The sequence below is a fragment of the Phoenix dactylifera genome, chromosome 12 (genome assembly GCF_051530095.1).
Source record: "Phoenix dactylifera cultivar Ajwa chromosome 12, Ajwa_hap1_PhDact_Kaust_v1.1, whole genome shotgun sequence".
NCBI lineage: Eukaryota > Viridiplantae > Streptophyta > Magnoliopsida > Arecales > Arecaceae > Phoenix > Phoenix dactylifera.
Genome location: NC_143201.1, coordinates 10,477,452 through 10,592,386, shown reverse-complemented (window position 1 = coordinate 10,592,386; position 114,935 = coordinate 10,477,452). Strand labels below are relative to the sequence as shown.

General features: G+C 44.5%; 3 protein-coding genes across 19 annotated transcripts; all 3 read right to left on the bottom strand.

Annotated features, from left to right (window-relative positions):
- Positions 1-6,624: 6,624 nt before the first annotated feature.
- LOC103721475 (elongation factor Tu, mitochondrial-like) lies at positions 6,625-72,523 on the bottom strand. Of its 17 annotated transcripts, none has more exons than XM_088708354.1 (13): positions 72,148-72,516; positions 71,692-71,767; positions 71,425-71,517; positions 71,222-71,296; positions 16,947-17,051; positions 16,752-16,842; positions 16,453-16,658; positions 9,502-9,585; positions 8,737-8,802; positions 8,591-8,653; positions 7,909-8,149; positions 7,280-7,321; positions 6,625-6,949 (listed from the first exon to the last, which is right to left on the bottom strand). In XM_088708354.1, exons 1-12 carry the CDS (start codon positions 72,363-72,365, stop codon positions 7,311-7,313), a joined length of 1,329 nt encoding a protein of 442 aa, XP_088564480.1. In that variant the 5' UTR covers positions 72,366-72,516; the 3' UTR covers positions 6,625-6,949; positions 7,280-7,310. The 17 variants fall into 17 exon arrangements, with proteins under 17 accessions (XP_088564480.1, XP_038985810.1, XP_038985814.1 ...); XM_039129882.3 differs by lacking the exon at positions 7,280-7,321 and adding an exon at positions 21,512-22,060 and having other exon boundaries at positions 72,148-72,495; XM_039129886.3 differs by lacking the exon at positions 7,280-7,321 and having other exon boundaries at positions 72,148-72,520.
- LOC148700413 (cytochrome b) lies at positions 61,187-61,908 on the bottom strand. The gene is given in 2 exon segments (XM_088708356.1): positions 61,187-61,853; positions 61,855-61,908. Coding segments are annotated over 2 exon segments (699 nt in total). The 5' UTR covers positions 61,894-61,908; the 3' UTR covers positions 61,187-61,193.
- On the bottom strand, positions 61,187-65,075 carry LOC120111852 (photosystem II CP47 reaction center protein). Its single transcript, XM_039129889.3, has one exon. The coding sequence runs from the start codon at positions 65,073-65,075 to the stop codon at positions 63,549-63,551; it is 1,527 nt and encodes a 508-aa protein (XP_038985817.1). The 3' UTR covers positions 61,187-63,548.
- Positions 72,524-114,935: the final 42,412 nt, after the last annotated feature.

Genomic DNA, 114,935 nt, shown 5'->3' with positions numbered 1-114,935 from the left:
CTTAAGATTTATATTTTATGTTCTCCATGTGCGAGTGTCTCTGGAGCTCTTCCATCCATCTCTCATGTTTCTTTTGATCTGTGCGCGCTTACGTGCGGTCAATGCACAGCTGTGGCTTTGCATCCATTATATAGTTCAATATTAGCGATTAACATTTGCGAATCTAACCTGTTGTATGTGGTATAATCTTTAGCATTCTGTCTTTGATTTTGATGCAAAAATTGCCATCTAATGTATTGATTCACCTTGGTAGCCAAGTGGACGAAAATTGATTCTCATTTCAAACCTACATTATATTCATCCATGTGTGTATGCCCGCTAAACCTCAATGTTGCAAAGATAATTCTGTATATTGGTCCTAAGTTGTTTGGGTGCAACTGCCCGTTCTCTTACGGGTATGGGCAGCCCATGTACAGCTGTGGGTTTCACAACCACAATTAGACTCAATGTTAGCGGTTAAATCTGCAAATCTAAACTGTTGCTATATGGTATGATCTTGATTTTGGATGCCAAAGTTACCATGGTCTCAATTCACTTCGGTAGCCCGCTAGAAACAATTTTAGATTTTATCTGTAAGTTGAGCACGAATCTAAATTTAAGCGTGATTGTCATTCAAATCCGACATATGCCTCCATCCGCTCTCTACCTTTCTCCTCTTGGCCATGGCGGCGATGCAGGGGACTGGATAACCAACGGTCAATTATCGATTGAAGGTTTGTTCTCTTTGCCTCTATTTTGGTCAGCCTCTTGTACCCTCTCAGGGTCAGCCTATCAATGGCTTGTCAAGTTCATAGACCTCCTAGCAGTGCTTTCTCGAGTCATGGAACGTTTTTGCGCAAGACTTTTGCATCTCTTTCCATTGCCTGATGCTTTCTTTTCCATGTGTGCTAGGGCAGGGGGCATGGACACGCATTGGAACCTTCATTGATGCATCCAGGCTCTCCTTCCTTTCAATGTTTTCATTCTTTTGCTAATGGTTTCTAACTCCAACTTTGTATTTCCCTTACGGAGTGTCTCCATGGCATTGTTCATCGTTTTAAGTTTCATTATATATACCTTTCTTAGGTCACACACTTCCTTCAGCGACTCAACCCATCTGATTCTACCTTGGTGCTTGAAGACTATAACTTTCTTAGCAGTAAGCATAAGATACTGCGTATTAGAAGACTATAACTGTGTACTGGGTATCAATGTGTGGAGCAGATTAACATTAGCGATTTTCAGTGAAAAGATGTATGTCTTGTACTATCCATGTATGGAGTGAAGATGGGCATTAGAATACACGGGATTTGATGTCCTGCAAGTCATCCTTAGCAGCCTATAGTATCACATTTTTAATAGTTTGGTCCATTGCTGTAGCATGAGGAGGATCTGCTTGTTCACCACCTAGCCCCATGACGAATGGGGGCAGTGCCAATGAAAGATCCATGGTGCCATGCCTAGAAATAGAGGTTGCTGAAGGTAGAGGACATGCTTATAAACAGGGGTGGCGGTGCATACTGAAAGCGTGCTCCCAAAGGCTAGTTGAGGAGAGAGGTTGTAGTGAAGCCATGCTCCAACGGCTAGTTCTCACCGGCAGGTGCCCGGCGCGTTCGTCGCTGTCCACGGCGGAGGTCTCCGAAGAAGGCAATGAGAGCTCTAACGGCGAGCTGAGGAGAGGAAGCTCGGTCGCCGGCGGTTGCTCCGCGTCCTCAACGTCATTCATGGCGGTGTCTTCCGTGAAAGCAAAATCAGCTAAGAGAGAGAAGCTCGGGCAAGGCCGCACCCTAACGGCGGGTCCTCGAGAGAACTGTAACGGCTGGTTGCAGAGTCAAAGCGCGGGTCGCCGGCGGGTGGTCGGCGTGGTCGTCGTCAGCCGCGTTGGTGGTTTCGTCAAGGCAAAGATCAGCTAACAGAGGAAAGCTTGGGCGAGGCCATGCGCTAATGGCTGGTTCTCGCTGGCGGTGCTTGGCGTCTTCGTCATCGGCCACTGTAGGGAGGACGCCACTGCGGAGAGAACATCCAGCGGTGCGTCGTAATCCAAAGCTAGTGAGGAGGGGGCTTTGTTCCAATTAGCTAAGTCCTTTTCATCCCTATTGATTACTCTTACATAGTGAACTCTAACAACATGACTGAGTCGAACCAAAGGGCTACTTAGAGAGAAGCTTTGAGGAGAGAAAGCTCCGAGGAGATAGAAAGCTTTGAAGTCGTGCTCCAACGGCTAGTTCTCACCAGTCTTGTTCGGCGGTCGTATTCGGCAATGGCAACGAACCTGGGGAAGGAGAAGGAAGCGACTGGCAATGCCGCAGGGGGGAATCGAGCTCCTCCGGCTCGGGGAGCAACGTTGAGCTCCTGCCCAAGGGATGGCAGCTAGGGCGGGTGGGTGACCCAGACGGCATCAGAAGTGGAGCTAGGAAGCTTTGGCAGCTCTTCCCGATGGTCCTCGACTTGCCGGAAGAGTCACTCGAAGCTATGCGCCGGGAGTGGTCGAATCGGGCAGCGAGCATCCGTAGCTTGGGACGCCGGGTGCTGACGGATTGGGTGGCGAAGGACGTAGCCGCCCATGCCAAAAATGCGATTGAGGTGGTTGCGGTGCCCCTTGACGACGACCACCTCGTGCGCAGGTTTCACTCAACGGAGGACATGGAGAAGGCGCTCTTCGGTGGACCTTGGGTGGTGGCGGGCCAACTGCTCGCCATGGAGCCCTGGTCCTCGGACTTCGTGACAGACCATGATGTGATAAAGTCGATGGTGGTGTGGATCCGGTTGCCGCGACTATCAGTCGAATTCTGGGCAATGGAAACTGTGCTCCGGATTGTAGCAGCGGCGGGCCAGCCGATTACGGTAGATAGTTTCACGGAGTAGAGGCGAGTGATAGGCTTCGCAAGGGTCAGGGTGGCCATCGATGCCACAACCCCTCTACTGCTCGGCGCCCACCTCCCTACGTCATCGAAGGTAGTACAACAATTGTTTATGAGGATCTGCCTGGGGTCTTCCACTGATGCGGGCAGATCGGCCATGCGGAGGAGGGCTGTCCCTTCTTGCCGCAGGAGATGGATGGGGAGGGCTCAATGTTCGGGTCGTGGCTCACGGCCACCCGGATCCAGCCACCTCGTGAGGCTAAGGGTCCGCCATGATCGAGGAAGACGACCGAGTCGTCGCCTTCGAGGCCACGGTCTCCCCCCCCCACCTACCCTCCCCGCCTCTCCGTCGGACATGGTGGGGTGGGAAAAGCCAACCAAGGTGTCTCGGTGCCGGTCCCCACCCAAGGATCGTTCACTCGTTGAGGGCAAATCTGATACCGGACCAGGATCGGTGGCAGACTTCTGGGTCGGCTTGGCCTTCTACCCGCTCATGGAACCGGTTGACTCGGTAAGTGATTGGGGTGAGGTTGGGTTGTTGCTGATGCAGGCCGGCCCTAAAGCCCAACTGGCTGTCGCAGGCCAGTCCATCAAGCAGCCCAGGTCCAAAACCAGCCCACTCAATGCAAGCCTCGCATTGTCTATGGTGGGCCGGCCTGATGACGTGGACCAAGTCTTTTGTTTTGGGGTCGGGCGTGGCCTAGCCGGTAGTGGGGCCCGGGCCGGGCCTCCTCAAGGGACTGGGGCTACTCGGGGCTCTCGGGCCACCCGGGGCCCTCCTACGTGGGATGACGCGGGTTTAGTCGCGGGCGATTGTGTCCAATCGGAGGAGAAGGTGGTTGCGGCGGAGGTGCCACCTATCACCACTAGGGTCGACCGCAGGCCGTGGTGGTAAGGGCACCGATTGGGGTGGGGGTAGGGGCTGACCCGCCTGATGGGATGGCCGAGGCTCCTCCTTAACTGAGGGTGATGGCGGCGGCAGCCGAGATGACAGCCTCTGACGGCGTATCGACTGACCGTCGGCCACTCCCGAGTCCGTTTATATCATGACAGTGCATAAAACCATGGTCACAGTGATGGGGAGGGGTGTCGCCCGCGAGTAGGGGAAGGGAGAGGTTGTTGGGCCGGCCCAGCAAGAAGGCCTGGGAGCTGAGTCCCCTTGGGCCGATGATCGTGGGCCTGACACTTGGTATGAACGAATCCTAGTCGAAGCCTAGAGTATTAGAGCCAAGTAGTTTTTTTGAGGGTAGCTAGGAAAGATTGGCACATAACTGCATCAATCGCTATTTGCAGCATTATGAGAGACTTAAAGATTTCGAGATGGTCTATCAAGTGTGAGGTATCATCATAGATATCAAACTGGAGCATCTTGAGCCTCGTCGGTAGGGGCTCCTTCATAATCTTCCTAGATAAGGGAGACTCAATTGCTATTTCTATATTGTCCTTGATATCGACATTATTCCCCCTCAATACTTCAATTTTGCTATTCCTTTTCTTAATCTTACAATTGAGGTCGGCTTCCCTCTTGGAGGGCCTTTTTGACCGACATGATGACGAGTCGTTAAGGCTGGAGTTTGTCTCAGAGTGGGAGTTAGGTCAACTATATCCTCGGCCTTGCCCAAGCAATGCTTGGGGTTCTTAAGGCAATGGTTGTTGTATTACGCTCGATTGACCTAGCGGCTCAGCCGACCGACCAGTGGGTTGGCATTCTGCTGGTGTAGGTTCTATACCATCGTTGTTGGGGAATGCACTTGCTGCATGAGCAAGTTGAGCTGCTCAATTTGTTAACGGCCCTAGAGGTCGACTAAGGGGGCTAACATCTCGAGAGGCTGTGCTGGAAGCCATTGGACTCCAATTGAGCCTGGTCGGTAGTGAATTGGTGGTTATTCCTTCTTTATTTCATAACTTCATGTCTCCTTTGCTCTCGTTCCCACAAATGGGGCCAACATGACGTAACAAAGCTGGTGGAGCTAGCGCTGGTGATTGGTTGGCTCAAGTAAGATTGGTTTATGTAGTATGGAATCCGACCTGCAATCAAAAAGACAATCAGAGGTTGCTGAACTAATCCAGTTGGATACTCTCCAATGCTTCAACCAGGCAGAGTTTGGGTGGAATAGAGTTTAAGGAAGAAAATAAAGCTAAAGAATACAAGTTGCGAGCCATGAGCGAGGTAAAAGATTCCATACCTAGGATCCCCTAGCCTGAGTTATATAGAGAGTCCATTGCGATCTAGCCGCGAGATCCTTAGACGAGTTGTTATGCCCTTCCTTATTTGTTGTCCTAAGATTGTGTTGGGTTGTAACCGTCCACGCTATTCGCTCAAAGGTTTGCATGGACATCGATTATGGAGGCCACAAGACATCTAGTCATTAGTCGATCAAGCTGGCAATTTTGATTATAGTGGACATTGAATCTATACCATATCAACTACTTATCTAAAATCTATACCATATCAACTACTTATCTAAAATTTAGAAATCAAATATCATTCTTGATCCAGTAGGAATCTCATACTTGATATGGACCACTTTGACCACTATACGTCCAATTGGATAGGATCTAAGAATAAAATCCGCCACATCAGAATCTGAGTTGCAGGCTAAAACTTCCAAAAGTGATAACTTAGTCATACGACATCCAATTAAGATGATTTTTTTTTAACTCGAACAGTTTTTCGAGATCCGCCTTTTAGGAATATCTGCCCTAGCGATTGAGCCTAACTTTCATTGTTTGGGGCTTAAAATAAACCGATCAAATTGAAAGTTTCCTTTTTAAATAAGATTCTGATTGAATGTCTCTCTCTGTCTAAAAAAAGTATAAGATGAAATGATAGAATACAAAGTTGATGTATAAGTTGAAATTCATTTTCTTAAAAATTTTAGCTTTTTTGAATTTATTTCAACTAGTGATGTTTAGAAAAGAAAAAAAAAATCCAACCGAATTGTATAAAGATGAAACTTCGTAATATTTTTATCTTTTGTAATTTTATTTTGAGAGATTTGAGTTGAGCGAATGTAAAAAAAATTTTCTTTTTCCCGAACGGATCAATTCCTTTCAACATGTTAGAGATGGTTTTCCAAACTTGAAGGCAACTTAGATCCTACCACAGTCTACTTAACCGGGATGAATAAGCAAAACTCTACCGAAACCAAAGGTGATAAGCAAATCTGTGCAGCCTCGAACAGACTCAGAATATCATGTTACCATGAACCAGAGAACCAACAATATTGTCCAAACTAAAATAACAAATTTTGCTGAATTCTGAAATCAACAACTGCAAACTGAAGAAAAACTCCGTGCACTGCCATTTAAAGAATTAGATGTTTTATCAACTAATTACATCAATGCTGCCATATATCAAATCTCATGATGTTGGCTGGTATATAAGCATGCAAAGTGTAACCAATATTATTAATGAGAACATCTGACAGAGTTGCATGTGTTTGTGGACAGGCACGTGCACGGAGCTTTGACATGAGAGGCTAGTCTTGGCAGTGACTGCTCGAATACTGCGGGCACATGCGGCAAGCCAATAAGAAAACAGATTCTCAAACAAGCAGAATTAAATTCTTCATACAATTTGTAGTTTCAGCGACAGATCAAGATTATCCTAAAAAAATATAATCATAACTGATGACCAACATTTCTGAGAGCGCATATCCGTGCACAACTTAGACAAGAGAGACTGGCCAGGCTGCTTTGCACTAGGAAAAGCAATGCACACATATGCAGAATTTTATTCATCATACAATTTGGATAAGTTTCAGAAAAAGATCGAGAATCATTGACAAAATATAAGCATAACATAAAGCCTTGCCCTTGTGATCAACAAAAATTATGCTGAATTATCTGTAGCTAAAAAATCTCCAAGAAATACTAATCAAAATTGTGTTTGCAGCACTTCTGTATAATGTGTTGCAATAAAAAATAGTAACAATTAAACAATGGCTACATGCACCTGGTGCTGCATGGAATTTCATTAAGTGGTGCTTAACAAGTTTATCTTATAGGGCAAACTAAAATAATGCTGGAAAAATCTCAGCTGATGACTTTGGAGACAACCCCAGCACCAACCGTCCTCCCTCCTTCCCGCAATGCAAATCTTTGTCCTGTCAAATATATATAAATAATTAGAAAGCAAGCACACTGAATTGAATCCCATGTCATAAAGATGAATAGTTAATCTAGGATGGATGACCTCACTACCGGTTCCGCCAAGCAATTCAGGTAAGTGATTTAATTTGAGCAAAGAAGGCCAACAAAAACCACATTGCTTAAACAGAAGAGAGGAGAATACTAAATCTTTGTACTAGTGTAAATATGTATGTTCTTAGATGAAAGTAATTTGTTATATAAGCCTACCAGGCAACAAGTTGCTAAATCATGAAAATGAGCAGGCACACTGAATAAATCAACAGTAGAATCACTCAAAAACCAACCTGTTTTAAGTAATAATGCACAAGCTGAAGATCATACGGATCCTTCAATCAAGAATGTGTCAAATGTCAGTAATAGTAAATAATAGAATGAGACTTCTCAAATTTCTTTAAGTATCTTGTGCAATTATGCAAGCATAACATCTGTTGCAAGTTATTTTGTAATATGTTTCAATGCTAAATGAACTGTCATATGCATAATTTGATTTTATACTAGCAGTAGAACACATAGACAAACAAATCTCGCATACATAAATGAAGCTCTTCATACAAAGTCAACATTGAAGCATTAAAGCTGCATCCCGATCATTGCGCTATGTCAGTGAGATGACAAATTGGTTTAAAAAGGAAAAAGTGCTGTCTGTCAGAAGCGAGTAGAATTCCCACCAAAGACTAATCTACATCTGCCACTCCCAATATAAATTTTAGCTAACTTCAATTTCCTTATATGTGTTTCTGAAGAAAACTTCATTATATGTGGTTATATAAGTTCAATCATCTTGAATAAAACAGCAATCAAAATTATTGACTTCTAGAGCCACTTGCCGCTGGTGCACCTATCAGATTAAACTATTCCGAAAGTATCACTTGATTTCTAAATCTAGGTGAGATAGTATATGCCAAAACATTACCGGCTTCAAGAGGAACTGGTGATATCAATTCAAAAACTGCTGTAACATTGTCACCGGGCATAACCATCTTCACATTTTCAGGTAATTCAACTTTCCCAGTAACATCTGCAGTCCTCATGTAGAACTGAGGTCTGTAATTTGAGAAGAAAGCAGTATGGCGACCACCTTCATCCTTCGTAAGCACATAAATCTCTGCCTCAAACCTCTTGTATGTCTTCAGACTACCAGGTTTACAAACCACCTATAATCATGTCAATAACCAGTAACCACAAATAGTTCACAAGAGCTAATTGACAAGTCAAATTAAGATCGTAGAGTCAGAATTCAAGTCAATAAAGACATGGACGATAACAACAATTGAGCGATCAGTGATAGGAAGTCAGAGACGGTAACAGCGAAGGATAAGCAGCTTTCACCGAGGCAAACATATCATCCCAAAAAAACAAAAAATAAAAGGCCTATTGAGGATTTGAAATTTTTTTAGTAGCATGGGTGAATAATAACAAATAAACACATATGCATAAATTCTGTTCTCTAATTTGTAAGGTCGGCTAATTGAATTGCCTACTTGGAAGGCTTTTAAAATGAAAAGATTAGAAGTGGCCCAAATTAGAATTATCCTTTTTTTGCTAAGAATCATAATTAGTATCTATATGTGCATGTTTGTTATGGTGAAACTGACCTGTCCACGCTGTACATCTCCACGCTTCAGGCCACGTAAAAGTAAGCCCACATTATCACCAGCCTACAGAATGCACACTATTAAACAAGGGATATTTGGTATCTCAACCAGAGAATGCATTAGATGTTTCGAGACACTAGTTATACCAGTCCATGGTCCAAGACCTTCTTGAACATCTCTACGCCAGTTACTGTGGTCTTTATAGGACCACCCTGTCAGAAAAGAACAAATAGATGAGAAAATTAGCAAAATCACTTCCTTCAGTACCTATGAAAATAATTGAACTTTATCTGAATTAGATTAAAAATCTGAGACTTTATCTTCTTTTCTTCATTTTTAATTATTTTTCAATTTCATATCATCACCATGAGAAAGGCCAAATCAATTGCATGAATATTTTGACAAACTTCACTGCACCCCAGCCCAGTTTGCATAATGCATAGACATTTGCTTCATGTCCATAAATGAGAGAAATCACAAAACATAAGTATATGCAGAACCCAACTTGTGGGGTAATGTTAAAAGAGCAGCATCACTTCATTCTTACAATGTGTATGATATGCGATGGAAGCAAGTGAATTTACTAAAAAAATTTCTTTTGCTATGAGGAGCCAGATCTAGCACATTCTTGCACTCACATCAGCGCATCATGTATACAGACCAGCACATGCGCTCATGCGCAAGCATGTAGGGAGAAAAGACCATTTGGATCCAAAATAGCAAAGAACAAAAGGTGTAGTTCTAAATTCTAAGATTAAGAATTGAGTTTCAAGTGCTTTTATCGTAGAGTTACGAGTGCACTTAAACAAAGTCCAATGTGCATTTTATGCAGTAGCTGAATATGACCATGAGGAACAAGTGAAAAGAATGGTGCTCCAAAATATGGAGCAACCTTAAAAAATGCAACTTACTTGCATTATACCCAATATCTCAACATCTTCTCCAGCTTTAATAGTCCCTTGTTCGACACGTCCGGTTACAACAGTTCCACGTCCCTGTAGTACAGAAACCATCAAATTTATTAAAATAAAATTATGACATTATGAAAAACAAAAGTTATCATATTTCAGCACATAATTTTAAGGTATGCTTTGAAATTAAAAAAAAAAGAAGAAGATCAGAACTATTGTTAGCTTTTGGGTTCACGAAGCCCCAAAACAAGCTACTAAAAAATATACCCAAAGAAACTAGATCTTGATCAAAATACCACGGAAGCAATGCCAGCATACCTGAGGTCCTAACTCTCTTAACTTATAGATTGGCCAAATTATTTTTAACCATTGTTAAAAGCTTGCCTTTGTTTCAAGAATGATCGCCAACAAACGTTCTCAGAAAATAAATCATTGCTGTTAAATTTGGAACCGACGTGTGACAAGATCAATGTTTCAAATTGAGAACTAAAAGTTTTTAAATGCATAGAACATTGTTGGTAAAAGAAAACCCAGGTGTATCAAACATTAAAACAGGACAAGTGCAGAAAACACGGAGCACGGATATCTTTACATATAAGGTGGAAATAATACTCTCAAAATAATATAATTAAATAGACAACAGTAAAACTCAATCAAAGAGGAGAAACTTAGAAGTTCCAAAAAGAAAGAAGAGGGATAAGTTTCTGGTAATAAAATAGCACTACGGAAAGAACTTGGCTTACATCTTAGCAAAATAACTTGATCTATAACTGTTAGCACAATATCCTAGCAGGATACAAACTCTTGTGACCATATTCAATTGCAGGTGAGATGAAAAACTTATCAAGATCTTTAATTCATTCATACAAAATATAATTGAAATGCACACAATAAAGTCACCTCTATATATTCACCATATCATTCATAACATTTATAAAGCACAAATATCTGAGAAGCTATCTCCCGCATGATTCTCAATAGATGAACCCAACCATCATAATTCTGGTACGTACTGGCTGGTTGAGGAGGGATTTCCTTTACCTATTTTGAAGGATTGTAAAGAAAACCCCAAAAGATGAAAACAAGATAAAATACTCTGATTACTTCGAGGGAACCAGAACCTCCAATGAAAACACCAAAGTGCTGGGAAAAGATAAGCGTGCTTGTTGTTATTCTCTTCCCTTTTAAATAGGCCACAATACAACTGAAGTTCCCAACAAAATAGGAATAATCTTAACAGCTAGTTGACTAATTCAACTCAACTACAAATCAGAAAATAGTTAACATGAATATCTAGAAATCAGAAAGATTTAAACAGGAAATAACAGAAATTATTTAGAGTCCTAATGACTAGGAATTCTTGAATGTAACAGCTCCTCCCTCCTTAAATTTCGCCCTTGTCCTCAAGGGTAATGTTTGGAAATTGTTTTTTGATGAAATCCCGATCTTCCCAGGTTGCATCAGCAGGAGATAAACCTTTCCAATGAATCAGAACTTCATGCTTCTTGTTTGAGACTCGTCGATCAAGAACTGCTTGCGGTTTTGGAATAATCTTTTCTTCCTCCATGTTTACCAAAGGTAATTGAGATTGCATAGAAACTTTTTCTCCAATTTTCTTCTTGAGAAGAGAGACATGGAATACTGGGTGGATACGTGAACCTGCTGGCAAATCCAGTTTATAAGCCACTGCTCCTATTCTTTGTAAAATCTTAAATGGCCCATAATACTTAGCAGACAACTTGAAGTTCCTTCTCATGGACACAGAGAGCTGCCTATATGGTTGTAATTTCAAATACACCATATCTCCAACTGAAAATTCTCTTTCTCTATGTTTAGAGTCATAGATTTGCTTCATTCTAGACTGTGCCTTTTTTATTTTCTCTCTAAGTTCCTTGATGACGACATCTCTGTCTTTCAACTCTTTATCTACAGCTGCAACCTTGGCTGTTCCTGGAACATAACTTAAAAGAGAGGGGGGGGGGTCGTCCATAAACCACTTCAAAAGGTGTTCTGCCAATTGTTGAGTGCCAACTTGTATTATAACAGAACTCTGCCCAGGTTAACCACTTGGTCCAATTCTTAGGCTGAGAACTCGTAAAACATCTCAAGTACATCTCCAATGTGCGATTAACCACCTCACTTTGGCCATCCGTTTGGGGGTGGTAGGAAGAGCTGAAGTTGAAAGATGTACCATTTAGTTGGAATAACTCTTTCCAAAATGCACTTGTGAAAGCTGGATCCCTGTCACACACAATTGAACAAGGCATTCCATGTAAACGGAAAATGTGATCAAAGAAAATTCGAGCTATCCCAACAGCAGTGTATGGATGAACAATAGGGATGAAGTGAGCATATTTTGATAATCTGTCAACAACAACCAATATGGTAGATTTACCATTAGAGAGAGGCAAACCATCAATAAAATCCATAGCTATATCTTCCCATACTTGGTTTGGTACTGGAAGGGGCTGTAGGAGGCCGGCTGGTGCGAGATGCTCCACCTTGTGTTGCTGACACACATCACAACTTTTAATGAACTCCCTGATGCTCTTCCTCATTCCTTTCCAATAGAAGTTGGACCGAATTCGATGAAGAGTTTTAATGAACCCCTCATGTGTACTTCCATGGAATTGCCCAACTATGTCTGCAATAAGATAAGAGTCCTCTGCAAGATAAATTTTTCCTTTGAAAAATAAGATTCCATCTTGGAACCTCCAAGTTCCCAAAGCTTCACCTTCCTTAACAAGTTGCACAAGCTTCTTGAGAGCAGGATTTGATTGGGTTTCTTCTTTGATTGCCTCAATCCAATTGGGTAATGGCTGAGAAATTGCATGCAAGTCCCCACAATTACTTTCTTTTTCTTCTCTCCTTGATAAAGCATCAGCAGCAACATTTTCCTTTCCTCTCTTGTACTCAATAATAAAATCATAACCCATTAACTTGTAGAGCCACCTCTGTTGAGCCTCTGTTGTAATCCTTTGCCCCCATAAATGCTTTAGACTTTGGTGATCAGTCCGCACAATAAATTGTCTACCCAGTAAATATGGTCTCCACTTTTGTACTGCCAAAATAAGGGCCAAGATTTCCTTCTCATAGGTTGACAAAAAGAGATGCCTCCCTTGAAGTGCGTGGCTATAAAAAGCTATAGGCCGATCTTGCATCAAAATTGCACCAACTCCAGATCCAGAAGCGTCGCACTCTACAATAAATTTTTTTGAAAAATCTGGTAGAGCTAAAACCGGTGCTCGGACCATTGCTGCCTTGAGTTTTTCAAATGCCTCCTCTGCTTGTGGACTCCACTTGAAAGAATCCTTCTTCAACATCTTTGTCAGGGGACCGGCAATCTTCCCATAATTTTGAATGAATTTACGGTAATAGCCAGTTAACCCAAGGAACCCACGTAGAGCTTTAGGAGATTGGGGTTTTGGCCAAGTCAACATTACTTCAATTTTGTATGGATCCACACCCACCCCTGCACTTGAAATTACATGGCCTAGGTACTTCACTTCCCTTTGGCCAAACTGACATTTTTCTAGCTTCACATACAACTGATTAGACTTTAAAATGGAAAATACAATCTCTAAATGCCTCAAATGTTCAGCCCATGATTTGCTATAAATTAAAATATCATCAAAGAAAACTAAAATAAAATTTCTCAAATAATCTTTGAATACCTCATTCATGAGAGCCTGAAAGGAGGAAGGTGCATTGGTGAGGCCAAAAGGCATCACCAAAAATTCATAATGGCCTTGATGAGTCCGGAAAGCAGTTTTCTCTATATCATCTGGATGTACCCGTATTTGATGATAACCGGAACGTAGATCCAATTTAGAGAAGTACTGTGCACCATATAATTCATCTAAAAGCTCATCAATCACCGGAATTGGATATTCATCTCTAATTGTTATTCGATTCAAGGCTCTGTAGTCTACACACATTCGCCACGAACTGTCTTGTTTTTTCACTAGGATGACTGGAGAAGAATAAGGACTGTTGCTTGGCCGAATAAGTCCAATAAGCATGTCAGCTACCAACTTCTCTATCTCAGCTTTCTGATAATGAGGATATCGATATGGTTTGACTGAAACATGCCCTTGACCAACTTGTAGAGGGATCCTATGATCTTGTGCTCTCCTGGGAGGAAGACCCTTTGGTTTTGATAGTACTTCCTTATATTTATCCAAGAGTTGCTGCACGTTAGTGGGAAGTAGAAGTTGAAAGTATTGTGCCTGTGGGCCCCTCATGGCATATAGTTGCAACAGGACTCCATCTTTTCTTTTTCTAGCTACACGTTCCAATTGGAAGTTGTTGACCACCTTATTTTCTGGGATTGACAAGCCATGTAAGACCACTTCTTTCCCTCCCATATCAAATTTCATCTGCAACTTAGAGAAATCCCACACAATGGGTCCCAGTGTGCTCAACCACTGAGCCCCTAAAACAACATCATAGCCTTCAAGTGGTAATAAATAGAAATCAATGAATATTGTAACTCCTTGTAATTTTATCGGGACATGAGCACATTTACCTGGACTAGCTATCCTTTCTCCAGAAGCTACCATTACTGCAAGTTGGCCGCTGGAATTAGGCTGCAAACCCACTGCCTTTGCAACCCTTTCACTCACAAAATTATGAGTGCTTCCTGAATCCACAAGCATAATAACTGCCCTATGTCTGAGGCTGCCTTTAACTCGCATTGTCTCATGTGCCCGTGTTCCAGCAATGGCATGCAAGGAAATTTCTGGTGTTTCAACTGGGTGCTCATCACAGCTATCAGTTTCCATTTCTACATCTTCATCACTATCTTCCAAACATGCTTGAATCAGGAACAACTTCTTGCAGCGATGCCCGGGGCCAAACTTTTCATTGCATCTGAAACAAAGCCCTTTTCTCCTTCGCTCATTTAACTCTTCAGTAGTCATCTTCTTCATGGGAATTGAGGATGAAGGTGCCGCAACTATATTGCGAGAAAGAGAACCACCCTTCGGAACAAGTGAAGTGGCCTTTCGGCGGGAGAGATCTCTTGCTTCATATAAACGAGCCAACCCAATGGCTGAAGACAAGGTGGTGGGTCTGTTAGCCTGCACATCAGTGCGAATCGCATCACATAGGCCACTAACAAAGCAGCTCACCTGTCTATTTTGTGGCATAGGCCCAGCTTTAGCAAGCAACTTCTCAAAGCTTGTTTGATATTTTGCTATCGTACCAGTTTGCCTTAATTTAGTGAGCTCTCCAAAGAAATCAAAGAACTGATTAGGACCATACCTAGAATGAAGTCCCTCTTTGAACTGTTCCCAAGTGATAACCCCCATCTCTTGTTTAAGCAATTGGTACCAAAGTTGTGCCTCACCTTCAAGATGAAAAGATGCTAGAGAGACACGATCGGCACTTGGTATCTCATGAATTTGAAAGAATTGTTCAGCTCTACACACCCAACTCGTCGGGTCTTCTGCTCCATTGAAGTGGGGAAAGTCTAACCTCACTGTTTTGGGTAAGAACAAACTGATAGAATTCTTATGTTGAAAGCCACCACCACTATTGGAATGCTCCTCATGAATTCGCATGGAATTCTCAGCAACTTCATTTGTGGATTGACTCACCAGCTGGTCCATACGAGCACTAAGGTTGCCAAACATCTCCATCATTTGGTTGAAGATTTCCCTCTGTCCAGTTGAAAGTGACTCCAAGGACTTTTCTAGCTTCTCCACTCTTTGATCCATAGCCAGGCTCTGATACCACTTTGGTACGTACTGGCTGGTTGAGGAGGGATTTCCTTTACCTATTTTGAAGGATTGTAAAGAAAACCCCAAAAGATGAAAACAAGATAAAATACTCTGATTACTTCGAGGGAACCAGAACCTCCAATGAAAACACCAAAGTGCTGGGAAAAGATAAGCGTGCTTGTTGTTATTCTCTTCCTTTTTAAATAGGCCACAATACAACTGAAGTTCCCAACAAAATAGGAATAATCTTAACAGCTAGTTGACTAATTCAACTCAACTACAAATCAGAAAATAGTTAACATGAATATCTAGAAATCAGAAAGATTTAAACAGGAAATAACAGAAATTATTTAGAGTCCTAATGACTAGGAATTCTTGAATGTAACAAATTCTTTCTTCTCATGCACAATCTTAATTTGTCTCCACAATCAGATTGTAGACAACTACTGCACCCTCTCTTTCTCAATGTTCCCTTGGTGACAGAAAACAACCAGTCACTTGAATTCCTCCTCTCCTTTAGTGGAATCACAAGAAAAATTAAAGCCTTTGTTTATCTTATCCATCAATTCCATGACAACCCTTCCCCTTGGATCACCTGAATGTGTAGAGCACATCTTGTACCACTACTTTGTGGAAGATAAACTTATTTTGTGAAATACATTTTGGTGAGAAGGAAACTGATAATCCACTGATTTTTATAGACATACTTCTATGGCTTTGTCTATCTCAAAAATGTATTGAGAGAGAGGGAGAGAGGGAGAGAGTGGGAGGGGGGCAGGGGGAGGGGGGAGAAAGAGAGAGAGAGAGAGAGAGAGAGATTGCAGTTACTGTATCAGGGAATACATACTTTTAGTTTTACATCATCATCATCCAGTTCAATACCATTCAACCTATCATAAGCGATCAATGCATTTTGTTTTTTCCCATGACATTACAATGGTCCACTAACATTCCCAAATACATCCTCTCCCATGAGTGATCAACAGTAGATCATAATCATCATAATCATTTAGCCTTCCCAACCTTTTGGGGCCGGCTTGATTAAAAGTCCTCCATATAAATCACAATTATTCATTAAGTTCCTCTCTCTACCATCATGTATCATTGTGATCGTGAATCATTAACATAGGATTATATTTCATATACTAATAGCTAGGTACAGGCAGTTGCTTTCTCACTCAGACCAATTACTAATTCAATAAAAAAAATGGGACCAAATTGTAATGACCTGAATTGAGAAAACATCCTCAATTGGCATGAGGAATGGCTTGTCAAGCTGCCGTACAGGTTCTGGTATGTATTCATCAACTGCATCCATTAATTTTAGAATGGCCTGCCTTCCTATTTCATCATTAGTGCCTTGCAAGGCAGACAAAGCTGAACCCTGAATGATTGGAATTTCATCACCAGGAAATTTGTAGAAGCTAAGCAGCTCTGTAAAGAAAAAAGGAATAATAGAAAAAGTACAAAAAAAAGTAAATGAAGAATCATTTAACAATTAAACAGAAACAAAGAATGAAAGTAAACCACGGAGCTCCATCTCAACAAGTTCCAGTAACTCTGGATCATCAACAGCATCAACCTTATTTAGAAAGCATACAAGTGATGGTACACCAACCTGAGCAGTAGAAACAAGAAGGGGATAAGCTATTTTATGTTAATGTCATAGATGATTTTGGAATATCTTCCAAGAACTAGCTGAGGGAAAAATTAGCCATCAACCTGACGAGCAAGTAGAATATGTTCCTTAGTTTGTGGCATTGGTCCATCTGGTGCTGATACAACGAGAATGCCACCATCCATTTGAGCAGCTCCAGTAATCATGTTCTGAATTTTAACCAAATTAATATTTCACCAAGCTGTGTATTGTTAACAAGATATGTTCAAGAAATATAGATGCACTTAGCTCTATCACAGCAACAAAGGAAACGAACAGAAGTGAATAAAATCAACCAGACAGTCAAAAGACCAACTGCTCCAGAAAATATCAAAGTTCTACCTTCAAGACAAACATTTTATAATGATAATATCATATTTGTGGGGTTATATTACCTAAGCTTGTCAGACTTTTACTTGCATTAAATTCTCAGTGACACGTTAGCATGAAGAAAGGTTCATACTGCTAACAAATAGTAGAAATGACTATAGGATCTTAAGAAACCAACTCTGCATAAAGCAGCAGTCATCAATGGTACCTGATAAGCCACATATCTGAACAAAACTAGGCCAGCCTTTTCACTGGAATTGAGAACGTATTGAATACAAACTCCATGGGCCAATTTAAATTTTACTTACTACATGTTCAACAAAAACAGAAGTGAAAAGACTAGTTGCTTACTTTTCTAGTTATGCTTTAAGGCATGTACTAAATACAGTAGAGAGCAAATAGATACACTTCTCAAAATAAAGTCAAGCGAAACTTCATTTATCAGAGTATAAAGAATGAATGAACTTTTTATCTAACAAAGCTTAACCTTAACAACGAAGTTGTGAGCAGGGACTATATATTATGGTGTCTCCAAATCCATCCTGTCGGATTCCCATGCTAAGCACAAGAGATTGCTTCAGTGCAGATAGGCCTTTCTCACTATTTACTTCATATGCTTGTCATTTATACTGAAATATGTTAGCAAGCATCAATATCTTACCTAGCTCTTTTTGCAGGACCAATTGGGTAGGACCAGCCTATGTGTAGGCAGATTACAAGGTGAGGAAAATCAGACTCTGAGTTGCAAGCACCGTGCTGACTTGCTGCAATAAACAGGGCTGACAATGCATATTTTGGTAATCATACAAATTATAAGGGTCGAAAAATCTATACAAAGTTTCCTAAGACCTAAGAAACAGATACAGAGTTGAACGAATAACCAATGATGGATAGTTGTTCACTTGTAAGTGACGCACAGCTGCCATTGGTTTAGTTTTGTAAAAAAAACTCCATGACAATGAACATCTAACTTTTTCTTTTATGAGATCAACAAAGAATTATGCATAGGAATGGCTGAAGGAAAAAGAAAAACACAATTTACTGAATCAAAAAGTTATGATCTCTAGAATAAAGTCTAAAATAAAGTAGCAGCAGCAATATGGTAATATATAACAGTGAAAAGAAGAAATTAGAAAAGAGATGAAAGGACAAAAGGAGAAGAAAGAGATTTTGATATGAGGATGAAAAGGGGCCAACCTGAACAAGAGTTTTCTTTTAAACAAAATAACTCCAGTAATTGTTAAATATCACTAATTCTAAGACTCAAGCAAATGGAAACACTATTTCTTACTTTAAAAAGGACTCTCAACTTATTTATCATAACACTTTCAAAACAGTTTGAATCCCAAAATAGCTTCTAAGTGACCAGAAATTCTACTACATTTAAAACTTCCCAAATAGCAAATGAGAAAATAAAAAAGAAAATTGTTGCCCGAAGTGACAAGCCGAGAGGGGGGGGGGGGGGGTGAAATGGTTTTTCTAAATTTTTAGTTCCTTAATAAAATTGATGGATGAATGAATCGCTTAGTTAATACTAGTTGAGTGCGTGCAGTGAAAATAGAAAGATACACAAGGCAAACACACAAGAAGTATAGTGGTTCGGTGCTCTCCTAAGCACCTACATCCACTCCCCAAGCATCCCCTTGGGAATTCACTATAATTCCGCGGATTACAGTTGAATTATTTTCCGGGCTCACAATCCAAAAACCTTTACACTTTGGTTTTCCGGGATCACCAAAAACCTACATTGGTTTTGCGGGCTCACCAACAACCTACGTTGGTTTTGCGGGCTCACCAACAACCTACACCGTTGGTTTTAAGAGCTCACCAACCAACCTTATAAGAGGTTTGAAAAGAAAGAAATTTAAAGCTCCTAAATGAGCAAATATAACAAATATGAACTAAGGAAAGAGATGAGGAATAGTTATCGCTTTGAGGACGCTCTTCTCTTCTTTGCTCAGGTTACTTCACTTCACAATAAGTTGGTGGAGCTGTTGAATGCACTTTCAGATTTGCTCAACCACCTTCTTTTGTGATTTGAATGAAGTAACTTGATGAAGAACGCTAGGGCTTGCTTTAATCTTGAATACTCTTTGATTTCTTGCAAAAGAATAATTCCACTGATGAATAGTGTCTCTTAAATACTTTTCAACCTCTATTGGTTACTTTCCATTCGTTAGATTTGAAAAACTAGCCGTTACTAGCTGTTGGAAAGTCAAAAAGTACTTATGCAGAACTAGCCATTATGCCCTTGCCCGTGCTGGAGTCGACCCAAACTTTCCTGGGGTCGACTCAACTTACTGTTCATTAGACTTGGGGTCGACTCAACTTACTCTAGGGTCGACTCAAACTTCACTGGGGTCGACCCCTGCTACAGTGGGGTCGGCCTTCTTAGGAACCACAGAACCTTTTATTTTCGACTGTTTTCACTGGGGTCACTCAACCTTTCTTCGGGTCGATCCATGCTACAGTGGGATCGACTCAAGCTCCATTGGGGTCGACCCTCTCAGGGATTCCAGAGACATGGTTTTGAGCACATATTCTTGGGGTCGGCTCATGTTCAGTTGGGGTCGGCTCCATTGGGGTCGGCTCAAATATTCCTGGGGTCGGCTCAAAGAAACTTTGGGTCGGCCCTCTCAGTAAATTTGAGAGAGTTGTTTTCTTGATGCATCAAACTGGGATCGGTTCAAGGTTCTTTGGGATCTGCTCCTCTCCTGGGGTCGGCTCAAAGATATATGGGATCGGCTCCACTCACTAATCATCTGTGCCATTTTTGCAGGGGTGTGCCAGATGGTTCCAAAGTGTGCCAGGATTGACTCCACTTCCTCTGGGGTCGACTCAATTCACACTTTCCAGCATCTTAAGGTTAGACTAATTCATATAATCAATAAGACATATTTTAAGTAATTTTGAGTGTATACCCTTAATAATGAAAATTACTATTTTACCCTTAAGAGTATATTTCACTTGAAGCTTTGCTGAATTAGATTTAAAGATCCTCTTTCATATTCTTATCTCATTGTTAATAATTGGGAGTCGTCTTGATCTCATTCTTTCAACGTATCCAAGAATGTGGTGTTAATTAGTGGTGTATCAAGTTAAGTCATACTATTAATTTAATATTCCCTCAATTGTTGATGGGGGCTCACGGTCCCAAGCCCCGCACCAAACCCCTCTGTCATCGCTCCTTGGCGTCCGCCCTTGCGGTGGTGGATGGTTTGGACCGATTTATAGGTAACGTTCGTTGAATCACTCAAATACAAAGACAATCAATAAAGCAAACTTAATGGATTCAACTCTCGAATTGATGAACGAAGAACGAAGAACAAACAAAGAAAAGAAAAATCTAGTAGAGCATTCAAGGATCTCTACTAGCCCAATCTAATGAAGAATCGTAAGGATCCCTCAATTAGCCAACAATCTAGTAGGGATTGATGTATCCCATACTAGCCCAAAATTGACTTATGCTTAATAAATTATGTTTCAAACCATTAACTAATAACACATTTTCTATAAAAGTGGATGGAGTGATACGAATTTTACCCTTTCCAATGATAAGTCCTTTTCCATTGTCTCCATAGGTTACCACTCCACCCTTCTTAGATTCCAAGGTGACAAATTGTTCTATGTCACCTGTCATGTGTCTTGAACAGCCGCTATCTAGATACCATCGTCTATCCTTCTTATTGGCTGTAAGACACACCTGCAAGCAAAATCAAGGATATACTTTAGGTACCCAAACTATGTTGGATCCTTCAGGGTTAGTGTTCGATGTTCCTTTTGGAATCCAAATTTTCTTGTATTTTAGCTTGCCTTTTTCACTTAATTTGTTATAGCTAAATTTTCTAAAATTACATTCGTATGTTTTGTGTCCTACTTTATTGCAGCAATGACAAATTGTACTTTTATTTTTGCATTTAACAAATATGTTCTTTAAGTATTTTTGCTTTCTATTTGTTTTATATCCTAATCCTGTTTTATCATATACAGCTTTTTGATTATCAAGAATCATATTTAATTTAGTTGAACTAAGTGTAAATTTGTTTACTAAGGATTTATATTTTTCTGCATCCTCTTTTAGTTTGAAGTTTTCAAGAATTAGACTTTTAGTTTTATTTGTTAACTTTCTACTTAATGTTTCATAGTCATTAGACAGTTTCAGCTTTTCTTTTATAAGAAATTGATTTTCATCTTTTAGATTTTTATTTTTGTTGATTAGCTTCTTGTGTTCTTCCATAAGATCTAAAAATGCATCATGTAATTCTTCTACTGTAAAATCACACTCAAGTTCAGAATTTACCTCATCATCATTGGCCATGTAGCAGATTTGAGCCGTCTCTTGTTGATCTTCCTCTTCCAAACTTGATTCCTCACTTTCACTCCATTCAGCCATGAGGGTCTTCTTCTTAAGTTTTCTTGTCATCCATTTCAATTCCGGGCAATCTATCTTGAAGTGCCCGGGCTTGTTACATTCATAGCAAATTGGCACCTCTTTTTTCTTTTCTTTGTCTTTTTCCTTTTCCTTGCTTGAGCTGCCTTTGAGGAAAGGCTTCCTTTTGTGGAGTCTCTTCTTACCTCTCATGAATTTTCTGAATTTTCTTGCGAGCATAGCCATTCCTTCTTCATCATATTCCTCCTCATCATCAGACTCCTCTGATTCAATGTCTTGTCTTGGAGTTGTGGACTTCAAGGCAATGGGTTTCTTTTTCTTGACCTCTTCTTCTGAATTTTGCTTCATGATCAACTCATGGGTCATAAGTGACCTAGAAGCTCTTCCAATTGTAGTGTGTTGAGGTCCTTTTCTTCTTGAATTACGGTTATCTTGGCCTCCCAAGCTTTTGGTAGAGACCTGAAAATTTTTCGCACCAATTCAGAGTTAGTATAAGATTTGCCTAAACTCTTTAGTCCATTTATGAATTCCATGAATCTAGTGAACATTTCAGTTATGGACTCTGTGGACTCCATTTTAAACAATTCATACCTATATACTAACATATTTATTCTCTTTAATCTGATTAGTTCCTTCATGTGTGACCTCTAGTTCATCCCAAATTTCTTTGGCGGAGGAGCATGTAGATATTCTGTTGAATTCATTTACATCTAGTGAGCAGTAAAGTACATTAATTGCTTTAGCGTTTAATTGTGCTAGTCTTCTATCATTATCATTCCAATCTATTTCAGGTTTAGGAATGATTGTGCCCTCTATACTAATTGTGGGTGTGTATGGTCCTCCAGTTATGATACTCCACAAGTTATAATCTAGAGCTTGAATGAATATCCTCATCCTAGCTTTCCAATATGTGTAATTAGTGCCATTAAACAAATAAGGTCTATTTGTGGATTGCCCCTCGCTCATAGAACATCCCACTTGGGTTGCCATGATCTTTGACTCTTGATCGTGAGATCAACAAATACTATGAGAGCACCTTGCTCTGATACCACTTATTGCCCGAAGTAATAAGCTAAGAGGTGGGGTGAATTAGTTTTTCTAAATTTTTAGTTCCTTAATGAAATTGATGGATGAATGAATCGCTTAGTTAATACTAGTTGAGTGCGTGTAGTGAAAATAGAAAGACATACAAGGCAAACACACAAGTATAGTGGTTCGGTGCTCTCCTAAGCACCGATGTCCACTCCCCAAGCGTCCTCTTGGAAATTCACTATAATCCCGCGGATTACAATTGAATTATTTTCCGGGCTCACAATCCAAAAACCTTTACACTTTGGTTTTCCGGGATCACCAAAAACCTACGTTGGTTTTGCGGACTCACCAACCTACGTTGGTTTTGTGGGCTCACCAACAACCTACACCGTTCGTTTTACGGGCTCACCAACCAACCTTACAAGAGGTTTGAAAAGAAAGAAATTTAAAGCTCCTAAATGAGCAAATATAACAAATATGAACTAAGGAAAGAGATGAGCAATAGTTATCGCTTTGAGGATGCTCTTCTCTTCTTTGCTCAGGTTACCTCACTTCACAATGAGTTGGTGGAGCTGTTGAATGCACTTTCAGATTTGCTCAACCACCTTCTTTTGTGATTTGAATAAAGCAACTTGATGAAGAACGCTAGGGCTTGCTTTAATCTTGAATACTCTTTGATTTCTTGCAAAAGAATAATTCCACTGATGAATAGTATCTCTTAAATACTTCTCAACCTCTATTGGTTACTTTCCATTCGTTAAATTTGAAAAACTAGCCGTTACTAGCCGTTGGGAGGTCAAAAAGTACTTCTGCAGAACTAGCCGTTATGCCCTTGCCCGTGATGGGGTCGACCCAAACTTTTCTGGGGTCGACTCAACTTACTGTTCATTAGATTTGGGATCAACTCAACTTACTCTGGGGTCGACTCAAACTTCACTAGGGTCGACCCCTGCTACAGTGGGGTCGGCCTTCTCAGGAACCACAGAACCTTTTATTTTCGGCTGTTTTCACTGGGGTCGACTCAACCTTTCTTCGGGTCGATCCATACTACAGTGGGGTCGACTCAAGCTCCATTAGGGTCGACCCTCTCAGGGATTTCAGAGACATGGTTTTGAGCACATATTCTTGGGATCGGCTCATGTTCAGTTGGGGTCGGCTCCATTGGGGTCGGCTCAAGTGTTCCTAGGGTCGGCTCAAGAAAACTTGGGGTCGGCCCTCTCAGTAAATTCGAGAGAGTTGTTTTCTTGATGCTTCAAACTGGGGTCGGCTCAAGGTTCTTTGGGGTCAGCTCCACTCACTGTTCATCTGTGCCATTTTTCAACGGGTGTGCCAGATGGTTCCAAGATGTGCCAGGGTTCACTCCACTTCCTCTGGGGTCGACTCAATTCACACTTTCCTGCATCTTAACGTTAGATTAATTCATATAATCAATGAGACATATTTCAAGTAATTTTGAATGTATACCTTTAATAATGAAAATTACTATTTTACCCTTAAGAGTATATTTTACTTGAAACTTTGCTGAATTAGATTTAAAGACGCTCTTTCATATTCTTATCTCGTTGTTAATCATTGGGAGTCATCTTGATCTCATTCTTTCAACGTATCAAAGAATGTAGTGTTAATTAATGGTGTATCAAGTTAAGTCATACTATTAATTTAATATTCCCTCAATTGTTGTGTTAATCATCGAAATAACACTATCATCCCCAATCTCTCCCATTTTGATTATTACAAAATATTGAGTCTAGGCAAATTGACGCTTGTGTTAAGATTAAGAGTTTTGATTTGGAAAATGCTTAAGTTGCTGAATTTCAGCTTTTCTAAATTTGAAAGTGAAATCTTCCCCTCTTTCATCCAAATATTGCCAATTTGAACTTTTGATTTTCTCCCTCTTACTCTTATATTTTATTCAAGATGAAGCTTCAAAAGTTTGAGTTAAAGCAAGAGTTTCAGGTTATGTATCGAGGCATGAGAAGTATGTGCCAAATTCAGAATTTTGTTTTTAATTGAAGTTTAAGGTGTAGAAAATTTTTATTGTTGCACATTGCTCCCCCTTAAGTAAATATCCTATTAAATTTTTAGCTTACTTCTCTCTTTTTTTCACTTCTCCCCCTTTTTGTTATCGAAAGAATATATAACAATGAATGAGTAGTAAAAATAACTGATAAAGTCCAAATGCCATAGTTCAAAATGAAACATTGTAGTACATTGAAGCCAAAAGTACAATGTTCATCAAATAAAGTGCAAGATACATCCACAAAGCAAAATACATATCAAAACTAGATAGATCCTAGGCACTAATCGTGATATGCTCCTGTAGGAGGGTCTAAGGGCTGTGATCTAGTTCTCATTCTCCTAGCATAAGTGGCAAGAGGAGGTCTGGTTTGATGAGACTGAGTCTGTCGTGGAGCTCTGTGAAATGGATGACTCTGTGCCGAAACCTCTGACTCAGCTGCTCTGGGCACATATGGACCATGAACCTCTCTCTCTCTAATGCTGTCACTCGGTCCCTGAGGCCTGTTAGTTGAGCAGAATATTCGCTAATCTCAGTAGTCATACTATCCATTCTGCTCATCATGCCATCAGAGAGAATCCTCACCTGAGCTGACACGAGCTCAGTCATCCTACTCCAGTATTCTTCTGTACATCCCATAGGTGTGGATGAAGAAGTCCCTGCCTCTGAAGGTGCTGTAGGATGATCCGCAGGTATCTCAGGCTCAGGGATAGAGTATCCAATCTCTGGTGTGCATCACCCTCCGGTGCATGTACCCCTGCACCACGCACCCACTGATCGTCCACCTTCTCATAACCCATGCGCACTAGGGACCGTGCAATGTAGGTGTCGGTAAATAGCAAATGCCTGGATATCTCTCCCTCTACACACGTTATGATGGCTAAATATCAAGGTGAGTACCATATCATAGGGCAAGGAGACTCTCGATTTGCATATGGCCTCACGCATCTGCCTAATGATCATAGCTGGAAGATTCAGAGGAATACCCTGAATAACATGCTCCATAATGGCCAAGTCTCGCTCAGATATATGATCAAATCTCCCACTTTTTGAAAATAGAATCCTATCTATGAAATTATGCTCCATAATAGCCTCATCTCAGCTGACAAAGAACTAGCTATTACATTTTCCTAGTAATCAAAATCATCTCTCAAAAATCAGCTGTAGAGCTCTCATCTTGTTCTCTGGTTTTTCTGGTGTGGCTCTTTCACAGGGGAGATGAAGCAACTCACTTAGGCTTTCCTCTGAAACACGAACTCGTACTCCTCGGACCTCAGACACAAGCCCTTCCGAACCAACTTTTAGAAAGGCATAGAACTCACGAACTAAGCCCGGGTAGGTCACTAAATCTAGGGAGCAAAGATACTCCCATCCTTGACTTCGAATCCAATCACCCAACTGGAACCCTTCTTGATCCAAAAATTCGGAATGGATCCTTCTCCCCGTGGTTACCGATCTCCCTGCATATTTAGCAAGTTGAACTGAGGGGGAAGGAGGTGGAGGAGGCTCCGCACGTGTCTCACCTTGTGGAGAAGCTGTAGAGGACTCTCTAGGACGCCCTTCTACAACGGTTGGCCGTGAAACCCTCCCGGATCTCTTGGCAACGGCTCTCTTGGGTTCCATTTTTACCAAATACTCACTTAGATCTTGATCCAATAGCTTGGGGAGACAATCTACTACTGTTTGAAAGTGATTGGAGGGAATTTGAGAGCAAGAAATTTGATTTGGGAGAGGGTACAATGAACAGTGATGCCCTAATGTAGCTCACGGGTCCCGCCGTTGGGTCGACCCCAGATTTCGCTTGGGTCGACTCAAGGAGGGGTCGACCCCATTCTGGCTCGGGTCGGCCCCGATTAGGCTTAAAGAAAAAAAAATAATTCTTCTTTCTGATCCTTACCAAATCTTTATGGGACATTGATTTATGTGTGAGGAGTCTATAAATGAATAATTTTACTAATGTTTCATGGGATTTTCAAAATTGGAGGAGAGTGTCATGAGACAACTTGTTCCTTTCATTTATTTTTAATCAAAGGGATCACATATGCCTAATTCCCTCCTAAGCATCCAAAATCTATCTTCACTTAAAGATTTTGTAAATATACGGCTAATTGTTTCTCGGTACACACATGCTCAATACATACATTCCCATTTTGCACATAATCTCTAATGAAGTGATACCTTATTTCAATGTGCTTTGCCTTAGAGTGCTGAACAGGATTTTTGGTAAGATTAATGGCACTAGTGTTATCATATTTTATACGAATGTTGTCTAGTTTGATTCCATAATCCTCTAGCTGTTGCTTGAGCCACAGTACTTGAGCACAACAACTTCCGGCTGCTATGTATTCGGCCTCAGCCATTGACAATGCTACTGAATTTTGCTTTTTGCTAAACCATGATACTAAGTTATTTCATAAGAATTGAAATGTTCCACTAGTGCTCTTCCTATCTAATTTGCATCTAGCAAATCTGCATATGAATACGCAAGCAAATCTAGACAAGAGTCTCTAGAGTACCATAATCCTATGTTTGTGGTTCCTCTTAGATATCTAAGGATTCTTTTGACAGCACTTAGATGTGATTCCTTAGGGTCCGATTGGTATCTGGCACATATTCCCACACTAAATACTATGTCAAGTCTACTAGCAGTAAGGTAAAGCAAAGATCCAATTAAACCTCTATAAAGTTTCATATCTACACTTTTCCCTTTTTCATCTTTGTCTAGCTTACTAGTGGGGTTCATTGGAGTGCCTATTTTTTTGTGATTTTCATTACTAAACTTCTTTAGTATTTCCTTTGTATACTTAGTTTGATTAATGAAGATCCCTTCCTTAGTTTACTTGATTTGTAATCCAAGAAAGAAATTTAGTTCTTCCATCATGCTCATCTCAAATTTTCCTTGCATTAATTCAGCAAATTTTTTACAAAGATTATCATTAGTGGCACCGAATATGATATCATCTACATATATTTGTACCACTAGCAAATTTTTGTCTTTTCTCTTAAAGAAGAGTGTTTTATTTATGTGTCCTCTACTAAAATCATTATTTAACAGAAATTTGCTTAATCGATCATACCATGCCCTAGATGCTTGTTTCAATCCATATAGTGTTTTATGTAATTTAAATACATGATCAGGAAATTCATGATTCTCAAAACTAGGAGGTTGCTCTACATATACTTCTTCTATATACCCATTTAAGAAGGCACTTTTTACATCCATTTGATATAACTTGAAATCCATAAAGCATGCAAAAGCTAGAAGTAATCTAATAGCTTCTAATCTAGCCACGGGAACAAATGTCTCTTCAAAATCTATCCCTTCTTCTTGATTGCATCCCTTAGCTACAAGTCTAGCTTTATTCCTTATAACTACTCCATTTTCATCTAACTTATTTCTAAAGATCTATTTTGTTCTAATTACAGAAATATGCTTTGGTCTCTCAATTAATGTCCATACATTGCTTCTTTTAAACTGATTCAATTCTGCTTGCATAGCATTAATGCAATTTATGTCATGCTCAGCTTCTTCATAAGTTTTAGGCTCTATTTGTGAAACAAAAGCAAGATAATCATTCAAATTTCTAAGAGATGATCGAGTTCTTACCCCTTGAGATGGATCGCCAATAATTAAGTCTTTGGAGTGACCATGTGCATACCTTCATTCTTTTGGCAAGTCTTGAGATTGTGATGGCACATGATCATCTTCCTTTTCTTTTTCATCTCCCTTTTCTTGATTTGGCAAGTCATTAAGATTCAGATTTTCAAGCTCAAAAATTCCTGCATCATCATCAAGAATACTTTCCCTCTTACGAGACTCACTATCAGACTCATCAATAATAACATTAATTGACTCTTCAACTACAAGAGTTCTTTTGTTGAATACTCTGTATGCCCTGCTAGAAGTAGAGTATCCTAGAAAGATACCCTCATCTGACTTGGCATCAAATTTGCCCAGATCTTTCTTGCCATTGCTTAAGATAAAACATCTACACCCAAATACTCTAAAATATTTAGCAGTTGGTTTCTTATTCTTCCAAAGTTCATAAGGAGTTTTTCTTGTTATGGGACGTATTAAGACACGATTTAAAATATGGCAAGCAGTACTTATAGCTTCAGCCCAAAAGTACTTTGGGAGATTTGACTCACATAACATCGTACGAGCCATTTCTACCAAAGTCCTATTTTTTTTTTTCAACAACCCCATTTTGTTGAGGCGTTCTAGGTGCTGAAAATTGATGTGAAATACCGTTCTCATTACAGAATTTTTCAAAGTGTTTGATTTTCAAATTCAGTTCCATGATCACTTTGAATTGCAATTAAGGTGAAGTTCTTTTCAGTTATGATATTTCTATAATATTTCATAAATGCTGAAAATGCTTCATTCTTATGTGCAAGAAACGAAACCCATGTATATCTCGAGAAGTCATCCACTATTACTAGTCCATACTTTTTTCCTCCTAGACTTGTGGTTCTAGTGGGTCCAAATAGATCCATATGAATAAGTTCAAAAGGCCTAGTGGTTGATGACAATGTTTTTTGATTTGAAAGATGATTTTGTTTACTTTCCTAATGTGCATGGTCCACAGATTTTGTCTTTTTCAAAAATCAATTTTGGCACATCTTTTATCAAGTCTTTTTCGACTAGTTTTGATATTAAGTCCATTCTAGCATGTCCTAGTCTACGATGCCATAGCCAATTTGTTTTATTTCTCTTTTCTTCATTAGTGATTAAGCATAACCTAATTTTCTTGGCAAAGTCATTAAGATCTACCATATAAATGTTTCCATGTCTATGTCCCATAAGTACAATGCCATTATCTTCAGGATTTGTGATTATGCATACTGAAGCTTCAAATGAGACTTTAAGACCTTACCACAAAATTGACTTATGCTTAATAAATTATGTTTCAAACCATTAACTAATAACACATTTTCTATAAAAGTGGATGGAGGGATACGAATTTTACCATTTCCAATGATAAGTCCTTTTCCATTATCTCCATAGGTTACCACCCCACCCTCCTTAGATTCCAAGGTGACAAATTGTTCTATGTCACCTGTCATGTGTCTTGAACAGCCGCTATCTAGATACCATCGTCTATCCTTCTTATTGGCTGTAAGACACACCTGCAAGCAAAATCAAGGATATACTTTAGGTACCCAAACTATGTTGGGTCCTTCAGGGTTAGTGTTCGATGTTCCTTTTGGAATCCAAATTTTTTTGTATTTTAGCTTGCCTTTTTCACTTAATTTGTTATAGCTAAATTTCCTAAAATTACATTCGTATGCTTTGTGTCCTAATTTATTGCAGCAATGATAAATTGTACTTTCATTTTTGCCTTTAACAAATATGTTCTTTAAGTATTTTTGCTTTCTATTTGTTTTATATCCTAATCCTGCTTTATCATGTACAGCTTTTTGACTATCAAGAATCATATTTAATTTAGTTGAGCTAAGTGTAAATTTGTTTACTAAGGATTTATATTTTTCTGCATCCTCTTTTAGTTTGAAGTTTTCAGTAATTAGACTTTTAGTTTTATTTGTGAACTTCCTACTTAATGTTTCATAGTTATTAGATAGTTTCAGCTTTTCTTTCATAAGAGATTGATTTTCATCTTTTAGATTTTTATTTTTGTTGATTAGCTTCTTGTGTTCTTCCATAAGATCTAAAAATGCATCATGTAATTCTTCTACTGTAAAATCACACTCAAGTTCAAAATCTACTTCATCATCATTGGCCATGTAGCAGATTTGGGCCGTCTTTTGTTATTTTCCTCTTCCGAAATTGATTCCTCACTTTCACTCCATTCAGCCATGAGGGTCTTCTTAAGTTTTCTTGCCATCCATTTCAATTCCGAGCAATCTATCTTGAAGTGCCCGGGCTTGTTACACTCATAGCAAATTGGCACCTCTTTTTTCTTTTCTGTCTTTTTCCTTTTTCTTGCTTGAGCTGCTTTTGAGGAAAGGCTTCCTTTTGTGGAGTCTCTTCTTACCTCTCATGAATTTTTTGAATTTTCTTGCGAGCATAGCCATTCCTTCTTCATCATATTCCTCCTCATCATCAAACTACTCTGATTCAACGTCTTGTCTTGGAGTTGTGGACTTCAAGGCAATGGTTTTCTTTTTCTTGACCTCTTCTTCTGAATTTTGCTTCATGGTCAACTCATGGGTCATAAGTGATCCTAGAAACTCTTCCAATTGTAGTGTATTGAGGTCCTTTGCTTCTTGAATTGCGGTTACCTTGGCCTCCCAAGCTCTTGGTAAAGACCTGAGAATTTTTTGCACCAATTCAGATTAGTATAAGATTTGCCTAAACTCTTTAGTCCATTTATGATTTCCGTGAGTCTAGTGAACATTTCAGTTATGGACTCTGTGGACTCCATTTTAAACAATTCATACCTATGTACTAACATATTTATTTTTGACTCTTTAATCTGATTAGTTTCTTCATGTGTGACCTCTAGTTTATCCCAAATTTCTTTGGCGGAGGAGCATGTAGATATTCTGTTGAATTCATTTACATCTAGTGGGCAGTAAAGTACATTAATTGCTTTAGCGTTTAATTGTGCTAGTCTTCTATCACTATCATTCCAATCCATTTCAGGTTTAAGAATGATTGTGCCCTCTATACTAATTGTAGGTGTGTGTGGTCCTCTAGTTATAATACTCCACAAGTCATAATCTAGAGCTTGAATGAATATCCTCATCTTAGCTTTCCAATATGTGTAATTAGTGCCATTAAACAAGGAAGGTCTATTTGTGAATTGCCCCTCGCTCATAGAACATCCCACTTGGGTTGCCATGATCTTTGACTCTTGATCGTGAGATTAGCAAATACTATGAGTGTTAGATGTATGCCCTAGAAGCCAATCTGGCTGACACATTATTAATTCTAGGACATAAATTTGTACATGACTTTATTATTATTGAATAATAAATGGGCATCTTTTCATTCATATTGTTTATGTGTCTACGAATCGTCCAAGGAATTAATAAGATGATGATACATATTCTCAAGGGTTGAGAATTTGAGCCATGCATCATTGGTGATTAATTTCTAAATGCTCCTGATCAATGGATCATCACGAGGACGGTGATCGATCCGATCAGTGCACAGATCGCTTTCCTTATGGATGGACGAGACTCGAGTCCACAGTGTAGGGACACTGAAGTGATAGTGCAGGTGCTTGTTAGAGAACAAGGGTACTGAGCGTGACCAAGACAAGAAGTCACTTGGATGTCTATCCACTCGTCAGTGACTTGCTTGATGTTACAGTAGTGTAACTGGTCCTTTGACCTGTGGTGCTTCGGCTATTCACAGTGAGGTTATTGTAGTTTGAATGCACATTTGCATGGTCTCTAGTCATATGAGTCCTTGTAGTGTAGATTAGTTGCAGTAGGTTCACTGTAGGAGTAGAGTATGCACTTACATGGAATCTATCGATCTTGATAGAAGAGGAGTGATCCTATATGATTTATTAGACTGAGTTCTAAGACCTTGGCCAGGGCAATAATATAAAGTGGAGAAAGAGTTTTTCAGAACTCAAGTTGAATAAATCTAGACATATGACAGACGACGGAGTTTGACGAGCTATCCATGACCTCCGGTCTGTAGGAATTCACGATAGAAGGACTGTATCATACAATAACTGCACCTAGAGGTTCATCATTCTATTCTGCTGGGTAGCCACTACATACTGGTAGGTGTCACTGGTGGATGGTGACTCACAGGGATCATCTTGATGGTCGAAAATCCCTGGTGAGTTGAGTTGAAATTGTTTCAACCCATTGAAAGAAGTTTTCAATGATATTGTGATAGAGATCGCAATATATCTCACTACCAATCAGAATAGAACCTATGGGGTCACACACATTAGAAGTATTGATCGATCCGATGGTTGAATTGTGATTAAGAATCACATATGATCAATTAGATTGATAAATGAATAACCCGCTAAGAGTTAGTGGTTAGAAGAAGGAATAATTGCAATCGGATTGCAATTTAATTTAATTAATTGGATTTAATTAATTGGACTTGATCATGAGTCCTACTTGGAGTAGGATTCTTGGAGTCCTAATTGGATTAGGATTTCAAATTAAATTAGAGTCCTACTTGGAGTAGGATTCTAAAGTCCTAATTGTCTTAGGGCTGAAATTTAAACAAGTCCTGATTAGATTAGGATTTTCTTAAGTCCTAATTAATTAATCTAATTAATCAAATGACTTCTAATTGGATTAGGATTGAAGAGTTCAATTGAGTCATGGTTCAATTAAATTCTAATTGGATTTAGATTTGGAGGAATTAAATTGGGTGCACTTAATCCTATTTTGAATAGGATTGGACCTAGAACTAGTCCTAACCCAATCCCCACTTAATTTGATTAAGTGGGGCCAACCATATGGGAGAAGAGGGAGGGGCCTACGCCCCTCCCTTGGCTGGTGGCGTGAAGGAAAAAGGAGGGGCTATGCCCCTCCTATTTTGAATTCGCAAAGGGATAAAGATGAGCTCCTAAAATTTAGGAGCTCATCTTTATCCACACACCATAAAAGAGGGGTTCAAAGGGGCTCCGAATTTTTCATGATTTTTCTTGAGATTTTTGGCGGCAAGGAACCTCCTTCCATTTCTCCTTTCAGCCACAAGGAAGCAAGGGAAAAGAAGCTCTTGGCGTAGTCTACTTCATCCCCTTCCTTGGTTCCAACGCGAAGGAAAAAGAAAAGGCTGCGGGTTTTTGTTCTCCTTCCATTGAACCATCCTTCTTCTTCCTCCTCCCTTAGGCATTCAAGAGTTGATTGATAGAGAGGATATCAGCCATCAATAGCCTTCTCTGCAAGAGAGCTAGCACCCCGGGGAGATCCAAAGACTTCGATCGACTCACTACTTCGTGTGGATACCCGTAGAGGCCAGACGCGTGTGCGGCTTCCACTGAACCCTCATCAAATACAACGTTAATCAGATTTGCGGAGACCATCTACCCGCACAAGGTGAAGATCTGATCTTCTTAATCATGATTTTAAAATGATTTAATAAGAATTTAATCCTAATCTATCTATAAATGGTTTTAAAATATGTTCATGCGATGAACGGGATATGCACGTCTTTCCGCTTCATATCTGAAAATTTTTGAATTTTCAGAGGCATGTGACAGATCCTAACAATGAGAGCACCTTGCTCTGATACCATGTTGCCCGAAGTGACAAGCCAAGAGGGGGGCTGAATTGATTTTTCTAATTTTTTAGTTCCTTAATAAAATTGATGGATGAATGAATCACTTAGTTAATACTAGTTAAGTACGTCTAGTGAAAATAGAAATACACACAAGACAAACACACAAGAAGTATAGTGGTTCGGTGCTCTCCTAAGCACCTATGTCCACTCTCCGAGCGTCCCCTTGGAAATTCACTATAATCCCGCGGATTACAGTTGGATTGTTTTCCGGGATCACAATCCAAAAATCTTTACACTTTGATTTTCCGGAATCACCAAAAACCTACGTTGGTTTTGCGGGCTCACCAACAACCTACGTTGGTTTTGCGGGCTCACCAACAACCTACACCGTTGGTTTTACAGGCTCACCAACCAACCTTACAAGAGGTTTGAAAAGAAAGAAATTTAAAGCTTCTAAATGAGCAAATATAACAAATATGAACTAAGAAAAGAGATTAGGAATAGTTATCGCTTTGAGGATGCTCTTCTCTTCTTTGCTCAGGTTACTTCACTTTACAATGAGTTGGTGGAGCTGTTGAATGCACTTTCAGATTTGCTCAACCACCTTCTTTTGAGATTTGAATGAAGCAACTTAATGAAGAACGCTAGGGCTTGCTTTAATCTTGAATACTCTATGATTTCTTACAAAAGAATAATTCTACTGATGAATAGTGTCTCTTAAATACTTCTCAACCTCTATTGGTTACTTTCCATTCGTTAGATTTGAAAAACTAGCCGTTACTATCCGTTGGGAGGTCAAAAAGTACTTTGACTCTTGATCGTGAGATCAGCAAATACTATGAGAGCACCTTTCTCTGATACCACTTGTTGCCCGAAGTGACAAGCCAAGAGGGGGGCTGAATTGATTTTTCTAAATTTTTAGTTCCTTAATAAAATTGATGGATGAATGAATCACTTAGTTAATACTAGTTGAGTGCGTGTAGTGAAAATAGAAATACACACAAGGCAAACACACAAGAAGTATAGTGGTTCGGTGCTCTCTTAAGCACCTATGTCCACTCTCCGAGCGTCCCCTTGGGAATTCACTATAATTCCGCGGATTACAGTTGGATTGTTTTTCGGACTCACAATCCAAAAATCTTTACACTTTGATTTTCCGGAATCACCAAAAACCTATGTTGGTTTTGCGGGCTCACCAACAAACTACGTTAGTTTTGCGGGCTCACCAACAACCTACACCGTTGGTTTTACGGGCTCACCAACCAACCTTACAAGAGGTTTGAAAAGAAAGAAATTTAAAGCTTCTAAATAAGCAAATATAACAAATATGAACTAAGGAAAGAGATAAGGAATAGTTATCGCTTTGAGGATGCTCTTCTCTTCTTTGCTCAGGTTACTTCACTTTACAATGAGTTGGTGGAGCTGTTGAATGCACTTTCAGATTTGCTCAACCACCACCTTTTGAGATTTGAATGAAGCAACTTAATGAAGAATGCTAGGGCTTGCTTTAATCTTGAATACTCTATGATTTCTTGCAAAAGAATAATTCTACTGATGAATAATGTCTCTTAAATACTTCTCAACCTCTATTGATTACTTCTCATTCGTTAGATTTGAAAAACTAGCCGTTACTAGCCGTTGGGAGGTCAAAAAGTACTTTTGCAGAACTAGCCGTTATGCCTTTGCCCGTGCTGGGGTCGACCCAAACTTTCCTGGGTCGACTCAATTTACTGTTCATTAGACTTGGGATCGACTCAACTTACTCTGGGGAATGATGAGGTCCCATCAAATTCATGCGGCCAAAGGGGCCGATCTGGCATAGGACATTAGACACTTGCAGCCAAAAATGCCCACGCGCAGGCCCTTCCCAGCTTCTGCGTGTGGCCCCCTGCAGTAGCACACTGCAGCAGGCCCCGACCAAGAGCATAACCAAGGGACAAGTGGCAACCATCCGCGCGCAAGGCCAAACAAGGAAAGCCACGGTCAGCCCGACCGAGAGCACAGCCAAGGGACAAGTGGCAGCCATCAGCGCGCGGGAGCAAACAAGGAAGATTATCACAAGATTGCACCCAGCCAAAGCCAGCCGACCGAGACACATGGCAGGCATCCAAGCATCAGCGCCGGGCCAAACAAGGAAAGCACATGCGCAGAATCAAAGGAGCTTGCAGGCTCTTCCATAGAGATTTGGCAGGAGAAAGCACAGGCGGCCAGGATGCAGCAGGCCGCAAGATGAACGCACACGGGATGGCCACGCCAGCAATCCGTGGGAGCAAAGGGCAAAAGCGGTGCATCCCTAAAAATTAGGGAGAACATCTCGGCAAATTAGGAAGCGCAGCCAAGCCATCCAACGCAGCGACCAAATCAGGCTTCGCCCGGACAAATGGCGACATCAGCAAGGGACACACGCACAGGCCAACCAGACAGCCAATCCCGAGCGCCCAGCAATTGCAGCACATGGCCGCAAGGGGCCAAACTTGGTTAGCCCATTGGCAGCAAAATTAGGAGATCCTTATCATTTGAATTAAATCCAAAATAAGCCAAGGCAATCAGCCTATAAGAGGAGCCATTAGGGCCCTTAGTCCGGCATGGATTAGCATTGAATTTCAGCTTTGAGTCAAGGGTTGTATCCTTTTGTTCTTTCTTTCGGCCGAAAGGCTTGGGCTAAGGTGGAGAACATCACTCCCCTTAGATTGTTTAAAGCATCGCAAGGTTCCTTCCGGATCTTGCAAGGAGTCCTTTGTAATCGTTGCTTATTGGAATACAAGAGTCAATTTCGTCCAAACCATTGAGCCCCATCATTGATTCTTCCCACCGCCGGCAGCAACAAAGCTTCTGCACACGGCGTGGTTCCAAGGCAGCAAGAAGGAAGAGAGATACCCACATCAAGCCTGTCCCAACGCACGACAACATTCAAACCTTGGCGCGGGGTTTAGGACCGCAAAGCCCCGCGGGCCAACACTGGTGCTTTCCTTGAGAAACTTCAACAGAGATCGTCGGGTGGATCGTCTTCGGTCCAAATCCACGGAAGGACGATCTCAAGGGTATCCTCTAACTTTTCAGATCTATACTCTCCATTGTTCTTGTATTGAGGTCTGAAAGTCATTGTAAATCTGTAAAAAAATTCTGATTGTAAGGGGTTAGGTTCCATGGAGTCGGGTAGTGATTCATTCAGCCCGCAAAGGCTCTTTGAAACCATTGAAAACAACGCCGAAGTTAATCGGGTGTTGGAACATTTGGTAACCTCTTTGGCCGCCATAAGAAGAGAAGGAAATGACAACATAGAAAGGCTAGAGAGGATGTTTGCAGAAAAAAATAATGAGGGAGAAAGAAAAACGAGAGAAGATAGGAGAGGAGGAAGAGTTGAATGTGGTAATACTTTTGTTGATAGATGGGCCGATGGCATCCCTACGGAGGATCGGCCAAGAAGTATGGAAAGACCCATGAGTGAGCCCGTAGGTAGTCCTCATCCTTGGAGGCCTCATGGCCGACGTGCACACGAAGGAAGGAGCAAGGATCGGGTGAACCGTGAGGACGGAGTTAGGGGTTTCGGTCCAAATGAGAGGGGAGGTCCGAAAACCTAAGATTGAGTTCCCATCTTTTGGAGGAGGAGATCCTTATGAATGGCTCGATAAAGTCGAGCAATATTTCCAAGTATATGAGATCCCTAGAGAGGAAAGGGTGACCATAGCTAGCTACCATCTTGAGGGGAGAGCCAATAGGTGGAGGTGGCTAAGAAGCATCTAAGAAAAAGAGGGGAACTACTTGGGGTGGACGGCTTTTGTGCAGAAGTTCATGAACCAATGGGGGCCTTCACCAACCATCAATCACCACGGCCAATTGGCCAAGCTCAAGCAAGAAGGCAAGGTGCAAGCATACATCGACGAATTTCGCCAACTCCAAACCATGGTGGAGGGTTGGCTGGAAGAAGCACTACTTGGCACCTTCGTGGACGGGCTCAAGCCTTGGCTCGCCAAAGAAATCAAGCTCAAGCAGCCCGGCCGCCTTCAAGAAGCAATGAGGATGGCAAAGATCCTTAACCAAACCAACACCAATGACCGGCGGCCAACCAAGGAGAGCTCCAATCGCAATCATGTCAGCCTGCTGCCATCCAAGTCCCAACCGGCCGCAAGCACTTCCAAATCTCAACCTCAAGAAGTCAAAAGATTGTCCCATGAAGAACTACAAAGGTACTTCGACAAGGGCCTATGCTACAAATGCAGCGCAAAATGGAAAAGGGGCCACCGGTGCAACCATGGCCAAACTTTTGTCATAAAGCTCCTCGAGGAGCCAGAAATTTCAGATGGGACTCAATCCGAGGACCACTCATCCGACGAGGAAGCTGTACATGCCTTTGCCATCCGTGAATGCCATACTCCGGAAGGCCTAGAAGAGTCGGATGGCGACGATCCCACTGCAGCAGAAATTTCTGCAACCACCAATGCAGCCGGCTTGGAGGATGAACGACGAGGGGAGCCACGCATGCCAACCTCAGCCGACCCACTTGCAGAAATTCCAGCAGCTGAAGATGACTCTTCATGCCACGCCATTAGCAGCGCCGATTGGAGAATTTGGGACCGGATCCGAGAAGCCATCAAGCTAGACGTTCGGGCTCAAGAAATTATTGAAAAGGTTGAGGCAGCTGCAGATGGGGTAACCAATTTCAAAATCCGGGATGGCCTCATCTTCTACAAAGGGTATGCCTATGTCCCTAACACTCGAAACTTAAGACAAGACATATTAGATCATTTCCATAGTAGCAAAGAAGGGGGACATGCCGGGTGGTTTCGCACCTATGTGCGCATCAAAAACTTTTTCTTTTGGGAGGGCTTAAAGGCTGAAGTGAAGAGGGTAGTGACCCAATGTGATGTATGCCAATCAGTGAAGTATGACCCTAGGGCACCCCCAGGCCTCTTGCAGCCCCTTCCAATACCCGGGATGATTTGGGAAGACCTATCCATGGATTTCGTAGAAGGCCTTCCCAAAAGTCATGAGTTCGAAGTAATCTTGGTCGTAGTAGATCGACTTAGCAAGTATGCCCATTTTATAAACCTCAAACACCCCTACACTGCTAAGTCCGTTGCCAAGGCCTTTGTGGAAGTAGTGGTCCGATTGCATGGCATCCCAAGGACCATCATCTCCGACCGCGACCGAATCTTCCTAAGTGATTTTTGGAAGGAGGTGTTCTCACTTCAGGGCACCAAGCTCAAGGCAAGCTCTTCATACCACCCCCGGACTGATGGACAGAGGTTGTTAATCGTACCTTGGAGTAGTATCTTCGCTGTTTTGCCACAACAAACAGAACCTTTGGTCGGAGTATTTGGAGTGGGCCGAATATTGGTACAACACTTCTTATCATTCGGCCATCAAAACCAGCCCCTACCAACTTGTCTACGGTCAGCCGCCAACAACCATGACTACCTATGAACCCGGCACGGCAAGGACTCATAAAGTGGAGCAACAACTAATCACTCGAGATAGATGATCAACCATGCAAAGAAGGAACTCCACAAAGCTCAACAGCGCATGAAAAGGTACTACGACACAAAGCATAGAGAGGTAACATTTCAACCCGGACAATATGTTTATTTAAAAATCAGCCCAAAGAAGCAAAAGGCACTTAGAAAAAAATTCAGCTTCAAGCTATCAAAGAAGTACTATGGGCCATATAAAATCTTGGAGAAAATTGGAGAAGTGGCGTACCGATTGGAGTTACCTCCCAGTTCACAACTCCATCCGGTATTCCATGTTTCTATGTTGAAAGAAAGAATAGGGGACCCCTCATTGATCGAAAGAGAACTACCTACATTTGATGATGAGGGACGCTTCCTTCTACAACCAAGAGAAGCCCTCAATTACAGAATATGGAGACGGGGAAGAGGAAGAAGGCCCGTGTGGCAAGTCCTCATACATTGGCGGAACACTCCTCAAGAAGAAGCCACATGGGAAGACTACGATGAAATCGCCCAACGGTACCCAGACTTCACCCTTGAGGACAAGGGTGCTCTCCAAGACGGGGGGATGTTGCAGACCCCAAGCGGCCGCGCCGTGCAAAAGCCCTGTCAAGCCAAATTCCATTGAGCACGGCCGAGGCCAACCTCGGCCAAGACCACCGCATGGGCCAAATCCACTGGTTGGAAGTCTGCCCAAGCAATGGCCGACCATGCCAGCCACCGGCTCAGCCCCGCGCAGTCCATGCCCAGCGCCTACGCGAGGTTCGACGCCCACCGCAGCAGCGCGCGGCCGACAGCGCGCCCAGCCAGCCACAGCAACGCGCGGCCAACCGCGCGCATAGGCAGCACCAGGCACGCGCAGCCCTCTACGTGCGCCCACTGCAAACGCGCGGCCACCAGCGCGCACGCCAGCCAGAGCGCGCACACGCCAGCCCGCACGCCCGCCCGCGCGCAATCCCGCGGCCGACAACCTGCGGCGCGCGGTCCTCTGCGCGCCCGATGCCCAGTCGCGCCCCTGCGTGCGCCCGCCAAGCCGCGCGCAGGCCTCCGCACACCCGAGCAGAACCCGGGCCGGCCAACGCCCGAGCGCCAGGGCGACCCAGGGCCGCGCGCACCAGCACGCGCCCAGCGCCCGCGCCCACCTGGCGCGCCCAGCGCCATGCATCCGCGCCTGCCTGGCGCACCCGAACCTCGCCAGGCCCAGGGACGGCCAGTGCACAGCAAGGCCGCCTTCCCGTTCCTCTCCAACACTTGGCACCCACGCAACTATGGGTTGCGTGCACGCCAGACATGGGCATGGACACGGGCGGCAACCAGGGGCACCAGCCCATGCATGCGCACTTGGGCGCACACGCAAAGAAGGCACAGCAAGCACAAGGCTTGGCCAAGGCTGCATCCGGCCGAGCGCTCCCAAGCCAAACAAGCCCAAGATCAGCACACGGGTCAAGCGCAGCCAAGGACACAGCAAGACATCCGAGCCCGCACACATTGGACCCGGACCAGCCAGCGCGCGCATGGCCAAGAGCCAAACATGGAAAGCCACGGTCAGCCCGACCAAGAGCACAACCAAGGGACAAGTGGCAACCATCCGCGCGCAAGGCCAAACAAGGAAAGCCACGGTCAGCCCCACCGAGAGCACAGCCAAGGGACAAGTGGCAGCCATCAGCGCGCGGGAGCAAAAAAGAAAGATTATCACAAGATTGCGCCCAGCCAAAGCCAGCCGACCGAGACACATGGCAGGCATCCAAGCATCAGCGCCGAGCCAAACAAGAAAAGCACATGCGCAGAATCAAAGGAGCCTGTGGGCTCTTGCATAGAGATCTGGCAGGAGAAGGCACAGGCGGCCAGGATGCAGCAGGCCGCAAGATGAACGCGCATGGGATGGCTACGCCAGCAATCCGTGGGAGCAAGGGCAAAAGCGGCGCATCCCTAAAAATCAGGGAGAACATCTCGGCAAATCAGGAAGCGCAGCCAAGCCATCCAACGCAGCGACCAAATCAGGCTTCGCCCAGACAAATGGCGGCATCAGCAAGGGACACGCGCATAGGCCAACCAGACAGCCAATCCCGAGCGCCCAGCAACTGCAGCACATGGCCGCAGGGGGCCAAACTTGGTTAGCCCTTTGGCGGCAGAATTAGAAGATCCTTATCTGAATTAAGTCCAAAATAAGCCAAGGCAATCAGCCTATAAGAGGAGCCATTAGGGCCCTTAGTCCGGCATGTTAGCATTTGAATTTCAGCTTTGAGTCAAGGGTTGTATCCCTTTGTTCTTTCTTTCGGCCGAAAGGCTTGGGCTAAGGTGGAGAACATCACTCCCCTTAGATTGTTCTAAGCGTCGCCAGGTTCCTTCCAATCTTGCAAGGAGTCCTTTGTAATTGTTACTTATTGGAATACAAAAGTCAATTTCATCCAAACCATTGAGCCCCATCATTGATTCTTCCCACCGCCGGCAGCAACAAAGCTTCTGCACACGGCGTGGTTCCAAGGCAGCAAGAAGGAAGAGAGATACCCACATCAAAACGGTCCCAACGCACGACAACATTCAAACCTTGGCGCAGGGTTTAGGACCGCGAAGCCCCACAGGCCAACACTTAGTTGATGGGGGCTCACGGTCCCAAGCCCCGCACCAAGCCCCTTTGTTGTTGCTCCTTGACATCCGCCCTTGCGGTGGTGGATGGTTTGGACCGATTTATAGGTAACGTTCGTTGAATCACTCAAATACAAAGACAATCAATAAAGCAAACTTAATGGATTCAACTCTCGAATTGATGAACGAAGAACGAAGAACAAACAAAGAAAAGAAAAATCTAGTAGAGCATTCAAGGATCTCTACTAGCCCAATCTAATGAAGAATCGTAAGGATCCCTCACTTAGCCAACAATCTAGTAGTGATTGATGTATCCCATACTAGCCCAAATCTAAGGCCTAACCCCCAGACCGAAATCGGCACAAGTCCCGCCCAAGCCTTTCGGCCGTCTCTCTACAAAAAGATACAACTCAATAATGATCAAAAGGATAGATAAAAAATCCTTTGAAGGGCCCTAATGGCTCCTTTATATAGGCCTAATGCCCATGTGTTGAAATCAACTTATTGGTGGAAAGCAATTCGAAATTCAAAACTATTCCAAATCAGCCACAAGGAGATCCAATTTGAATTTGAATTCCTTTGGCCATGTGCTGAATGCTGCTGGGTACTTGGACGCTCGAGATGCGTTGCTTGGTTGGCTGGATCGGGTGTCCCGTGCGAGTGCTGCCAAGTGTCCACGGTTTGGCTGATTTGGTATCCCTTGGTTGCTGGCTGTTGGCTGCTCCCGGGCTGGCTTGGACGCGGATCCTGGTTGGCCGGGACGCGTGTCCTGGTTGGCCGGGATGCGAATCCAGCAGTCTTCCTCCCGTGGATCGCTGACTTGTCCTCTTGTCCTCCTATTCTCGCGGCCTGATGCATCTTGGCTGCCCATGCACTTGCTCGCTGGTTTGCTATGGAAGAGACCGCGGACTCCTCGCATTTTACATGTGCTCTTTCTTCCTTTGCCCCCTTGCTTAGATTTGTGCCATGTGGCTCGGCCTGCTACTTTTGGCTGTGCGCTGCCTTTGGGGGCCTTCTTTCCTTCTTCGCTGGTTGGGCGCACATGTGTTGCATGTGCTGGCTGATGTGCTGCCCATTGGTTTGTGCTTGATTTGCCAAGTGCCAATGTGGTCAGGCTTGGCCAAACATAGGCTGATTTGCATGGGTTCAGCCTGTGCACATGTTGCTGGTTTGCATAGCTGCCATATTTGGTATGTGGGGATGTTTGTGCTTGCTAGCAGTGCGCGCGCAAGGGTGCTTACTGTTGGCTAGGCGCGCGCAGGGGCGCGCGCTGCTAGGGCACGCGTGGAGGGCCACGCGTGGGCTGCCGCTGCTGCAGTGGCTCGAGCGTGCGGTTGGCCGCGCGCTCGGGCTATGGTCGTCGGTTGTGCGCAAGCGTAGAGCGCCAAGCGTGCTTCAGCAAGGGTGGGCGAGCGCTGGCGGTTTGCCATGTGCGCGTATGTTGCTGCGGTCGGGCGCGGATGCCTGGATATGGCTGTGTGTGCGCACGGAGGGCTGCGCGCTGCTGGTGCGTGCACGGTCGGGCGCGCGCGGGCTGGTGGGGCGTGCGGAGTACCGCGCGCTGCTGCGATCGGGCGCGGGCGCCCGGAGGTTGCTGAGTGCGCGCGCAGAGGGTCATGCGCTGCTGGTTGTGCGCGCAGAGGGCCGCTCGCTGCCGGTTGAGCGCGCGCGGAGGTCCACGTGCGGGCTGGTGCGCACGCGGTTGGGCGTGCGCTGGCTGATGCGTGCGCGGGCTGATGGGGTGTGCGGATGGCCGCGCGCCGCTGGTGTGCGTGCGGAGGCCCGCGCGTCGGCTGGTGCATGCGCGGTTGGCCACGCGCAGGTTGTGGCCGTGCGGGCGCGCGGTGGGCAGCGCGCTGGTGCAGTCATGGCTGATGGTCCCGAACCTCGCATGGGCGCTGTGGAGGGCCTGTGCGGGGTCGGGCCGGCTACTGCCACGCTTGGCCAAAGCTCGGCCAAGCCTCCAAGCCATGGGATTTGCCCGAGTTTTGGCTTTGGGCGAGGTTGGCCTTGCTTGTCCCGGCTGAAATTTGACTCGGCGGAGCGGGGTTTGCAACATTCCCCCTCCCTTGGAGAATACCCTTGCCCTCAAAGGTGCGGTTGGAGTGCTCGTGTGCCACCACATTGTTGTCATCCCTGTGGTCGTGGGAGTTCCTGGCCATGTTCCTGCTGAAGTTAGGAATCAAATGCACATGAACATACCGAATGTAGAATATAAGCCCGTTTTGTAGTTTGTAGGTTGCGACGCCACCCGCTGCTGCTTCAATTTTTTTGTTGATTTCTTTGGCTTGGGCTTCTAGTTTGACAGCTTTGCAGATTTTCCCATTAGCATCGTTGGTGGCAATGCAATTGGTCTCCCTGTTGGCCACTTGGAATTCTGCCTGATGCACAGTCGGGGCTTGCATGATTGCCTCAATTTGGATAGGTGTTGCAGAATTTGTGGTGGTGGCTGAAATTTCTGCTGCTGCATTATTTTCAGGTGCAACATCGGGTCCTTCACTTGAATCTGGCTCACTATGCTCATGGATCATGAAGGCACGGCCGGTTGCATCTGGAGTTTTTTGTTTCGCTGCTTTTGTGATCTGAATTTGCAGCGACACCTTTGGTCTTTAGCTCGCTGCAAACATCCAGCAAAAGGGTTTGGCCGGAGTTGCAACAATGATCCTTTTTCCACTTGGTGCCGCACTTGAAGCACAACCCCTTGTCGATGAAGTTTTGCAATTCCTCACAGGTAAGTTTCTTAACCTTCTTGGCTTGCAGTCTGCTGGTGGCTGCAGCCGCCTCCTTGCCCATGGATGATGCCTTGAATTGCAAAGGCTTGCTGCCATTGCTGCAGATTGTTTCCACTGCTGCCATGCCGGGTGATTGGTTCTCTCCTGGGCTTGCCGCTGCAGAGCTTTCAACACTACTTGATTGTTGACTTTGGCTTGAGTTTGCTGCTGGAGTTTCGGCTGCAGCCTCAAGGTCTGTGGCGGCCAAGTTCGACAAGCCGTGGCTAGTCTTAGCATTACTCACATTATTGCAGAATTTTTTAGTAGCTTCTTCCTTATTGCAAAATCTTCGTGATCTCCCAAAAACTCCTTCACCATAGTCATCACCAATCAGTCCTTTCTTCCTCCTATCCATGTGTTCTCTCCGGCCTTCAAGCCTTCGAGCATGGAAGGGCTCCTCTCCGGACTCGATACTCTCATCATAGTACCCCTTATATCTCCTTTCTACCATATCACTTCGGCCCTCTAATCTTCTTCTTTGACTCATGTTCTTCCTCTGATTTTCTCTCTTCTCTACTTCATACAAGCCTCTAGACCGATCCTCCTCCTGGATACCATCGGCCCATCTATCTCCTCTCACTATATATCTCCTTTTCAATCTCTCAATATTAGTGTTACTCTCTCTTCTTATGTCGGCCAAAGTGTTCATGATATTCTTCAACACTTGGCCGTGTTTGGCATTACTATTCTTCCAAGACTCTACCATCCTTTGGTTATCTGAGTCTCCCCCTGACTCCATGATAGATTTGAAATTTCTATCCAAACAAAAAGTCCAAATACAAACCCCAAAATCCCTGCTCAACGTTGGTTAAAACCAACTTACACCCAATGCAGAAAATTCTGTCTGCAACAACTCCCAAAATCAGCAACTATTCCCTGCCTAAGTTGCTGTCTAATCCCTTTAACATTCAACACAAATAAACAGGAGTTTTCTATAGATGCCAGAAAATCAATATACTGCCACAATATAATCAAATCGTTGCAGAAAATCTGGTGTAATCAGCAAGTATATGTTGCAGAAATTTTCCAACCAACTGTAGACGTCAGATCTGAAATTTTCTATGTTCCGAACGTTACCTCCTTGAAGAAGATTTGTCTCAACGAGGGTGAGACACTCCCAATGAAAGCACCAGTTGATGGGGGCTCATGGTCCCAAGCCCCGCACCAAGCCCCTTTGCCATCGCTCCTTGGCGTCCGCCCTTGCGGTGGTGGATGGTTTGGACCGATTTATAGGTAACGTTCGTTGAATCACTCAAACACAAAGACAATCAATAACGCAAACTTAATGGATTCAACTCTCGAATTGATGAACGAAGAACAAAGAACAAACAAAGAAAAGAAAAATCTAGTAGAGCATTCAAGGATCTCTACTAGCCCAATCTAATGAAGAATCGTAAGGATCCCTCACTTAGCCAACAATCTAGTAGGGATTGATGTATCCCATACTAGCCCAAATCTAAGGCCTAACCCCTAGACCGAAATCGGCACAAGTGCCGCCCAAGCCTTTCGGCCATCTCTCTACAAAGAGATACAACTCTATAATGATCAAAAGGATAGATAAAAATCCTTTGAAGGGCCCTAATGGCTCCTTTATATAGGCCTAATGCCCATGTGCTGAAATCAACTTATTGTTGGAAAGCAATTCGAAATTCAAAACTATTCCAAATCAGCCACGAGGAGATCCAATTTGAATTTGAATTCCTTTGGCCATGTGCTGAATTCTGCTGGGTACTTGGACGCTCAAGATGCGTTGCTTGGTTGGCTGGATCGGGTGTCCCGTGCGAGTGCTGCCAAGTGTCTACGGTTTGGCTGATTTGGTATCCCTTGGCTGCTGGCTGTTGGCTGCTCCCGGGCTGGCTTGGATGCGGATCCTGGTTGGCCGGGACGCGTGTCCTGGTTGGCCGGGATGCGAATCCAGCAGTCTTCCTCCCGTGGATTGCTGACTTGTCCTCTCGTCCTCCTATTCTCGCGGCCTGATGCATCTTCGCCGCCCATGCACTTGCTCGCTGGTTTGCTATGGAAGAGTCCGCGGACTCCTCCTCGCATTTTACATGTGCTCTTTCTTCCTTTGGCCCCTTGCTTGGATTTGTTCCATGTGGCTTGGCCTGCTGCTTTTGGCTGTGCGCTGCCTTTGGGGGCCTTCTTTCCTTCTTCGCTGGTTGGGCGCACGTGTTGCATGTGCTGGCTGATGTACAGCCCATTGGTTTGTGCTTGATTTGCCAAGTGCCAATGTGGTCAGGCTTGGCCGAACATAGGCTGATTTGCATGGGTTCAGCCTATGCACATGTTGCTGGTTTGCATAGCTGCCATATTTGGTATGTGGGGATGTTTGTGCTTGCTGGCAGTGCGCGTGCAAGGGTGCTTGCTGCTGGCTGGGCGCGCGCAGGGGCGCGCGCTGCTGGGGCACGCGTGGAGGGCCACGCGTGGGCTGCCGCTGCTGCAGTGGCTCGAGCGTGCGGTTGGCCGCGCGCTCGGGCTGTGGTCGTTGGTTGCGCGCGGGCGCAGAGCGCCAAGCGTGCTTCAGCAAGGTTGGGCGAGCGCTGGCGGTTTGCCATGTGCGCGTATGTTGCTGCGGTCGGGCGCGGATACCCGGATATGGCCATGTGTGCGCGCGGAGGGCTGCGCACTGCTGGTGCGTGCGCGATCGGGCGCGCGCGGGCTGGTGCGCACGCAAAGGGCTGCGCGCGGGCTGGTGGGGCGTGCGGAGAACCGCGTGCTACTGCGGTTGGGCGCAGGCGCCTGGAGGTTGCTGAGTGCACGCGCAGAGGGTTGCACGCTGCTGGTCATGCACGCAGAGGGCCGCTCGCTGCCAGTTGAGCGCGCGCGGAGGTCCACGTGCGGGCTGGGGCGCACGCGGTTGGGCGCGCGCTGGCTGATGCGTGCGCAGAGGCCCGTGCGCGGGCTGATGGGGCCCGCGGAGGGCCGCGCGTTGCTGGTGTGCGTGCGGAGGCCCGCGCGCCGACTGGTGCACGCGCGGTTGGCAGCGCACAGGTTGTGGCTGTGCGGGCGTGCGGTGGGCAGCGCGCTGGGGCAGTCGTGGCTGATGGTCCCGAACCTCGCATGGGCGCTGTGGAGGGCATGTGCGGGGTCGGGCCGACTGCTGCCACGCATGGCCAACCTCGGCCAAGACCACCGCACGGGTCAAATCCACTGCTTGGAATTCTGCCCAAGCAATGGCCGACCATGCCAGCCACCGGCTCAGCCCCGCGCAGGCCATGCCCAGCGCCTGTGTGAGGTTGGGCGCCCACCGCAGCAGCGCACGGCCAACCGCGCGCCCAGGCAGCACCAGGCACGCGCAGCCCTCTGCGCGCGCCCACTGCAGATGCGTGGCCACCAGCACGCACGCCAGCCGGAGCACGCAACCGCGCGCCCGCCTGCGCGCAATCCCGCGGCTGACGACCTGCGGCGCGCGGTCCTCCACGCGCCCGATGCCCAACTGCGGGCGGCCCTGCGCGAGCAGGTCTCCGCGCACCCGAGCACCCGGGACGGCCAACGCCCGAGCGCTAGGCCGACCCAGGGCCCCGCGCACCAGCGCGCACCCAGCGCCCTACGCCCGCGCCCGCCCGCCGCGCCCAGCGCCCTGCATCCGCCCCCGCCTGGCGCGCCCAAACCTCGCCAGGCCTAGGGACGGCCAGTGCACAGCAAGACCGCCTTCCCGTTCCTCGCCAACACTTGGCGCCCACGCAACGATGGGTTGCGCGCACGCCAGACATGAGCATGGACACAGGCGGTAACCAGGGGCACCAACCCATGCGTGCGCACTTGGGCGCACACGCACAGAGGGCACAGCAAGCACAAGGCTCGGCCAAGGCTGCATCCGGCCGAGCGCTCCCAAGCCAAACAAGTCCAAGGTCAGCGCACGGGTCAAGCCCAGCCAAAGACACAGCAAGGCATCCGAGCCCGCGCACATTGGACCCGGACCAGCCAGCGCGCGCGCACCCGAAAGCCAAACAAGGAAAACCACGGTCAGTCCGACCAAGAGCGCAACCAGGGGAGAAGTGGCAACCATCCACGAGCAAGGCCAAACAAGGAAAGCCACGATCAGCCTGACCAAGAGCACGGCCAAGGGGCAGGTGGCAGCCATCAGCGCGCGGGAGCAAACAAGGAAGGTTATCACAAGATTGCGCCCGACCAAAGCCAGCCGACCGAGACACATGGCAGGCATCCCAGCATCAGCGTCGGGCCAAACAAGGAAAGCACATGCGCAGAATCAAAGGAGCTTACGGGCTCTTCCATAGAGATCCGGCAGGAGAAGGCACAGGCGGCCAGGATGCAGCAGGCCGCAAGATGAACGCACACAGGATGGCCACGCCAGCAATCCGTGGGAGCAAGGGCAACAGCGGCGCATTCCTGAAATTCAAGGAGAGCATCTCAGCAAATCAGGAAGCGCAGCAAAGCCATCCAACGCAGCAACCAAATCAAGCCTCGCCTGGACAAATGGCGACATCAGCAAGGGACACGCGCACAGGCTAACCAGACAGCCAATCCCGAGCGCCCAGCAATTGCAGCACATAGCCGCAGGGGGGCCAAACTTGGTTAGCCCTTTGGCAGCAGAATTAGAAGATCCTTATCTTTTGAATTAAGTCCAAAATAAGCCAAGGCAATCAGCTTATAAGAGGAGCCATTAGGGCCCTTAGTCCGGCATCGATTAGCATTTGAATTTCAGCTTTGAGTCAAGGGTTGTATCCTTTTGTTCTTTCTATCAGCCGAAAGGCTTAAGCTAAGGTGGAGAACATCGCTCCCCTTAGATTGTTCTAGGCGTCGCAAGGTTCCTTCCGGATCTTGCAAGGAGTCCTTTGTAATCGTTGCTTATTGGAATACAAGAGTCAATTTCGTCCAAACCATTGAGCCCCATCATTGATTCTTTCCACCGCCGGCAGCAACAAAGCTTCTGCACATGGCGTGGTTCCAAGGCAGCAAGAAGGAAGAGAGATACCCACATCAAGACAGTCCCAACGCACGACAACATTCAAACCTTGGCGCAGGGTTTGGGACCGCAAAGCCCCGCGGGCCAACACTGGTGCTTTCCTTGAGAAACTTCAACGGAGATCGTCGGGTGGATCGGCTTCAGTCCAAATCCACGGAAGGACGATCTCAAGGGTATCCTCTAACTTTTCAGATCTATACTCTCCATTGTTCTTGTATTGAGGTCTGAAAATCAGATCTGAAAGTCATTGTAAATATGTAAAAAAATTCTGATTGTAAGGGGTTAGGTTCCATGGAGTCGGGTAGTGATTCATTCAGCCCGCAAAGGCTCTTTGAAACCATTGAAAACAACAACACCGAAGTTAATCAGGTGTTGGAACATTTGGTAACCTCTTTGGCCGCCATAAGAAGAGAAGGAAATGACAACATAGAAAGGCTAGAGAGGCGGTTTGCAGAAAAAAATAATGAGGGAGAAAGAAAAACGAGAGAAGATAGGAGAGGAGGAAGAGTTGAATGTGGTAATACTTTTGTTGATAGATGGGCCGATAGCATCCCTACGGAGGATCGGCCAAGAAGTATGGAAAGACCCATGAGTGAGGCCGTAGGTAGCCCTCATCCTTGGAGGCCTCATGGCCGACATGCACATTAAGGAAGGAGGGAGGATCGGGTGAACCGTGAGGATGGAGTTAGGGGTTTCGGTCCAAATGAGAGGGGGGTCCGAAAACCTAAGATTAAGTTCCCATCTTTTAGAGGAGGAGATCCTTATGAATGGCTCGATAAAGTCGAGCAATATTTCCAAGTGTATGAGATCCCTAGAGAGGAAAGGGTGACCTTAGCTAGCTACCATCTTAAGGGAAGAGCCAATAGGTGGTGGAGGTGGCTAAGAAGCATCTATGAAAAAAAGGGGAACTACTTGGGGTGGACGGCTTTTGTGCAGAAGTTCATGAACCAATGAGGACCTTCACCAACCATCAATCACCACGGCCAACCAAGCTCAAGCAAGAAGGCAAGGTGCAAGCATACATCGACAAATTTCGCCAACTCCAAACCATGGTGGAGGGTTGGCCGGAAGAAGCACTACTTGGCACCTTCGTGGACGGGCTCAAGCCTTGGCACGCTAAAGAAATCAAGCTCAAGCAGCCTGGCCGTCTTCAAGAAGCAAGGCCGGCGGCCAACTAAGGAGAGCTCCAATCGTAATCATGTCAGCCCGCTGCCGTCCAATTCTCATCCAGCCGCGGCAAGCACTTCAAAACCACAACCCCCTGAGGTAAGAAGGCTCAACCGAGAGGAAGTGCAAGAATACATCAAGAAGGGATTGTGCTTCAAGTGCGGCGCCAAGTGGGAGAAGGGCCATCACTGCAAACCCGGTCAAGCATATGTCATACACATTAACAGCAGCGACGACGAAGCCCATGAGAATGCTGCTGCAACCATTGACGGCAGCACCTCTGATGAGGATGATCCCACCGAAGACAGCCCCACCAGTCCCATGCCAAAGGATGCCGAGCTATCTCTCCATGCCCTCACCAGTGTGCAGCGGCCTTCAACCATGCGGCCGACGGCATGGATCAGCAAACATGAAGTGTCCTTGCTCGTTGACAACAGGTCCTCCCCCAACTTCATTAATCCGGGAGCCTTGCAGCGTGTAGGACTCAAGGGGGCAGCCACCGAGCCATTTGAAGTTAAGGTAGCAAGCGGCGAAAGACTTAAGTGCCAAGAAGTTATCAAAGACGTTCGGCTCAACATCCAAGAGGTAAGAATTTCTGCAGATTTACATGTACTCCAGCTTGTAGGTTTGGATGTGGTCCTTGGCAATGCATGGCTTCGGGGCATTGGAAAAGTAGTCACAGACTACAATACCATGACCATGGAGTTTCGGCTCAATGGAAAAAAGAAGATATGGACAGCACTCCACCACAAGGAAGTTCGGCCGTGCGAAGCCAACATGATCGAGCGTTTGTGCCGAGGAGGAGCCCTTTGCTTCGCCGTCGTGATGTCCAACCAAGGAGTGGCTGCGGGGGGACCTCAACCGCAGTCAAAGGATGAATTGCAAGGCTTGCCACCGCAAGTGCAAAAGCTCCTTGAAGCCCACCGTGGAGTCCTAGCTACACCGACAGCGCTGCCACCAAAGCGCGCCTTCGATCACCCCATTCGCCTTAAGGAAGAAAGCAAGCCAATCAACGTCTCGCCTTACAGGTATGCTCACTTTCAGAAGGGAGAGATCGAAAGGCAAGTTGAAGAGATGCCGAAACAGGGGATCATCCGCCAAGTACCAGCCCGTTCTCATCACCGGTCCTCTTGGTAAGAAAAAAAGACGGATCATGGAGGTTCTGCACCGATTATAGGGCCTTGAACGAAGCTACTATCAAAGACCGGTTTCCAATCCCCATCGTGGATGAGATGCTCGACGAACTCCACGGCGCAAAGTTCTTCACCAAATTAGATCTCCGGGCCGGCTACCATCAAGTTAGGATGCGCGACGAAGATGTCCACAAGACGGCGTTCCGCACCCACTCCTGCCACTACGAATACTTGGTCATGCCCTTCGGACTTTGCAATGCACCATCAACCTTCCAAGTAGCCATGAATCAGGTATTCAAGCCGCACCTACGAAAGTTCGTAATTGTCTTCTTTGACGACATTTTGATCTATTCAAAGACCCTAGAAGAACATATGCGGCACATAGATCTACTCTTGCGCACCTTGGAAGAGCATCACTTCTTCATCAAGCCTTCCAAGTGCGCCTTTGTGCAGACCGAGCTTGACTACCTTGGGCATGTAATATCCGGGGATGGTGTTCGAGTTGACAATCGGAAAGTTGAAGCCATGACGGATTGGCTGCTGCCAAAGGATGTTTCGGCCTTAAGGGGATTCCTAGGACTTACCGGCTACTACCGAAGGTTTGTCAAAGGATATGGTCTTATTGCAAAACCCCTCATAGCCATGTTAAAGAAAGATGGATTTGAATGGACCCCTGCGGCATGCCAAGCATTTGAAGATCTCAAAAGAGCCATGACGCAAACCCCCATACTTGCATTACCCGACTTCAGCAAGTCATTCCAAGTCTTCACCAATGCAAGCAACGAAGGGATTGGCGCGGTCCTAGCCCAAGACAAGCAGCCATTAGCTTACATTTCCAAAGCCCTTGGGCCGTAGAAAAAAGCATGGAGCACATATGCAAGGGAGATACTCACGGTCGTGCACGCCGTCAAAATTTGGAGAACGTACCTACTAGGACGTCGCTTCACCATTGTCACCGACCAACAAGCTCTTCGACACCTTCTACAACCAAAAATCGTGACTCCTGAGCAGCAGTAAAATTACTTGGTTTTGAATATGATATTGTGTATCAACCAGGGAAAAAGAATAAGGTGGCCGACGCCCTGTCCCGCAAGGAAGTCCATTGCTCGATAGCACCCTTGAGGACAAGGGTATTCTCCAAGGAGGGGGGGATGATAGCCACCTCAGCCCGCCGAGCCAAATAACAATGAGCACGGCCGAGGCCAACCTCGGCCAAGACCACCGCACAGGCCAAATCCACTGCTTGGAAATCTGCCCAAGCAGTGGCCGACCAAGCTAACCACCGGCTCAGCCCCGCGCAGGCCATTCCCAGCGCCAGCGCGAGGTTCGGCGCCCACCGCAGCAGCGCGCGGCCGACTGCGCGCCCAGCCAGCCACAGCAGAGCGCGGCCAACCGCGCACCCAGGCAGCACCAGGCACGCGCAGCCCTCTGCGCGCGCCCACTGCAGACGCGCGGCCACCAACGCGCACACCAGCCGGAGCGCTCAACCACGTGCACACGCCAGACCGAGCGCCCGCCCGCACGCCCGCCCGCGCGCAATCCCGCGGCCAACGACCTGCGGTACGCGGTCCTCCACGCGCCCGATGCCCAGCCGCAGGCGGCCCTGCGTGCGCACGCCCAGCCGCGCGCAGGCCTCCGCGCACCCGAGCAGAACCCGGGCCGGCCAACGCCCGAGCGCCAGGCCGACCCAGGGCCCCGCGCACCAGCACGCGCCCCGCGCCCTACGCCCGCGCACGCCCGGCGCGCCCCGTGCCCTGCGCCCGAGCCCGTCCGACGCGCCCAGCGCCCTGCATCCGCGCCCGCCTGGCGCGCCAGAACCTCGCCAGGCCCAGGGACGGCCAGTGCACAGCAAGGCCGCCTTCCCGTTCCTCGCCAACACTTGGCGCCCACACAATGATGGGTTGCGCGCACGCAAGACATGGGCATGGACACGGGCGGCAACCAGGGGCACCAACCCATGCGTACGCACTTGGGCGCACACACAGATGGCACAGCAAGCACAAGGCTCGGCCAAGGCTGCATCCGGCCGAGCGCTCCCAAGCCAAACAAGTCCAAGATCAGCGCACGGGTCAAGCGCAGCCAAGAACACAGCAAGACATCCGAGCCCGCACACATTGGACCTAGACCAGCCAGCGCGCGCATGGCCAAGAGCCAAAGAAGGAAAACCACGGTCGGCCCGACCAAGAGCACAACCAAAGGACAAGTGGCAACCATCCGCGCGCAAGGCCAAACAAGAAAAACCACGGTCAGCCCGACCGAGAGCACAGCCAAGGGACAAATGGCAGCCATCAGCGCGCGGGAGCAAACAAGGAAGATTATCACAAGATTGCGCCCAGCCAAAGCCAGCCGACCGAGACACATGGCGGGCATCCAAGCATCAGCGCCGGGCCAAACAAGGAAAGCATATGCGCATAATCAAAGGAGCCTGCGGGCTCTTCCATAGAGATCCGGCAGGAGACGGCACAGGCGGCCAGGATGCAGCAGGCCGCAAGATGAACGTGCACGGGATGGCCACGCTAGAAATCCGTGGGAGCAAGGGCAAAAGCGGCGCATCCCTAAAAATCAGGAAGAACATCTCGGCAAATCAGGAAGCGCAGCCAAGCCATCCAACCCAGCGCCCAAATCAGGCTTCGCCCGGACAAATGGCGGCATCAGCAAGGGACACGCGCACAGGCCAACCAGACAGCCAATCCCGAGCGCCCAGCAATTGTAGCACATGGCTGCAGGGGGCCAAACTTGGTTAGCCCTTTGGCGGCAGAATTAGAAGATCCTTATCATTTGAATTAAGTCCAAAATAAGCCAAGGCAATCAGCCTATAAGAGGAGCCATTAGGGCCCTTAGTCCGGCATCGATTAGCATTTGAATTTCAGCTTTGAGTCAAGGGTTGTATCCCTTTGTTCTTTCTTTCGGCCGAAAGGCTTGGGCTAAGATGGAGAACATCACTCCCCTTAGATTGTTCTAAGCGTCGCAAGGTTCCTTCCAATCTTGCAAGGAGTCCTTTGTAATTGTTGCTTATTGGAATACAAAAGTCAATTTCGTCCAAACCATTGAGCCCCATCATTGATTCTTCCCACCGCCGGCAGCAACAAAGCTTCTGCACACGGCGTGGTTCCAAGGCAGCAAGAAGGAAGAGAGATACCCACATCAAGACGGTCCCAACGCACGACAACATTCAAACCTTGGCGCGGGGTTTGGGACCGCAAAGCCCCGCGGGCCAACACTAATGATGAGGTCCCATCAAATTCCCACGGCCAAAGGGGCCGATCTGGCATAGGACATGAGACACTTGCAGCCAAAAATGCCCACGCGCAGGCCCTTCCCAGCTTCTGCGCGTGGCCTCCTGCAATAGCACACCGCAGCAGGCCAGCGCACGGTGCCCATCCCAGCGCCCGCGCGCTTGGCCTCGATCAGCAGCAGCAGCAGGGCTCGGCATGCATGGCCACAACCAAGTGTGCGCTGAGCCCGCACATTCCAACCCAACGCTCCACGCCCGTGCGCGCCCGGTGCTCTGCGCCCATGCGCATATGGCGTCCAGTGTCCGAGCGGGCGCAGCATGCCCAGCAGCCATCGGCCGGACATGACCAACGGGCCGCATGCATGCGCGACCCACAGACAGCGCCGCAGGGCCTTCGTGCAGTGCCAAGCACAGCAACCGCGCTGAAGGCCAGGTTGCCCATGCGCAGGAGTTCTTCATGCCCAGCAGCCAGGACCAGAGACCTAGGAGCCCAGGACCCGCGTCCAGAGCTCCCGAGTCCCGCATCCAGGCACCTGTCAGCCAGCCCGTGCGCATGGCCTTGCCCAACGCCCTCGCGTCCAACAGCTCCGCGCGCGCAGCAGCACCGAGCGCGCACCAGCAGGCCGCAGCATTCAGCTCTGCCCGTCAGGCAGCGAGGACGCACCCAGCATTCAGCCCGCGCACGCCCATAGCACCAGCAAACACGCGCCCATCCTCACCTGCGCCCAGGTGCCCACGCGCGAGCAGCCGAGCGCCTGTCCACCAACGCGTCGAAACCGCTAGAGCGCCCGGCCACTGCCCGCCCGCATGCGCCCGAGAGCATCCACCAGCCAGCGTGCTGCCAATGCAGGCCAGCATACAGCTTGTCCAGACCGGCGCGGGCTCGTGCGTGCACAACGCACACCCGCGTGCGCCCCGCGCGAACCCAACGCAGCCACCACCAGATAGCAACCATCCATGGACACCCACATAAAGCCAGCCCGGATGTGAGTCCGGGCCAGCCGGGATCCGCGTCCTGGACAACCAGGATGCGCGTCCCAAATTCAGCGCTGCAACATAAAGCCAGCCCGGATGCGAGTCCGGGCCAGCCGGGATCCGCGTCCCAGCCACACGGGTCGCGTGTCTCGGATCCGCACCAGCCAAGGAAGAGAGGACCTACCGCTTGGGAAGATTTCTTCCTTCCTTGGATCCTCTATGCAGTCTATTTAAAGGCCCTTAAGGCCACAGGAGAAGGGGATTTTTGTTTTTTTGAGCCATCTGTGAGAGCTTGAGAGCTTTGTATCCTCTTGTTGAGAGGTTGGGCGGCATTCATGCCGAGGCACTGGTGCCAATTTGGGTCTTAGATCTATGTTCTAGGACAGGGAATGTGAGGGATAAATCAATCCATCTCATTAGATTAGGCTAGGAAGGGATCCTTCCGATCCTTTGCTCGAATTTATCTTTGCTTTATGTTTCTTGTTTTGTTCTTGTAATTGATCTTTCCACTTGAGATTGAATCCAAAAGTTCCTTTGATCTTCATTGGTGAAATCCTTGGAAGGCATATTGTTCATCTTTTTGGTGTGAGCATCGCATCCCCCCAGGCGTTACCTATATTCGGCCAAGGAAGAAGTTCTAGCAAGGCAAAAAGCCTGCGATCAGCGGATTAGTTTGGTGGGGAGCCGTCGGCCGAGCGGAGGACCCCATCAACTGGTGCTTTCATTGAGAGTGTCTAACCCTCGTTGAGACAAGTCTTCTTCAAGGAGGTAACGTTCGGAACACAGAAAATTTCAGATCTGACGTCTACAGTTGGTTGGAAAATTTCTGCAACATATACTTGCTGATTACACCAGATTTTCTGCAACGATTTGATTATATTGTGGCAGTATTTTGATTTTCCGCCATCTATAGAAAACTCCTGTTTATTTGTGTTGAATGTTAAAGGGATTAGACAGCAACTTAGGCAGGGAATAGTTGCTGATTTTGGGAGTTGTTGCAGACAGAATTTTCTGCGTTGGGTGTAAGTTGGTTAACCAACGTTGAGCAGGGATGACTATGTGAAAAAAATAAGAGAGAGGGAGTACAGAAGATCTCATGGTGAGAGCCCTTGGTCATATGCCTTGTGGCGAGGCCCGGCAAGGCATGACAGTGAGAGTGATTCAGGAGATGAGTGGAGAAAAAGGCTAAGAAAGAAAAGGATAGAGGAAAGAAGAAGACTAAAGAGCAGGGATTGGAGGTGGAGAGATAAGAGATCCTGTGACACCGAATCGGATGAAGAACCAATCCATGCTCAGAAGCCTTATGGCCGAGGAGACTACATGGATGAAAAATGGAAGAGGCCAATTGCAAATGGCTATGGTAAGGATGCCATCAAGGGTCCACGGCTTCAAGAGAAGGAGCCAAGAAATCTCAGCAATGACTCCTTCAAATGCAGCAGCAGGGACTCTAAATCCTTGCAACAGAAGACGACTTCAACGGGTAAAGAAGTGGCTGAAAGCAGCAACAAAGAACAACCCAAAGAAGTCAGGAAATTACCTCAGGAGAAGCTGCAAGGGTACATAAAGAATGGTCTCTGTTTTCAATGCGGCAACAAGTGGAAGGGAAGCCATTGTTGCAAACCTGATCAAGATGCTGCAATTTCTGATGGCAGCCACAAAGAGACCAAGCTACATATAGCCAAGCCGGGAGATGCACACAGCGAAGGAGTCGCTGGCCCAACATCAGCAGCAACCCAGCCACCAAGTGATGCCATAGCAGCCCCCAAGGAGGAGGCAACCAGGCACACCAAGGTTGCTGACCTGCCGGCTGTGACAGCAGAAAATTCTGCAATGGCAAAACCAGAAGAAAACCAGCAAATTGACGGCAACTGCCAAGATCCCAATTCCGGGAGATACAAACCCATGTCCAGCACTCCCAAGGCCGGCATCCAGCAACCCTGCACCAACCCAGCAGCCAAATCCTTCACCTGGAACTCTGCCAACCACAGAAGCTTGGACCTATGGCCTGGTTGCACCAGGCCAGCGCCCGGGCCACACGGCATCTGCATCCAGGAGCCCTACAGACCAGGCTGCAGCACCAAACTTCTACAAAGAAACTACAGCAACAGCCAATGGAATTATGCACCAACGTTGGGCAGAAGGGATGATTAATTGGAGGTTTGTTCTAGTACCCATTATTCCTACTTTCCACCATAAAATGTTTGGGTACCTCCACAATCGCAAGGATGACCACGATGGCATGGCACATGGATACTCCAACCTCATCCTTGAGGGCAAGGATGTTCTTCAAGGGATGGGGAATGATGAGGTCCCATCAAATTTCCACGGCCAAAGGGGCCGATCTGGCATAGGACATGAGACACTTGCAGCCAAAAATGCCCACGCACAGGCCCTTCCCAGCTTCTGCGCGTGGACCCCTGCAGTAGCACACCGCAGCAGGCCAGCGCACGGTGCCCATCCCAGCACCCGCGCGCTTGGCCCCGATCAGCAGCAGCAGCAGCAGAGCTCGGCATGCATGGCCACAACCAAGTGTGCGCTGAGCCCGCACATTCTAGCCCAACACTCCACGCCCGTGCGCGCCCGGTCCTCCGCGCCCATGCGCATATGGCGTCCAGTGTCCGAGCGGGCGCAGCTTGCCCAGCAGCCATCGGCCGGACATGACCAACGGGCCACATGCATGCGCGACCCACAGACAGCGCCGCAGGGCCTTCGTGCAGTGCCAAGCACAGCGACTGCGCCGAAGGCCAGACCGCCCATGCGCAGTAGTTCTTCATGCCCAGCAGCCAGGACCCAAGACCTGGGAGCCCAGGACCCGCGTCCAGAGCTCCCGAGTCCCGCGTCCCGGCACCTATCAGCCAGCCCGTGCGCAGGGCCTTGCCCAACGCCCTCGAGCGCGTCCAACAGCTCCGTGCGCGCAGCAGCACCGCACGCGCACCAGCAGGCCGCGCGCAGGCCCGCAGCATTCAGCTTTGCCCGTCATGCAGCGAGCGCACACCCAGCATTCAGCCCGCGCACACCCATAGCACCAGCAAACGCGCGCCCAGCATTCAGCCCGCACGCGCCCATCCTCGCCTGCGCCTAGGTGCCCACGCGCGAGCAGCCGAGCGCCTGTCCACCAACGCGCCGAAACCGCCAGAGCGCCCGGCCACCTGCCCGGCCGCGTGCGCCCGAGAGCATCCACCAGCCAGCGTGCTGCCAATGCAGGCCAGCATACAGCTTGTCCAGACCGGCGCGGGCCCGTGCGTGCCTAGCGCACACCCGCGTGCGCCCCGCGCGAACCCAATGCAGCCACCACCAGATAGCACCCATCCATGGACACCCACATAAAGCCAGCCAGGATCCGCATCCTAGCCAACCAGGACGCGCATCCCGAATTCAGCGCTGCAACATAAAGCCAGCCCGGATGCGAGTCCGGGCCAACCGGGATCCGCATCCCAGCCACACGGGTCGCGTGTCCCGAATCCGCACCAGCCAAGGAAGAGAGGACCTACCGCTTGGGTAGATTTCTTCCTTCCTTGGATCCTCTATGCAGTCTATTTAAAGGCCCTTAAGGCCGCAGGAGAAGGGGATTTTTGTTTTTTTGAGCCATTTGTGAGAGCTTGAGAGCTTTGTATCCTCTTGTTGAGAGGTTGGGCGGCATGCATGCCGAGGCACTTGTGCCAATTTGGGTCTTAGATCTGTGTTCTAGGACAGGGAATGTGAGGGATAAATCAATCTGTCTCATTAGATTAGGCTAGGAAGGGATCCTTCCAATCCTTTGCTCGAATTTATCTTTGCTTTATGTTTCTTGTTTTGTTCTTGTAATTGATCTTTCCACTTGAGATTGAATCCAAAAGTTCCTTTGATCTTCATTGGTGAAATCCTTGGAAGGCATATTGTTCATCTTTTTGGTGTGAGCATCGCATCCCCCCCAAGCGTTACCTATATTCGGCCAAGGAAGAAGTTCTAGCAAGGCAAAAAGCCTGCGATCAGCGGATTAGTTTGGTGAGGAGCCGTCGGCCGAGCGGAGGACCCCATCAATTGGTGGAATCGAACTCATCTGGGGTCGACCTCTGCTACAGTGGGGTCGGCCTTCTCAAGAACCACAGAACCTTGTATTTTCAGCTGTTTTCACTAGGGTCGACTCAACCTTTCTTGGGGTCGACCCATGCTACAGTGGGGTCAACTCAAGCTCCATTGGGGTCGACCCTCTCAGGGATTCCAGAGACATGGTTTTGAGCACATATTCTTGGGGTCGGCTCATGTTCAGTTGGGGTCGGCTCCATTGGGGTCGGCTCAAGTGTTCCTGGGGTCGGCTCCATCTGGGGTCGGCTCAAGAAAACTTGGGGTCGGCCCTCTCAGTAAATTGCAGAGAGTTGTTTTCTTGATGCTTCAAACTGGGGTCGGCTCAAGGTTCTTTGGGGTCGGCTCCTCTCCTGGAGCGGCTCAAAGATATATGGGGTCGGCTCCACTCATTGTTCATCTGTGCCAGGGGTGTGCCAGGGTCGACTCTACTTCCTCTGGGGTCGCCTCAATTCACACTTTCCTGCATCTTAAGGTTAGACTAATTCATATAATCAATAAGACATATTTCAAGTAATTTTGAGTGTATACCCTTAATAATGAAAATTACTATTTTACCCTTAAAAGTATATTTCACTTGAAACTTTGCTGAATTAGATTTAAAGACTCTTTTTCATATTCTTATCTCGTTGTTAATCATTGGGAGTCGTCTTGATCTCATTCTTTCAACGTATCAAAGAATGTGGTGTTAATTAGTGGTGTATCAAGTTAAGTCATACTATTAATTTAATATTCCCTCAATTGTTGTGTTAATCATCGAAATAACACTATCATCCTCAAAAATAATACTATACATCGGGACTCCTGAACTTCTATAACTCTTTACTTCTAAAATCTCTCCTTAAGGACTTGAAAAGCAATAAAGTTCTTTCGTTAGACCAAATTTTAACTCTTAATTGTGTTTGGCGCTCCAATATGCGGTGTTGAAGAGAAGTATCCAAATAACATGTCTTATTTTTTCAATAATCCATATTTGTAGCAATGAATCCATATTTGTAGCAATGAAATAATATTGTTCCTTCCCGATATGATATATGATCAATTACAAATATCTATGATCTGTCTTCTCTATAAAGGACCCGAAATACCTTGCTTACGTATCATTGGAAAGTGCATTAACATAAATACGGCAGTAAGAAGAGGCAATACAAAAGTGTGTAAACTATAAAAACGAGTCAAAGTGGATTGGCCCACACTAGCACTTCCACGTAATAACTCTACCAAAGGCGATCCTATTACAGGAATAGCTTCAGGTACACCTGTCACGATTTTTACTGCCCAATAACCAATTTGGTCCCGAGGTAAGGAATAACCAGTTACACCAAAAGATGCAGTCAATACACCTAAAACCACACCTGTAACCCAAGTTAATTCGCGGGGTTTTTTAAATCCACCTGTGAGATATACACGAAATACGTGCAGGATCATCATTAGAACCATCATACTTGCTGACCATCGATGAACTGATCGAATTAACCAACCAAAATTGGCCTCAGTCATTATGTATTGAACAGAGGAAAAAGCTTCTGTAACGGTTGGACGATAGTAAAAAGTCATAGCAAAACCTGTAGCTACTTGTACTAAAAAACAAGTAAGTGTGATCCCCCCTAAACAATAAAATATGTTGACATGAGGAGGAACATATTTACTAGTTATATCATCTGCAATCGCCTGAATCTCGAGACGTTCCTCAAACCAATCATATACCTTATTGAGATAGGTAATCCAAAAGAATTCCCCCTCTGAGAACCGTATATGAGAATTTCATCTCGTACGGCTCAAGCAGAAACACACAAATACTGATTTCAACGGATATGTAATAGAAAGTTCAAAACTTCTTAGCCACTTGATTCGATTTGCCCCAAAGATAGGAAGTAACAAAAATCCGGAATCTCTTCTTTGTGATGATAATGCCAAAAATATCAAGTTGGCTCATCCGTCTTTCTTTATGTTGATCGGTACAGGCCTCTTGAATCTTCTCTTTCCTATTTTTTTATTTGTTATTTGATTTGTTATTTTTTTGTGCGTAATGCAGATTAACAATAGTTTTGCTATTGATAGGAATTCCCTTGTTGAGACCCTATGAATCAATTGAAACCTCAGATTCATACTAGAACCACGATGATTTAATCAAGCAAAGCTCAAAGGTTCTCTGAGTAAGAACCGTTTGATGATCACTTATTCAATGAATGGATGTAATGACTCAACAAAATCTAGAGAAACATTTGTCCTTTGTTCAAACTGAAAGAAGAAAAATCGTTTGATTTAGGAAATACCTATTTGAATTTTTTTTGAGTCCGGTTGCGAAGTCTGAATAGTAAATAGTAGGTATGAATCATAGTTCAAATATTTCTTTTCTTGATCTATTCTATATATTCCGTGCTCCAGATACTAGAATAAATATCCGACGAGTTAGAATCATCTTGATAGAGATGACAGGCCCATTTTCTGTATTATCAATAGGATCAATTATAACAAGTCACACACTCATATTCCGGAAATACCGAAACAAATAAATCTCACGGTCGAACTACCAGAATGGTCTAGAAATCCGAGTCTTTCTTAAGTAAAGTAATTTTTTTGATTGAAAAACTGGGACTTTCTAGTTCTTATGAACCTAACTCATTGAAATTCCATCCAGTAAAACGGAAGAATTATAAATTTCCAAAATAATAGATAGGAATATCGCAAATAGAGCCATTGCGACCCCCATAAGTGGTGTAGTCCCCCAGCCCGGTGCTACTTTACCATATTCCGAATTCAATGGTTTCAATAAATTCCCTACAGTAGTTCGTCTTGGCCCAGATCTAGAACTACCCTCAACGGTTTGTGTAGCCATAAAATACTATTCCTTGGTTGAGATCTGTTGACTTTGTATACCATTCCGTTGTAGTTGTAAATAAACGATCTTATCGTAGATCCATTGTGATCTTGAAATTATCTAAAAATGGAAACAGCAACCCTAGTCGCCATCTCCATATCTGGTTTACTTGTAAGCTTTACTGGGTACGCCTTATATACCGCTTTTGGGCAACCCTCTCAACAACTAAGAGATCCATTCGAAGAACACGGGGACTAGTTGAAGTAATGAGTCTCCCATATTGGGAGGCTCATTACTTCAATTTAGATAATGAAAAATTATTTCATTTTTTAGTTTTAGTCGGAACCTTAGGCGGTTCTCGAAAAAAGATAGCGAAAAAAATTATCCCTAAAGTCGAGACTAAAAGGAATGTATAAACCAATGCTTCCATAGATTCGATCGTGGTTTACAATTATAGCTTCCACACCTATTCATTTGGGATCATTTACCATATAAAGAAAAGTAAAGAGTCAAAGAATAAATGGTGATTCAAATCAAGATTTCTCCGGTACCTTATGTCAAATCAAAAAAATAGAGGCGAAAGATACCAGAGCAATGTTGTATCAGACTACTTGTCTCCTTGTAGTTGGATCCCCAAGTTTTTGAAATGTTCCAAATTCCACTTGAGCATCCAAATCTGGATCAATACCAGCAAAAACATCTCTGAACAAGGTTCTAGCACCATGCCAAATGTGTCCAAAAAAGAAGAGCAAAGCAAACGTAGCATGCCCAAAAGTGAACCAACCCCTTGGACTGCTACGAAAAACACCATCGGATTTCAAAGTAGCCCGATCTAATTCAAAAATTTCACCTAATTGGGCACGTCTAGCGTATTTTTTTACAGTAGCAGGATCACCATAACTAACTCCATTGAGTTCGCCACCATAGAACTCGACAGTTACACCTACTTGTTCAACACTATATTTTGATTCTGCCCTTCTAAAAGGAACATCGGCTCTCACAATTCCGTCTCCATCTACTAAAACTACCGGAAATATTTCAAAAAAAGTAGGCATACGACGTACAAAAAGCTCGCGCCCTTCTTTATCTCTAAAGACGGGGTGTCCTAACCATCCAACAGCTATTCCATCCCCGTTGTCCATTGAGCCTGCTCTGAATAATCCCCCTTTTGCCGGATTATTACCAATGTAATCATAAAAAGCTAATTTTTCGGGAATTTTAGACCAAGCTTCCGATAAACTCAGATTTTCGGCTAGTCCGGCGCTAACTCTTCGATATATTTCTTGCTGAAAGTATCCCTGATCCCACTGATAACGAGTGGGACCAAATAATTCGATTGGGGTAGTTGCTGAACCATACCACATAGTTCCAGCAACAACGAAAGCTGCAAAAAAAACAGCAGCGATACTACTAGAAAGTACAGTTTCAATATTTCCCATACGTAATCCTTTGTATAGACGTTGAGGCGGACGGACACTAAGATGGAATAGACCTGCTAATATGCCCAATGTACCCGCTGCAATATGATGAGAGGCTATTCCTCCCGGAACAAAAGGATCAAAACCTTCCGCGCCCCACGCTGGATTTACAGATTGTACTTTTCCAGTTAGTCCATAAGGATCGGACACCCATATTCCAGGACCATACAAACCTGTTACATGAAATGCGCCAAAGCCAAAGCAAGCCACCCCTGAGAGAAATAAATGAATTCCAAAGATCTTGGGCAAATCCAAAGAAGGTTTTCCCGTACGCTCATCACAGAATATTTCTAGATCCCAATACACCCAATGCCAGATAGCTGCCAAGAAGCACAAGCCAGAAAACACAATATGTGCCCCTGCGACACCTTCATAACTCCAAATACCCGGATTCGTTATAATTCCTCCTGAAATACTCCAACCACCCCACGAATTGGTTATTCCTAAACGAGTCATGAAGGGTATAACGAACATACCTTGTCTCCACATTGGATCAAGAACAGGGTCAGAGGGATCAAAAACCGCTAATTCGTATAGAGCCATCGAACCGGCCCAACCAGAAACTAGAGCTGTATGCATTATATGGACAGAAAGCAATCGACCGGGATCATTCAATACGACAATATGAACACGATACCAAGGCAAACCCATGGAAATACCCCTTTATCAAAGATAAATAGACACTATGTCACCTTATTTTATCGCATTGGAAAGGACTATACTATGTACCTAAGTACCTAACCTTTTCAGTGGATTCTGTATGAGAAAGAGTTAATATTTATTCTGTTCCATTGAAAATAACGGAACAATTCTGTTCATAAGAACAAAGAGAAGCAGATCTATTCTATACCCGATAAGTACCAATACGCAATGGGAGAATTGGTCCCATTTTGTGGGAACGAATGCATAGATACTTGTTTATCATTCGAACGATCGATTGCTCCGTTCGTTAAAATTTTTCTTTATTCATTCTATCTTACTCTATAAACCTTCCAATCAATCTATCTAGAAAATAGAATAAACAGAAAAAAGGATGAAGACAATAAACCCATTGTTACGTTTCCATATTAAAGTGAAGTATAGTACTTAATTTTTTTTCTTTAATTTAATGCCCATTGGTGTTCCAAAAGTACCTTTTCGGAGTCCTGGAGAGGAAGATGCAGTTTGGGTTGACGTATAGTGCGACTTGTTAGACATATTGGGTCATATGGGATTTACCCGTTCTCTCCCCCGATCGAGATATCCTCTGTTTCGCCCAAGAAATATTGTATTGAGATTGAGTGAACCATCAATCATTTGGAGCGTGAAGTACAATTAGATCAATTTATATTGGGGATCAATATTATCAATTAGAAGAATTTATGGTTGACTTGGACTGATAAAATAAAGTCTCCAGGCTCCGTTCAGAAAATACCAATATTTCTTGGGCGAAACAGAGGATATCTCGCTAAAATGGGATGAATCTTCCTGGCCATACTTTTCGACGACTTTCCGTTTTCCTTCCTTTCCGACGGGTTTTTCGTATTAGGCCAGGAAACCGAAAAATCCGTAGCCCAGGTGATTCACTGCCTCCCTCTCGCTAAAATGGGATGAATCTTCTCATGCAGCTTTTTGATTATTCAGGGCGCAGCGAAGCCAATTTCCAGAGTACCCATACATGATCCAGTAGGAATTGAACCTACGAATTTGCCAATTATGAGTTGGGCGCTTTAACCATTCAGCCATGGGCGAGTGAACTAGGTCTTTTTTCCTTTTGAATAACAGTCAAGAAGATCTTATGAGAATTTCATTTTTTCGAATAGAAGAAGTCAAACATATATTGTACCGGCCAGTCAGCGGTTTAGTCAACGAAAAGCAAATACAATACAAGTACGAAAGGAGCTAACCAACCAAGCTCGGAAATAGGGAAAGACTATCTTTCCATTAGGGAGTGGAAAGTAAAAATTATTATACTTTCTTCTCGGGACCCAAGTTTGATATTATACATAGGTAAAGTCGTGTGCACGTGGTCTCCGGCAATAGAGAGTAGGTTCTTAACCGGTGGATTCTTGTGATGAAGGGTGGTGGTGAAGCTATTTAAGGTTTCAAATGTCAATCCTCATTTTTCTCCTTAGCAGTCTTGCTTAGGATACTAAGCGTGGTCTTGTTTGTGGCCTCAGCTTGATTGACCGGACAAAGAAAGCGGGTTGCGGGCGGATAAAAGCAACATTTTGTCGCTTACCAATCACCCAACCAATCCCATCATTGATTGAATAGTAATCTAGGGACATCATGTACCCATTTTTGCACTCACTGTATTTTCCTTCTTCACAACTCTTCTATGATTGTTCCATCAGTTTTTTATCACTCCACGCACATTTTTGATATGGGTGATACCAAGGTATGCCGTACCAGTACCGTACTGGTTGCCTAGCAGATCGGTGCAGACTATTTTGGACCGGTACCAAACCAGCCAACAGCGCGCAGCGCGAGCGGGGCGCTGCCACAATGCCACAACAGGCCATGGCATCCTGCTACGGCATTAAATGCCACTCTGTGGCATTAAATGCCCCAGGACTCGGTACCGATTCACACTGGCCGAACCGGACAGAACCGATCCGGTTCCATCCGGTTCGCTCTTGTATCGGCCGGTTCAGGCCGGTGCAGCCCCATACCGCTCGGTTCCGGCTCCAATGGGGCAACTGTTTTTCACTGTGGAATTGGACCAGCAGAGACCAGATCGGTCTGGTATGATATGAACCGGTCGGTACGGGCCGGTTCAGCATACCATGGATAATACAGATTCATACTTCATATTGTTTTAAAAAATTTAGATTGCTGCCACTTCTGGGCAATTGAACAGAAAAAAATAGAAGGCATGACATTGCATGTCACCCAAGAAACAGTGTCTTGCTTATCTTGGACAAAAGATATTAGCACTGGACATAGGTTTTTCTTATCAAATGAGACACTAGAGTATAAGTGATGGCATTTTAATACTTGACTATTTTAAAAACTGGGCAAAATGATCCTCACGTGTCAAGTGTCAGACACCTCTAACTTGTTTCTCACAGTCTAATAGGAGATGAGTGTATATCCTATCTAAGCAGAGGTGCAGCTAACAAGTCAACTTAGTTAAGCATACAGCATATTTTAGCATGCATATATGTACATGATTGGATTGTACAAGTGCCCTAGTTTCAATATTCTGGAAGTTGAAGTGGCAACAACTATGGGCAATTTGGCACTTCCCACGTGTCAAGGTAACACCATCTAATTATGATTGAGATTGCTTAAGATGGGCCAAAAATGACCCTCATAGAAAAGTTTTAGTGCCAAGCAAGCCAATGTTTGGGAAAAGCCTAAAGAGCCAAGCCCAACTCTTTCAATTAACCAAGAGGAGCTTGAATAAACAGTCACTTTTAGCACACCTCTTGGAGTGGACCTTTATGCGATGCAGGAGCACTTCCTTGCTAGTATCAAGAAACATTGTTGCAACAATATAATTTTGCTTTCTTTTCGACATGAGAAAATGCTTGGTTTTCTTTCTTTTTCTTTTTCTATAACAAATTATCTTTCCTTTCTTTCTTTCATTTTGTCGACAACCAAACAAAGCCTTACATAATATGTGATAGTAGTATATGCATTTATATAACAAAATTGCGCTTTAGGTTTTGATCAAATTGATCGCTACAAGGTTAGAGTTACAATTCTACTTCTCTCTTCTTGCAGCTCATCCTATATCGTCACCTTTGCCTTAACCACATCCTGACTGCCACTACCATTACAGAAGTTGCTGAGTGGAACAAAAGGTCAGTGGAGGTGCAAGCAACTTGATCACAGATCCTAACAATGCTGGAACAAGAGACAGATGGAGCTGGAGCAAGAGGTAAGTATGAAACATTTCACATCTACCACATGAGCACTCCACTCAACTTGAAGTTGATGCTACTGGTGCATACAATCACCACCAAAAAGGGGTTGCAACAAGACCAAGTTTTCTTTGAAGAAGTAGGTCTTCCTCTCACCACTCAACTCTCTTTCCCACCAATGCACCATTCCACCTCATTCCCAATCACCACCAAGCCCACCCCCTCATCATCACCTATCCTATTTCCAATCGCTGCCTAATCAAACTCTATCCCTAACACAGACTCATTGCCAGCTGCCTCTCTCCTCTTTTCTTTCTCTGCCAAACTAAAACTTATATTTAACCATTGCTCTGTTCTCCTTTCTCTACTTTAAATTTAACCTAACCCTATCTTAAGTAAAAGAAGAGTTGGGCAGAGAAATATTGGGGTCAAGTAATTGTCAGGACAGGCTTTGGCCAAGTTATATCCGACCTAACAAGTACTAAGCTTAAGATAAGCCACCTATCACCCTCTCCTAACCCATTTATGGACCTCAGCAAATCTGGGTAGGGTTTATCAATAGCAGACCCAAATCCAAAATATCTCATGAGTCTCCATTTAGATGCACATTTGACTGATAAACCCTCAGGTCCAAGGTTGTGTTTGGCTTGGATCTAGGCTGGATCCAGATTTTTGGGTCTAAATGACAGCATTAATCATTTGTTTCACTTTATACAATTACTGGCAGTTCTTCCTTCATTCAACTTTTTTTCTTCTCTCCCACATAGCTACTAGAAACCAGCAAGAAAGTAGTGCAAGCTCCCATTTATGGTTACAGCAAACATATAAATGGCCAAAAGATTGCCACAGCAATTAATTAATCAGCCTGACATCCAAAATTCTAATCATATTACCTTTGCGTTTGATAGAATCATCTGAGTTTAATATGATATGAAATAATATAACACTTTGTAAATGCAGAGAGATTGACCATATAACAGCCTTAATATTAAAAATATTTGGTTATTAAGCTACAGTCAAGGGAAGGTCATAATTCTTGGCCCCAAATCAAAACAAAAATTATGTATTTTCAGGCTTTAGCATTCGAGATAGGGATTTCTGCCTTGGCTTAGGGTCCTTGACCTCTCACCTGGCCTTAGCCTCCAAAGAGGTCCTTATTATAGTACCTTCAGAGACTAATGCGAATATTTGAGCACAAAACATCATCACAACATTAAACAAGAATTTTTGTTATAGAAAATACATAATGCTCTACGCATCAAGTCAGAATGGCCATGTAACCTAGAAAATGTAAGGAAATGCCCAAATTTGATAACTTTCCAAGGTCCACTCTAATTGATGAAGAAAACATTTAAATATGCTAAGCAATGACATACAACTATAGTCTTGAGCCATTTCACAATTATATCACACAATGCCCCAACATGGCATGTAATAAAAAATAGTTTTTGGATTCTTTTATATTTTTCTCCATTTTCTCTATTTTTATTTATCTTTTGATTGAAACTGTTGACACATGGAAAAAATATCAAAACAATCAAAACTCCACATGCCCAACCAAAACCAAAATTGAGATTTCAAACCTTGGCTACAACCTAATCTCAGCAATCCTAAAAAATAAATTTCTAATCACTAGGAAACAAAATACATTCCCACATCCTATTCAAGTGGAAACAAAGTTTCAGGTCAACTAAGATTTTGTCATGATATAATGCATATTAACACCAGCACACTGGTCAAGATGGCCTGTTTCATCTTGGTTTCTATATATTACAAAGTCTAAACAATTGTCAGCTCAATTAACTCTTCTAAGTCAGCATACATAACATAAACAAAAAGCTTGGATTCCTTATATGCTGCATTGGTTTTAAAAAGAAATTCTAACACATAGTTTTGGGATTAACTAAAAATGTTCTGCTAAGTTATAGTTTCTCCTACACAGGAAAAAGTAATCTTCATTTCTTTTACAAGTTCTATTATCACTTAAATGCCTTCATTAAGGAACAGATGTTTTCATCTTTGAATTACAAATGCTAGAGTATTAAAGGAATGCATCATAATTATATAATCAGGAATAAATCAAGGAAAACAGAAGCATACAGAAACAACCATAACCACAGCCAACAAATTTTATCTTGTCCATTTAATATTATCAAAAAAATCATTATTTTCTATTCAATCTTCCACACTAAGATTTTATTTTTTTTCCATCTTCCATCTAGGTCACAAGTTCATAACCTTCTTCCATACCTATCAACCAAAATTCAAACGTCTACATGGGCATTCCCCCTAGCCATCTCAATCATTTCTTATCATTTTATACATGGTTGGAGCCAAGGTCGGCGGAACCAGTACCCGGCGGCACGAGTCAGTATGGGCCGTGCCGGGCCTATACCGACAGAGAAGACAGCATGCAGACTGTGGGAGAGAGGAAAAGAGAGAGAGAAGGAGAAGAGAGGGAGGAAGGGGGAGGGAGGGAGCCCGGCAGAGAGTGGCGGACGCTGGAGGAGGTCGCGGGAGCGAGGCCACAGCCGGACCCCTGTTTTGAACCTGCCCTCTCCCTCCCTTCCTCCCCCGCTCGCTCTCTCTCTCTTTCCTTCTCCTTCTCCGGCTCCGACTCCGGCTCCGGCAATGGGTTTCGTTTCTATTACCAGAACTGTACCAATGAGCCACTGTTATGGCTCGAAACGGTCGGAACCGTCCGGTTCGGAACGGTTCCACCGTTCTTGCTTAGAGCTAATTTACTCATCACTCATAGTTGTGTAGTTTTGTCAAAAATCACTTCAACATTCTCATTTTTGTTATGGTTTTCTTTGAATTTTGTATATATTTTGTGACTTGTAAATTTTTCCGAAAGTGGGTCAGTCCCATGACCATATGTATATGCCAATGCAAACATTATATAAATAATAAAACTAAACATGTCTAAATATTATCAGAATTTACCTTAACATAATCTGCATGTCCTGGGCAATCTACATGAGCATAATGTCGTTTAGCAGTCTCGTACTCCACATGAGCCTGTGAAACCATGTAAAGAATTTCTATAGCACGACAACAAAGATTGAAGTATCTCTGCTAAGGTGCAATATACAACCTACTGCAAGAAAAAAGTAGTAAAACATTAAGAAGTAATAAAATAACCTAACTGTTGCAATGGTAATCCCCCTAGCTTTCTCCTCCGGGGCCTTGTCGATTTCATCAAAAGCAACTGCCTTGGCTTTTCCCTCTTCAGAAAGAACCTGACAGCAATGGAATGCAGTTCTTTTACACAAAACCATGTTCCCAATACTTTACATTGTGACTCAATTTTTACATATCCAAATTCCCCAAGGTAAAAGATATAAAGATCATTGATTTAAAAGAAGAGCTAAGATCAGAGCAAAAGAATTATCAACCCATCATGACTGTTCAACCTTAGTAATTGCCGCCGTGAGTGTAGTTTTCCCGTGATCAACATGCCCAATGGTACCAACATTTACATGAGGCTTCCTGAGGAAACAAACAACTCATGATACGAAAACAGTTACATTTTCAACTGACGACACTAAGTTAGGTTTGACCATGCACTACTGAAAACCATTTGCCACTGAAATACGGATGAATTGCCACAACAAATGGGAGGACTCAAATAACTCAATAGCACTCGAAATTGAGTGAAAGGAAAAAAGGAAAAGTAAACAGCATAAATATTAAATAAAAAATACCAAACTTTTTAAGCAGGAGAAACAACAACAACAACAACAAGAACAACAAAAACAACAGAACTACAACTTCAAAAAGCAGGTAAAAAAAGTTGAAACTTTCATCTAGATCAGATATGTGCACTCTGCAAAATCCCAACATTAAAGATCCATTGCGTTCAGACTTACGTGCGAGTGAAGGTGGCCATCGACCTCCACCAAAATCCCGACTCGACGATGCTCGCCCCATTGCAACACAGCAGCCCTTGCGTCCCCGGAACCGAGAAAGTGCTCGAGATCCCTCCCCGGCAGCTCGAGTAATGGAGAGGGGAACAGGAGGAGGAGGAGAAGGAGAAGCGGAGAAGGCGCCTCGAGCTCGAGTTTCTGAGGATGGCTGTGGCTGCCATGGCGGAAGAGGTGGCGGCGGGGGCGGCCGGGACGCCGAAGACCGCGAGAAGCGGATCGGATATAAAGCCGCGTGGGTTGGGTTTCGCTGAGGTTCCAGCAAGAAGGCCTTGGGCGTGGGAATTAGGGTTTTTGGGCCAACGATGTCTGGACACGTCACGCTATAGTAGGTTTGAGGGTCCTTTTACGGGTGGTTCTATATACACCCCCCCTATTGCTCAGGACACCCCCCAAAAATTAAAAAAAAATTAAATACTCTCTACACCCCCCCATTTGCTAAGGACACCCCTAAAAAATTAAAAATTCCTAAATTACCCCCCACCCTCCCCACCCCCTCACCTAAATTGCTCTCTACACCCCCCAAACCCCCCCCCCACCCCGCTCTTCCCCTCCAAAACACCTCGCCAACGCCCAAAACCCCCCCGTTCCCCCTTCTCCCTCTCGTCGCCGGCATTCTCCCGATCTCCGACCACCTCGCCGGCTTCTCCCGAAATTTTTTTTTTCACGGTTCGTGCTCCGTTCGGCACTGGATCGCCGAACAAAAGGCTTCTGTTCGGCTGAACAGTGCCGGACAGAAGCCTTTTGTTCAGCACTATGCAGCCGAACAGATCTGTTCGGTTGAGGGTTGCCGAACAGAAGGCTTCTGTTCGGCACTGTTCAGCCGAACAGAAGCCTTTTGTTCGGCGACCCAGTGCCGAACGGAGCACGAACCGTGAAAAAAAAAAAAAATTTCGAAACAAGGTGGAACACGTACCTTTGCGGCCGATTCTTCGTCCCAAATCACTAGTTGCTTGTCCATGCTTCGAATGGGGCTTAAATCTCCTTCAAAGATCGCCTAAACGATGTAAATGGATCGAGGGGTTTAAGGAGGGTTTGAGGGGGGTTTTTTTTTTTCTTTTCAAAACGAAACGGAGGAGGAGGAAGGGGGGGTGTATGAGAAAATTTCAAGGGCAATATGGTAATTACACTAAAGGTTAGTTTGGGTATTTTTTTTTGGTTTTTGGGGGGTGTCCTGAGCAATAGGGGGGTGTATATAGAACTACCCTCCTTTTACAGGGTTTTTGGGGTGGCAGTGGAGCGGAGAAATAGCGTTATGCACTTGTGAGGGCATTGGAGACTTCGCAATACTATCTAATAAGGGTGTCTAATGAGAACCCCTCTCTCTTCCTTCCTTCCTCTCTTATTTTTCTTCTTCCTTCATGGTCATCTTTGATTCTTCTTGTTGATTACGATTGTTCCTTCTTTTTTCTCTTCTGTAGTTGAATTAGCCTCTTTTTGATCCGATTACTTTGGTGGTTTTTTTCTGTGGGATTGTTTGGTTCTGGTGGGCTCTTCTTTTCACCTTTTTGATGGATTCTCCTTCGAATGATGGTGAGGTGAAGAAGAATCTTGTTGGTGGTGGAGTTATTGGTTGTTTAGGCCCTGGTTGCGGTGCTTTGGATCTTGAACCGAGTGGGTCTAAGTGTGGTGGTGCTGCTAGTTCAAAGGTTGTTCTTGGTGACAAGAAGGGAGTGGTGGATGCTAGTTCTGCACGAATGGCCTTGGGGTTGCCAAATACCAAGGTTGGAGATGTTAATGGTGGCGTTCAAGTTGTTGGGTTGGATCATATAGTGCATCCACTTGGAGGTGACTATGCAGGTCGGTTTGGAGCCATTGGTGATGGTGGTGTGCCTCCTCAAAAGGCAATACAGCCTCCTATAGTGGCACTACTCTTCCCTCAACAATTGTTGCGAAATTCAAATGGAGATTTGTCTATTGATGGCAAAGGAGCTATTTTCGGAAGTAAATTATCGCCTATAATGCTGTTTATGAAGGAAACTTTCCTTCCTTGCAAGCTAGTAATTATGGAAAGAATTTCAAAAATCTGCTGGCTTTAGAAGATTCAAATCTCTCCAAATTAAGTCAGCCTTTGTCTCTCAAGCCCAACTAGGTAACTTTCCTATATTGCAAGCTACTACTTTTGGAAATTATTTGAATGATCAGTTGGGAGATTCATTTATCTCCAAAAAGAGTCAGCCACCCTCTCCTTCAAGTTTGAATCAAGCTCAAGGCCTCGGAGTGGGCTATGATCTTGTGGGGGCCGTGTATACCAATGGGCCTAGTGTGATTGTGGCTGAAAATCCTAAAGTTCGGCCTAGCTTTATTAATGTATTGCGTGGGCCTCAGTTGGTAGAACATTCCAAGACCTCTCATTCGTTGCATTATGAACCACCATTGAGAGAAGAAGATCGGGTTAAGGTGCTACCACCTCCTAGCATTGTTGAAGAAGGGTGTGAGGTATGGAAGGCTACTCTCATTGGCTACTTTGTTGGAAATAAGCTCCCATTTCCAATTGTGAATTCGATTGCTCATAAGATATGGGTAGTTCGGGATTGGAAGAGGTTCTAGCTTCTGAAAGTGGCTTCTTCTTCTTCAAGTTTGATAGCGTTGAGCATGCATGCAACATCCTAGACAAGGCTCCTTGGCATATGGCGAATAGGTCGCTAGTGCTTAAAAGGTGGCAACCTAACTTGAAGTTGGCCAAAGAAGATATGCGGAAGATCCCGGTGTGGGTTCGGCTTTACAATGTGCCACTTGAATATTGGACTGTTCAAGGCTTAAGCTTTGTGGCGTTGTTGGGATTCCTTTGCATGCGGATCACATCACCCTTGCAAGGAAGCGACTTAGTTTTGTTTGGGTTTGTGTGGAGATTGATGCTTCTGAGGATCTCATTAAGGAATTTGATTTGCAATGCCCTAATGGGAAGCAAATATGTGTTGTTGTTGACTTTGAGTGGCTGCCTCATAAATGTGGACTTTGTGGAGTGTTTGGCCATTCGAATGGCACTTGCCCTTGTTGGAAATTGTATCCTAAATATCAATTGTCAGCATGTTGATGATTGAATTTTGTAAATGAATTGACAAATCAATAAAGTATTTTTTGGCATTATTCATCATTTTACATCTTCAAATGGACTCTTATATGATGAAGTCCTTAGGACTTATTAATGATAAAGGAGGATTTATCTTCGAGTCCTTAAACTAGTTCGCGACCAAATGATATGTTGTTACAAGGACGACAGCATTATCGAGATTAGGTCGTTGTGTGACATATACGCTGGTTGTCCTCTTAACCAAGGAGTGTGGAAACACTGGTATGCCACACACGTGAAGTGTAGGAGTACATTTCACTGAACGTGACCAATTCAGGAACGCTCTACTGTCAAGAGATGTTCCGAGTGGATATGGATATAAGTTTGGCCCTCTGACTTGAGACCGCAATCTGTGACTAGCAAGCAACTCATTGTACTTTGGTACCGGACTACCTAGATTTCTAATTCAGTGACGGAAGGTCACTGGGTGCAGTCAAGTACTTGCGTAGTCAGTTGTGAGTCGAGATGGAATTGACCCCTCTTGGAAACAGGAGATAATGTCTTGTGATTAATTTAGAAAAACCTTGGTCAGGGTAATCTCAGTGAGGAGTCACGGGATATCTAAAGTTAATTACATAATGGATGTACTAATTATTGGGTTGACAGTGAGCTCTAAGTCATCCTGGCATTAGGAGTCAAAGGGATTGAATTATACAGTAACCATAGTTCAGGGTTCCAGAATATTTGCTTCGCATATATTCGGCCTATTTGGACGTCGGGTACCATTGCTAGATGGTCACATCGATTAGTGTAGGAAGTCGTTCCTATACTACCGGCTTAGGTTCGAACCTATGAGGTCACACGCATAGAAGATTCCTGATTGATCAAGAAGGCTGATGAATGATTAAGAATCATTCAGGAATAATTTGGTCAATTCGATTAGCAAATTATCTTATAAAATAATTAAAGTAATTATCGAAGGATTAATTAGTAATTATATTGCTAATGAACTCAATTGGATTGAGTAATTAGACTAAGGATGAGCCAAATTGAATTAAATTCAATTCTGGGCTCAATCAGGGTTTTTAACCTGATTGGATTAGGTCTGAATCAAGAGGACTTAGGTTGACCAAATTAAATTAGATTAAATTTGTGCTTAATTAGGGATTGACCTAATTGGATTAGGTTCAACCCATGGTAATTGGATCATTCTAATTGTTAGGATTTAATTAAATTAAATGGGTTTGATCTGAAACTGTTCGGATCTTGAAATCCACTTGTCACATATCCATGCATGGTGTCATAAATTGATTTTTAATATGATTAAAAATTAATTTAATTTATTTAATGGTGCCATGGGACACTTGGCAACATCAGGGACCTCTTTCATCATTAGATGGGTCGAAATGGAGAGATAAATTCATGAAAAGAATTGGATAAGATCAAATTCTCTCTCTTCATGGCATATGTCATCCTTATTTTTATCTCACTTCTAATTAAGGTTGAATTTCGAATTTAATCACCACAAAATCACCACGTGACCCTCTAATCTGATTGGGGGCATGGGAATTTCGAAATTGAAAGAGGAAAGTGGCAACATGATGAATGGTTTAGATTAGATCAAGCTTCATCATGTTGTCACGGCTCCTCGAATCAGGGCTGGACCGGACGCGGATCAAGGTATAAACCAGATCAGGTCGCTGGACGGGTTCGAGGTCTGACGGTGCTCTCTAGAGATTTGGGCAACTTGGAGACCAAATCTGGGCCCTAGGATCACCTAGGGAAATGTGTGCAAGATGTAGGTGGAATACCCAAGAGCATGGGGCCGTGGGCACGTGCTCCAAGGCGTGTATTGTTGAGAATACATGCTGGTTCATCATTAGGAGGAAAGCTGCTGCAACGAGACTGATTCAGCGTTGTGGGCTTATCTCGAAGCATGGACTGAATCCGGGAAATTGGGATGCATGGAAATGTGTGCCACTGATGGAGGAACGTGGCATAAGTCTCCAGAAGGCAAGGAACACGTTTTAACACGTTTTTATAACTGAAAACGTGTATGGTTAGAAGACGTGGCTGAAACGCTGTTTCCACGCGCTTTCACTTTGAGGGGCATTTTGGGAACTCTATAGAAGTCCGTTCAAAGTGGAAAAGGTGCCATCTGGAAGGATTCTTCGTCCTGAATCCAACGAATCTAGTTTCATGGTAATCGGAGTTCGTTTGAGGCACGAACTTGGCTGTTTTATCTGATTGCGCAGAATCCTGCGGGAATCGGGGTTTTCCTATCTTATCTAGAATTCATCCTTATCTTGTGCATGGGAAGTGGAGTTCGTGAGGGACTTGTAGCTGGAGGTTGTTCCTCTATAAGAGGACCCTCAAAGGGGAGGGATTGGTATCCGGTAGAGCTGGAGAGGCCAAGAGAGCTTATTGTAATCAGTTGAGTGGTTATTCAATAAAGTTCTCTTCCCCTACATTTCTTCTTCTCCTTCGTGGTATTTTCTGGTATTGTGTTTCGCTGCATTATTGTTGTTAGGCGTGACCTAAGTCATAGAGACTAGGTACCCACGCCAGGAAGGCTGATCGGTTATCTTTGATAGACCGAGCCGCACGTTGTTGGGATTCGCTTTGTAATCCCTTCGTTCGTGTCACTTGGTATCAGAGCCATACCAGAAATGAAGGAGACGACCTCTACGGTAATTTCCAAGGTGGGAATGGCGGACGCATCATCCTCGACCATGGATCCCAATCCAGCCTCAGGAGGAGGCACGGCGATGGGTGGAGCGCATCCAGTTGATGATTCTCTGTATGGGTTACGTATTGCATCTCCGGTTATCTCCGCCGACAATCGATTACGGAGGTGCGAGGCCCAAATAGCTGAGGTTGAAGGACGGATGGAGGACCTTGAGGGTAGGGACGCAACCCTCCGAGGTGAGATCGCCGCTCAGCTGAACCAGATTTCCTTCGATATGGAGCGGCGCTATAAGGAAGTGCTGCGGCGTAACGAAGAGTTGGAGATCATGGTGAAGGCTCTCCAAAATCAGGTGGTTGACCTTTTAAAGGAGAGTACCACCACAGGCGTATCCTCTTCTCCATTGACAATGGAGGTCGCAAGAGAGGCTACGCGCCCCCTGCATAAGCTTGATGTTCCCAAGCCACAAGAGTTCTGCGGACGACGGTCCGCGAAGGAGGTGGATAACTTTCTTTTCGCCGTGGAGCAATACTTGCAGGTTACCGGCATGAGGGAAGAAGCCATGAAGGTGAGCACGGCGGCCATGTTCTTGAGGGATGTGGCAATGCTTTGGTGGCGACGTCGGGCCGACGATGTGAAGCGAGGGGCTGTTCCAATCACCACTTGGGTACAGTTCCAAACTGAACTTCGAAAGCAATTCTTCCCCGCGTTCGCTAAGGATGATGCTCGAGCACGACTACGGCGACTCACGCAAAAGGGCGACGTGCGTGAGTATGTGCGAGAGTTCAGCGAATTGTTGTTGGAGGTACCAGACCTCAGCAACGAGGACTCTCTCTTCACTTTCCTTGACGGGCTCAAACCGTGGGCAAAGATGGAATTGCAGCGAAGAGGAGTCCAGAGTTTGAACGAGGCGATAGCTCAAGCGGAGGCTCTCATCGAGTTCAAGACTCAACCCACAGCTCCCAAAGCCCAAGCATCGAAACAGGGCAAAGGTGGGGGAGCGAAATCAGGTCACAAAGGAGGTACAAAAGGCTCGAATCTGAGCTCCTCGAGTGGAGGGGCTTCCCAAGCGAAGGGCAAAGGGGTGGCGCAAGGTACCAGCACCATCTCATGCTATATTTGCAATGGACCGCACAAGGTGAAGGACTGTCCATTGAGGGGCAAGATAGCATCTATGGCGGTGGAGGAGAAGCAAGAGACCGACCAAAGGATGGGCTCACTCAGTCTCAATGCCCTGAAGGCCAAGGGGCCACGAGGTCTGCTCTATGCACCTATCTGCATTGGTGGTCACATCTTCCAGGCACTCATTGATACGGGTGCCACTGACTTCTTCGTGGACCTAGCTACGGCAAAGAGGTTAAATCTGAAGATTGAACATGATGAACACACGTTCAAGGCGGTCAACTCCACAGAAGTGGCTACCAGTGGAACGTCGAAGGATGTTGAGATCCAATTCGGCGCATGGACCGGACGGGTGACAGCGGTGGTCGCTCCGATCGACGACTACGAGGTGGTCATCGGCATGTCTTTGCTTACCCAGCTACAAGCCATGATAAAGCCGGATTCAGATGTGGTGGTGGTCCTGAATCCGAGTGGAGCTTGCGTAGTTCCAGGGAAGCGAGTTAAAGGGACTCCGCAGCGAGTCCTATCGGCGATGCAACTTGCTAAGGGGCTGAGAAGGGGACTTCCAACATATATTGCGTCCCTTCAGGAGGAAGAACTACTGGAAGGAGAGGAGATTCCAGCGCCCATCGAGGGTGTTCTCACTGAATTCGGGGATGTGATGCCCCCCGAGTTACCCAAGCAATTGCCGCCAGAAAGAGAAATCGATCATCGGATTGATTTGGTGCATGGAGCACGTCCACCAGCTCAAGCACCATATAGGATGGCCCCACCTGAACTCCAGGAGCTGAGGAGGCAGCTAACGGAGTTGGTGGACAGCGGGTTCATTCGACCTTCGAAGAGTCCGTATGGAGCACCGGTACTTTTTCAGAAGAAGCACGATGGTTCGTTGAGACTCTGCATCGACTACAGGGCTCTCAACAAGCTCACGGTGAAGAACAAGTACCCCATTCCTCGGATTGATGATTTGTTCGATCAACTTGGCAAGGCACGATGGATTTTCAAGTTGGATCTTCGCAGCGGGTACTATCAGGTTCGCGTGGCGGAGAAGGACATTGAGAAGACTGCATGTGTGACAAGGTACGGGAGCTTCGAGTACCTTGTCATGCCTTTCGGCCTCACCAACGCACCAGCAACTTTCTGTGCTTTGATGCAGCGTGTACTCCACGACTTCATCGATAAATTCGTGGTAGTATACTTGGATGACATTGTTGTATACAGCCGGACATTGGATGAGCATGTGGCACACCTGAGGCAAGTCTTCTCTACCCTACGGCAACACCAACTCTTTGTGAAGAAGGAGAAGTGTGTGTTTGCGCAACAGAGGGTGCCGTTCCTCGGGCACATCATTGGGGATGGAAGGCTCATGATGGATCCCTCAAAAATTTCAGCCATAGCCGAGTGGGAGGTACCTACACGTGCTACACACTTACGCTCTTTTCTTGGCTTGGCAAATTACTATAGGAGGTTCATCATCGGATATTCGAAGTTATGCGCCCCACTGACGGATTTGTTAAAGAAGGATCGACCATGGCGGTGGTCAAACCAATGTCAGGAGGCATTTGATCGTCTCAAGCAGGCGGTCACGGCGGAGCCGGTCCTCGTGCTACCGGACTTTTCTATTTCTTTTGAAGTCCACACCGACGCATCAGATTTTGCCATTGGAGGGGTGCTCATGCAGGAAGGGCACCCAGTGGCCTACGAGAGTCGGAAGTTGAACGACACCGAGCGCAGGTATACGGTTCATGAAAAGGAAATGACTGCAATTGTGCACTGTCTTCGAACCTGGCGTCATTACCTCCTCGGATCTAAGTTTGTGGTGCGCACGGATAACGTGGCCACAAGCTACTTTCAGACCCAACCAAAACTCACCCCCAAGCAGGCGAGATGGCAGCAGTTTCTGGCTGAATTTGATTTCGACATCGAGTACAAGCCGGGCCGAACAAATTCAGTCCCTGATGCTTTGAGTAGAAAGGCACAGCTGGCTGCAGTCTCTTCCTTTTCCGGACCAGCAAGTAACCTAATGGAGAGGGTCAAGACCGAGATGGAGAAGGATCAATGGGCCACTTCCATGGGTGAACTCATCAAAGACGGCAAGGCGCGCCGTTTCTGGACCGAAGGAGGGCTGATTTTGACACGAGGGCGACGTGTCTATGTGCCTTCAGGTGGAGGGCTGAGGCGCGAGGTGTTGCGAGAACACCATGATTCTATGTGGGCGGGACACCAGGGGGTGCATCGGACCCAAGCTCTCATAGAACATAACTACTATTGGCCGAAGATGCGGGATGACATCGAGGAGTATGTTCGCACTTGTCTACTATGCCAACAAGACAAGATTGAACATCGACGGCCTGCAGGGTTGTTGGAGCCATTACCTATACCAGAGCGTCCGTGGGAGAGTGTCTCCATGGACTTTATCATCGGGCTACCTCTGGCGGATGGGAACAGCTCTATCATGGTAGTGGTGGATCGCTTCTCGAAGTACGGAGTCTTCATTGCAGCACCTACTACTTGCCATGCGGAGGACGTGGCGCGGTTGTTCTTTACATATGTGGTGAAATATTGGGGGATACCGCGGAGTATCGTTTCTGATCGTGATGCTCGCTTCACGGGAAGGTTCTGGACGGAGTTATTTCGGATACTCGGAACGGAGCTGAAGATGTCCACGGCCTTCCACCCTCAGACCGATGGCCAAACAGAGCGAACCAATGCATTATTGGAGATGTATTTGAGGCACTATGTGAGTGCCAACCAGCGGGATTGGGTGCGACTCTTGGACCAAGCCCAATTCAGCTACAACTTACAGCGATCGGAGTCGACAGGTAAATCACCATTCGAGGTGATTACAGGGCTGCAACCAGACACTCCGGGAAGTATCGCAGCGGACTACATGGGACGTAGTCCGACCGCCTACAGGTTCGTGAGGGATCTGAAGGAGGATACAGATTTGGTTCAGGTCTCCTTGTGGAAGGCGACCAAACGGATGAAAAGTGGGCTGACATAAAGCGGCGGGCAGCTGAATTTCAGGTTGGTGATCGGGTATTGGTGAAGCTTTATCATCACATGAAATTGAAGTCGGGCTACCACAAAGCACTTGTGAGGAGGTATGAAGGTCCCTTCATCATCACACATCGAATTGGAGAGACAGCATACCGATTGTCGCTGCCTTCCAAGCTGAAAGTGCACCCGGTGTTCCACGTGTCCTTGTTGAAACCATTCAAAGAGGACACAACTGACCCTTCCCGGGCTCGAAGCGGGCGAGCTCCAGTGGCCGTACGAGTTCATTACACCAAGAAGGTTTCTGAAATCAAGGCGGACAGGAAAAAGGGTAACCGTGTGCAATACTTAGTCCGATGGAAAGGATTATCAGATTCAGAAGCAAGCTGGGAATATGGTGACGAACTATGGCAGTTCGAAGACATCATCAACGAGTACCGCCTAGCCTCGTCAGGGGCGACTTCGGCTTAGGTGGGGGAGGAAAAGGTGCCATCTGGAAGGATTCTTCGTCCTGAATCCAACGAATCTAGTTTCATGGTAATCGGAGTTCGTTTGAGGCACGAACTTGGCTGTTTTATCTGATTGCGCAGAATCCTGCGGGAATCGGGGTTTTCCTATCTTATCTAGAATTCATCCTTATCTTGTGCATGGGAAGTGGAGTTCGTGAGGGACTTGTAGCTGGAGGTTGTTCCTCTATAAGAGGACCCTCAAAGGGGAGGGATTGGTATCCGGTAGAGCTGGAGAGGCCAAGAGAGCTTATTGTAATCAGTTGAGTGGTTATTCAATAAAGTTCTCTTCCCCTACATTTCTTCTTCTCCTTCGTGGTATTTTCTGGTGTTGTGTTTCGCTGCATTATTGTTGTTAGGCGTGACCTAAGTCATAGAGACTAGGTACCCACGCCAGGAAGGCTGATCGGTTATCTTCGATAGACCGAGCCGCACGTTGTTGGGATTCGCTTTGTAATCCCTTCGTTCGTGTCAATGTAATGGCACATGAACTTGAATTTTGAATTCAAAATTCAAAACCCCACAAAATCCTCCACAAATATGGGATGGTTGGCATGAAGTTAGAGGGGATAGCAACAATAAAAAGACCTCCATCAGCTGGTGGTCGAATTCAAGGAAAAAAGAGAGAAAAAGAAGAAAAAAAAGGGAAAAGAAAAGAGAGGAACCCTAGTTCATGCATGGAAAAATTCTGCATTCAATCTAGCTGACTTCTTCCTCCTCTAAGTCCATCGCGCCATTAGTATTAGGGGTCCCTGATAAGAGTCTTTAGATCAGATCTAAGTCCTCTTCAATCCCTTCAAACCTTTCCTCCAAGTTCTTCCAAGAAGGCGGATCAAAAGTTGATAGCGTTGGAAAGATCAAATTTCAGCCTCAAGAAATTCTGCACAAGCTAGCACTTCCGCAGGATTGGATCTCTTTAGAAACTTCGCGTGGACTTCTTGTAGAGGCCATTCTTGTGCGTGGCTGCGAAGTCGAGGATCATATCCACAAGTTTCATCCATCATAAAAGGTATTAATCCTACATTAATCTTTTATTATGGTGTCAAGATTTAGGTCCGATTCCTTGAGGTTTTACCCTCTTTTGGGGCTCCTCACGGAGATATCTCCAGAATCCATTCAATGGATATTCGGAGATTAATTGGAATAGAGTTTTTAAGTTTCAGATCTGATAGTTAATCATGCATGAAAGTTTTAGCATAATTGTTTAAACGATTCCGGCATAATTCTATGTGTTCTTAAGGTGCTGATTTCTAGATTTGATCTTGTAAGCATGCATGAATTAAATTGTTTGATTTGATTTTTCCGCTGCATTTTAAAACTTAAAAAGAACTACGTATGGCTTGATCCCCCTTATGAAGGGGTACGTAGGCAACTCGATCAGGTTCTGTCATGGTTGTTTTTTAAAAAAAATCAGCATGCTTAACACCGAAGAACCTAGGATTCACTTTCAGCCCTAAGGTGGCCAAGGAGAAAACAAAGCAAGTTTGGGTTCCTAAGATCGATGGTAGTGACAAAGTGGTGTCTAAGGTGGGTTCTACTAGTGAAGGTGAATGGCAAGAAGTTACAAGGCGTAAAAAAGAAAAGTCACCGATGGAATGTGGGGTACCTTCAACTTCTCATTGTGAGAATAAAGGGTTGACATCACCTTGTGGGCGTGAATTGGAAGCAACACCATCTAATGCGATTGTTTTACATTCACCTAGCTCGGAGAGGATGGATGAGAAGTCCACGCTTCCATTCATTGCTTTTGAGGACCTTCAGGATAATGTGGAATTTGAAGAGGGAGAGTGTTATTTTTCTGAAAATGATGTTGAAGAGCATACACCCAAAATGGATGAAGCTACTCCACAACTACTAGCTATTTGTACTGATGGTGCTACTACTCCTATGGCTAATCAGTTGGCTATTAAGGCAAAGGACTCGCTTGAAAAAAGGAAGATGAAAGGATCAGGTGGCAAGGGCAAGAAAGGACGAAAATACTACTCTCCGAGGGGGGGTAAATAGAGGTAATCCTTTATGGAGCTTGATTTCTCTTTCTTTTCTTAGTTTTAATGATTATTGGCTGTTGGAATGTTAGGGGTTTGAATGACCCTTTCAAGCATTTAGAAGTGCAACAACTTATTCGAAAGGAAAGACTGTTACTTTGTGGTTTGGTGGAAACTAAAGTTAAAGAGAGAAATAAAGAAAAGGTGGCGAACACCATCTTTCAAAATTAGGGTTTATTGTGCAACTATAATGCTTCTTCTCATGGACGGATTTGGATTGGTTGGAATCCTTAGGAGGTGGATGTGGTTCTTATAAATTCATCCGACCAAGTGATGCATGTGCATGTTAGGGATCTTGCTAAGAATTCCTCTTTCATTGTCTCGATTGTGTATGGTGATAATTGCCCTATTAAGCGGAGTGAATTGTGGGCTGATTTAGTTTCTCGTAGTGTGGGATGGAAATCTTCTCCATGGATGCTCATGGGGGACTTCAATGCTATAAGTCACAAGAGGAGATGGTTGGGGGCTCTCATAGTTGGCCTTCTTGGCAGAATGACCTTGCTACTTGTTTATTTCAATCAGGCCTAAGTGATTTACGATAGAATGGCTGTCTCTTCACGTGGTCTAATCGGCAGGACAAGGCTCCTATTATGAAGAAGCTAGACCGGGTCCTTGCCAATTTGACATGGGAGTGTGACTTTTCAGGCTCTGAAGCTTACCTCCCTCTGGTGTTTCGGATCATTCTCCAATGGTGGTAACACTTGCTGCCTTACCTTCGCGAAAAACACCATTTAAATTCTTTGATCTTTGGGCTGAGCATCCGCAATTTCTATCCGTGGTAGCTAAGGCATGGGCTATTGATGTAAAAGAAAGTCCAATGTATCAACTATGCCATAAGTTGAATCATTTGAAAGGGGAGTTGAAAAAGTTCAATAAGGAGTTTTTTGCAAATTTGCCTCGGCGAGTGGTGCGAGCTGAAGAGGCTTTGAAGGAGGTACAACGTATGATTCAGCGTCATCCCCTTGACTCGACTTTTCACACCGAGGAGTCAAGGCTCATTAAGGATTATTTGGAGTTGAGCAGAGCGGAAGAAAGTTTTTTGAAGCAAAAGGCTCGGGTTCAGTGGCTGAATTTGGAAGACAAGAATTCGAGGTTCTTCTTCCAATCTATGAAGCTTTTTCAGAGTTGTAGCAAGATCCCATCTATTTCTACTGATGATGGGGCTCGGGTGGAGACTTCAGGTGAGGTCAGTGACACCATTGTGCAGTTCTTTCAGAATCTTCTAGGTTCTCATGAGGTTGCGGGTGTTGATGAGGACATGCTTCAGCAAGTCGTTCCAAAGCAGCTCACTAAGATTCAGAGGGAGGATTTAGATCGATCTGTTTCAGATGACGAAATAAAGATGGTGATGTTCTCTTTGAAGGAGAACAAGGCTTCCGGTCCGGATGGTTTTAGTGCTAGCTTCTTTAAGAAGGTTTGGAATATAGTTGGGGCAGATGTCATAGTGGCTATCCAATCTTTTTTTTTCTCTGGGCATCTTCTGAAACAAGTAAATGCTACAACACTTTCTTTGATTCCTAAAGTTCAAAACCCTACCAAGGTAAAGGACTTTAGACCAATTTCTTGTTGTAACACTGTTTACAAGTGTATTGCAAAGCTCATAGCAAATAGGATGAAGGTGGTACTTCCGAGATTGGTGGGACCTTTTCAAACGGCCTTTGTTGCAAGTCGACGTATTAGTGATAATATTATCCTCTGCCAAGAGTTAATGCGGAACTATCATCGCTCTGGTGGCTCTCCGAGATGTGCTCTTAAGGTGGATCTAATGAAGGCATATGACTCCGTTCGGTGGGATTTTTTACTGGCTGTATTACGTGTTATGGGGTTTTCGGATAGAGTTGTTAGATGGATTGCAGAGTATATCTCCACTACTCGCTTCTCCATCTTTATTAATGGTGAACTTTATGGATTCTTCCCTGGGGGTCGGAGCTTGCGGCAAGGGGATCCTATGTCACCTTATCTTTTTGTCCTAGCCATGGAGGTCTTTTTGGGTCTGATGGCTAATATGGTAAGGGACAGTGGTTTCAAGTACCATTGGCGTTGTGAAAAGGAAAAGATCTCTCACTTGTGCTTTGCAGATGACCTTATGATTTTCTGTAAAGCGGATTTGGCTTCTGTGTCTTTGATCGGTGGTTGTCTTCAGCAATTTCGAGACTTCTTTGAACTTATACCAAATCCAGATAAGAGCAGCATGTTCATTTGTGGAGTGCCTTCCGAGCTTCGAATGCAGCTTTTGGATATCCTCGGGTATATTAAAGAAGCGCTTCCGATTAGGTATCTTGGTGTGCCACTTATAACGATTAAGTTAAAGGCTACTGATTATAAGGTGTTGGTGGACCGGATTATTGCCAAAACTAAGAGTTGGACTTGCCGTGCTCTCTCCTTTACAGGTAGATTACAACTCATCAAATCTATTTTGTTTTCCATCCAAGTTTATTGGTCCTCCTTATTCATCTTGCCCAAATCAATTATTAAGAAGGTGGAATCTACTTTACGCTCTTTCCTTTGGAAGGGTTGTGAGCTTAGCACTAGAGGTGCGAAGGTAGCATGGGACAATATTTGTTTGCCTAAGGAGGAAGGGAGTTTGGGCATTAAGAACATGGTGACTTGGAATAGGGCAGCCATGACCAAACACTTATGGGCTCTCTGTAATGATGACGGTAACTCTCTTTGGTCTTCGTGGGTTCGCTCTTATCTTTTGCGAGGCAAAAGTATTTGGGAGATCAAATGCCCCAAGGATTGCTTTTGGAGTTGGCGGAAGATTCTTAGTCTTCGCAGCCTTGTCCGATGGAAGATGAGATATCGAGTGGGCAATGGGAGTAGTATTTCACTTTGGTTTGACCATTGGCAACCCCTTGGTCCTCTTATTAACGGCCAGGAGTAGCATTGGCCTATCTCTCGCTCCCCTGCATGGCTTGAGCTCATTAGTAGTACTCCTACTTCATTTCGGCCAGATAGCAGAAGGCTGGATGTCTTGCAGTGGATTGATGCTCCGAAGGGTTCCTTCGCTGTTCGTGGTGTTTGGGAGTCGTTGCGCCCGCGTTATAGTAGAGTGGACTGGTGGAAGCTTGTTTGGCATAGCCAAGCTATTCCAAGAATGTACTTTATTCTTTGGTTAGCCATCCGAGATGTCTTGTATACTCAAGCTAAGCTTATACGCTTTAGCATTATTCAGGTCGCCCAATGTGTTTTGTGTGGGGGTGGGCATGAGGATGTGGATCATTTATTTTTTGAGTGCCCATTCTCTCAGCGCATTTGGTCCGTTCTTTGTGCCAAGTGTAATATTCCGTGGGCCTCGCATAGATGGATGGATACGATCTCTTGGCTTTCTCATATGGATGGTCGTTCACTCTTGGGTCGAACTGCAAAGCTTATGGTGGCAGCTGCGGTCTACTACATTTGGAGGGAACGTAATGCTCGTTTGCATGGCGATGACCCTACACATGAGTGTGTTCTTCTGAGAGAGATTACTTTTTGTATTGTGACTCGGATTAATCTCACACGGGGTGTGATTTCATCTCCTGTTAATAGATGGCTTCACAGCTCGTAGGGATTCTCTAATGATATCTTTTGACACTCTCGTCATTTTGTTCTTACAAGCTTTGTAGTTAGTTATTGTGGCTAGAGGGGTATGCCCTCCTAACCTTTGATTTCTAGGGTATGTCTCTGTGCATTTGTACGTCATTTCTTCAATTTGGATATACACACACTTACCTTTATCCAAAAAAATGAAAATTTGAGATGAGTATAATGGGAGAATTAAATTTCTTTCTCGGATTACAAATCAAGCAAACTAAGGAAGAGATTTTTATTCATCAAACTAAGTATACAAAGGAAATACTAAAGAAGTTTGGAAATGAAAATCATAAGAAAATAGGCACTCCAATGAACCCCACTAGTAAGCTAGACAAAAATAAAAAAAGGAAAAAGTGTAGATATGAAACTCTATAGAGGGTTAATTGGATCTTTGCTTTACCTTACTGCTAGTAGGCCTGACATAGCATTTAGTGTAGGAATATGTGCTAGATACCAATCAAACCCTAAGGAATCACATCTAAGTGCTGTCAAAAGAATCCTTAGATATCTAAGAGGAACCACAAACATAGGATTATGGTACTCTAGAGACTCTTGTCTTGATTTGCTTGCATATTCTGATGAAGATTTTGCTGGATGCAAATTAGATAGGAAGAACACTAGTGGGACATGTCAATTCTTAGAAAACAACTTAGTATAATGATTTAGCAAAAAGGAGAATTCAGTAGCATTGTCAACGGCTGAGGCCGAATACATTGCTGCCGGGAATTATTGTGCTTAAGTACTATGGCTCAAGCAACAACTAGAGGACTATGGAATCAAACTTGACAATATTCCTATAAAATATGATAACACTAGTGCCATTAATCTTACCAAAAATCCAGTTCAGCACTCTAAGGCAAAGCACATTGAAATAAGGTATCACTTCATTAGAGATCATGTGCAAAATGGGAATGTATGTATTGAGCATGTGTGTACCGAGAAACAATTAGCTGACATGTTTACAAAACCTTTAAGTGAAGATAGATTTTGCATGCTTAGGAGAGAATTAGGTATATGTGATCCCTTTGATTAAAAACAAATGAAAGGAACAAGTTGTCTCATGATACCCTTCTCCCATTTTGTAAATTTCATGAAACATTGGTAAAGTTATTCATTTATAGATTCCTCACACATATATCAATATCTCATAAAGATTTGGTAAGGATCAGAAAGAAGGAAGAATCAAAAAAAATTCTTTTGGAAGCCTGAACCGGGGCCGACCCGAGTCCAGAATGGGGTCGACCCCTCCTTGAGTCGACCCAAGCAAAAGCTGGGGTCGACCCAATGGCGGGACCCTATTTTAAAAAGGGGACCCATGAGCTACATTAGGACATCACTATTCATTATACCCTCTCTCAAACCAAATTTCTTGCTCTCCAATTCCCTCCAATCACTTCCAAACTGTAGTATATTGCTTCCCCAAGCCGTTAGATCAAGATCTAAGAAAGGATTTGGTGAAAATGGGACCCAAGCGAGCCGTTGCCAAGAGATCCGGAAGAGTTTCACGGACAACCGTTGTAGAGGGCATCCTAGAGAGTCTTCTACAGTGCCTCCATAAGGTGAGACACGTGCAAAGCCTCCTTCACCTCCTTCCCTTTCAGTTCAACTTGCTAAGTATGCAGGAAGACTGATTACCATGGGTAGACGGATTTATTCCAAATTTTTGGATCAAGAAGGGTTCCGGTTGGATGGTTGGATCCGAAGGCTAGGATGGGAGTATCTTTGCTCCCTAAATTTAAAGACCTACCCGGGTTTAGTTCATGAATTCTATGCTTTTCTATGGGTCGGTCCGGGAGGGCTTGTGTCTGAGGTTCGAGGAGTTCGAGTTCGTATTTCTGAGGAGAGTCTGAGTGAGTTGCTTCATCTTCCCTGCGAAGGTGCCCTACTAGACAAACTAGAGCACAAGATTAGAGTCCTACAGCTGGTTTTAGAGAGAGATGACTTTGATTATTCAGAAAATTTAGTAGCTAGCTCCTTATCAGCTGAGATGAGGTTATTGCATAACTTCATAGGTCGGATACTGTTTCCGAAGAGCGGAAGATTTGATTATCTATCTGAGCGTGATTTGGCCATTATGGAGCATGTTATTCAGGGTATTCCCCTAAATCTTCCAGCCATGATCATTAGGCAGATGCATGAGGCCATATGCAGATCGAGAGTCTCCTTGCCCTACGGTATGGTATTTACCTTGATAGTCAGTTGACACGAACGAAGGGATTACAAAGCGAATCCCAACAACGTGCGGCTCGGTCTATCGAAGATAACCGATCAGCCTTCCTGGCGTGGGTACCTAGTCTCTATAACTTAGGTCACGCCTAACAACAATAATGCAGCGAAACACAACACCAGAAAATACCACGAAGGAGAAGAAGAAATGTAGGGAAAGAGAACTTTATTGAATAACCACTCAACTGATTACAATAAGCTCTCTTGGCCTCTCCAGCTCTACCGGATCCCAATCCCTCCCCTTTGAGGGTCCTCTTATAGAGGAGCAACCTCCAGTTACAAGTCCCTCACGAACTCAACTTCCCATGCACAAGATAAGGATGAATTCTAGATAAGATAGGAAAACCCCCATTCCCGCAGGATTCTGCGCAATCAGATAAAACCGCCAAGTTCATGCCTCAAACGAACTCCGATTACCATGAAACTAGATTCGTTGGATTCAGGACGAAAACTGCTTCCAGATGGCACCTTTTCCACTTTGAACGGACTTCTGTAGAGTTCCCGAAATGCCCCTCAAAGTGAAAATGCGTGGAAACAGCGTTACAGCCACGTCCTCTAACCATACAAGTTTTCAGTTATAAAAACGTGTTAAAACGTGTCCCTTGCCTTCTGGAGACTTATGCCACGTTCCTCCATCAGTGGCACACATTTCCATGCATCCCAATTTCCCGGATTCAGTCCATGCTTCGAGATAAGCCCACAACGCTGAATCAGTCTCGTTGCAGCAGCTTTTCTCCTAATGATGAACCAACATGTATTCTCAATAATACACGCCTTGGAGCACGTCCCACGGCCCCATGCTCCTGGGTATTCCACCTACATCTTGCACACGTTTCCCTAGGTGATCCTAGGGCCCAGATTTGGTCTCCAAGTTGCCCAAATCTCTAGAGAGCACCGTCAGACCTCGAACCCGTCCAACGACCTGATCTGGTTTATACCTTGATCCGCGTCCGGTCCAGCCCCGATTCGAGGAGCCGTGACATAAGTTTGTGGTGCGCACGGATAACGTGGCCACTCGGCTATGGCTTGTAACCTTGTGCAACAAGTTGATTCCATCATTTGATTTCATTAGTTAATTTTGTCAAATGATTGATTTGATTTAAAGAGTTTATATTTAGTTGGAGTCCTAAAATTCTGGTTGTAAGTGTGCTTATTTTTCCAACCTCTTACTCTATATAAAGGGAAGGTTTAAGAATAAAATACAGAATTAATTTTGGTTTTCAATTGCTCTTGAGATTGAGATGCGTAAGGCTTCTTCTTTCTCTTCTGGTGGGACTCCAAAAGTTTTTCTCTTCCTCGGTGAGACACTGGGAAATCATTGAATTTAGGATAGAGGTGAGACTTTTCTGTTTAGCCCATAGTTATCATATACTACCCAAACCGCAGCACTTTTCATTGATCCTTCTTCTATCCACCCAAATTCTTCATGCAATAGTCCTAATCCTTTGAGGCTCTAATCAGCACAAAGTTCTTTAGGTTTCAAATCTAAATCGCAGGCCTAAACCCTTCCTCCCACGTCCTAACCCAAATTAGCTTTGGGTCCAACCAACTTCAGCCATCATCCACAAAAAATCTAGCAACCTTTCCACCCCGATTGCGTCAATTTGTATCAGAGCAACCATCCCACCTCCGTTATGCGTTAATTGGTATCATAGCAACCATCCCACCTCCGTTTTGCGTCAATTGGTATCAGAGCAAATCGGTCAATATAAGTACAAGATGAAGCTGTCCCTACTATTATGATCCCTACTACGGTATTTCCTACTATGATGATCCCCACTATGACGATCAATACTATCCCTACAACATCAAACGACAACAAGATGATATGATGGATGAAGTTCAAAATCAAATGGCTGCCCTAGCATGGAAGATGGATGTTGGAGAGGCAAGATTACGACGTCGTAGCCGTGTCAAGCCACAAGTTAGGCGACGAAGGTGGGTGGATGGAAGAAGGATCAATGGAAGGTGCTGTGGTTTGGGTAGTATATGATAGCTATGGGCAGAATAGAGGAGTCTCACCTTTATCCTAAACCCAATGATTTTTCAGCGTCTCACCGAGGAAGAAAGAAACCTTTGGAGTCTCATCAAAGGAGGAAGAAGAAGCCTCTCACCTCTTGATCACAAGAGTAACTGAAAACCAAAATTAATTTTTTAATTTGTTTCTTCAGTGTCCATCCTTTGAATAGATGGGGCATTGAAACAAAATAGGAAACTTATTACATGACTCAAAACTCAGATTTAGACTCAAATCAATCACTAGACAAGAGATAATCTGGGACTCCTTTTAAGACTCAAATTCCTTACTTATCTTGGACTCTTTAAATTAATTCATCCTTTGACCAAGTCAAAGATCTTCACGGTTGGATGACATTCTTCTCTTCACATGATGAATTCCTCTTCACATGAATAAGTGAGATCACGCCTTCACATAAGACTCCTTCACAGTTGAGAACTCCTTCTTGCCCTGGGACTCTTCAAAAGGGGAGGCGCCACAAACAAAGAAATCCCAAAACTCTAGGACTCCTAAACAAAGTAGGACTTTGACTAGCCAATCCCATAAACATCTCCACGCCTAAGACTCTTCACACCATGAAATCCTAATGAGAATAGGACTTCTCGTATGCGGATGGACACCTCATCACGTCCTCAATTGGGTCCACACAAAGTGACTTGGGTTGACTCAATTACAACTCAATTACAAACACAAATCAACAAATTACAAATCCAAAACTAGAACTCAAATAAACCCAAAATAAAAGGACTCGATGTGACCTAATAGACCCAAATAAAATAGACTCAATCCAATATAATTAAATGCTGGAAATCATGAATCCAATGTGTTTTTGGGCACACCCAAGCAAGGATCCAAACTCGACGTATGTCCATCATGACTTGGGCTCGTGCTCCTGCAACACCGCTTCTCCTCGAGGTATTTCTCCATCCATTAGATCTGAAATTTCTACAAATAGGGGTACATATCCGGAGCAAGGAACAACAAAATTCAGCAAAAAAATAATGAGTCCCATGCCGCAAAGAAGAGGCATGCGCACCCTAAATTCTTTGCGGCATGGGACTCATTGTTTTTTTGTTGAATTCTGTTGTTCCTCGCTTTAGATATATGTTCCCATATTTGCAGAAATTTTAGATCTTGTAGATGGAGAAATACCTTAATAAGGAGTGCCTTTTTTCCTGCATTCTCAAGGTCGTTGCCCAACTTGTGGTTTGACACGGCTACGATGTCGTAGTTCTACCTCCACATATTCATCACAGACAAAGGGCTTTACTACTATAGAGTTTTGCCCTTTGGATTGAAAAATGCCGGTGCCACTTATCAACACCTGGTTAATAATATGTTCAAGCATTAGGTGGGTTGCAACATGGAGGTTTATCGCATGAAGCTTAACTTGAGCAAGTGCACATTTGGAATCTCCTCCTGAAAATTCCTCGGGTTTATAGTGACTCAACTAGGAATTGTAGCAAATCCCAAAAAGATCTGTGACATATTGGAGATGGAGCTCCCAAAGAACAAGAAGGAGGCATAACATCTCATCGGATGAATAACAGCATTAAGCAGATTCATCGCAACGTTTAGTTAAGAAGAGCCTACCTTTTTTCAAAATTTTGAGGCAACCATAGGGATTCTGTTGGATGAGTGAATGTCATGCATTTGAGGAGCTATGGATTTATCCTAGCACCCATTGCTCCTCTGCAAACTGATTCCTGGCAAGGTATTTTATGTCTACTTGGCTATTTCCCCGACGACTGTCAACTTGGTTCTCGTCCGAGAGGATGGAGTCCAAAAACCTATATATTATATGATCCGAGTCCTCCGAGATGTGGAGACCGATACCCTCGATTGGAGAAGGTAGCATATGTACTCATTATCTCAACAAGAAAGCTCATCCAATTACCATGTTGTCCGACCAATCGCTAAGGCAAATTCTACAAGGACTAGACTCATCCGGAAGGTTGGCAAAGTAGGTGGAGCTTACTGAATTCAACATATGCTATCTACCTCGGCCTGCTATCAAAGCACAGCCATTGGGGAACTTCACTGTGGAGTGCACAGTCCCTGAGCACCCGAAGAGCCCAACATGTACTTTGCCCATGACTTGGAGGATTCATGGACACTTAATGTGGATGGATCCTCCAACATCAACAAAAGTGGAGTCGGGTTGATTTTGACCAACCCGGAAGGGGTCGTAGCTGAGTAAGTGCTACCCTTTGACCTGTTTGAAGCTCGCCCAAGAGCTTCGGGTTCAGTGCCTAAAGGTATTTATCGATTCCTAGCTGGTAGTGGGACAAGTTTGAGGAGACTTCTTGCCCTTCTCCTTCATCTACTTCTTCTTCTCCTCTTTCTTTTTGTTCTTCTCCATCTGCTTCTTATTCTTCTTCTCCTTCTCCTGCGTCTTCTTAATCTTCTTCTCCTCCTCCTCCTCCATCTTCTTCTTTTTACCCTTTCCCTTCTTCCCCTTCTCCTTCTCCTCCTCCTCCTCCTCTTTCTCCTTCTCCTTCTTCTTCTACTTCTTCTTCTACTTCTCCTCCTCCTCCTCCTTCTTCTTCTCCTTGTTCTTCTTCTACTTCTTCTTCTACTTCTCCTTCTTCTTCTTCTTCATCTTCTTCTTCCCCTTCTTCTTCTTCTTCTGATGCTTCTTCTTCTTCTCCTCCTCCTCCTCCTCCTCCTCCTCCTTCTTTTTCTTCTTTTTCTTCTCCTCCTCCTCCTCTTCCTTCTTCTTCATCTTCTTCTTCTTTTTCATTTTGTTCTACTTCATCTTCTTCTTCCCCTTCTCATTCTTCTACTTCTCCTCCTCCTCCTCCTCCTCTTCCTCCTCCTTCTTCTTCTTTCTCTTCTCCATCTCCTTCTCCTTCAACTTATTCTTCTTCTCCTTCTCCTGCTTCTTCTTATTCTTCTTCTCCTCCTCCTCCTTCTCCTTGTCCTCCTCCGTCCTCTCCTTCTCCTTCTCCTTCCCCTTCTTCTACTTCTTCTTCGGCTTCTGGATGGCTGGATATAGGGTCTAAATTGATAGTAAAAACTATCGAAAGAACCCTTTCTGTTAAAAAACAGACTCAAACTTTTCAATTATTAGATGAAAAGGTGAGGATGATAGTGTTATTTTGATGATTAACACAACCATTGAGGTATACCTAATTAAATATTACAAGGTAATATGATACATCATTACTAAGTTCGTCACTCTCGGTACATTAGTAGAACGAGATCAAGATGTATTTTAATGATTAAAAATGAGATAAAATTTGCGATAGAAAAGGGATAGTGAATTCAAAATTCCAATTCGGCAAAGTTTCAAGTGAAACGTACTCTTAAGTGGACAATAGTAATTTTCATTGTTTAGAGTATGTAGCACCACCATGACATATATTCAAAATTGTTTGAAGTTTATTTCATTGATTATATGGATGAATCTAACCTTAAGTTGCAATAAAGTGTGGATTGAGTCGACCCCAAGATTGGTGGAGTCGACCCCGGCACATCAAGGAAACATCTGACACACTTCTGCAAAAATGGCGGATGAACAGTACTTGGGTCGACCCAAGTGAAAGTTGAGTCGACCCCATCTTCAAGCCTCAAGAAAATAAGTCTCTGGAATCCCTGAGAGGGTCGACCCAAATGGAACTTGAGTCGACCCCAACTGAACATGAGTCGACCCAAAGGCTATGTCATTCAAAAATCAGTTCTCTGGAATCTCTGAGAGGGTCGACCCAAGTGAAATTTGAGTCGACTCAACTGAACCTTGAGTCGACCCAAAAACTGAAATACAAGGTTCTGTGTTTCCTGAGAGGGTCGACCCCAATATTGCATGAGTCGACTTAAGTGATAGTTGGGTCGACCCCAGTAAAAGTTGAGTCGACCCAAACACGGGCAGAAGCATAACGGCTAGTTCTGCAGAAGTACTTTTTGTCCTCCCAACAGTAAGTAACGGCTAGTTTTCGAAATCTGACCAATGGGGGGTGTCCAATGGGTGAGGAAAACTATTTAAAGGGATACTATTCATCAGAGAAAAACATCCTTTTGCAAAATATCAAAGCTTACACAAGAAAGACAAGTGCCCCTAATCTTCTTCATCCAAGTGTTTCATTCAAAGAGTCAAAAGAAAGTGGTTGAGCAGATTTCAAGAGATATTAAGAGCTCCATCCACCCTTGAAGAGTAAAGCATTCTTGATAAAGAAGAGAGAAGTTTCATCAAGCGATAACTATATTCTAAACTCTTCTTTGTAGCTTATAATTGTTATATTTGCTCATCTAGGAGCTTCAACTTTCTTCTTTCTTTTGTTAATCACCTTGTAAAGGTTTGTTGGTGAGCCCGCAAAACCAACGGTGTAGGTTTATTGGTGAACTCATAAAACCAATTGTGAAGGTTCGTTGGTGAGCACGTAAAACCAACATAGGTTCTTGGTGATCCCGGAATACCAAAGTGTAAAAATTTTTGGATTGTGAGCCCGGAAAACAATCCAACTGTAATCCGTGGGATTATAGTGAATTTCCAAGGGGTCGCTTGGGGAGTGGACGTAGGTGCTTAGGAGAGCACTGAACCACTATACTTCTTGTGTGTTTGTATTGTGTATTAGTTCAATTTCACTCACTCATTAATTGACTAAAGTAAGATAGCAAAAATTTAGAAAAATCAATTCACCCCCCCCCCCCTCTCTTGGCTTGTGACCTTGGGCAACAAGTGGTATTAGAGCAAGGTGCTCACATAGTATTTTGTTGATCTCACAATCAAGAGACAAAGATCATGACAACCCAAGTAGGATGTTCTATGAGTGAGGGTCAATCCACAAATAGACCTCCTCTATTTAATGGCACTAATTACACATACTGGAAAGCTAGGATGAGGATATTCATTCAAGCTCTAGACTATAAATTGTGGTATATTATAACTAGAGGACTTCACACACCCATAATTAGTATAAAAGGCACAATCATTCCCAAACCAGAAATGGATTGGAATGAGAATGATAGAAGACTAGCATAACTAAATGCTAAAGCAATTAATGTGCTTTACTGTTCACTAGATGTAAGTGAATTCAATAGAATATCTACATGCATCTCCGCAGAAGAAATTTGGGATAAACTGGAGGTCACACATGAAGGAACTAATCAAGTTAAAGGAGTCAAAAATAAATATATTAGTACATAATTATGAGTTGTTTAAAATGGAATCCATTGAGTCCATAACTAAAATGTTTACTCGTTTCATGAAAATCATAAATGGGCTAAAGAGTTTAGGAAAGTTTTATACTAACTCTGAATTGGTGCGAAAAATTCTTAGGTCTCTACCAAGAGTTTGGGAGGCCAAGGTAACAGCAATTCAGGAAGCAAAGGACCTCAATACACTACAATTGGAGGAACTTCTAGGATCACTCATGACCCATGAGTTGACCATGAGGCAAAATTCAGAAGATGAGGTCAAGAGAAGAAAGACCATTGCATTAAAGACTACCACTCCAAAATACAAAACTGAATCGGAAGAATCTGATGATGAGGAGGAATTTGATGAAGAAGGAATGGCCATGCTTGGAAGAAAATTCAGAAAATTTATGAGAGGAAAGAAGAAATTTCATAAAAAGAAGCCCTTCTTCAAAGGTAGCTCAAGCAAAGAAAAGGATAAGGACAAAGAAAAGAAAAAGGAAACACCAATTTGTTATGAGTGTAACAAGCCCGGACATTTCAAGATAGATTGTCCGGAATTGAAGTGGATGGCAAGAAAACTTAAGAAGAAGAACTTCATGGCTGAATGGAGTGAAAGTGACGCGTCAAGTTCGGAAGAGGAAGATCAACAAGAGACGGCCCAAATCTGCCATATGGCTAATGACGATGAGGTAGATTCGGAACTTGAATATGATTTTACTGTTGAAGAATTACATGATGCATTTTTAGAACTCATGGAAGAACACAAAAAACTAATAAATAAAAATAAAGCTCTAAAAGATGAAAATCAGTCTCTTATCAAAGATAAGCTGAAACTATCTAATAACTATGAAACATTAAGTAGGAGATTCATAAATGAAACCGAGAATCTAATTGCTGAAAATGTCAAGTTAAAAGAAGATGCTGAAAAATACAAATCCTTAGTAGACAAGTTTACACTTAGCTCAACCAAATTAAATATGATTCTTGATAGTCAAAAAGCCGTATATGATAAAGCTGGATTAGGATATAAAACAAATAGGAAATAAAAATACTTAAAGAACATATTTGTGAAAGCAAAAAATGAAAATATAACTTGTCATTGCTGCAATAAATTAGGACATAAAGCATATGAATGTAACTATAGAAAGTCTAGCAACAACAAATTGAGTAATAATTATAAGCTTAAATTCAAGAAAGTTTGGGTTCCAAAAGGAGCATCAAGTACTAACCCTAAAGGACCCAACATAGGTTGGGTACCTAAAGCTTATTCTTGATCTTGATTGCAGGGGTGTTTTGCAGCTAATAAGGTGGATAAATGATGGTATCTAGACAGCGGCTGTTCAAAACACATGACAGGTGACGTTGAACAATTTGTCACCTTAGAATCTAAGAAGGGTGGAGTAGTAACCTATGGAGACAATGAAAAAGGGTATATCATTGGAAAGGGTAAAATTTTTATTACTCCATCTACCTTTATAGAAAATGTCTTATTAGTTAATGGTTTGAAACATAACCTACTTAGCATAAGTCAATTTTGTGATAAAGGTTTTAAAGTCATATTTGAAGCCTTAGTATGCATAATCACAAATCCTAAAGATAACAGCATTATACTTATAGGACAAAGGCAAAGAAATATTTACATGGTAGATCCTCATGAATTAGGCAAGAAAAATGGATTATGTTTAATGCATTGTAGACTAGGACATGCGAGTATTGACTTAATATCAAAACTTGTCAAAAAGGAATTAATAAAAGATGTGCGAAAATTGACTTTTGAAAAGGATAAAATCTGTGGACTATGCTCATTAGGAAAGCAAACAAAATCATCCTTCAAATCAAAGAATATAGTATCGACCACTAGGCACTTTGAACTCATACATATGGATCTATTTGGACCCACTAGAACCGCGAGTCTAGGAGGGAAGAAGTATGGACTAGTCATAGTAGATGATTTTTCAAGGTATACATGGGTTTCATTTCTTGCACATAAGAATGAAGCATTTTCAGTATTCTTTAAATATTATAAAAATATCATAAATGAAAAGAAGCTCACCTTAATAGCAATTCGAAGTGATCATGGAACTGAATTTGAAAATCAACACTTTGAAGAATTTTGTAATGAAAATGGTATCTCACATCAATTTTCAGCACCTAGAACGCCTCAACAAAATGGAGTTGTTGAAAGGAAAAATAGGACCTTGGCAGAAATGGCACGCATAATGTTATGCGAGTCAAATCTTCCAAAGTACTTTTGGGCTGAAGCTATAAGTACCGCTTGCCATATTCTAAATCGGATTTTAATAAAACCAATAACCAAGAAAACTCCTTATGAACTTTGGAAGAATAAGAAACCAACTGCTAAATATCTTAGAGTATTTAGATGTAGATGTTTCATTTTAAACAATGGCAAGGAGGATCTAAGTAAATTTTATGCCAAGTCAGATGAAGGTATCTTCTTAGGATACTCTACATCTAGCAGGGCATACAGAGTGTTCAATAAAAGAACTCTTGTAGTTGAAAAGTCAGTTAATATCAATTTTGATGAGTCTGATAGTGATTCTCCTAGGAGAGAAAATATTCTTGATGATGATGCAAGAATTATTGACTTTGAAAAATTGAATCTTGATGACATGCCAAATCAAGATAAAGAAAATGATTGCGTGCCACCACAATCTCAAGACTTGCCAAAGGAATGGAGGTATGCACATGGACACCCCAAAGACTTAATTATTGGTGATCCATCTCAAGGGATAAGAACTCAATCCTCTCTTAGAAATTTAAATGATTATCTTGCTTTTGTTTCACAATTAGAACCTAAGACTTATGAAGAAGCTGAAAAAGACACCAATTGGATAAATGCTATGCAAGAAGAATTAAATCAATTCAAAAGAAGTAATGTATGGACATTAACTGAGAGACCAAAGCATAACTCTGTAATTGGAACAAAATAGATCTTTAGAAATAAATTAGATGAAAATGGGGTAGTTATAAGAAATAAAGCTAGACTTGTGGCTCAGGGATACAATCAAGAAGAAGGGACAGATTTTGAGGAAACATTTGCTCCCGTGGCCAGATTAGAAGCCATTAGATTACTTCTAGCTTTTGCATGTTTCATGGATTTCAAATTGTATCAAATGGATATGAAAAGTGCCTTCTTAAACGGTTTTATAGAGGAAGAAGTATATGTAGAGCAACCTCCTGGTTTTGAGAATCATGAATTGCCAAATCATGTGTTTAAATTACATAAGGCATTATATGGATTAAAACAAGCACCTAGGGCTTGGTATGATCGACTAAGCAAATTTCTACTGAATAATGATTTCAGTAGAGGAAATGTAGATAAAACACTTTTTCTCAAAAGGAAAGACAAAAATCTGCTAGTGGTACAAATATATGTAAATGACATAATCTTTGGTGCCACAAATGATAATCTTTGCAAAGAGTTTGCTAATTTAATGCAAGGAGAATTCGAGATGAGTATGATGGGAGAACTAAATTTTATTCTCGGATTACAAATCAAGCAAACTAAAGAAGGTATCTTCATTCATCAAACTAAGTACACAAAGAAAATATTAAAGAAGTTTGGGAATGAAAATCATAAGGGAATAGGGACCCCCAATGAATCTCTGAAAAAGAAAAAAGTATAGATATGAAGCTTTATAGAGGTTTAATTGGATCTTTGATTTACCTTACTGCTAGTAGGCCAGACATAGTATTTAGTGTGGGAATATGTGCTAGATACCAATCAGATCCTAAGGAGTCACATCTAAGTGCTGTTAAAAGAATCCTTAGATATTTGAGAGAAACTACAAACATAAGATTATGGTACTCGAGAGACTCCTTTCTAGATTTGCTTGCATACTCTGATGCAGATTTTGCTGGATGCAAATTAGATAGGAAGAGCACTAGTGGAACATGTCAATTTTTAGGAAACAACTTAGTATCATGGTTTAGCAAAAAGCAGAATTCAGTAGCATTGTCAACGGCTGAAGCCGAATATATAGCTGCTGGCAGTTGCTGTGCTCAAGTACTATGGCTTAAGCAACAACTAGGGGACTATGGAGTTAAACTGGATAATATTCCTATAAAGTGTGATAATACTAGTGCCATCAACCTTACTAAAAATCCAGTTCAACACTCTAAGGCCAAACACATTGAAATAAGATATCATTTCATTAGAGATCATGTGCAAAATGGGAACATATGTATTGAGTATGTTTGTACTGAAAAACAATTAGCTGACATATTCACAAAACCTTTGAGTGAAGATAGATTCTGTATGCTTAGGAGGGAATTAGGCATATGTGATCCTTTTGATTAAAGAGATATAAAAAGGAGCAAGTTGTCTCATGATACTCTCCTTCCATTTCGAAAAACCCATGAAACATTAGTCAATCTAGTCATCTATAGATTCTTTACTAATGTATCATTGTCTCAGTAAGAATTTGTAAGGTTTGGAGGAAAGAAAGAATTTTTAAAAAGAAAAAGGAAGAGAAAGAAAAATTTCTGAACTAGGGTCGACCCAAGCCAGAATGGGGTCGACCCAACGTTGAGTCGACCCAAGAAAAATCTAGGGTCGACCCAACGACGGGACCCCACTTTTAAAAGGGGGACCCGTGAGCATTCTAGGGCACTGTTTCATCTTTTTCTCTTCCAAAAACCCTATTTTCCACTCTCAAATCTCTTCCAATCATCTCCAAATAATAGAAGGAAGCTTTCCCAAGCCGTTAGATCAAGATCTTGAAGGAATGGGACCCAAGCGAGCCGTGGCTAAGCGATCCGGGAGGGTTTCACGGACAACCCGTGTTGATAGAAATGATACAGAGTCTTCTACAGTGCCTCCACAAGGTGAGACATGTGTAGAGCCTCCTCCTCCTCCCTCCCCTTCAGTCCAACTTGCAAAATTTGTGGGAAGACCGGTTACCACGGGAAGAAGGATCCACTCCGAGTTTTTGGATCAAGAAGGGTTCCGGTTGGATGATTGGATCCGAAGGCAAGGATGGGAGTATCTTTGCTCCCTAGATGTGGTGATCTACCAAGGGTTGGTTCGTTTGTTCTATGCTATCCTAAAAGTTGGAATGGGAGGGCTTATATCTGAAGTCTGAGGAGTAAGGATTAGGGTTTCAGAAGAAAGTTTGAGTGAGTTGCTTCATCTCCCCTGCGAAGGTGCAACTCCAGAAAAGCCTGAAAACAAGTTGAGAGCTCTACAATTGATTCTTGAGAATGATGATTTCGACTATTCCGAAAATGTAATAGCAAGCTCTCTTTCAGCTGAGATGAGGTTGTTGCACAACTTCATAGGTCGGATTTTGTTTCCGAAAAGCGGAAGATTTGATCTCATTTCTGAGCGAGACCTGATCATCATGGAGCACACTATTCAGGGCATTCCCCTGAACCTCCCAGCTATGATGCTTAGGCAGATGAGAAAGGTCATATGCAATTCGAGAGTCTCTCTGCCTTATGGTATGATACTCACCCTAGTCTTCCGACAGCATGACATATCAGTAGAGGGAGAGATCTTCAGGCACCTTCTATACACTGACACTTACACTGCACGATCCCTCATTCGCATGGGTTATGAGAAGGTGAACGGGTAGTGGGTGCGTACAGGAGCAGGGATACATGCACCGGAGGGTGATGCACCAGAGGTTGGAGACCCCATCCCTGAGGCTGAGGTACCTGAGGAGCATCCTACAGCACCTTCAGAGGCCGGCCCATCGTCATCTGTTCCCACGGGGTGAACAGATGAGTTTTGGAGTAGGATGACTGAGCTTATGTCAGCTCAGGCGAGGACTATCACTGATGGATTGATGAGCAGGTTGGATATCATGACTGCTGAGATTAGCGATCTCAGAGAGGAGGTCGGAGCATTACGGAGAGAGAGAGGCTCATGGTCCATCTGTGCCCCGAGCAGCTGAGTCAGAGGTTTCGGCACAGAGTCATCCAGCTCAGCGAGGTCCACGCCATACTCAGTCCCATCAGGCTCGACCTTCCCTCGCCACTTATGCTAGGAGGATGAGGACTAGATCACAGCCATTAGATACCCCCTAGGCTGATGTTAGCACTTTTGGTATTAGTGCCTAGGATTTATCTAGTTCTCATATGTATTTTGTGTTGATCATGTACTTTGCACTTTGATTGAAGAACATTATATTTTTGTGTTAATGTACTACAATGTTCCATGTTTGATCAGTAAAATCTGAATGTTTATTATTTACTGTGTCTACTTATCTATTGTCATGCACCTATTTGATGATAACAAAAAGGGGGAGAAGCAAGGAAAGAAAATTAAGTTGTAATAAGTTGACAAACAAGGACAATATACACTTAAGGGGGAGCGATATGTATTAAAATCTAAACTTTTAATCAAATTTCAGAATTTGGCACATACCTCTCACACCTCGATACATACTCTGAAACTCTTGCTTTATCTCAAATTTTTGTCGTTTCATCTTTAACCAAATATAAAAGAAAGGGTGAGTAAATCAAAAGTTCAAATTGGCAATATTTGGATGAAATAGGGGGAGACTTCACTCTCAAATGTGAAAAGCTAAAATTCGGCAACTTGAGCCCTTCTAAAACTAATTTTAAGATAAGAATCAATTTGCTCATACTCAATACTTTGTAATCATCAAAAAGGGGGAGATTGAGGATGATAGTATTATTTTGATGATTAACACAATCATTGAGGGTATACCTAATTAAATATTACAAGGTAATATGATACATAATTACTAAGTTCGTCACTCTCGGTACGTTAGTAGAATGAGATCAAGATGTATTTTAATGATTAAAAATGAGATAAAATTTGCGATAGAAAAGGGATAGTGAATTCAAAATTCCAATTCGGCAAAGTTTCAAGTGAAATGTACTCTTAAGTGGACAATAGTAATTTTCATTGTTTAAAGTATGTAGCACCACCATGACATATATTCAAAATTGTTTGAAGTTTATTTCATTGATTATATGGATGAATCTAACCTTAAGTTGCAGCAAAGTGTGGATTGAGTCGACTCCGGTACATCAAGGAAACATCTGGCACACTTCTGCAAAAATGGCACGGATGAACAGTACTTGGGTCGACCCAAGTGAAAGTTGAGTCGACCCCATCTTCGAGCCTCAAGAAAACAAATCTCTGGAATCCCTGAGAGGGTCGACCCAAATGGAACTTGAGTCGACCCAACCTTGAGTCGACCCCAATTGAATATGAGTCGACCCAAAGGCTATGTCATTCAAAAATCAGTTCTCTAGAATCTCTGAGAGGGTCGACCCAAGTGAAATTTGAGTCGACCCAACTGAACCTTGAGTCGACCCAAAAAGTGTTGAGTCGACCCAAGTGAAGGAAGGCTGAAATACAAGGTTCTGTGTTTCCTGAGAGGGTCGACCCCAATGTTGCATGAGTCGACCCAAGTGAAAGTTGGGTCGACCCCAGTAAAAGTTGAGTCGACCAAAGCACGGGCAGAAGCATAACGGCTAGTTCTGCAGAAGTACGTTTTGTCCTCCCAACAGTAAGTAAAGTCTAGTTTTTGAAATCTGACCAATGGGGGGTGTCCAATGGGTGAGGAAAACTATTTAAAGGGACACTATTCATCAGAGAAAAATATCCTTTTGCAAAATATCAAAGCTTACACAATAAAGACAAGTGCCCTAATCTTCTTCATCCAAGTGCTTCATTCAAAGAGTCAAAAGAAAGTGGTTGAGCAGATTCCAAGAGATATTAAGAGCTCCATCCACCCTTGAAGAGTAAAGCATTCTTGATAAAGAAGAGAGAAGTTTCATCAAGCGATAACTATATTCTAAACTCTTCTTTGTAGCTTATAATTGTTATATTTGCTCATCTAGGAGCTTCAACTTTCTTCTTTCTTTTGTTAATCACCTTGTAAAGGTTTGTTGGTGAGCCCGCAAAACCAACGGTGTAGGTTTATTGGTGAACCCGTAAAACCAATTGTGAAGGTTTGTTGGTGAGCCCATAAAACCAACATAGATTCTTGGTGATCCCGGAAAACCAAAGTGTAAAGATTTTTGGATTGTGAGCCCGGAAAACAATCCAACTGTAATCCGTGGGATTATAGTGAATTCTCAAGGGGTCGCTTGGGGAGTGGACGTAGGTGCTTAGGAGAGCACCGAACCACTATACTTCTTGTGTGTTTGTATTGTATATTAGTTCAATTTCACTCACTCATCAATTGACTAAAGTAAGATAGCAAAAATTTAGAAAAACCAATTCACCCCCCCCCCCCCCCCCCCCTCTTGGCTTGTGATCTTAGGCAATAAAAGGATATCAAAGAATACCGAGAAAAATATAATTTCATACATATCGGTATGGTCCAGGTTTCATTTAAACCATTAACTTTGCTAGGAATTAATTCTAGCTTTATGTCCATAATAAGGGACGCAAGGAATATGGATTTCCAAACTTCCTTGGCAGCAGTGGTTGAAACTAGCCTCTGCTATGGCCCAGTTTATTTTAACTGTTCTCCAAATCTTAGTCTTTCATTAAAAGACCAAAATCTTTTAAGAGCCTTAGAACTTAAGGTATCTACTAATGGATATAATTTTATTCCAGGCTCAGAAATTATGGCCATTAGTTATAGAATTTACTATAAAACATTGACCACGCTTGCACCTAGAACTAGGGGTGTAAATCTTTCAATTGGATTTACTACAGTGGTTCAGACAAATCTTAGGTCATCACATGTAATGACCAATAAAATTATCGAATGGAATAAGATAAGGTTTTCAGAATCCTGGAAAATAGAAAAAGAACAAGCAACTGAACCTATACTAAATAAAAGTATAGATCAGGTTATTCAACATACAGATGGATCTGTAGAAATTATGTTTCAAGATAAAGAAACAAGTAGGATCAAGAGATCATTCTCTAGTAGATCCTTTCAGCAACCTAATATGGTTGATATCCCTAGTAGACCATCAACGTCTCGAATGAGGAATGAAGACATTGAGACAATTGAAGGAATAGGGATGAGTAGAAATGAAATTCCCTTTGGGATCTACTCCAGAGAAAGAGGGAAGGAATCTCCGACCCAATCTGAAATGAGCTTTCATCTATGATTTCTTATAAAATAGGAAGTCATTATAGAAAACTCTTAAGTAAAGAGTTTGGGCTTGAGAAAAACAAGCCATTTAGAAATTGGTATGGGAGAAGGTTTTCCCAAGATGAAAAAGAGTTCTACAAAAAGAAATTCTATAAAGAACTCCAAAGAAACTAGGATATCCAATTTTTTATCCCTTGGTTTTTGAAATACTTCTTGAATGAACAAGAGAAAAAACTGACTGTTATACAAAGATCATGGATAACAGTACAGGATGAGGTAATAAAAGCCCCATTTCCACCTCAACAGCCGATTAAATTAGAATCGACTGAAGCCAATGCTTATTTAGGATTAAATAAGTCCATCCTAGAACATATAAAGGTTAAAGAACTTAATGAATTAATTAAGGCCCAAAAATTATACAAATGTGTATCTAGTTTGTTTAGGAAGCCAGTTATTAGAACTGGAAAATAAAATTGAAAAAATGACTACTTATTTTAAAAGAGAAATTCAAAACTTGAAGTCTCTTAAAGAAATCCATCCTCAGAAGGAAGCAATTGATCTTCCAATGATACAACCACCAATTAAGGTGGAAGGGTTTAAACTAAAAAACAATAATTCTGAATTTTTGGAATTATTAGAAGATAGGTTAAAAACCCTTCATATAGGAATGATAAATCAAGATCATTTCCTAAGGGAAAAAATGCCCTCATATTAGGGCTTTGATAATCAGTCAAGCCTAGAAAAGTTGGAAAAACAACTAGGAGTATTTAAACTTGATAATCTAGATGAATTATCACAGATCAATCAAGTTAAATATAAGCCGGCAATAATGGAGCACTATTATTATCAAAGACCTACCCCGGCTGACATACTCCTTGAGAAAATCAACCTCACTTCCAGACTTCATTCTCTGAAAAACAAATCTATGAATGGAACATAGATGGTATGAATGACAAACAGATCATTGATGTTACACATAGAATGATGATGTATCGCCTTCTGGAGACTTATGCCACGTTCCTCCATCAGTGGCACACATTTCCATGCATCCCAATTTTTCGGATTCAGTCCATGCTTCGAGATAAGCCCACAACGTTGAATCAGTCTCGTTGCAGCAGCTTTCCTCCTAATGATGAACCAGCATGTATTCTCAACAATACACGCCTTGGAGCACGTGCCCACGGCCCCATGCTCTTGGGTATTCCTCCTACATCTTGCACACGTTTCCCTAGGTGATCCTAGGGCCCAGATTTGGTCTCCAAGTTGCCCAAATCTCTAGAGAGCACTGTCAGACCTCGAACCCGTCCAGCGACTTGATCTGGTTTATACCTTGATCCGCGTCCGGTCCAGCCCCAATTCGAGGAGCCGTGACACCCTCCACCACCTAAGCCGGAGTTACCCCTGACGAGGCTAGGCGGTACTCGTTGATGATGTTCTCGAACTGCCATAGTTCGTCACCATATTCCCAGCTTGCTTTTGAATCTGATAGTCCTTTCCATCGGACTAAGTATTGCACACGGTTACCCTTTTTCCTGTCCGCCTTGATTTCAGAAATCTTCTTGATGTAATGAACTCGTACGGCCACTAGAGCTCGCCCGCTTCGAGCCTGAGAAGGGTCAGTTGTGTCCTCTTTGAATGGTTTCAACAGGGACATGTGGAACACCGGGTGCACTTTCAGCTTGGAAGGCAGCGACAATCAATGCCGTCTCTCCAATTCGATGTGTGATGATGAAGGGACCTTCATACCTCCTCACAAGTGCTTTGTGGTAGCCCGACTTCAATTTCATGTGATGGTAAAGCTTCACCAATATCTGATCACCAACCTGAAATTCAGCTGCCCGCCGCTTTATGTCAGCCCACTTCTTCATCCGTTTGGTCGCCTTCCACAAGGAGACCTGAACCAAATCTATATCCTCCTTCAAATACCACACGAACCTGTATGCGGTCGGACTATGTCCCATGTAGTCCGCTGCGATACTTCCCGGAGTGTCTGGATGCAGCCCTGTAATCACCTCGAATGGTGATTTACCTGTCGACTCCGATCGCTGTAAGTTGTAGCTGAATTGGGTGGTCCAAGAGTCGCACCCAATCCCGCCGGTTGGCACTCACATAGTGCCTCAAATACATCTCCAATGATGCATTGGTTCGCTATGTTTGGCTATCGGTCTGAGGGTGGAAGGCCGTGGACATCTTCAGCTCCGTTCCAAGTATCCGAAATAACTCCGTCTAGAACCTCCCCGTGAAGCGAGCATCGCGATCAGAAACGATACTCCGCGGTATCCCCCAATATTTCACCACATATGTAAAGAACAACCGCGCCACGTCCTCTGCATGGCAAGTAGTAGGTGCTGCAATGAAGATTCCGTACTTCGAGAAGCGATCCACCACTACCATGATAGAGCTGTTCCCATCCGCCATCCGCCAGAGGTAGCCCGATGATGAAGTCCATGGAGACACTCTCCCACAGATGCTCTAGTATTGGTAATGTCTCCAACAACCCCGCAGGCCGTCGATGTTCCACTTTGTCTCGTTGGCATAGCAGACAAGTGCAAACATACTCCTCGATGTCATCCCGCATCTTCGGCCAATAGTAGTTATGTTCTATGAGAGCTTGGGTCCGATGCACCCCCTAGTGCCGCCCACATAGAATCATGGTGTTCTCGCGCCTCAGCCCTCGGCCTGAAGGCACATAGACACGTCGCCCTCGTGTCAAAATCAGCCCTCCTTCGGTCCAGAAACGGCGCGCCTTGCCGTCTTTGATGAGTTCACCCATGGAAGTGGCCCATTGATCCTTCTCCATCTTGGTCTTGACCCTCTCCATTAGGTTACTTGCTGGTCCGGAAAAGGAAGAGACTGCAGCCAGCTGTGCCTTCCTACTCAAAGCATCAGGGACTGAATTAGCTCGGCCCGGCTTGTACTCGATGTCGAAATCGAATTCAGTCGGAAACCGCTGCCATCTCGCCTGCTTGGGGGTGAGTTTTGGTTGGGTCTGAAAGTAGCTTGTGGCCACGTTATCCGTGCGCACCACAAACTTAGATCCGAGGGGGTAATGACGCCAGGTTCGAAGACAGTGCACAATCGTTGTCATCTCCTTTTCATGAACCGTATACCTGCGCTCGGTGTCGTTCAACTTCCAACTCTCGTAGGCCACTGGGTGCCCTTCCTGCATGAGCACCCCTCCAATGGCAAAATCTGATACGTCGGTGTGGACTTCAAAAGAAATAGAAAAGTCCGGTAGCACGAGGACCGGCTCCACCGTGACCGCCTGCTTGAGACGATCAAATGCCTCCTGACATTGGTTTGACCATCGCCATGGTCGATCCTTCTTTAACAAATCCGTCAGTGGGGCGCATAACTTCGAATATCCGGTGATGAACCTCCTATAGTAATTTGCCAAGCCAAGAAAGAGCGTAAGTGTGTAACACATGTAGGTACCTCCCACTCGGCTATGGCTGAAATTTTTGAGGGATCCATCATGAGCCTGCCATCCCCAATGATGTGCTCGAGGAACGGCACCCTCCACTGCGCAAACACACACTTCTCCCATTTCACAAAGAGTTGGTGCTGTCGTAGGGTAGAGAAGACTTGCCACAGGTGTGCCGCATGCTCATCCAACGTCCGGCTGTACACAACAATGTCATCCAAGTATACTACCACGAATTTATCGATGAAGTCATGGAGTACACGCTGCATCAAAGCACAGAAAGTTGCTGGTGCGTTGGTGAGGCCGAAAGGCATGACAAGGTACTCGAAGCTTCCGTACCTTGTCACACATGCAGTCTTCTCAATGTCCTCCTCCGCCACGCGAACCTGATAGTACCTGCTGAGAAGATCCAACTTGGAAATCCATCGTGCCTCGCCAAGCTGATCAAACAAATCATCAATCCGAGGAATGGGGTACTTGTTCTTCACCGTGAGCTTGTTGAGGGCCCTGTAGTCGATGCAGAGTCTCAACGAACCATCGTGTTTCTTCTGAAAAAGTACCGGTGCTCCATACCGACTCTTCGAAGGTCGAATGAACCCGTTGTCCACCAACTCCGTTAGCTGCCTCCTCAGCTCTTGGAGTTCAGCTGGGGCCATCCTATATGGTGCTTGAGCTGGTGGACATGCTCCATGCAAATCCGATGATCGATTTCTCTTTTTGGCGGCAATTGCTTGGGTAACTCGGGGGGCATCACATCCCCGAATTCAGTAAGAACACCCTCGATGGGCGCTGGAATCTCCTCTCCTTCCAGTAGTTCTTTCTCCTGAAGGGACGCAATATATGTTGGAAGTCCCCTTCTTAGCCCCTTAGCAAGTTGCATCGCCGATAAGACTCGCTGCGGAGTCCCTTTAACTCGCTTTCCTAGAACTACGCAAGCTCCACTCGGATTCAGGACCATCACCACATCTGAATCTGGCTTTATCATGGCTTGTAGCTGGGTAAGCAAAGACATGCCGATGAACACCTCATAGTCGTCAATCGGGGCGACCACCGCTGTCACCCGTTCGGTCCATGAGCCGAATTGGATCTCAACATCCTTCGATGTTCCGCTGGTAGCCACTTCTGTGAAGTTCACCGCCTTGAACGTGTGTTCATCATGTTCAATCTTCAGATTTAACCTCTTTGCCGTAGCTAGGTCCACGAAGAAGTCAGTGGCATCCGTATCAATGAATTCCTGGAAGATGTGACCACCAATGCAAATAGGTGCATAGAGCAGACCTTGTGGCCCCTTGGCCTTCAGGGCATTGAGACTAAGAGAACCCATCCTTTGGTCGGCCTCTTGCTTCTCCTCCACCGCTATAGATGCTATCTTGCCCCTCAATGCACAGTCCTTCACCTTGTGCGGTCCATTGCAAATATAGCATGAGATAGTGCTGGTACCTTGCGCCACCCCTTTGCCCTTCACTTGGGAAGCCCCTCCACTCGAGGAGCTCGGATTCGAGCCTTTTATACCTCCTTTGTGACCTGATTTCGCTCCCCCACCTTTGCCCTGTTTCGATGCTTGGGCTTTGGGAGCGGTGGGTTGAGTCTTGAACTCGATGAGAGCCCTCCGCTTGAGCTATCGCCTCGTTCAAACTCTGGACTCCTCTTCGCTGCAATTCCATCTTTGCCCACGGTTTGAGCCCGTCAAGGAAAGTGAAGAGAGAGTCCTCGTTGCTGAGGTCTAGTACCTCCAACAACAATTCGCTGAACTCTCGCACATACTCATGCACATCGCCCGTTTGCATGAGTCGCCGTAGCCGTGCTCGAGCATCATCCTTAGCGAACGCGGGGAAGAATTGCTTTCGAAGTTCAGTTTGGAACTGTACCCAAATGGTGATTGGAACAGCCCCTCGCTTCACATTGCCGGCCCGACGTCACCACCAAAGCATCGCCACGTCCCTCAAAAACATGGCCGCCGTGCTCACCTTCATGGCTTCCCCCCTCACGCCGGTAACCTGCAAGTATTGTTCCACGGCAAAAAGAAAGTTATCCACCTCCGCAGATCGTCATCCGCAGAACTCCTGTGGCTTGGGAACATTAAGCTTGTGCAGGGGGCGCGTAGCCTCTCTTGCGACCTCCATTGTCAATGGAGAAGAGGATACGCCTGTGGTGGTACTCTCCTTTAAAAAGTCAACCACCTAATTTTGGAGAGCCTTCACCATGATCTCCAACTCCCTGTTACGCCGCAGCACTTCCTTATAGCGCCGCTCCATATCGAAGGAAATCTGGTTCAGCTGAGCAGCGATTTCACCTCGGAGGGTTGCGTCCCTACACTCAAGGTCCTCCATCTGCCCTTCAACCTCAGCTAATCAGATAAAACAGCCAAGTTCGTGCCCAAACGAACCCGGATTACCATGAAACTGGATTCGTTGGATTTGGGACGAAAAACCTTTCTAGATGGCACCTTTCCCACGTTGAACGGACTTCTGTAGAGTTCCCGAAATGCCCCTCAAAGTGAAAGCGTGTGGAAACAGCGTTACAGCCACGTCTTCTAACTGACACGTACGAAAGGATTACAAAGCAAATCCCAACAACGTGCGGCTCGGTCTATCGAAGATAACCGATCAGCCTTCCTGGCGTGGGTACCTAGTCTCTATGACTTAGGCCATGCCTAACAACAATAATGCAGCGAAACACAACACCAGAAAATACCACGAAGGAGAAGAAGAAATGTAGGGGAAGAGAACTTTATTGAATAACCACTCAACTGATTACAATAAGCTCTCTTGGCATTTCCAGCTCTACCGGATACCAATCCCTCCCCTTTGAGGGTCCTCTTATAGAGGAGAAACCTCTAGTTACAAGTCCCTCACGAACTCAACTTTCTATGCACAAGATAAGGATGAATTCTAGATAAGATAGGAAAACCCCGATTCCCGCAGGATTCTACGCAATCAGATAAAACAGCCAAGTTCATGCCTCAAACGAACTCGGATTACCATAAAACTAGATTCGTTGGTTTCGGGACGAAAAACTCTTCCAGATGGCACCTTTTCCACTTTGAACGGACTGCTGTAGAGTTCCCGAAATGCCCCTCAAAGTGAAAGCGCGTGGAAACAGCGTTACATCCACGTCTTCTAACCATACACGTTTTCAGTTATAAAAACGTGTTAAAACGTGTCCCTTGCCTTCTGGAGACTTATGCCACGTTCCTCCATCAGTGGCACATATTTCCATGCATCCCAATTTCCCAGATTCAGTCCATGCTTCGAGATAAGCCCACACTGCTGAATCAGTCTCGTTGCAGCAGCTTTCCTCCTAATGATGAACCAACATGTATTCTCAACAATACACGCCTTGGAGCATGTGCCCACGGCCCCATGCTCTTGGGTATTCCACCTACATCTTGCACACGTTTCCCTAGGTGATCCTAGGGCCCAGATTTGGTCTCCAAGTTGCCCAAATCTCTAGATAGCACCGTCAGACCTCGAACCCGTCCAGCGACCTGATCTGGTTTATACCTTGATCCGCGTCCGGTCCAGCCCCGATTCGAGGAGCCGTGACACCCTCCCCCACCTAAGCCGAAGTCGCCCCTGACGAGGCTAGGCGGTACTCGTTGATGATGTCTTCGAACTGCCATAGTTCGTCACCATATTCCCAGCTTGCTTCTGAATCTGATAGTCCTTTCCATCGGACTAAGTATTGCACACGGTTACCCTTTTTTCTGTCCGCCTTGATTTCAGAAACCTTCTTGGTGTAATGAACTCGTACGGCCACTGGAGCTCGCCCGCTTCGAGCCCGAGAAGGGTCAGTTGTGTCCTCTTTGAATGGTTTCAACAAGGACACGTGGAACACCGGGTGCACTTTCAGCTTGGAAGGCGGCGACAATCGGTATGTTGTCTCTCCAATTCGATGTGCGATGATAAAGGGACCTTCATACCTCCTCACAAGTGCTTTGTGGTAGCCCGACTTCAATTTCATGTGATGATAAAGCTTCACCAATACCCGATCACCAACCTGAAATTCAGCTGCCCGCCGCTTTATGTCAGCCCACTTCTTCATCCGTTTGGTCGCCTTCCACAAGGAGACCTGAACCAAATCTGTATCCTCCTTCAGATCCCTCACGAACTTGTAGGCGGTCGGATTACGTCCCATGTAGTCCGCTGCGATACTTCCCGGAGTGTCTGGTTGCAGCCCTGTAATCACCTCGAATGGTGATTTACCTGTCGACTCCGATCGCTGTAAGTTGTAGCTGAATTGGGCTTGGTCCAAGAGTCGTACCCAATCCCGCTGGTTGGCACTCACATAGTGCCTCAAATACATCTCCAATAATGCATTGGTTCGCTCTGTTTGGCCATCGGTCTGAGGGTGGAAGGCTGTGGACATCTTCAGCTCCGTTCCGAGTATCCGAAATAACTCCGTCCAGAACCTCCCCGTGAAGCGAGCATCGCGATCAGAAACGATACTCCGCGGTATCCCCCAATATTTCACCACATATGTAAAGAACAACCGCGCCACGTCCTCTGCATGGCAAGTAGTAGGTGCTGCAATGAAGACTCCGTACTTCGAGAAGCGATCCACCACTACCATGATAGAGCTGTTCCCATCCGCCAGAGGTAGCCCGATGATGAAGTCCATGGAGACACTCTCCCACGGATGCTCTGGTCTAGGTAATGGCTCCAACAACCCCGCAGGCCGTCGATGTTCAATCTTGTCTTGTTGGCATAGTAGACAAGTGCGAACATACTCCTCGATGTCATCCCGCATCTTCGGCCAATAGTAGTTATATTCTATGAGAGCTTGGGTCCGATGCACCCCCTGGTGTCCCGCCCACATAGAATCATGGTGTTCTCGCAACACCTCGCACCTCAGCCCTCCACCTGAAGGCACATAGACACGTCGCCCTCGTGTCAAAATCAGCCCTCCTTCGGTCCAGAAACGACGC

Excerpts from the sequence above, each read along its gene's own strand:
- LOC103721475 (XM_039129878.3), bottom strand. The coding sequence starts at position 15,221 with ATGGATCAAAGAGTGGAGAAGCTAGAAAAGTCCTTGGAGTCACTTTCA. Across the intron at positions 9,586-13,175 it reads TTCAGGCTCTCATGAATGAG|GGACGTGGAACTGTTGTAAC; the intron begins GTATTCAAAGAT and ends TCTGTACTACAG. Across the intron at positions 8,150-8,590 it reads GAGATGTACAGCGTGGACAG|GTGGTTTGTAAACCTGGTAG; the intron begins GTCAGTTTCACC and ends ACATGATTATAG.
- LOC120111852 (XM_039129889.3), bottom strand. The coding sequence starts at position 65,075 with ATGGGTTTGCCTTGGTATCGTGTTCATATTGTCGTATTGAATGATCCC.